The sequence below is a fragment of the Sturnus vulgaris genome, chromosome 7 (assembly GCF_052056855.1).
Source record: "Sturnus vulgaris isolate bStuVul1 chromosome 7, bStuVul1.hap1, whole genome shotgun sequence".
NCBI lineage: Eukaryota > Metazoa > Chordata > Aves > Passeriformes > Sturnidae > Sturnus > Sturnus vulgaris.
This window is the reverse complement of record NC_142249.1, coordinates 8,710,645-8,854,823: the sequence shown is the minus strand read 5'-3', so window position 1 is coordinate 8,854,823 and position 144,179 is coordinate 8,710,645. Positions and strand designations below refer to the sequence as shown.

At 43.6% G+C, this 144,179-nt stretch overlaps 2 protein-coding genes across 4 annotated transcripts; both read right to left on the bottom strand.

The window, feature by feature from the left end:
- Nucleotides 1–31,871: 31,871 nt before the first annotated feature.
- On the bottom strand, nucleotides 31,872–92,511 carry ADARB1 (adenosine deaminase RNA specific B1). The gene is made up of 11 exons (XM_014891705.2): nucleotides 92,463–92,511; nucleotides 74,051–74,087; nucleotides 68,498–68,572; nucleotides 61,903–62,828; nucleotides 54,472–54,586; nucleotides 52,528–52,696; nucleotides 51,884–52,032; nucleotides 51,106–51,274; nucleotides 43,731–43,912; nucleotides 38,357–38,535; nucleotides 31,872–37,622 (listed from the first exon to the last, which is right to left on the bottom strand). Exons 3-11 carry the CDS (start codon nucleotides 68,523–68,525, stop codon nucleotides 37,446–37,448), a joined length of 2,094 nt encoding a protein of 697 aa, XP_014747191.1. The 5' UTR covers nucleotides 68,526–68,572; nucleotides 74,051–74,087; nucleotides 92,463–92,511; the 3' UTR covers nucleotides 31,872–37,445.
- A 10,111-nt stretch (nucleotides 92,512–102,622) lies between these two features.
- SLX9 (SLX9 ribosome biogenesis factor) lies at nucleotides 102,623–141,812 on the bottom strand. Of its 3 annotated transcripts, none has more exons than XM_014891710.2 (6): nucleotides 141,659–141,812; nucleotides 140,352–140,460; nucleotides 110,322–110,390; nucleotides 107,116–107,269; nucleotides 104,621–104,689; nucleotides 102,623–103,239 (listed from the first exon to the last, which is right to left on the bottom strand). In XM_014891710.2, the coding sequence occupies exons 1-6, from the start codon at nucleotides 141,797–141,799 to the stop codon at nucleotides 103,113–103,115; spliced, it is 669 nt and encodes a 222-aa protein (XP_014747196.2). In that variant the 5' UTR covers nucleotides 141,800–141,812; the 3' UTR covers nucleotides 102,623–103,112. The 3 variants fall into 3 exon arrangements, with proteins under 3 accessions (XP_014747196.2, XP_088023869.1, XP_088023868.1); XM_088167743.1 differs by lacking the exon at nucleotides 141,659–141,812 and adding an exon at nucleotides 140,723–140,752; XM_088167742.1 differs by lacking the exon at nucleotides 102,623–103,239 and adding an exon at nucleotides 103,246–103,970.
- Between the last annotated feature and the right edge of the window lie 2,367 nt (nucleotides 141,813–144,179).

Genomic DNA, 144,179 nt, shown 5'->3' with positions numbered 1-144,179 from the left:
CAACCAACTTAGTTTTGAGACTAAACAGATGAGAAATAAAGTAATTAAATAATACAAGTGGTCAGAAATGTTCCATCCCCTAAAGCTGAGGTTCTGGGAAAACATCACAGAAAAAACTATTTCTACACAAAAGTGAACACTCACCTGAAAGCCCAAAACTGCCAGAATAGTTTGTTTTCTTGAACAGCTATCACAAATGATTTTTAGGATTCCTAGGAAAACTTAGGGAAGTTTGGGTCACTATTCAGATCTGCCTTCCAATAAAAGAGCTGATAAACTGGCAACCTGGATACATACTCACACATCTGTATATGTGTGCATTTATGTACATCTTACAGCTTCTTCAACCACAAGGCAGAGGATCCTAAAATCATTTGGAGCAGCACTGTCCTTCCAGCCAGTGGAACCAGCCATAAAATCACTCTTTGACTAGAGTTTCCATTAATAAAACTGCCCCTGTAGCAGATGCCAGCACGAACAGGGTGCTCAGAGCTGTTAATAAATACACTGAATTAGAAAGTGTCTCTATAGGAACAATGCATCTGAGCTAGACAGATTAGAGGATTAAGTTCCCCACTGCAGCAGTTCATATTATGGTGGCACAGAAATGTCAAGGATAACAGAAGTTACTACTGAAGCATTTGAAAAACTGAATATAAAAGCCATGACTTTAAAGCAAAAGAAAAAAAAAAATAGATTCACAAATCAAATTAAGCAAGACACTGAAGAAGTAAATTAATGCTGAGTAGAAAATATTCAACTGTATTGATAAAACTCATTAAAAGGTCAGGTCTCAAATCATTCTGTGTGGCCCACCAAAACACAGGGATCCATTTCCTAACCTGCTGAAAGAGGCATTTAGGATAAATTTAATCAATTTACTTCTTAGCAATTCAAAGTTTTCTGGAAGTATGCTTTTATCTAGTAAAAGCTGCAGAATGTGTCTGTGTGAGAAATCCAGTTTGCATCTTGCTTTCAAAGGATTTGAGGTGGTGTGGGGGGCGTTCCTCAGAGAGATCTTCATGTAAAACAAACTAAATTGTCCAAACACAGAAACATCCTGTTCTAAAACCTTATCTCAATTCCTAAAATTACTTTCCTGTTTGTTTCCATTGTCTTTACTGTAAAACTAGTATTTGTTCTGTCTTGCAATTATTTTTTAGTAATAACTAACTATAAAATAAATTGCACATTAAATAACCACATTGGAAGTAAAGAAGTCTCCTGTTTGTCCACCTATGTAATGGAAAGAAAATCCTACGTGGATTAATCTTTATACATTAATGGTTGTTAGTGGAAACAGAGATGACATGGACTCCTCAAGGATCCTCAACAAACTGTGTTTTATTGTTCAGAACTTCTTCTTATAGAGCATCCAAAAGTCCTGGGGATACACACATGATTGGTCCCAACATCACCCATTTCCATGGCCAAGGACACATCTGCATTTAGGGCTCACTGAATTTCAGGCTGGTGTTGGAGTTTGTAAAACAGAAACCTCTCTGCAGGGATTAAATTAAAACCTCTAAAGAAATTAAAGTATATTAAAGCCACACAGACCTGAAGTAGGAGCTTAAGCTTTAGTTTCAAGTGGGAATATTATTAAGTCACTTCTTCATAAATATGAAGAAGTATAAGTTTTAAGTAAGGATATGCTTTAAGTGCCTTGAAAGAGTAAAAAGCCCTAGAATTTAATGTAAAATTTAGGCCTTGGTAAAAAATCAGAAACTTAGCCCAAGACATAACAAAAACATAGCAAGAATATTGCTTACATTTTTAAGACAGAACAGATAGAACCATTTGTGTGAACAGAGTTCTATGTGCAGGTTATGTGTATGAACTTACATTGTTTTTATACTATAGAACTAAAATTCTAATAGGCTTAGAAAAAAAGGTTAAAGGTTCCTGGTTTTAGTCCATTGAGTAATTTGTAAATAATGCATTGAGCTGAGAATCTATCCCTCCTTTCTTCCTTCGCCACCATCATCACCACCCAGAAGAAGAAAGGAGCTCCTGCAGCTGCTGCCTCTGCTCAAAACTTTACACCAAGAAATTACTTCCACTCAGGACTTTCCACTAAGGAGCTGCTTCTACTCAGGACTTTACACCAAGGAGTTACTTCTACTCAGGACTTTATTCCAAATAGCTCTCGCACAGACTTGAACATTTCAGACTCTTCACCTTTAAGACTGATGTGCTTCTACAAAAATCAACCTTACAGCAACCAACAACTGCTCTTGCCTCTCTAGAAACCTAAACCCATGAATAACAGCCCAACAGCCCAACCTCAACAGGCTGGGACCCTTTGGGTGTGTTGAAATCCACTTTTACCATCACTCACCCAGGGACCCGTCCACCTCTGGGCTGGTTGAGTTTGGGGCTGCAGCTTCAGACTGGTTCCAATGTGATAATTCTTCTCGTTGGTTATTTCAGAAGCACTGGTGACCTTCAGGACAGTAAAGACACTCGATGTCAAAGCCAGAGGAAAGGTAAGCTCGCTGCTGATGTGGAAAAGTGGATGAAAAATTGCAGGAAATGGAGCCAGCTCCCTCTGAATCGGTCCCCTTGCACTCGAGAATGTTTTTCTGTCAGGTAGAAGGATGAACTTTAGTCCACAATAAATCATGAGGTGCCTGCTACCTTCTTGAGGGTCAAGTATTTCTGTCTGTAAGGGCAAGCTGGAAAGAAGTTTTAATTTTAAATGCATCCCTGTAGCCTCTCATCTGCACCACCAGCACGGGCTCAGTGTTTGAATTGACAACCAAAGCTATCAGCACCGTCTCTCAGGAACCCCTTCAAAATTCAGAGCCCAGCTCAAAAACTGAGGTTTTGCCACCAATATTTTACATTAACTTGGGAAATTCCATCCTTCAAGAAAATAAAATATAAACATAGCCTTTATAATCGTCTGCAGTAAGTCAAATTATAAAAATACCTCCTTGCCATCCTTTTCACATATAAAAATAAACTGCTATTTCCAGTTCTCCTTTGGCACAGGCAGTGCCTGAAAGCCACTGTAAAGCTGTAATCCTGCCAGACCTCTGAACTGTGCCCTGCTCTGTCTTGGTGAGTCAGCACCTGCTGTTAAAGGGGAAAAATTACACCAGAGCTTGCTTTCTTCAAAGTCTGAAAAGAAGATGGAGGGAGGAGGTAGCTGTGAATTTTGGGTTCATGTCTGGTGGTTTTTATAATTTTTTGTATGTTTAATTGGTTTAGTTTTGTTTGCTTGCTTTGCAGGGTTGTTTCTGGGGTTTGTTTCCACATAATACAAAAATTAATTCCTTGAACTGATGGTTCTAGGCTCCCTGGCCTTTTTGTTTATTTATCTTTGATTAAAGATTATGTGCAGCATCAGATAAGAAAGGGGAGAAGGGAACTGAGAAATGAAACTTTTCCAAGAAAATCCAATAAACAGGCATTTAGAATGCAGATATTTCTGAGCCACCCTGTTGAGCACCATTAAATTCACCTTTATGCTGCAAATCCACCATACCAAACAAGCAGAGATGTGCCAACAAACTGAACCACAAAGGAGTTCCTGTCATACCCAAGCCTGAAAATCTGGCTTAAGGACTGCTGTTTATATTTTAAATCTTTGGAAGGCATAAACCAAACTTACTTGATGCTTTATATGCAAATGTGCTATCAAATACTGGTGCCTTTTAGACTACAAAGCACTTATTTTCCATGTGGTGTTTTCCACATAATCTAGCCTCAAATAAAGACATCAGTAATTTTGACTTGATTACACTATAATTATTTAAATATCTTTAATTTCATACACTGGACTAATTATTGTATCTGTTGTTATCATTAAAAGAGATTGTTACAGATAATGTATCTCATCTATTCCCCCTAATTGAAAAATGCAATTCTTGAACAATAACAGTTGTGAGAACAACAGCAATTCTGTTTAAAGGCTACCCTGGCAGTACAGCTGGAATTATTGCAAACAAACTACAGTGAGGCACCACAATTAACAGCAGAGCTGAGGGACAAGCTGCTGACATTCAACTTGGTCCTTTTGCCAAAATTTCTTTTTCTTCACACTGATCCAATAGACAATATTGGGAATTTGCCAGGGAGCTCCCAATGTTTATTATTTATAGAAGTCTGTAATATCCAGGTTGGATATCCATGGAAAGTGAAGAGGGGTAGAACAATTCACCAGAAAAAAGTGCCTTTGGACAGATGATGGCAGGAGTTGTTTGTTCACAGATCTCCCCCAAAATTGCAAAAAGAACCAAGAGGGAAAATGTCAGACAAAAAAAGCATCTGTGGAAAATATGAGGGAATTGTGAGAAATGTTTAAAAATGGAGACTGAGACAATAAAACTGCACTAAAGGAGAGAAGGAAATAAGAGAAGGAGAATGTTAACTGTGAGAAAAAGAACCACTGAAGAGAGGAAAACCAAACAATAGTCAGACATAAAAGTACAGATGCATGAATTTCAGATTTGCCAAACACCAACACAGTTCTGAGGAAGAAGTTCAGGTGCTAAGCACCAAAATAAAAGAGGATGGAAATACCAGATGAAATGATGAACACTATGAATATAGAGTGGCATTAAGGCTGAAAGCTCTTCAGGGGGAAGATTGTCTTTTTATTGTGTGCTTTAGCAGAAGTCAGGAGGATTTTTAGCATAACTCTTTTCTCCAAGTGCTACTTCAGTACAAATAATTAATAACAGTAACAGTCAAAATAATTTATAAGACTAATGACTTTACAAATGATCTTGTGCAGTTCTCAAGGGTAAGTGCTCCTTTCCCTCAACTCACTCCCCAAAATTCACCAGTGAATGTAGCTGCTTCCCCTGACAGTTCATCTTATCTCTCTCTTTTCCTTATTTCAGCTTGAATTATGGCCCAATTAATATACTTTCCACCTTATAAGTGGAGCCACAGTCAGCTCTGTGCTGAAGCTACTGCATGTTGCATTGAATTTGTAATGAATACCCTTCTGGCTGGCTCTCAGCACTGCTTTTTCAAAGCAAAGAATTTTGGATAGGCAAATAACAAATGCTGGATTTGTCAGATCTCTGGAACACTGGCATTCTACCATGGATATTGCAGTGTCTGATTACCCCACTACAGTGCTAATATCTCTTTTTAAATGTATGCTCTCAAGAAAATGAGTTTCCCTATGATCACATTTGATCATTAACTTACACTTACAAGTATGGACCAGCTCCAGCACAGTCTACTCTCTCTCCCTTCACGCTGGTGTTCTTCTTTTTCAGCACACACATTGGGCTGATTTTTTAGCAGGGAAAACAGCAGAGAGTGAGCCCAGAGCGTGTTTTCTGGTGTGGCTGCAGACTCGAGCCATGGGGATGCATTCAGCAGGCAGCACTGACACAACCAGAGGACACAGCCACAGGCTGAGCCAAGGGAGATGTAGGTTGGATATAAGGGAAATGATTTTCAGTGAAAGAATAATAAAGTATTGGAATGGTCTGCTCGGGGAGGTGGTGGAGTCACCATCCCTGGATGTGGCACTCAGTGCCATGGCTTGGTTGAGGTGTTAGGGCTTGGGTTGGATTCCATGATCTTGGAGGTCTCTTCCAACCTGGTTGTCCTGTGAATCCACTCCAGCCTGGAAGGATGGATCCATGGCTTCCAGCACATGCCAACAGTCCCATCCCCACCAGACCCCCCAGTGTCTCCAGCAGTGCCAAGGTGCACCCAGGAGCACCCATTCCCTGGCAGTCAGACTCAGTGGAACAAGGAAATTATCCCATACACCCCACATCCATGTTTTACTTGTCTCGTGCTGTGAGAAAAGGGAAAGTTGGATGAACTTACTTAATTGGAATGTTGGAAGCCTTTTGTTATCCTTCTGCAAGCTCCTTTTGGATTCCTGCTATCTTGATTTCTAAGTGAAAACATTCTCAAGGTGCAATTTCTCAATAGGAAAAGAAAAAAACAAACCACCAAACATCAGGGCATATCATCAGCTTCCCTTGCACCCCTTTTGGAGCAAAGTAAGTGGACCAGCAAGGATTTCTCTTTCTTTACAGTAGCCATGCCTCTGTGTGAATGAGTGTCTTCCCAAAAGCCAGTTGTCAGAGAGCACTGCTGTGTTTCATCACTGCAATTTTCACTTCTGCATATGAAATGACTGTAATTGAAATAGAATCCATGCAGATTAAAATCCTGATCTCCTCCAGGATCTTTCTTCATAGGATCCTCCACTCTTGTTATCTTATTGACTAAGATGTGAGATTCAAGGGAAAAAATGGAAATTTGTATTTCCAAAAATAAGGTTTTTTGTTGGATGTTGCATTTCTAACACTGTAGCTTCTTAATTCTGGAAAAACAGGTGCAGACATATTTGAAGAGAATCAGGGAAGAGAAACTAATTTATGTCAGCTTTGTACTGGTCTGTTGCTATTTCACCTTTCTGCTAACTGTGACACCAGCACAGAGATATTTAGAGGGTCTAGGGGTTTTTGGCAAAGCTAGAAAAAGGTCTGATATTTCACCAACTCCATTTATCAGCAGAAGCAAAAACAATAGATGGGACATCCATTTGTAGACAGAGCTTCCTTAACAGAAGTGACTTGAAGAGATTTAAGGAATGTCACTGTGCTGAAGTTCTGCTGCCACACCTCTGATGCTCTGGGGCCATGCCACCACAGAGGGGTTTTGGAACTTAATGCAAATGCTTTTAAGTCACAGATTCATTATTTCAAAGTAAAACCTCACCACTATTTCTAGTGAATGCATTTTTGTTCTGGCAGCAGCTTCACTGCAGTACTATTAACTTTTACTTGTGTGCAAACCGATCCTGTCTCAGCATATTTGAATGAGCAAGGCCACCCTCTAACTGCAGTTTTGTTATAAATCTAATAAATAATAATACAAGATGAAAATACATTTGCACTTTATGCTGTCATAGCACATCAATTTCATCTGGGATGATTTGTCTGCTCTCAAATGAGAGCAGCACTCATCAAACTGCTCTCCAGTTTTTCCCTTCTGTGCTTCTACGTAGTATTCCCCTAATACTGTTGGGAGAGCTAAAAATGGGACTGGGGGGAAGTGTGTTGCCTAGGAGGCAAAATATCTTCAATGTTCATGAAAAAATAAGTGAAAACAACAAATCTGCATCAACTTTCCTTAAATAACATCAGGGTGCCAAGGCAGGCAGCAGTGCTCAGAGACAGCTGGGTCTTGCTGGAAAGGGAGGGGAGAGAGACAAACACCAAAATCAGCATTCCTGAGCACTGACACGACTCATTTTGCACATGGTGAACATCTCTAAACAGGTCCTACAGTGCAGGACACTGTTCTAGACTGACCTGTGATAGAAAGATTTTTCCTAGACCAGGAGAAACATGAACTGGTAGCACTTGTACCTGGCAGGTACCTCCAGCTAAGCCAGGCTGACACTTCAAGGGGGACCTTTCAGCAAAAAGGGAGGAATGCATCCATTTGGGGAATATTCTCAGCACTGGATCTGCTTCCTCCCTTCCCAAAAGCACCTTGTGATGCCAGCCTGCAGTGCATGATTGATGTGACACCAGGTCCCAGCTGTCCCTGGCAGCTCCCACTCAGTGCACTGGAGGCACTGAGCAGCCCCTGCCTGCTCTTCCGAGGCTCAGCCATTAACAATTCATTTGATCATGCAATATTAACAGCTGCAACAACGAAAGCAACCCCAGAAGCTGCAATGGGAATGACAACAAAAGAAACAAAAACAAAAGGCAGCGCTAGGAAAACAATTCAAGGATCTGGTTCCTCCAGAAAAGTGCAACCAGGGATGAAGGCAGGGATAAAGTAGAGAGGCAGGACCCAGAGGAGCTGCCTCCCCACGTCAGTTCTGGGCTGAAAAGATGAAACTGGCTTGGCCTCCCTAAAAACACGTGAATGTGGCACTTGGGGACTTGGCTTAGTGGTGGCATTGACAGTGTTGGGTCAACTCTTGGATCCAATGACCTCAGAGGGCTTTTCCAGCCCCACTGTTCCTATGTCATTCTATTCTATGTCCCTTGGGCAAAAATCACAGGGAGGGACTGAGTGCACCACAGATGGTCATAAAGGCTCCACTGATCCCCCAGGTTTCTACTGCAAGTGCATTAACATTTTCCTTTCTGGCTTTGGCAAAGGTTTTAATAAACTATTGATCAGGCAGGATGGTTTTGGTACTTATCTCTTCAGGCTGAAACAACCAGAGGCCTGAACTTGGGAAGAAGTTGGTCTTCCAAAACAATAAATGCTGGGAACAGGTGAGATCAACACCTCAGTTAACAGAACACACAATACAGGGGGGTTATTTTTACAGATAGGACCACTGCAGGTACTTGTCCAAAATACAGGTGTCCAGTTCCCTTGGCCCACTGCAGAATTCTGCAGACCTTGTTTCACACCCTGAAATACTGGGAATTCTCCACGCAGGCCAAACTGAACACAAGTGATCTGCTCTGCAGATGAGCAAGGTGAAAGGCATATTTCAGAAGTTCTAGCTGGTTGGCTGAATTACCTGACTTAAACACTTGTCACCAAAGATTCCCTGCTCAATCCTGTTGATATTTGCATGGTGATCAGCTGGGTTTTAAGATATAATCTATCTAAAATAAAGTGAATAAATTGGGTGATAAATCTTTAAAAATCAAGCTGCAGCTCCTATCTCCCTGATTTTATCCTTCCTTTGGGACTCAATGCTGTTTGATTAAATACTTGCCCTTTTCTGTCTATTCCATATTATACTAAATTCATTATGATGACTGCTAAAATCTGTGTAGCCCTAACTGTAAAGAAGCCTCCTCAATAAATCTTTTCTGCTTTGTTCCTGCCAGGTTCTGTCGTGGCTTCAGGACAGCCTCAAGCAAGACCCAGCCTGTGAGATCACTTTGCCCATCCCATCCCATCCCATCCCATCCCATCCCATCCCATCCCATCCCATCCCATCCCATCCCATCCCATCCCATCCCATCCCAGTCCCAGTCCCAGTCCTGGTGCAGCCAAGGAGCCACAGCATCCCCTGTGGTGAAGGCCATGCCAATGACAGAAAGGAAAAGGCTCTGAGCCAAGGGAGCAACAACCACCTGTGAAAAACCTGCAGGGATCATTAATAACTTGCTACTCTAAAATTTATGGGGAATTCCAGTTTCTTGTTGACGGGGAAAGAACAAAAAGGGAGGAGAACTTCTAGAATACAGTTGGAATGAAGCAGGGATATAAAAAAACACAGAATTTCAGAAAGGGGAACCTTAGATTGTTTACCCTGAGTAAAAGTTAGTTCAGATTTATTTAAATAAAAGAGGCAGAAGGGGTCCTACTGAATCCTGCAGTACTGCTGCTTAACCAAAGCCTTCAAAATTCAAATCAGACCATTAAAACCAAAAAGATCAAGAATAATGCACAGCAATGACTTCTTTTCACTGCTTCAGCTTTGCTCGACAGATTCAAAATATATTTAAAACTCTAGTATTCCATTATCTCTTAAGTTACTTCTTTTTTATAGTGAATATGCTTTCCTAACCATAACTGGGATGAGGTAGAAAGTTGAGCTTGGGTGACAATGACAGGCTTATAACTACAGACATGAGATGCTGTGCATACAACCAGAGCATGCATTTTGTCAGGAAACAGTGGGCTGCATACACCTCTCTCTCTTTCCTTTTCTCAACTGATACCTCATCTGTCCTGCTCCTAAACAGGAAAAATCAAATAAGTAAATATCTGTCTAATTTAGTAATGCCCGAAAATCCACCAGGAACTCAATATATCCATTCTAAAATTCATTCAACTGCATCCTTGAAGCACTCTGCCTCTCACCGAAGATGATGAGTTTAAACAAAGTCTTGTGCCAAAGCAACAACAAAAAGTTTCCAGTTTAGACCAGTTCTGTGTCTGAAGGCTTAAAATGCAAGCATAACAAGCTGAAAAAACCAGGTCTTTAAGGTCTTGCACATGTAAATTAGTCATAAGTCCAAAAAAAAAAAAAAACCTGACCTAGGGAGGACTAATTTTTCTTTGCCTTCATATATTTTATTAATCAGAGCCAGTTTAGCAGGGAAGCACTTTCAGAAAGCACATCAGTCAGCAAATCTGACACTGCCTCTCAGTGAAAGGCCAGCTGATGTCATGTTGCAAATTAACCCCTTGTGTCACAAGCAAGAAGCTCTCCCACTCCAAAGTCAGGGAATCCAAGGCTGGAGAGCAGCTCAAAACCCAGGGGCATGACACATTCTGTACCAGCCCACAGGACGAGGCAGGTGTCCTGTCTGTCACCAGGTCTGCACCACAATGAGACTTTAAAGTCACATTTTAAGTCACATTAGTGAGACTTTAAGACACATCACTTTAAGGCACATCACACCGTGGGACTTGTCACTCAACCAGGAGTTGCATCAGTACTGGCTAAATATAAAATTTTAAAAATAAAAATTAAATCATTAATATTAATATTAATACTTAATATTAATAATATCAGTAAAACAGCAACTGCTCAATTTCCCCCTCCAAGAACTGGGCTCACTGCTTCTTCCACGCTTCCACTCCACGACAGCTTAAAAGAAGTTAGTGTTTGAATTCCAGATGTGAACTTGGATTCCACTGCTCCTATCTGCTGAAATAAACACCAGGTGGCCCATGGCTTATTGACCACCAAAATCCAGCAGCAGCAGGCACAGCAATGTGAGTGGGTTGGTATTAAATTGAATTTCATTGCATTTCCCTGGGTTTCCCAGAAGCATTTCGCTCACTTTAACACTGCATTCAGGAGCCTGTGAAAGGGAGAGTTAGAAACACAATTTTAAGAGATTTTAAATATTTATAGGCTGTGGTTTCATGATTACAATAAAAGTTATTGCACTTTTGGGGCATCTTCATTGTTGAAGTCTTCAAGTTCTATGAGGATTTCTCCATTATTAACAGGAGGTTGGCAAGTAATTTTTTTTTTTTTTTTTTAAACACTAGGAGCAAATCGTTGAAGCAAGCCCATATAACCCTGGAAGGAATTTGTGTGTGCTCTTCTAGAAACTGTTTGAATCTTGTCTCCAAAAACGACACGATTTTCTCCTTACTCACTGCTTCTGGCTCTAAAGCTAAATTTGTGTAGCTTACTCAGAAATGGAGTAAAAGAGAACACAGAAGCAGCATCTGCTGCACAGGATTCAAGTCTCTGCAGGGCCATAGAACTTCTCTCTGTTCCTCAGCATGCATTTTTCAACACTACAGCCCCCCAGCAGCTTTGACAGATTGGCAGGCACATTTTAAGGGGATCAGGATATAAAATTATTTTTCCTTCCATCTTTTCACTGCTCTAGTAGTAAGGTTTTTTGTTAGTGTGTTGTCTGCTCATTGTGACTCCCAACACACACACACACACATATACACACACACGGATTTTAGGATTATTTGTTTGATTGGTTAGGGGGTTTGCCCAAGAGTTGTAAAGGGGATGTAATCACCTGTTCTCATATCCAGAAGTGATGTCTCAGCCTGCAGCATTTCAGCCTGAAAGTTCCAGCACCAAATGAACATTTAGATTTTGTATGAGACTGGCAACACCAAGAACAAATAGACAGACTTGTTTACCTATCTTTCCAAAAAGCAGCTTCTAATTAACCATAATTAATCATTATTAACTGGAAATACTGAGATGTCTTGTCTGGCATTGATTATTAACATCAGGAAATGACTGTGTGGGGTAGAAAGCATCTGGTTTTAAACTGCAGACAGAGTCTACTAAGAACTGATTGCCTCCTATAGACACAGCATTCAACAAATTCTGTTTCTCACAGGAGACTGTGGCAATGACTGCACCTCTCCAAGAACAGGGATTAAGCAGTCCTGGCTTCCCCAAAAAAATGGTTCTGTTTGTTGGAGGTATTTCGGCCATGTGTATCAAATCCAGCTGCTTTCTTCAGCAAAAATACACATTACCTCTACAATCATTTTTAAAATTGCATTTCTTAAAATGTTAGCTTCTGCTCAGAGCATATAAAGTTACTTGATTTAGTCTAAACCCAAAGGAAACCTCAAGATCTCAGCATTCCTGCAGCCAAAAACAACACCATGGCACCATCTTCTGGGCACTTTATAAAGCAAATTCTGGAAAACCCAACACAGCTCAGACAGAAGTGCTGTGTCAAAAAAAGGTTTTAAAATCTGAAATTCTTCATATCCAGCTGTTTGGGAAACTATTTTACAAATTCAACAGCATTTTTACGAGAATTTATATACATTTTTAGTACAATAGTATCACAAAAAAATACTAAAAAGATAATAAAAATAAAAAGCAATCCTCAAACCCTACAGGTAACGTGAATCTGCACAGGATCCTCAATGTGAGTCCTACATGACACATATGGATATATGTCCTGCTTTCAGAAGTAAAACCACCATCATGAAGGTTTTTTTAGCAGAAAACATGTATCTGATTTCTAGCCCATATTTTGATGCTGGTTTTAACCACAAAACCATATGTGGCTTGAAACTCCAAGTCCTGACAAAGTCACACACTACATCTATTCAAAATGCCCAAAATTTTTGTTTTTACAAGACCAGCAGAAGAAGGAGAAGAGGAGTAGGATACTTTCACATTTAAATTTGTCTGGCTCTTCCATTTGGGTTAGCAGTTCCTTTCCTATACAACTTTTCATCTGACAGGAGGAACAATTTCACTTTGAATTCTATAAAATCTTACCTGTTACCTGCTTGTTCATTTTGTATCTCTTCTATCTCTGAATGTTTTGTCAGCAAATCTGTAAAGACATGAAGAAAGTAATTTTTATATTCACAGGTTTTACATTTCAATTTGGATCTTTGGGGAGCAGGTTAAGAGTGCACACAATTACTGAGGATAAGGAGCAGGAAAAATCTAAGAACTCTCAAAGACCACACCATAAAGATTGAATTTCCCTGTAAAATAATTTAGGCATCACAGCAATTGAGGCTACAGATGAAGCAGCAATGGTTGGCACACCTGGGATTTCATGAAACAAATGAAATTTCTTCCTTGTATTTGTCTGTCATGTCCCTAACCAGTGGTCAGGGACTCAGAAAAGTCAGTTCTGCTCTGGCATTCCCTTCTGGGCTATGGGGAAATCACTCCTGGATCAAAGCCACAGGTGTAAAACTCACAAGCTCTGCACAGATGTGGCCAAACAAATGATTGAACAGCGTGAAGGGGAATCCCACACCCTTTTCCAGGTACAACAGACCTGACAACTACATTTCATTTGCTCCTGGTGAAAAGGTTTCTGAACAGGGAGAAAAAGCATCCTGCCTGGCAGTTCCAGGCTGTTGTAGCAGATTTTGGCCACACAACAGGACTGGGCCAGCCAGGGAGTTTGTAGCATAAATATAGAGAGAGAGACAGAAACGATGGAGCTGCCTCAAAACAAATAACTTTTAATGTAAAAATAACAAATGTAGAAATCACGTGGTACACGGGCAACCTCCAAAAACCCCAAAACCCAGAAAGCACAGAGGAAATAGATGGGGTGGAGGGCACAGAATCCAATCAATAATGAGAATAAGGAACAAAACCATAAATGCAGATGGTGGACAGCCAACCATATATCAGAATCAAGAGCAGCACCTTATTAGTAACATACTAATTAACATATTAGCTCCCATGAGACAACTCTTCTCTCCATTCCCTCACCAAGGGTGTCCTTCCTCCTAGCCAGGTGTCTCCCAGGGTTTGATGCTCTCTGCATCTGCAGGCAAAGCCAGCTCCCTGTCCAGCTCGATTCCCACAGCAGATGCCACTGAAAATCATCTCCTGCATTCACCTGCAGTTCTTCTGGCACTGTTGTCCTGGATTCCTCCTCTTTGTTGGAGATTAAAATATGTGGAATGCCACACTATAGCAAAAATCTGATTGGGAACTCGAAACCCAGGGACAGCTGGACTCTGCAACAGCTCTGATGCACCTCTGACACTTTAACATCCTTTCCTCCTTCCCATCCCATCAGGAAAAACAGCTTTAGGGCTTTTCTCTGTTTTTATTGCAGCAAACTAATTTCTGCTGAGTGTCTTTGCCCTCTCCTCTCCTCCTTCTTTAGCTGCACCAAGTTCAAGAGCAGAGAAAGAGAGTTAAAGCAAGAAGCATCCAGGAGAAATCTGAAATCCCAGCTCATCCTGCCTCGGGCAGGCAAAGCAGGCATGAAAATCATCCTGAAAACTCAAGTCTCCACAGTCTTTCAAGTGCCTCCTTGAGAAAATCTCCAGTGATCAAATCGTTCCTAGAGCTGCTGGAGCTGATGAAGAAACACCTCTGCAAGCAGAAACAAGACCTCTCTGCCAACTGCTTTATCTCAGTGGAGAGTTTGCTGGGTGTGGATCCTAACTGGCTGCTCCACAATTCAGTCCTGGCGCTGGCAGCTGGCATGGAGAGGTCTCCAGAGGCTGAGCCCCTACTCCTGAAAGCACAAAACAGCTCCCAGGGTTTGCCAGACTGGGGGCACCCAGAAGGGGCTCAAACATCCAACCAAAATTGTACAGCAGTGAGCCAGCAGTCACCTCGTGCAGGACCTCTACAAAATAACCTGGATGGAAATAGGAGTGATTACCACCTCAAGCATCTCCTCTCCTGCCATCCTTTCTGTGCATATCAGAACTCACAGGTACAGATCAAACACTAACATGATGCACGTTGAAATTGTGGCCAGAAAGAATAAAACCCACAGTTGTTTTGGCTGCTCTGTGCTGACAAAGCTTCATTTTGGGTTTATTAAGTACTGAGCTAGAAGGTGTAGAACTGGGCTCACTATTCCTGCCCCTGACATCACACTCTAAAAACAAAACTGTTAAGTGTTGTAAGCATTATATTCCATTAGAAGAGACATCATCATGGACATAGGTGTAAAAAGCCCCCTGGACTCTCAGCATGCAGCACTGCTGCTGGGAGACAAATTTAGAGTTAAGGATGATGGGGAAATACATAAAATTACAGCTCCACTGCATGCAAGTGCATCCCTAAGTGCCCAGGAGAGACCCAAACACTGCTGAGCTCACTGGAAAAAAAAAATCCTCATTTTCTCTCACACTTGCTCTGGCTACTTGCCAAGAGTTTGGAAACAATTTCTGCATGGATTTCCAGACTTTCTAGACTTTTTTATGTTCATATATATGCATATAAAATCCCAGAGCACTCAGTAAGGTGTTTGGAGTGTGATCAGCACAGACTGGGAGGGAAGCCAGCTCCCAGAGGCCCTCAAGACATGCAAAGCAGACCCATTTAAACGCAGATTTCAGTCTTCATGTACTTAAGAGAGGGCTACATTTGGCTGTATTTCTCTATTGGGCTTTAATATACACATAATATACACAATGTGTATGATGCATATATTAAACAGATACGGTTTGAAACACAGAGCTGGTATTCTCAGCAGAAGGAAAAATACTGCTCATCCACAGAATTCTTCCAAAAGAAAAGAAATTATACTCAAAGGCATGCAAAGGCCATTGAAATAATGACAGAAATCTCTAAGTGGTGTCAAAAGGAAATGTACCAAGTGCAGGGTCCCTGTGAGTGAACACAGGTTTGGACCCTGTTTCATCACCAGGGCATGTGTGCATTACCACACTCCTGGCAGGTTCAGCTGCCTTGAGTGGCACAGATGAAAGTCTCAAGTTTCACCTCCTCTGCTTTCCTATTATACTTTAGAGTATGTTATATTGACACTAGAACTCTCTACTATTCTCTTTAACATGCATGAAATTGTCTTTCACAAAGTTATTTTGATCCTCTCGTACCAAAGCAGAAAATTAACTCCTCTAAGAAGCTGCAGTGCTCTGTAACTTTTTCAATCCTACAATATCTCGAAGTTTGTTTCTTTCAGCTCTAAGAGCAAGCAGCTTAGGAACTCCATAACCAGTTTATGATTGTTATTGCCACAGAGAAGAGGGATCCAAACCCCAGCCTGAGGGAACAGCTCTGCAGGGACATCCCCATCAAATACATCCCAAAACAGAACAGAAGTAGGGCTAGGAGACAGAATCATGTATTTACTCATCTCAGAAGCCACTTTGCTCTCACACTCTGCCAAAGGGTAGCAACATCTCAAACTGCTACAGCTGCTCCCTGTGTGAGCATGAAAATCTTTCTAAATCTTTGCATTGGATCTCGAGGATTAGTCCAGCTTTACCACTACACTGTCCTGGACAGGTTAATTCACCCCTTTACATCTTTCCCTTCCACCCCATCCCTTCTGTACCTCTCATGCACTTTGATAATTAAAAATTTAGAGTTTAATATCTTCTTAGCCATTGCTCTATTACCCAACATGAATCATATCTACTGGTTGTACTTGCAGGGAGGAAATTTGGTCAAAGAATAACCTATATATGAATTTTTGTGCTCTTTGATATGCAACTGAGTCCCTGGGTGCAACAGAGAAACAGCTAAGAGAGATAATTCAACCACAAATCCATTATTTCATGGAGTTCTGTACACCCAGTTCCTTTGCAGTTACAAAAAATTATATTTTATTTTAACTGCAAGGGCAACAAAATTCAGAGCAGCATCCTTAAAATACCACCAGGGAGATTTGTTCTTTGAACCAGGATGGAGAGGGGTAGTGGAGTGAGTTACTCCTTTTGATCCAGGCAGCAGACTGTGTTTCTTTTTCCTTAAATACATAGAAAGAAAAATAAATGGCCCCACTGGTCAGTAATTTTCCTCTTTTCCAAGGAACTCAGAGACTAATAAGTCATTTCAGACAGAAGAGACTTGGGCTGCAGGCTTGTTCAACACACAGAAAAGAACTCTTAATTCTGGCACTCTGTTAAGAATGCAGCGTGCCTCTGTTCATTTCTCTCTTCATTTTGCTGTTTCCAAGCACACAATTAGGTCCATGGGCTACTACTGATCACATTCTCTTTGGAAATAGTGAAATGTGAGCTGTTCAGTTGGAAAGTGGCAGATCCAAAACCTCCAATAAATGCCAAAGAAACTCGGACAAGCCAAAGCTTAAACAGCAAATGAAAGACTAGATAACCTCAGTTTTAAAGCTGGTTGTTCCTCCTGGCCTTGTAATAAACTAGCTACTCTTAACCCAAGGAAAATAATGAAATCATCTGCTGTCAAGCTTTAATGAGATTGCCTTATAATAGTCACCTATTTAAAACTTTAATAAAGTTTAATTAAAATTGGTTTTCTGCACCCATGTTTCCGCAGAGCAAGCATTTGGATTTGCTTTTGCAGGCATGAAATGGGAAAATAAGCTTTGGAAAGAATGGCTGTGAGACTGCATCTAGGACTACTCTACATGAGTTCCAAGTTTGCAGTAAGTGGAATTTGTTTTCCTCCAGATAAACTGGACAGCCTGAATTCCATCTCAGTTGTGAAAAACATTTGTGCAGCTCTTGTTGTCCCTTGGTGTTCCCTGACAGATCACAGACTGAACTGGATATTTATATGCACCAGATTCTCTGTTCCTTACTAATGATCCAAGAGAAAGTCGAAATGGATACACTGAGCACCTCAATTTTGTGGCTCATATGGCAACAAAATGAGAATTTTACTCCATAAGCAATAGTCACACCGGTACAACAACTTTACTCCTCTCTGTTTAGTACCTCATAATTCCTGGCACCTATCACTGCAAGATTTTTGGTCTTCCCAAAAGCATCCTGAAGGTCACTATCACCTCAAGTGTCCTGACTTTGGCAAACACAGCAGCTGATCAGTGACCACAGTGCAGTGCAATAACCAGTAGCATTCATAGGAACCCAGCTAAATCTTGAATTCTTTCTCCAACCAAAGGAGGAAGGAGGCTGATGGGTTTAGGATTCATAGCACAAGCTGCAGAGCTCTTTGAGAACTGTCAAAAGGTGATACAGACACAGACTTCATGCAGGGGTTGGGTTTTATCAGCACTTCTAAAGTTGCTCTGAATTTTACAGAACCACATCCTAACCAAAAAAAAAACCCCTAAAGCAAAACTAAAGGACCTGTTCCCTCTTTTGGGAATAAATCAATTTATTCACTGGGCCCCTGCAGAGAGGCTGTAAGCAGCTGCCTTCAGTGGATATTTCTGGTTTCCACATTTCTCCCTTGCAGCTTTGCTGACAAGTTGGTCACATTCTCAACAAGTACCTCAAAGGGATATTTATTAAATATTACCATCATTTCATCCAGTGCTGCAGATCTGCCTCAAGTGCCACAGATGAAATCCTCCAGTTGCATCCACTCTGCTTTCCTATCCTACTTTAGACTATGCTATATTTAGACTATAACATTATAATATTGATATTATATTATATACTATAATAATTATGATAAAATATTAATATAATACTATAATATACTATAATTATAATATACTATAAATATATGTTGTATTTATACTATAATATACTATCATATAAATAGTATATATTTATACTCTAATATTATAATATATACAACTCAGTGCAGCTGTTCTTACAGTTTTCTGACAACAGTCTCTGCTCCCTCAGCTCTATCACTCTCTAACCTATGTGTTCTTTAATATGATTTTTTCCTTTATTTTTTCCTTTTATGATAGATTTTATTTTTGTGTGCAATCAAGCCACTTTTACCCAAGGTGGCAAGAGAAGTGGAATGGGAAGTAAATTAGTTTTCAAAGCCATTAGGACACGCAAAAAAGAGTAAGGAAAAAAGGTGGCAAAGTGAAGCACTGTAAAGAAAGAAAGAAAGAAAAACAGTGGCTGCTCATAAAAATGCCAAGTGAATTGATGTTTCATTAAAGAAAAAAATTCCAGTGGCACAAAAGACTAATTTAGGTCTTAACATGCCACATAGTCAGTGTTTACTATTCCCAGAGATAAAGAGTAAAATACATTCATGGTCTGGTTGTCTGTGCATGTATTTATTACACCTAAGGCAGCTGCTCTGGGATCCTCAGTGCCCTTTAGACAGCAGCTACAGCAAAAACAATTACCTTCTTCTAAAACAAAGTTACTTGAAAACCAGAAGCATAATAAATACTGTCCTTACCTAAAGACAAACAATATTGGAAATGGAAAACATTTATCTCTTGATTTTCCTAACTCAGAGACTTTGTTCATGACTTATGAATTGTCGGTTTACCTAAAAATACATTTTTGTGTTGTTTGAAATTCCCTGGCTAGCGGGATGTTCTGTTTCAGAAAAATAAAACAAAAACCTAAGGAAGAACAAAAGGCATGGGATGGGAAGAGAGTTTATGTTACAGTGCTCTTATTCTGGGCTAGAGATGAGCATCAAAAGTGCTGAAGGGCAGTATTTTAATATGTTACAAGACAACAGATAATAGCATTCCTTAACCTGTTTCCAGGCTGCTCAGCACGGTCCAGTCTTTATTTATCAAGTAGGTCACCCTTTCCTCCAGTTTAATAAAGATTTACAGGGCAATTTATGGACTTGCAAGAGAGCTTTATATCAGTAGTGGTTCCAGTTGTATCTAGAATCTTCCAGGACAGCAACACCCTTACAGAGCCAAGGTAAGATCTCATCAGTTTATGTATTTCGTTTGCAAACTGTTAGAACTAAACTACCGTTAATACAATCAGCAATTACATCACCAAGTTTTGAAAAATAAATCAGAGAAAAAAAAAAAAGAAAACCAAGTAACCCCTGTGGTGCTAGGAAGGCACAGGATATGGGAGGATGTACACACGGAATATTTCAAATTCTTTCCCTGCACAAGTCATCACACTTCCAACTCCAATTTTGAGGCTTTTTCTCTAAAGAGGTCTGGGTCAGGACTAACTTTTCCACAGAAGGAGGCTCATAAAATAGCAACAGTGAAAATGAAGAGGGAAAGCAGGAAATTGAAATTTGCAGCCATCTCCCAGTTTTCTCAGCCTTACTTCCCCATTAAAGGAATTTTTCCCCCCTGTCTACACATAAATTATACACATAATTACATGCACGAATTATAATGATTTTAATTGCTCTTCTTCAGAAAGACAGATACTCTATTTATGCATGTAAGCAAAGTATTTCTCTGCTCTGGTATTAGTTACAAACAACCTGAAGTTGTACTGTGAAGTGAGAGAATAGTACATGTGACAGAACTTGAATAGTTTTGGGGCTGATTTCACCTGCACATGGCAAACAGGTTTATATTAAAGTAGATGGATAAATCTTTGTTCAATGAAGGAATCCTTTATGGTGCTTCAAGTCTTACCAAAGTTACCAAACTTTTTCCATTCATTGTTTCAGTGAATGCTTTGCAATCTCAAATCCATCCTGGATTTCAGTAGTTATTCACAAAGCTGTTCAGGAAAAAAAGTGGTGAATTTTCACTCAGGATTTGCAGATCTGATTTCCCCACAGAGCACAGCCAGCAGTGGCTGAGAGCTGTAGGGGTCAAACCCCACAGGAGTCAGGATTTTACCCATTATTGCTTTCAGTGGAGGGTGAATTTCTTGCTCTAAAAAACATTGTGAGTGTTTGAGAAAATACAGTATTTCAGGAAATAAACACTGCTGGAACTGTTGGAAATTAAACTCTTTTTTTTCTCTTCTCCTTCATTTGACACATTTTACTTTTTCTGATGTTACTCCTTTTATATCATGACTACTTTTGTCAAACAGTGTTGGTATAACCATAGGATCCATGTAGGGCCAGAACATTGCTGGTAAACACAAGAACAAGTTCTGAAGTTCTAAAAAATCTTAACTTTTTTAATTCCATACGGATCTGTTACAGAACACAAACTATTCTTTGAATTGTTTCCCAGCTCACAAAACACATTCCAGAGATTTCACTTTATATTTTAAGAAGTACACAAGACTTGTTTAGAGATCATTTTGTTTCAACATCACCAATGAGGGCTGCCACTTTTCTGACTGAGCAGTGGCTGACAAGAGCCATTTAAATTGTCACACACACTAATGAACAGCTGTGCACTCCGTGGGCTTTCGGAAAGGTAAAAAAAAAAAAATTAAAAATAGATGAAAACGCTTTGAAGTGGCAGAAGCATAAACGGGAGCAGCTTGTTTGCAAGAGCAGGGCAGTGCAGGAAAGGATTCCTGCCAGCCCACAAACACAGGGGCACAATTACACACTGTGGGGACAGCTTAGAGGGGCTCTGAGCTCCCAAGGACACCTGGAACTCTGCTGATGGAGCTTTCTCAGCTTTAAACACCGTCAGGAAAACTGACCTGCAGGAGCCCTTGCAGCAGGGCTGCCACTGAACATTTCTATCCACTTTTGTTGGCTGCTGCTGCTGCCAAAGGAAATCATCAACCCCCCCAAAAAAAAGTGCCACATCTGTCCTTCTAATTGTTATTAGTGACAACCACCTTCATTATTCCCAAGAACGTTAATCCCGGTGCTTTTAAGGGTTAACCTGATGAATACTCAGTTTCTCTTTTCAAATATTGATTCTTAAAGTTCACAGTGTTTGCAGCTGATGAATTTACAGCAACAGATTTCACTCCCAGGCCCTGCATTAGTTTGCTGCACCATTGGTTGAAATCCAAGCATTTCAGGCAGTGTTGCTTCCCTGGCCCCTGGCTTTGCACATGGAATGGGAATGATGTGTTTCCCACTCGGGCCAGCCTGCAGCCCTGGGAGGAGAATGGCAGAGTCAGCACTGCAGAAAATCATCCTCTGCAGCCTCGCCCAGGGGGGCATCCTGGTGCCAAATGTGGGAACTCATTAATTACACACAAAGAGCTAATGACAGGACACAGTTTGTTTCTACAGTCCAGCTTTGCTTAGCTTAAAACATGACTGGCTGCATCTTAAAAAGTGTTACCCTGAGAACAGATCCTGTTCCAAATACTTTAGGTATAACAACCTTGCACTCAGGTTGCAAACATGAAAAAAAAATGACATCCACTTGAATTTCAACATTAACCACTTTTTGCTGATTTTCACTAAAGACTGCAATAAAATCTCTGCTTCATATGCATTATTTTGCATATTTGCAAATAAGTTTCCCATCTGAAAACCACGAAAGGACAGGTTAATTTTGCACACAACTGCATGTACGAATATGCAGGTTTTGTATTACCAGTACAGTTAGTACAATATGCACCCAAAAAATATATATTTATGTATATTGTCCTGTTAGCAAAAAATTATATTCTGATATTCACTGGTGTCTTTTTCTATTCAGCAAGACACTGATGCATAAAGCAAGCTCTAGACCTCCTGTGAAGCTACACTAAAGTCCACGTTATTTAAACCTATTATCTCAAAGCAGCATGTCCATGAATAATTTGCTAAAAATGGAGATATCCTAAGGAATTACATATTTCTTCCTGGAATTGGGACCTTCATCATGAACCTGAGCTGATCATTGCCAGTAAAAAGTATTATCTGGGACTGTAAGGGCAAATCAAAAATTAAAAAATACACAAGCAGTACCCAACAGTTCCTTTAAAATAGTACTAATGGATAAAATAACCTAAAGATTTAATTTGTTAATACCAGAATATATTAAAAGAAAATCCTCAATGGGATAACAATGAGACATTGGAACTAGCAATCCCTGGAGAACAAAGGTTCCTTGTTCAAACCAGTCCAACTCAGTATTTGCAAACTGGTGAAGGCAGAAACAAGGTAAGAGAACATAAATCACATTTTGAATTAAAGGTTTTTCTGGTCTCTTGAACATTGAAAAGCTTTAAAATTTAATAGATGAATATTCCATTTTTATAAATACACCTTGTATTTCCATGAATAGAAGAATTTTCTCTGCAGCACCAGAAGAAGAGACAATTAAGGAATGAGCTGATCAACCACATTATGTGACAAGGGACAACATGACACACTAATTAGGTCAGCCCCTCTTCATTTTTCTCCAGTAACTGTCTGGTAGGTAAGGAGTTACAAGTTGTAATTAACATCAATTATGAATTAATCTCTTCTCATTTGGGCCAAAACACCATATTGAATTTTGTACTTCAACACTAGCAATACTGAGAAAGTTTCCTTGATTTTTCCAATATAAAAACCAGAGTGATTTTTATTTTCATCACAAAAGAAGAATGAAACAACTGTTCCTTGTTTTGTTAAGTGAGCTTGGCATACATTTTGTAAACCAGCTTGAGATACCCTGTTGCTCTGCTTTAGGGTTTCATTGGGTTTTGTTTACTGTGACACCCTTACCCAAGGAATCATCCTGTGAATTCAGAATTCAGTCCAGTGAAGAACCAGGTTCTGTTTGCCTTCATGGTGATGCAGAAGGAAAACAAGAGCTTAAACTGCCAAAATCTGCTGAAAGAAAATACAAGCCTAAGTGGCATCACTGAAGTGATGACTAAAAGAGTAGATGCACACATAGCTTACATTACTAAGCCCAATATTGTAAAAAAGTTAGTTTCAACACAACAAATATCCCAATTATCACTCTCAAGCCAATTTGCTTCTAGTTTTAATTCCATTTTTTAAATGTGAGAGCTTTAGCTGGATTTGACTCTTTATCTCTTCTCAGTTACATAGGACCTGCAGTCCAAAATCAATCTAATATGACCACTTTTAATAGCACCTTTGACTTTGAGCTGATTGCAGGTGCTGTAAAACATCATTTCCACCCCTCTCAACACACTTGGGTTCCTGTTTGCAAAATCGGAGAGAGCACAAAGGAGGGGAGCAGGCGCCTCCACCTCTGTGTTTGTGCTCCAAAAAAAAAAAGGTGCACATGTATAATGCATACAGCCTCACCCACCGTTTTCTAGCAGAATCTGCCAAGCACCAAATTCTCTTCAAATAAAATAAATTTTCTTGTTCCACAGTGACATTGGCAAGAAGGGAAGAATGTTGAGTTTTTCATGGGTCTAGGTCTTCAGAGAGACAAGAGCAGTTGTGGGTTGCTGTAAAGTTGTTTATTGCAGGAATACATCAGTCTCAAAGGCAAGAGCTGAGAATATTCAAGTCCAAGCTAAAGATTTCTGGCACACAGTCCCAAGCAGAAGCAGCAGTGCCAACAGCAGCTCCCTGGCATTTCTTCTTCTCTATCCTCTCACCCCAATACAGGGGATTTTGTTCATAAATCATCCAATCAGCTAAAAAACATGACTATAAAACATTTGTCCTACTCCTATTAGAGCTCAATTCTAAAGTACAAAAGTAGTGTCAGTCCTTACACATAATTGATGCCTATAGTTCTATCTGTGCAGGTAAATTATTCTGTTTTATCTAGAAAGGCAAGCAATGTTCTGCTATGTTTTCATTTTGTCTGGGGCTAAGTCACTGAACTTTAAACCAGGCTTTAGGGCTTTTTACTCTCCTAAGGCACTTAAAGTACATTCTTACTTAAAACTAACTACACTCCTACTTCATGTCTGTGGGGTTTAATAATTTAATTCCCATGTATTGGTGCCTCTTCCTATGAAAGGAGGTTTCTCCTGCTGTGCCAAGGCAGCCTGGGGTACAAAGGGAGCAATGAATGTAAAGTTTGAGCTGCATAAAACTTTGCCCTGCTTTTACTGACATTTCTTTGATGTGATCAGTACATTTGTTTCTATGAGGCTATTATTAAAACAATAAAATATACCCACAATTCATTTAACACACTGTCAAACTCACCAGCTATTTTAGTCTTGTCATTGCATAGCTGGAGATTTCAATTTTAAGATTCTCACTGATTTTAGGAGACAAAAGTTTGAGAAAATTAAACCCACAGAATATGAAATAAAAGACTGTAAGGCTTCAGAAAAGAAGAATTAGACCTATAGCTGAAGTATAATAATTTCTTGGCTCTTAGGGACATCAGAGAACAAAACCAATATATTCCTCATATGCAGTTCCTATCAAATTATCTGGTCAACCATTAGTCTCTATCTGAAAATTCAAGTCTATATTTACAAAAAAATAGGTTGTGTGATTTAGGCTTGCCTAATTTTTTTTTAAGAACAACAGTTTTCTACTAGTTAACTTTTATGGGAGTGTTCCTTGGGTTTTTAATAAAAATGCTTGGAGAGGAAACATAAAAAAAGTCCATTCTACTGGGACTCAAACCTCAGCAATTCCAGATGGTCAGAGCACAATAGCCACAAAAGCACTTCCAGGTGTTAAAAAGAACTCCTTCATCCAGCAAATAAACACCTGGCTCAGAATGCCAAGCAAAACCTGGAGAAAACCAGGTGGATTTCTGTCCCACAGGCATTTACAGCACTGCTCTGTCAAATATATGCCATGAGCTTCCAGCTTAGGGCAGAGGTGGCAGCTCTTGCAGAAACAGAGGAGGAAATTTTGGTCATGCTACTTTAATTGCACCAAAAAAAAAAAAAAAAGGGACTGGAAGAATACTGAGAAAATGTTCTTAAGCCATTTCTTTCTCTTTCATATGCAGTGACAAGGCTGAAAGTGAATAAATTTATGCAACCTCATTTTTCCCATGCGAGGTGTCAAGGTTCAGAGAGAAGTGCCCTGGTGTTATGAGTCAAAGCTAAATTTAAATCAGAATTTTCAACTGTTGTGGGGCAGGTCTTCTTTTCCATTCTGGGGATGTTTCTGCCTTCCTCAGCAGAATTTATTCTTTAAACCAGGACATGAACTTTGCAAACATATCTCAGACAGCAGAAGATCCATCAGAACACCAGCTTCCAATGCTTGTTTGCATTTTACAGTAGTTTGGTGATATTTGTACACTGGAGGTTTCCCAATCTCTTTTTCAGACTATTCCTGATGCCTTACAGATTTTACTCTTCATTTTGGATTAGTTATTATTATTAATAATATAATTTGGATTAATTATTTGGATTAATTTCTTAACCTGGTCTTTGTCACGTTGTGTATGGCACTGATGACTCCCTGACTCTCACCCCATTTCTCCAGGTCCATTAAATGCCCATCCACAGCCAGATGCCACAAAAGAAATAAAGCATCCATGCAAATGCTCCTGGCATCTTGACATGCCACTACAGCTTTAATTCACCGAAATAAACTTGGTTTCACCTCCTAGGGATCAGAATGGCAGCTGCCACCACTGCAGCACAACCAGTGTTAAGTAAAAACAGGTCCCAGTGCCATAGCTGTAGTGACAGGAGTTGGATGCTGGGTCCCTTCCAGCTTGGGATAATTTATGATTCTCTGCCTTTCAGGACCTTTCCCAGACTTAGATCTGGGGAAAAAACCCAAACATTTCAATGCTCAGCTAGGCAAATGTGCAGCAACATCTAAATTCGGCCAACTACAGCTGAAGGGACAGTGTCACTCACTGCACTAAAACATCCCTGTTGCACTCAATCATTGTCTGCCTGTTAGGCTGGCTGTCTCCATAACAACATAATTAAAAGTACACTTTAAATTCTTCATTATGCTCGTGTTCACGAACAAGATTAATTTTTAGAACGACGCTCTTGCAAGAGCTGACTTCTATTGCAGTCTGGATTGATGAGCATTTTTGAGCAGGAGACAAAACTGACTCTAGTTGAATTAATAATATATGTTATTAATATATTAAAAGATCTAAACAGCTTCAAAAAATGATTTTGCAGTGCTTTTTTTGTCATTTGTAATTCTAATTCTTTCAAGTCAACTATATGTTTAGTTGCCAGGAAGAAATAGGAGTCTTGGCAAAAGAACAATACCATTTAACTTACCAGCACTCAAAATTAGGTGGCTGAGATAGACAATAGAAAAGAAAAAATATTGAAATGTTGTCAGTTTTCCATACTAAAAAATCATTTCATCCTTACAACGAATGATAAACAGATTTCTGCAGTAAACTACACCAAAACCTGATGCAATAAACAACTGAAACCATAAAGCACAGGCTGTTCAGAACAATTTCTCACTTTCCTGCTGTTTCTAAGCAGAAGAAAGACTCGAGCTCCAGGCCAAGAACTGTAATGTACAAAACCCACAATTCATCTCAGAGATCACAGAGATCAGAATTTTGGGGTTGTTTTAACTGCATCTGAACACATCAGCAATAAATTTTTTATTGAAGCTGAGAGTCCACTTATAAAGCTGACAAACTTTAAAAAAACCAAGATGTCTGTTGACATACAGGACACCAGAATTTACAATTTCTCAGCCACGCTCCTGATTTCAACACGAATTTTACTTGTGGAAAAGTGAAAAATGTCACTTTGTTGGTAGAAGCACAGCTCATACACATTGCTCAACAACATACCTGAATCAAAGCATTCCTTAAAAGAGGCAAAAAGCATTTTGAAAAGTTTTTATTCTAAGATGTTTATTCCTGAGCCTTCTCACATGCAGGCTGAAATCCAATAAACCAGCTCCCAAATCCAAATTGCTTGTGGACCAGCTGATTTTGTTTTCCCTCACTTAATAGCTGAGCAGCCTAATACTCCTAAGTATAGATAAGCAGCACATTTTTGAAGGCTCATCTGTGAATTAAAGGAAAATTATGCACGTTTTGTATTTTTACACATGTACACAGACTGTCAGAAAATAGATAATTATGTTTATACTAAAAAAATTATACTATGGTATATTCTGCTGAAATAACATTTGGTCAACGTACCCATCTCAAAATGGAGACGAGTGGTAAGATTTTAAATTAAGTTTAAGAACGACCTCATTGCAGCAATATTTAGAAATCTGAATTACTGCTGAATTAACCTATTTAGTAAACTCATCTTGGTCCTTTTTTTACTTCTATGCAAAAGCACTTCAAGTCAGTTCTGAGGAACTGCCACACGGTGGAGGTAAAAGCCTGTAATTTGAAATGAGAGGGACACAAATCACTGTAATTCTGTCCTCATTTTATGTCAGTGAAAGTGAATTACCAAAATAAATATCACTCGCTTTGGAAGTTACTAGAAAGCTGAACTGAGGAAGGGTGAAAGCAGAAAAGAAGGGAAAAAATAATAAAAACTGTGATTTTATCCCAAAAATAGCTTAAATAGTAGGGAAAACACCATCGGAACACTAGAACAAACCCTTTTTCAAATTAAAACCTGTACAGATATATATACTGAGAGGATTAGATCCCTGAGGAGCATGCTTGTGAAACAAGCAGACAGCAGAAAATAAATATTCCTAAGTTTTATTTTAAACTGAAGCTGTAATACTACAAAAAACGTCATGTGCAATCTTCCAAGGTAATTAAAACCAGAACTCCCTTTCAGGAGCGTGTTCCCATCACTAGCTGAAGTCCTTAACTTTGGTTTTAATCTAAATCACACCCAGAGAATTCTTCTTTCCTGCAAAGCAGCAGGTGCACTTGTACCCAAAAAAAGCTGGATTTTTCAATGCAATTCTACCTGACACCAGTAGCTGTCCTGGAAAAGTTGGCTTGAAAACCTTCCAGAGCATTCCAGAGATTTTTCACAGGGGTGCTTGTCAACACGTGGACCCTGTACATTCAAGTAATTCATAACAATCTCCATGAAATTTAAAAAAATAATTTTTAAAAGCCTTTATAAGGAGTGAAGAGCCCAATCTGTTGTCCAAACTCTCCTTTTAGGAAATTTTTACTGCCTCCTTGGGGCTCAGGATAAGACACGACCAGGAAACTTCCACAGAGGGCCTTGGGTTATTATTCACTTTTTCTGTGTGTACCAACAAAGTCAATGAGAAGCCCAAGGGTGTGGGGAGATTGTTAAAGGCTTTAGGAGAGGAGGTGCCATTCTCTTCTATCCTCCCAGCTGTAGAGAATAACATTAAAAAAAACGGTGGGAGCAGTTTTATCCATATCTGGCTCTGAAAATGGTAAAATTTTGGTAAAATTTTAAAAAAATCACCGGCAAAATTTTGTGGGTTTGGACCATGGGATGGTCTGTACAACACCAGGATTGTTTGTGCCCAAAAGGATTCACCTTTATCAATGAAAAATATGTATAAAATGAAACCATTCATAGATATGAACCAATGAAAATAACTTCTTCCTCATAAGTTGGTGGGATCAATCACAAGAGTACCACTGCATTATTACATAAATTATTAAGGAAAATTAATCTCTGGATCCTGATCTTTATAGATAGTCCCAGTTAACAGCTGGCAAGCTGAACTTATCATACATCAGACTCAGAACAGCTCCAGGAAATTCAGGTAACATTCAGCTGGCAGCCAATCCCCAGCTGTGCTACCCAGGCTCAGTGGTAGGGGACAATGATAATAAATTAGAATTGGCCAATGATAATAAATTAGAAGGAACCATTAATTAATTACCCTGGGGATAGAGGGACCATTGCAGAGAGCTCTTGATGGATTAGTGCACTTGAGAAATCACCAACCAAACGAAACCTAGCAAGGACAAATGTTGGATTCTGCTCTTAAAATGCTGCAGTTCTGGCTGCCTGCCCAAACTGGGGAACAAGTCCCTCACCAAGAACTGGAACATGCTTGGAGGTGGAAGTTGCACTGGGTTTGGCTGGAAGAGTTTATTTTTTTTTTTTCCAAGTAGCTAGTACAGTGCTGCTTTGCAGATTTGAGACCAAAACAGTGTTGACTTGCATAGCATCAAGGCTTTCTGCTCCTCATTCTACACCTGCAAATAAGGTGGGAGTGGGTGGCTCTGTTTAGATTTTGTTAGAAGGAATAGAGGCTGATAAGATCATGATTATTTTTTCATCAGGTGTCCTGTCTGCTGTAAGAGGAATCAGGGAAGATTCTTTTTCATATTTCTCAGATCAAAATAATATTATATGAGAATTGTTTCTTGATAAATGGCTCTGCAGAAGTGGGGATAGAAAAGAGAGAAAGGAGAAAATCCTGGAAGCTTTCCCTGCCCTGCCCAGCTGTCAGGTGAAGCCTCCCTGGGACAGGGCTCCTCTCCATTTTCTGCCTCCTCAACACATGGCACATGCTGGGGCTTTGTGTACAGCAGTAATTTTTCACCCCATGTCAGAAAATGCATTCATAACACATGTTGAGGCATAAATAAAAATCAAATTGATCCCTCTCATCAGGGTCTGGTTTGTAATTCAAACAACAACAGTCCTGGCCGAGTGGCCCAAGCTCCCCCTCTCCCTGGGCTGTAGAAGCCAATTCCTGCTCCCACACAGGCTGAACCCCACCTTTTTTGGATGGTTCATCTATTTTTGTGCAATACAAACACCCAGAAGTGACCCCTGCCAGAAGATTCCCATTATTTCCATTGCAGTATTTGATACAGCCATGGGAAAAGCACATTTACCTTAAAAATCCGTCAGCACAGCCATCCGAGGAGGAAAATGCCTCTTGAGGTTCACCACGCTGTAGCTTATGAGAGATTGAAGCATTTCCAGCCATTGAAGACATGGGGATGAATATCCTTTTTTTTTCTGCAAAAAGAGGAGTACAACCCTGCTGGGTTCTAGGAAGGCTCAGTGGTGTGGGGCCATGTGAGAAGAGGAATCTGAATTAATTGAGAGGTGCAATGTGCAGCCACAGATCTCACCCTCTGCTGTCCTCTAAGAGTGTGATGGGTCATCACTGTAGTTTGATTCCTGTAGGAATAGCCCTCCTCAAAGTATTTACCTCTCATTGACATCCCTTGGATCCCTTTTAGGGTCAGCTCATAGGTTCCCATCTTCAAAAAAAACTGTCCCAAAGGCTGTTTGCCCCCATGGCAGAAATCCCAGTGGCTGCAGCAGTAATGCTGCCAAATTGTCTTCTTCAAATGCTGGCACACTTGCCAAGCTGATGCCTCTCCTGCCTGGGACGATATTGGTTTGTTTTCCAAAAGCATGCAATCATTGCTGTGAGGCATCTCAAACAGCTGCCTGTTTACTGCTGTTACAGAGCAGCATCTTTATTATCTTTATCTGAACAACTCCGTGCACCCACGAGCTGGGCCATCACTGCAGGCAGATGGCCATGTCCTCATAAATACTGGATTTGGCCTGGCATGCAAATTTCCTGGTTTACAGACCCCACTTCGGTGCAGGCTCTGGTAGGGAAATAATTGACGTTTTCAGCAGCTGAAGTACTCATGTCTGGGCTGATGTTTCAGTGGGAAGAGCCGAATCAGCAGCAGCACCAGCAGGTCACACCTCTGTGTTACTGCTATGGCAGGGGCAAGCTGCAGTGACTCTGCCCATTTGCAGAGGCTTGAACTGAAATTCAGAGCCCAAATTTTCCATAAAGTTGTGATAGAGATGAGAGAGTAAAAAAAAATAAATAAAAATCCATTTAAACTTAGCACCATACCCACAGGTCACAGAATATTCCAAGTTGGAAGGGACCCACAAGGATCATTGGAGCTTACAAGAGGTCTTTCCAAAACAGGGGCATCACCCATGCAAGGACCTCCCATCTTACTCCTGCTCCCAATCAGAAATTGATCTGATGTGCCAGATGATGGGGACAACAAATTCCAGCCTGAAGGCTGCTATCTATGATAGTCCCACAACAAGAAGGCTGTGCAGCAGAACTGTCCTGGACCTTTTTTTAAGCTGTGTTTCTTCTATGCAAGGTAAGTTGGTGCTGCTTCCAGGGTGGGTTCCCAGACCCAGAGGGGGCAGGTGTGGGTGGCTCCCTGCCCTGCCCTGCCGCAGCCCTGGATGCGAGCTGGCATTTCTGATAACTCACTACAACAGGATTCTCCAGAGGCATCCTTAGAGCAAGGATGCAGGAGCAGCACATTTGGACCAGACCTTCCTGCTTTGCTGGGACAGGTGCTGGTTGAAGGTGCCCATCAGGTGTCCCAGCACTGGGGAGCTGGGTCCCCTCCTTGGGCACCCCATGGGGCTCCCAGATCCCCCCATGGGCAGACACATGCTGGGCTGATAACCCTGGTGGCCACCTACGGGTTTTGAGGATCCCACCTGGGATTTGAGTGCAAAATGCCAGTTTTAAAACACACCAGAGGTGGCACAGCCCTTCTCAGACCCTGACACAGGCCATGTGTCTACACTGGAGTCACAGACCTGTCACTTGCCCTCCCCTTGCCCATGCTCTTACCAGCTCTTCGGGATGTAACCAAAACCACCACCTTAAGGACATGCACAGTATTTTGTGATGTTTCACTTAATGTTTTGCTGTCACTAGCAACACTGATATGAAAAAAATAATAATGAAACTTAGCAATTATATAGCTCTTTATATTTTGAAATCTCTGTACAAACATTACTTAAACAAAGCAAGGTAGTATGCAAAACAGTCATTGCTTAAAATAATCGACCAAGGGGTTGTGCTTCAGCAGTGACACCGGGAAAAGGACAAGAATGCTGGAAAGAAAGCAACAAACCAGAGGTATAACGAGGTCTCCTCTTCAAATTTGGGATTATGAAAGTGCCAAGGACAGTATCAGAGTGTTCTTTAATAACCTTACACCAGGCAGGTAAAACCCATGTATTCACACTATCACACAGGGAGACTGGGGAGGAGTAACTGCTTAATGCAAATAATATACAGCAGTATTATACATATGTATGTATAAATGCATATTCACACACACACACATTGGATCTTAAACTTATTGAGGACATCTCAGCCAAACTGCAACAAAAATGATATTGGTATGATAGTGATGAAGAGACTAAAAACATAAAAACACGGCAGTGACACCAACTGTGGATCTTTCCCTCCAGAGAACATAAACTGTTCTATCTGCTGAGGCTGGCTGCAAACATGGCTCTCAATTCCTCTTTCCTGGAATGACTGAAGAAAACAGAACACAGCTACCCACAGAACTCATTGCTGCAGACACAAATGCTGTTGGTGCAATTAACAGGCCATTCATTAACGGGCAGTGGGACAGGCCTTTGGCTGAAAGGTTCTGAAAAAACACAGTGCATTGACATGACCCAACAAGTAACGTGTGTACCCTGCCAGGTCCAGGATTCCAGCCCCCCAGTGATTGGTTTGCATTATTCCCAGCTAGACAGAAACGAAGGAAAAAGCAGCTTTATTGGAAGCACCACATGGATGCATTGAGGGAACACTCCTGAGTTCATCCCCCCAGGTGTGTTTTAGGGACAAACACCTGCCTAGGGATGAACCTCCCCCATCCTGCAGCTCCAAACACCAAGCCTGCCTGCCCAGAGACCCACACAACTTCCTCTCATGGGGAACCAACCCAAAATTGCTGCAAATATTCCAATTGTTTGCATAAAGGAAGAGCAGCAAGCCCAATGAACCTCGAAAGCCTCAGATGTACACACACAGCTGGTGCATCTCACCCGAGCTGTGACATTTCTGGGAAAAGCAGTGGCTGGGAGCACCTGCTGCCAGGTGGGCAATTCCTTTGGTCCATGCTCCCTGTGCCTGCAGCCCAAGAGCCTCTCCAACAAAATCCCCATCCCAGGCCATCATTTCTACATTAGAAACCAGCAATTTCTATTTCTCTCTCCTCCTCCTGTTTCCATCAGAGGCTGACTCAGCACGAGCTGCAGCACATCCATCCCACTGAGCCACCAGCAGGGACAAGGAACAAGCCCAGGAAACTTCCCCCTTCCAGCCCTGGGGCACCAATTTCAGCATCCCTTCTAAAATCCCTCCTTGTGGTCTTATCAAAACCTCTGTGCCTCTGCTAGCACTAGCCCCAGAAATAAACACCATCTCCTCTCCCAACAGGAACACACAAAGGCAAAGTGGAAACATTTAAGCCCATCTGAAAATACTTGGTATTAGAAAATAAAGAAATAAATGGATAAAGAAACCCAACAAAAACCACGCAGTGATTCTGAGACAGAACAGTTATATTTTATACATTTTATTTCTGTGGGAGTTTAGGTTTTAAATAACATGAGACATTTTTGTTCTGACTCTATACCTGAATTGCAACTCTCCTTCCTTTTCAGTAAACTTTGGGATAATTTTCACAGTGGACAGTTAATGATGATGAAATTGGAAAGAATTCAAAGTAGAGCTTCTCTGCAAGCATGAGCCTTCCAAACATTAATTTAAGGAATGGAAATAAAACTATTTTGAAAACTGCTGATACTTAACCTAAAATTTTAATTATGTGGTGACCATGACTAAGCAGTTCTGAGAACACATTCTCAATTCCTGGCTGGTAATTTTTTTAAAACCACAGCTTGGTTTCCAAAGGCAGCACTACTCCATGACACAGGCTCTGCCTCATGCTCCCAAACACTCTGAACCAACAGCTTCAACTTGTGCATATTTGCCCTGAGAGCACAGTGAGTTTGGGGTTTCCCTTGGCTACATGGACTCTTGGACATCACAAAATCATGGAATGGTTTGGGTTGGAAGGACCTCAAAGCTCATCCAGTTCCACCCCCTGCCATGGGCAGGGACACCTTCCACTATCCCAGGTTGCTCCAAGCCCTGTCCAACCTGGCCTTGGACACTCCCAGGGATGGGACAGCCACAGCTGCTCTGGGCACCCTGTGCCAGGGTCTTACCACCCTCACAGGGAAAAAATTCTTCCCAATCTCCAGACAAAATCTAACCTCCATTAATTTGTAGCCATGCCTCCTGTCCTGACTCTCCAGCTCTCTCGGAGCCCCTCTAGGCACTGGAAGGGCTCCAAGGTCTGCCCAGAGCCTTCTCTTCTGTGAACAGCCACAGCTCTCCCAGCCTGCCTCCAGAACTGATGAAATTCAACACCAATTCCATGATCCTGAGCCTTTCAGCTGCCAGTTCTTTTAGATTTAGAGGAACCACACATAAAAACATTCTACTCCAGCTTCCTGTGTAGTAACCAGCCATGGAAAGATTTCTCCAAGACAAGGAGAAAATGAGAATTGCCAGCTGTACAGAGACCCCACTGTAGTAAATCTCTAGGACAGCAGAGTCACTGTTCCCATCACCAGCTGTTCCAGGGGGAAGAGCCAGCTGGACATCCCCACTGCCAACAAGCTCCTACACACATTAACACTCACACAATCTATAAGAAAAATCTACAGTTATTACCAGGTCCTGAGTACAGCCATAAGTAAGATTTCAAGTGTTAACCTTTAGGCCCAGATTTTCTTAAAATGATCCTGCAGAACATATATATATATATATTTAAAACATCTATATTTAAAATTATCTATTTACCTAACCTATAAAACTTTACTACAAGCCAGACTGCCAGCTGGAGAAAAAACACCTTAAATTCAATTTCAAGTATTCATCAACATTAAAGTTGTTACTCTAAGTCCTTCGAAGATCCTGAGACAATACTCAATTATAATTATGTAAATATTCAATCAAAATAATTATATAAATATTCAATCAAATATAAGGGAGAAAAAAATAAGTAAAAGAATGGAAGCAGCTCCCAGAGCAGCAGTATAACTTTCCTACCCAGGCCAGGCTTTCCAGAGCCCTCAGCCTCCAAAAGCTGGTCTCCTATAAAATTTGGCAGCTCCAGAGGCTGAGCTGTCTTGTCTTTTGCAGCCACTTGAGATTCTATACATTGCTACCCCTCCTTGCTCAGTGACAGTGATTTCCAAGGAACTCTCCCTACCTCCTTCCACGTGTGAAGTGCACTAAAAGGAACAAGGGATTGAAGGAAGCCAAGCAATATTTTACTGACTCCCGGAAGACAGACAGGATTGTACACAACCCTGGAAAACTTCTTTGTAAAAAATCCCAGAATTACCAACAAGAGAACTCTTCCTCATAAATAACCTGACACCACTCCTTCATCAAAAGATTTTGGCATGGAACGTATATCCATTGCAGTTTAAAGTTAATAGTTCATTCCAACAGCTAAAAAACTATGTCTATAATACTATTTAAATATTTTTTTTTAATATTTTTAACTTCATAAAAAAAATAGTTTGAGCTACTACTTTCCTGAAAAAAAAAATTCAGAGAGACACCAACTTTTGAATGAGTCCCTTAAAAATGTGCATTTCACCTGACATCAGTAATGACTCCAAGGAAACACACACAAGGAAACATCTTTTCCTGAACCCTGCAGAAACATGTTCACACACTCAACTACAGCCCCAAACAGAACTTGTGCAATGTGACCAAGACAAAGTCAATCCCAAAGGCTGGTGTCCCAGTGCTTGTAAAATCTGACCACATACAAATGAATTCCTTTTTGTTTTGGAAGATGTCAGTCTACATTTGCACAATGACTCCAAGAGCCTTGCTGGGCCTGCAGAGGCCATGGGAGTGCTCTCAGCTTTCATGAGAAGCCACCACCAGGGTGAATGAATCCAGCCCTTCTCCTGCAGCTTCTTCCCCCAGCAGTAACCTCTAGAAGCATCAATTCCCTGAGGGGAGCCCTGGGTCACAGACTCTCTTGCTTTCCCAGAGGAATGCTTGCTGTTATCCACAGTATCACCCAAATGTACTGTTTGCACCTCGGTGTCTTCCTCCCAAAGACATGAACCCAGAGACTTCAACTAAAGCACAAGTGATTTTCAGGCCTGCTCAGGTTCTGAAGTTGAGAACAGGTTCCTACTGGAGCAGAAATGCCTTAGCCTTCGTGACTGGATTGGCCAGAAGTGGGTTTACATCCAAGTCTTCCACACCCCAAGGACTTGCTGACGTGCTCCTTCTACACAGCAGTTAATCAAACCTCAATATCTCGCTTCCATCTTACATTTGCACATAAAGCACAAGTGTCCACACCTTCAGGAACAATACTTTTTAAAGGAAGAGTCAAAATGGATGGACACACATTTGAGAGCAACTTACCTAATTAGCTTCATGATGCCCATCACACATGTAAAGGCAAGAGAATCTCAGACAACAATTTGACTGAAAGCAGATATAACTCACAGGAAATAACTTTTAAGAACTGGTTTCTCTGTGACAAGAGCATCTAGAGGAGAGCAATTAATACCCAACAAGTGACTGGTTTTGGCAACTCAGGCTTGGTGCCCTTAAAATGAGCAGAATTTTTTAAAGCTGTTACATTGCTGTTACAGTTCAGATGGTGTTCGGGTGAGTTCCTGGGATACACAAATCACCTACTTCTAAACAGGCTTCTGTATGTTATAGACTAAACTTCTTAACTTACAAATAATTATTTTGCTGTTTCCAGTTTACAATGGTAAAAAAATGAAGACTTCACAATGGGTATAAATGGGAGGTAAATGTATTTTTAAAAACAGAATAAAAAGCTGCACGTTAAAAACTGGCTCACAGACTAATAAATACATACATCAAAGACATGAAATTTTCAGCAGCTGGTTTTAAAGAGCAAGGAATTGGGAAAAAACTAGCTGTCCAGACTCCATTCTGGCTCTGTGGTCTATGTACTAAAAATATCTGCAGTTGAAAAACAAGTTAGCAGAGGAGTAGAATCAGCTTTGTCACCTATTTTCTTTTTTAAAAATTAAGCTACTTCCTAAAAGTGTGGTGTAAAACCTAGAGAAACTATTAATTTCTTCATGCACTTGATGACATTGAATTAAAAAAGAAATTATTTTAACCCAGAAAAAATGAGTCATTGTATACAGTAAGGACAGCCTTACTGCAAGTTTTCTACAGTAAAAGTATTTCTAGAAATACACCAGAAATTACTTTCCTATAACAAAATATACAATTATGTGTTGGATCATCATTGAGTTTCAACACTTAGGCAAACAGAAACAGCTACTGTGAAGTTTCAAACAAAACCCAAAGAAACCCAACTCCAAGAGCAGAAAGATGTTTTGACGGCTGTGGAGATGCCAGAAAGCAATGCTGGACACCAGGAATCTCCAGAACAACTCCCTTTCCAAAGTGATGTGCAGTTTGTGAATTAGACTGTGAGAGAAAACTGATCCTGTTCTATGGGTTTCTCCACCCAGGCTCCAAGTCCTGCCTTCAGGAATGCTTTAAACAAACACTCTTTAGCAGTTTGATACTCAGTGGCTCCTTGCTTGGTGTCGTGGTACAGGTTGGGCTTGAGGATCTTTGAGCGCAAGCTGGAGGAAAGCTGTGGGGTGAGAGACAAAAGGAGAGAGACAAGACCCTGTTAAAGCCAAACATACCAGAGTGACTGAGTTATTTAAACAGCCAACAATAAAACAAGGAAAGGATCTATCAAACAAAACATTGAGGACAAAAAGCCACTGACATTCTTCCTGGAAGCTTTCTGAGAGTAGAGAGTGAATCCTCAGCAGTGAAAATGGGATTATCTTTCCAAATAAATTAAAATGCAAAGGCAAGCTCTCAAAGGAGACAGCATCCTTTGCTTACTCAGCTATAAACCAAGGAATTTGCATTTTGGACCAGACATCATCACATTAAAGACTAAGTTAACAAACACATTCTTCTTCTCTGTTACTGCATGGAGAAGCAGCTACCTGGCTTAAGTTGCACCCGGGGAGGTTTAGATTAGATATTAGGAAAAAAAATTTCACTGTCAGGGCTGTAAAACATTGGAACAGGCAGCCCAGTGAAGTAGTGGGGTCACCAACCCTGGAAATCTTAAAAAAATGTGAGGATGTGGTGCTAGAGGACACGGTTTAATGCGAACATGGTGGTGGTGCTGCATTGATGGCTGGCCTCTATGATCTTAAGGGTCTTTTCCAGCCTTAACGATTCTGTGGTTCTGACACGAGGCTTGGCTTGAACAGGCTGACACAGAGGTTTCTGAGTACAGAAGGCACATGCAGGAATCTCAGTGAGGTGTCACAAGCGGCCAACTCGCCCCCCTGGCAGCGGTACCTTGGCGTGGATGCGCATCCAGCGGCTGTAGAAGGCGTGCTTGCAGAGCCGTGACGCACGGCCCATCTCATCCTTGCCAGTTGTGGCATTAATGACTTCCAGGCCAGAGTCTCCTACTGTCCAGTTCACACTGAAGTTTGGGGCTTTCCCTGGCTGACGGGCTTCTGCGTTGCTGATACCTGAAAGAAACGTCACGTTTAATGATGATGATAAATACAAATGCTTGAATTTTGGTTTTTTTGTTGGAGAATAAACACTCTAAGAAGCAGATCTTTTATTTTGGGGGCATTCTCCTGCAGATTTCTCATTGACTCGCAGAGGTAACACTGTGGACATGTCACTCTCACTTGGGCTAAAGTGTTCTCTAGTTCTGTCCTTCCCAGCAGGGCAAGTGTGCAGCCTCCTTGGCAGAGGGGATCATGCAGAGTTCTGTGGCAGGAGTTCATAGGATTCACATGGATGTGAAACTATGAACCCTGGAAGTGCTCATGGCCAGGCTGGATGGGGTTTGGAACAACCTGGGATAGTGGAAGGTGTCCCTTCCCATGGCAGGGAGGGGAGTGAGATGGGCTTTACAGCCCCTTCCAACACAAACCATCCCATGATTCGACTGAAAGTGAGCCCCACCCTCAGCACCCTGCACAAAGCCACAGCTGGCAGACATGTGGGTCTCCCAGCATAAATCCACTGTGTTCTAGCTGACTCCCCACTTCACACACCCAGTGTTGCACACTGAGCCCAAAGACAGGGAACCACAGGACTCCCATCACTCTGCTCAGGTGTTAAATGATGATACCTTCCAACTATGGCTCTATTTCCAGGGATGGAGAAGCAAAGCCACCACAGTCTAAACCAAGTGCAAATCCAGCCTGGCTGCCTGCCTAGGGCAGGATTTATTCCCCACTGGAATAAAAAAAAACCCAGGTGCTCAAAGATGGACTATACATAACGAAGATCTCAGCAGCTGCTGCCATGCACAGGTGACTCCTCACACATTCCAGGGGTGTCTCAGTCACCTCACAAGGAGAGAACAAAGCACCAGGGCAATTTGCTCTTTCTGGTCAATAAAAACCCCACTTTTACTTTAAGGCAGCTCTCACCAAGAACCTATCTCAAGTCTACTCCACTGTTAAGCCAGGTCCTACACTTAATAAAACCTAAAGAATTTGTGGAAATTGAATACAATCAACACTGCAGGATGCATTTCTGGCTGATACCTGGAACACAATCTAATAAAGCTGGGCACCTGGGGGCAGGACTGGCTCACCTGGCTCAGTTTCATGGCACCTCTGGGCCCAGCACTGAGTGTGTGCAGGTCAGAACGACTCTGCAAAATTCAGTTTGCTTCCTATCATCAATTCCTAATTTCATAAACAAAAAAAAAATCCTTTGAAACACAAACCACTGAAGTGGTTATATTTTTACCCGTGGTTTGGATCAATCTTGTCACTATGACTGATAAGAAATAATTAACTGAATGATAACAGAAAATAACCTACTATTCCCCATTTCCTTAAAATATAAGGTGAAAAAACTGAGATTTGGAAGGAAAGTTGGTTTTACCAAAAGTACTGAGGTAAAAATGCTAAGAAATTGATGCCACATGACAATTTTTTGTCTTTTTTTTTTTCTTTAATTTAATGACATCTATACTAATACCTTCTTTCATTCCATATACTAATAAACAAGTACAGGGATCAGACAGAGGTCATCAAGTACTCCAAAACACTTGGGATATCACAACCAGTCCCACAAACAAATCAAATAAAGATGAGAAAGTTGAACACCCAGTATGCACAACATTTCCACTGCAATTATGCAATACCATTCCTTGGTTTTTGATGAATTAATCAATTAAAAAAAAAACAACAAAACCAACCCAGATTTAGAATTTCAAATGGATTTAATTAATAACAACACATTCAGCTGCTTATTTGTATGCAAAAACCCTGTAGAGATGTCAAAGGAGTCCCTGATGGTCAGTAACAAGTAGCATGGACAGGGAATAAAGGTCATCTCAAAATCAAAGCATTTGCTAAACCTTTAGGTGGGTTGTACCTTCCCCCTCAAACTCTAGACATGAATATAGCACAGTATGCTGAGATTAGAAACAGAAAAGAAATTTAGGGTACAAAGTAAAGTATTTTACTTTTCCTTGAAAACTAATAGAACTTAAGCAATTTAAGAGAACACTGCTCAGAACTTACTGTTGCATATTATTACAAAGACATATAATAAACAAAAGCAAAGGTCACTGCTCTTTGTGCCAGTGCTTATATAAATAATAAAGTTTGACAGTTCTTTGAGGAGAGAGCTAAAACAAGCTTCATTAAAAAGGACATAGAAAGTTGAAGAACAATATGAACAGGAGGATAAGGTATCAAGGGAAAAGCCAAATAAAAAAAAAATCACTAGAATTTCTGCTGAAGGATTTACTTTTGTCTACCTTAAAAACAAATTCATTAACACTTGGATAAAGATGGTCTCTTTGGGAAGAGTGAACATAGCTGGAGACATCTGGGATGTGGGGGGGGAAAAACTGAGGCAGGATTGTTGATGATACTAAATTATCTTTAAACAGCAATAAGAGGAGCAATAGCAAAAAGAAGCAGAAAATACCTCACATACTGGGTGATAAAAAAGCAATAAAAAGGCAGATGAAATTCCTCACAGATTAATATAAAGCAACACATCCTAGGAAAAAAAACAAAGCAATCTTGCACAAGGAGTGCTCGACTTGGAGCTTGATATTAGCGTTGAGAATGAGATGTTAGTTTCTAATATTCAGTTCTACCAAAAGGTCAGGTCAATCACCAGCAGTAATCAAAGTAAATGTCAGGAATTATTAGTGAAGGATCAAGGAAGTGAACAGAAGATATGCCACTGCATAGACTAGTATTGCTGCTTTACCCTGAATATCAGCTGCTGCCCTGGTCTCACCAGCACAAAAATGGGTCTGCAAAATGATCCTTCTGTGAAAGGGCCATTGTGCAAGGGAAAACAAAGTAGACTAAGACACTTCAGCTTGCAAAAAATAGGACTTAGGTAGGAAGGAGTATCTCAGAGGTACAGAAAATTGAGTGTCATGACCACTGCTTATGGTCTGGATCTCACAGAGCACTGGGGAACATCAAATTGAGTAAATGAGCAGAAAGGAAATTCCTTTGCACAAACCTTTGCACATTCCACAGCCCTTACTCAAGGAGGCTGGGGATGGCAAAACGTTAAAACCACTTCAAAAAAGTGAACCAGGAATGAACAAATGAAAGATGTGTTAAGGATTTTAAATACAAAGATCTCAGCAGCTGACTCAGGTTTCTCCTGCATGCCCACCTCCAGAGTGGCTCTCCCTCAAAGAGAGTCTGTGCAGGTCACTCTGCAGATGGGCAGCTTTACATTGGCTGATTTATCCAACCACTCCCACTCTACCTGGTTGAGAAATCATTTTTTTTTCAGATTACTCTAGAAATTTACAGTGTCTCCTCTTCAAGTGGGGTGGCTCAATCAGGAAAAGCCCAACTGCCCTCAGTGCTGGGGTGCTAAAGGCACCCTGACAAGCTGGACCCTGCAACCAAGGCTTCCAAGAGTCAGCACAGGAGGGAGTTTTCTATGAAAAAACACATTTCCTGCATCCCCCAGCTGAAGAACACCTGCTCTGGTATGTGTGTTCCCCACTGGAACTGAGTACATGGGGATGTGTCAGTGGTGGACAGGGCAGTGCTGGGCTAATGGTTGGATGTGATGATCCTGGGGGTCTACTACAACCTCAAGGATTCTATGATTCAATTTGCTGGCAAAAGGTCTAAGTAAAACTCTTATAAAGAAAGATTATTAAAAGAATTTTTAGCAGTGCAAACACTATTTCAAAATAAAACACAATGCAAGTGCCCCAGCAGACAAAAAATTTGCTTTATTAGAGGACAAAAACCTGTTTTTATAGTACTTTCTCAGCTAAACAGGCAGGACAGTGGGGCAAGACAGGTATTTCTGTTCTAGTTCATCCCCTTGGTGGAAATAAATCAGAGGGGTGTGTGTGGGGTAAAAGAAAGAACACAGAACTGGAGACAGGTATTTCTGCTGCACTTGTTCTAGGTAAGAATACAGTAAAAAATATGTGAATCCAAAAGCACACAAACAACTGCACGAATGCCCCAGCTGAATCTAACAGCAGAGGTCAGAAAATCAGCTTTCAAGACTGAACCAGTAAAAGAAAATAGAACATAGTTTTCTGCCTAACCTCCTAAAGAACCTTTCTGCACATTTTTAAGAAGTGCATTTTTGTGAAGACTCAACAGCTGAGAACATTTCCAAACTCTCTCTGCTGCACAGCAAGTCCCAACTCAACTGTTTAAACAGATGGCTCTATTTCATGGGAAATAGATGATGGCACCATTGCAGAAAGATGATTTTCAAGAAGACAAGTTACAGTTACATGCTGTGAAAAGGATAACAAAAACGCTTCTCACTCTGATGCAAACCTGCTGTCTTGAAGGACTGATAAAAATTCCCCAAAATCAGGCAGAAACAGTCCATACATCAGCTACTACACCCATAAAACTCTTAGATATTTGGTACAGAATGTTGCAACTGTTACCTACTTGCTAATATAAGGACAAATATGTTATTTAACATTTTTATACATCCTAGTTCAGGGAATCCTTATTACCTGTCTTACCTAAAGAAATACTCATTGTTCACAATGCCCTTTTCCCCATTCCCTCCCTAAATCTTTTTAAAAAATTCATGTCAAACTTTAAACATGCTTTAAAATTATGAGCTGCTTTCTTTTCCCTGAAAAATAAACACATGTCAAAAGCTAACCTCTACAGAACAAAGCAATATACTCAGTGAGAGGGAGGATGAGGTTTCAGTTTGAAAGCTTTCAAAGCATTACTGTAACGAGCCATTTTAGAATTTAAGACAGGTGAGGTGTTATCCCCATCCATTTTGAGTTGATTATTGACCTAAAAATTGAGAACCAAGTGTGTCTATCTTGGCATACTGCTAGATGGAGGGACCACTCAGCAAAAATCTGCAATGCAAGAGAAGTGACAGTGAGTGCTAACACACTATTCCTCAGGTGGGAGGAGGTTTCCCTAAGCCTTCAACTCTGCTCACATCTTCCTAGGGCATGCTCCAGACAGGAATGATGTGAAAACTCATCCAAAGTTTCATCCCCCAGCTCTTCCCAACTTTTAAAGCTCCTTGCTATGGTATTTCTGACTGTATTCTGTTTTGACCACAACTTGTCTGTTGTAAGCAGCAAGCAGTTTACTCACAGCACACAGTTTGCAAGGTTTTGAGAACTACAAAAATCACAATGCTACTGGAACAGACTTAGTTACCGGCACGGCCTTCTCCATTAGATACTTGCCACTAAGTAAAGGTCTGTTGAGTGTATAAAGAGGTGGTAGATCTTCTATCTCTGCTATCCTCTGGTATACGGCTCTGGATAGATGATCCCCATGATATAAACTCCCCAAGATGATGCTAGAGAAGTAAATTGGCTCCACAAAGAGGCTAAGTAAGGCTCCTTGAATACCCAATACGTTCCACCTAAGAGGGAGGGAAAAACAAAACAAAACAAAAAACAAAAAAACACTTTCTTTTTAATGGAACAAGTAACATCTGCCAGACATAACAGCAGTTAATCACAATGGACCAGACTTTCAACCCTTCCTCCTGACCAGCACATGACCATGGTAGCATAAGCTGTGACACCTGCCAGAATTTCAGAGATCAGCCTAGGGGATACTCAGTGTAATCCTGAGTAAAATGACCTAAAACAGGAGCAGAGACTCTGTAACTTGTACCCCTGCTAACATGTCTGGTGATGCATTTTCCAGCACTCTAATGCCAGAGATGGACAGGATCATTCATTGGGAGAAAGCCAAACTGTGAGATTCTCCACCAGAAAGAGCAGCTGATGCCTCCAGCAGGGAGAAGAGCATCCTTCCCAGAGCACAAGAAGGATTGTCTGCAAGACCTCTATAACTCACTACCACAAGCAAAGGCCTGTCCTTCACACCCTAGCCCAACTGCCCACATCCTGCTGACAGACAGGGCATGTGCACTGGCTTGCAATATCCATGGGCAGGGACAAAACCGAATATGAAAACTGAAAACACACAAAGAATGCATACAGTCTTTGCTCCTGTTAGCTGCTGCACAGATTTCAAACACAAATCCCTGTCTGAGCACTGTGATTTACACTGGATCAGGTCTAATGGCAGGGATATAGAATGCCTAGGAGCAAAATCCTGATTTTGATTTTTTTTTTTTTAAATTGTGTTCATTTGATAAAGTTTTGGCTCTCAATGTTTCTGTCACACAAAATACTTTTGATAATTTCAACATAACCTGCAGGGTATTTTCAGTGCCTTGGTTCTGAGGCACTATTGAAATAGCATATTTCAGTCTTAGAATCTCAGAATGGTTTGGCTTGGAAGGGACCCTAAATATAATCGAGTTTCAAACCCTGCCATGGACAGGGACACCTTCCACTACCCCAGGTTGCTCCTGTCTAACCTGGAGTTGGAGTCCAGCTGGAACAGCCAGACACAAGCAGCAGGAAAAGTTTGCCTTAGTGCTTGGATAAAACAGAGGAGCACACCAAAAGCTCTCATCCTCCCAGAGAATGGCTGTCCTTTTAAAGAGCCCATGTTATACCAGGCTGCAAGGTTCTCCCAGGAAAACAGGGAATTCAGCTGCTGCTAACAGTGCTTCTTGCAGCTTGTGCTGGGCAGGCCACACATCAGCATCCTCTGAGACTAGAAACTCCACACCACAACTGTTTAACTTCTGCAGTAACTGAACTACACAGGCTGGCTTCAGGACTTGCAACATGTTTCTTTTGTTTAATATAAAAATGGTAAAACAAAGACTATCATGCAAAGAAACTATTTCTTTGCATATCTTTACTGATGATGAAAATGGAGGAAATATGCATTAATTTACTCACCTGTCACCAAAAAAGCTGGCCCTAATAAGTGAGTAAAAATACTGTGCTAGTATATGAGGTGTATTTTACATGGATTAAAGGCATATTTTTTATAAGACTGAAAACACAACCAGCAACCAAGTGTCAGAGTAAAGATATCAAGTGAAAATTGCTGCTTCCCAGGACCAATATGCCTTTCTGACTGCTACAGACACAGGTAATGCTGTGGAAGAAACGTTTGCAAAGAATTCAGGACTGAGCATTGCAAACTGAGGTTTGCAGATAAGGCACATCACATTTTACATTACATGATCAGTGCTTAAGTGATGATAAACATTTTAAAATAAGCCAAAGCACTCTTCTGGCAAGCCCTTGCTTCCTAAATAAACCCTCTGCCAGACCCTTTTCCTTATTCTGACTTCACTATTTCCAGAACTTGTGTTTTGCTGTTTCCTCCCACACTCGATGACCCTCTCTGGTGCAGAAAATGAAAGCTGACATTTGTCTTGTGAACAGTTAGAGGAGGAGGAGGAGGAGTGAGGACAGCTGAGCAAGCCTCTGCAAAGAGGACTGTAGGAACTGGTATTACTGGGCACAGGCCTTGTTCTGCTGCCTTGTGCTGAATATCCTTGGCCACTGCAGCACACACTCGTGCTGGGCTCACAGCAATGGGCCTCTAGAAACCACTCTTACAGCCAAAACTCTTAATATTCATCAGGCAAGGATGGGTGGTGGTCAGGTTATAAAACTAGCTTTAAATCTCATTGTTATAATAAAAGAACACAGACTTCCCTACAGAGATGTGTTCTTACATCAGAAACTGGTTATAGTGACGAGATAAACCTGAAACCCAAAAGAATCACATCATCACTACGGCTGGAAAAGCCTCTAAAATCATCAAGTCCAACCACTAACCCTGCTCACTACTGTTCCCAGGTGCCACATCCACACACCTTTTGGACACTTCCAGGGACACTCCATCACTTCCCTGTGCAGCCTGTTCCAGTGCCTGGCCAAATTTTTCACTGCAAATCATGCAGGGCAGAGCAGAAAAAGCAAAATGCACTACAGAGAACTTCAAATAAGTGCTGTCTTGACAACGGAGCAATAAAACAATTGACTTTTTTTTCTTCACATTAAAAACAGTATCAGAATAGAGTTAAATAAGTTAAGTGACTTAAATGTAGCTTACAAACCCAAACCTGGGGGCTAAAGAACAAACATGAGCAGAATTCAGAATGCTGCAGCACATGAACAGATACTGAAATGCCTGAAGTAAGGTATGCAAAGCAGAGAGTTGCAGATGGGAAAGCACACCCAGGGAAGCAGGCAGGAAACTATTCCTATGTAAACCTTCTCAGTGGAAAAATCTGAAATGCTTGTCTAGGGTAAGAAAAAAAAAATTGTCTTATGACAGTATTTAATAGATTCTGAGCGTTCTGGTTTTAAGTTACTACAAGAATTTTCTCTGACTACCTTCAAAAGCTTTACCTTGAAGTAAAACTGGTATTTAAAGTGCAAGCTCTTAGATTGGGATGAATAGCCCCAAGATTTGTGTTCTGCTAATTAAATTGCAATGCTTAACTACAGGTGCCCTGATATGAGCTGGGGTACAGCTAATGGTGATTCCTTCACTGTTGGAGTAGAAGGACAGTGTTGGGAAATGCTCCTTCAAACCAGTACATCCCAACACTTTACAGACTCAACCCCAACCTTGGCCTTTGCAGATCAATTCACATGAATTGTGTTCAACTCCTGTCAATTTACACAGAGGACACTCTCTGTCCTGTGCTCACCTGATGCCTTAGAGATGAGGACCTCAGTGGGAAATCTGAATTTTATACATTTATCACACTCACTGCTTTTCTTATTCTACATGTACTTCTCTAGATCTTGTTCCTAGCAGTCTGGAGGATGGGTGCACTTCCTCAACATTTCTGCTGTTCTCAAGTACACTGCACTAAAAAAGAGGGTGGAGAAACCAGAGGCTGCACCAACTCAAGAGGAGTCCTCTCCTCCTTGCTGTGTTGTCACATTTCTGCTCAGGGGTATTTGCAGTGGACTCCTAAAACGTCTGTGGATTTCTTCATGAAATGCAGCTGGTTTCACAGCCCTTGACACATGAGAAGGTAAGCAAAATTTAACTCTCAGCAACACCTTCACAGCGTGTTGGTAGCACCTCTTGCCAAAAATAAAACCAGGTTAAAAATACTTATGTCAGATAAAAACTCTGCTCTGAACTTTCCAAACCCAAAAGGTACAGAAATTCTGGTATTCACATTATTTTAGAGAAAATATAGAATTAGGGGGGGGGGGGGTAGGCTAACAGCTGTAAGTCATAAAACTTGATGTTAAAATCAAATATCTTAGTTACTAATTTTTATGCAGAGAGCAGGATGGGGCAGGGGAGTCACTGTGTGTGCTCCACAATGGTGTCCACACGGAACTGGTGTCAAAATTCATCTCAGGAAAACAAGAGTCTCCTACAACTACTCAAACAAGGCAAAACCTGACAAGTGTTTACAGCTCAAAGACCTTCCTTGTATCAAGATTATTTATAAACAATTACTATGAAGAAATGAAAATCATTTAGTTGGCATTTTGTTTATCACAAGTTTTTACTTGCAAGTGATTTCAAGTGAGAGAAAGTGTCATTGTGGAAGATGTAGGACTGTCCCAGAAAGCACTTTGCTTTCTGCCATGCCAAAGGCACAACTTTAAACCCGATTTCTCTTTGTTTCCTAAAGAGATTAATTCTTTATGACCACTCCTCTTCAAGAGCCACAGCTGTAAACAGGCAGCAGCATCTTTACAAGGAGTGAGAGATTCTTTTAAATCAAGTGGCTGGGTCAGCAGCCCACACTATAAAACATAAGTGCAGGAAGTCTCTGGTCTTGGACAGCAGCTCTTTTCAAACACCATTTTAGATTTGCAGTTATAGACATGAAAAAGTTTTCCCCTTGTAGCTGCACTGAGGCAGGCAACCACAGGGCTCCAACCTGTCCCAGCTTTTTTGGCATTACCTGGATTTGCTGCAGACTGAAATGTTATAGTTTATGACTTAAACATCTTCATGAAGCACCTTTGCCTATTATAGCAAAATTGTATTACAAAAGCTGCAGAGAAGAGCACTACACCTGAAGAGGCCTGACTGAGGCACTACTGATGCAGGTAAGATAAAATAACAACTCTTTTCTTTAAAGTAGAAGAGCACCAATGACTTCCCTTTTAACAACTCAACCTATAAAGTTTTTTTCAGTTTCTAGAGGTTTTCTAAGAAACTCTGTGAAAAGGAATTTTGTACTTCTCAGCAGGACGTTAGCCATTAACTGGAACGTTTAATGAGAAGGTAAGTAATTATTTGAAACCAAAAATATGGGCAGAAAAACACATCAAAAGTAAAAAGACAAAAATCAACACTGTGAAGCACCATGGCACCAGGCCAGGATACATGTAAAACAAATGCATGTATATTAATGTTAACTCTGGTCAGAAACCACCCTAAGAGCTTTGTGCAGAGCCACTGAGTTCTAACACACCAGGACAATTCTGTTTTAATGCTTCCAGCCCAAGTGAGATTACACTCGTGGCCCTCCCACATTTCTCACAACTTTTCTTGGATGCTCCTACCAGGTCTAGGAGGGTGCTGGGCAGCACACTGCAAAGCACTCAAAGGCTAGGGACAGCAACTGGGATTACACAGATAATCCACACAGATGAGGCAGTTCAGATCCAAGTGCAATCCCACACCCTAAATTTATCCACATCTTGCCCAGGCTGTGACTGAGAACCTTTGGGAAAGCTCAAGGGAAATTCCTGGGTCTGAGGCATACTGGAGGACTGAGTGCTGGGCACTATGGAGCCAGGCATTCTTTCAAATATAAATGGACAAAACATATCAGGGCAATGTGAAGAAAAAAAAAATAAAGAAGATGAAAATGTGGGCCTCCTTACCCGTCATACAGTCTTTGTTCTGTGTCAAGGGGGTCTATTTGCTTCCTTCACTGGCACAAACAAAATTATTCCCATTAGCCCCAGGGAGAGGTGACAGCTAGCTATGGAAGTGAGAGATGGAGTCTGCTCTGCATCACACAAAATCAACAAAAGAGTCACATGTGTTCTAGCTCAACAATTGGCTTTTTTATATATATATATATTGCAATGACAATGTGATAAAAGAATGTGGCAAGAATCTCAAGTCAAGTGGTTGGGAGAAGCCCCTGGCATGAAACTGGGGAATGTATTTGGTGCATTTTACTGCAAATATTATAATAGAAGCCGAAATGTCATTTTTGTAGAATTGCCTTTCCCCAGCTGCCTGTCCTAGCTTCTGAAAGGCCCTATTCATTTATGTTAGGAGTATTTAAAATAAAATAAAATGTTCTCCTTCAGGAGAGATGCTGATTACTTGAGACAAGACTAAAGGAACAAAGCCATTATATAACCTTCCTCCTCTATTTTTCATTTGGCATATGCAGTTCACAAGAATAGTTCCAACTTACTATCTTGAATAAACTTTGAGTCAGGCTAATGACAACTTGAGAAAACAGCAGAGCTCTTTTAATTAAAGCATATATAACATACATTTTATTAAAAATAACTAAAGTATCATTACTTGGCATTTCTCATCTACTTTGCAAGAGCACAAAGGCTGCAAACATAGGCTCATTTTAAAAAATGATGTTGCAGCTCTCCCATGCTTCCAATGCTTATTAAAGAATACTACTGCTGAATTTTTTTGTCCATTTATGACTGTGAAAACAAACAAGAAAAATCTTTCCATCTTTGTCAAAAAAAACAACAAAAAAGGAGTTTTATGAAACATAAATTAAAATATTGTTCTGGAAATAAAAGATTTCATTTCAATAAGATATTTAAATAACAATTAAAATTCTAGAGTAAAAACCAGAAGGGACCATCAATTAGGATTTTTTTTAACAGGGACACTTTTCACCATAAAAAATAATAAAAATCTAAACTGTGCATGGGAAATGTAGGAACCTTTGCCATCATGGAATGGTTTGGGTTGGAAGGGACTTTGAAATTTGTCCTGTTCCAAGCCCACGCCACGGGCAGGAACACTCATCTAGACCAGGTTGCTCCAAGCCCCATCCAACCTGACCTTGAACATTTCCAATGATGGAGCAAGAATGTGTATCACCAGAGGAAGCTATCCAGATGTCAGTAATGCAATAAATTTATTGTACTGTTTTCCTAATGCTATACTACTTTAGAGGAAAAAAATCTAAAACATTCCCCTGTTATTCCCCAGTGATAGAAATACAAAACAAAGCTGTCATGACTTGATGTGGCTAGAATGATACAGAATGACTACACCTTGCCTCTGAAGTCAGCAAAATGTCTGACACCAATTGCAGGTGAAGAATCACAGGGGTGACAACCACCCTCACACTATGTCTGAGCAGTGAGATAAGCCCATCAATTCCCTGCACATTCATCGTGGGTACCATGCACCCCTCCTCTCTTGTAGGAATCACAGGATGGTTTTGGATTGGAAGGACCTTCAAGATGAACTTATTCCACCCCTCTGCCATGGGCAGGACACCTGCCATCAGTCCAGGTTGCTCCAAGCCTCATCCAGCCTCGGCCTTGAACACTTCCAGTGATGGGGCAGCCACAGCTTCTCTGGGCACCCTGTGCCAGAGCCTCACATCCTCACAGGGAACAATTTCTTCCCAAAATCCCATCTAACCCATCCCTGCTTCAGCTTAAGGCCGTTCCACCTTGCCCTATGCCCACCTTCAGCAGTGACATGGAGAGCAGCCAAACCAACCATTCAGTGTCTCACCTGGCTATCTTGTCACTGCAGGACATGGTCAGCAGCCTCTCTCCTTGCAAGACCCCATCCCAAGTCTGGATAGTGGTGGTGGAGCGCACAGGGATGGTCCCTTCCCCAGACTCGATCTTGGTCCGCAGCTGTCCCCTGGCTTTGCGGTTTGGATGTCTGTCCCCTTGGTCTGGAGGACAAAAAGCACTGAGAATCAGCTGAGGAACATTCCCAAAGGGTTTCACATTAGAATCACAGTAAGAAAGACTGATGTGAGGTATTTGCCTGCAGTTACTGCTGGCTTGCATCACAGTTCCTACTGCTCTTGGCAATTTAGCTGCAGCCTCAGACACCTCTCCCAAATGCTGCCCTCCAAAACACACTTGCAGCTAAACCAAGCTTTCACCAAAGGAGCAGTAGGAATCAGGCAGCTCTTGAGCTCTGCTCTGCGTGTTACAGAGTTAAAATGAAGTTAATGGGCAGACTTTGGAAGGGGCAGGCAGAGAATTGCTGTTAAAGGATGGAAACGGGGAAAGGGGATGGTTAGTTCTGTAGGAATACTTGCTGACTCACTGGCTTATCTCAGTTAGCATCAGCCTCTTCAAGACCACAGGGCTCATCACTCTATACTGAGCTTCTACCACAGAGGAAGAACAGCTCAGATTTTTTTGGAAGAGATCTTTTTCTAACACACTTCTATGCTAAAAGGAAAGAAGACACCTAAATTTTAACCGTGCTGCTTGTACATGCCCCAAGAATAATTTAAGCTCCCTTGGGTGGAAGAGGACTGCTGTCATACCCTCTTGTGCTGCTTCATGGGGTGAGAAAATCCGAGCATCACCACAAGGAGATGTGCTGATATAGAGATGGAACTGCACATTCTCCTTCAGCTTAAACCCGCCTTGCTCTGACCTGATGAAAATGGATTTTTGCTGATCTTCTTTATTGCTGAAACAGAGAAGAAATCTGGAGTCAAAACTGACATTAACATGGAAATAGGCATAAGCTGCTGGGCAGACTTAAACACAGGATGGCTGAAAATTCTATAATATAAATCTAACAATTATGACAATTAACAAAATTAAAGGACCATCGAGACAGGAAACAAAGAGCCTGTGGCAATCCCAGATGCCAAGAGCTTTCAGACACTTAAATGAAACATCAGCAACCTTTAGCCCACTTCATATCATTTAGATTTATACATCTACAGTTTACAAAATGACTGCCAATTATTTTCCCCATCCTCCCCTCTCATGATTGACACCTCACTAAATAAATGTTTTATCCAACTCAAACTTGAGGGCAACGGGCACGAGTTCTAAATTCAACATCCTAATGCAACAAGACATGTGCTTTACACTGAAATAATGAAGACAGATGTTTTCCACAGACACCTTTTTAGCTCTGTGGGATCAGCTCATCATCTTTTTTCCTCCAGCTTACCTTAGGTAAAGCTCAAGTTGTGTGTAGAGAAATTTCAGCAGACACCGTCGAGCTATAATTTCTGCATGGCAATCATTTAATGCAAGACCACGATCACTCATGTATTCACCATTGATGCATTTTGTTCCTGTAGAAACACTTATTACCAAGGCATCTTTCACATCTGTACCTGCAAAACAAAATTTCAGGAAGGAGATGCACTTAACATCACAAATAATGCACTGAATGATCATCTTGCAGAAGCCAAACAAGGCTATTTTTTTTGGTTGTTTTCTTCTTTAAAAAAAAAAAAAAAGCTTTTTCTTCTGATAATTTTTTTAAAACAAAAGCTTCACTCAGCCATACCTCCCTGTACCAGCACTGTCAGTGGTTCTTACTGCAGAGAGAATTACTCTCTTCATGTTGGAGTTCAGACAAGTTAAAAAATGAAAACCTGCAGGTGAAAAGTGCTACCTCAAGAAGAATTATTAAAGCCCAAGATCCAAAGTGCTTTTTATCCTGAGACTGAAGCAGCCAGAAACTTTGAGCTGTACCTTCTTGCCACCTATGCAGATATTCACAGCCACCTTAGAAACCTGAAAGGCATTGGTTTATTAAAGCAGCAACATGTTATGGAAGGATATTGAGCCAACAGTAGGAAAGGTAAGACTAGGGAAAAAAGAGATGTAAATGTTTAAATCACTGTAAAGATTACCAGTATAATGTGTAGTTCTTGATATTAAACCATCTCATGCAATAGAACTTGAAAAGTACATAGGGTGGGAGTTTTCTATATAGAGAGCTGCCTTTAATCACTCAGAAAACCCAGCTGAATGAAGGACCAAGACAGACAGGTCAAAATGCCACTTAGCAGAACACTCAGGGATAAAAATAAGCCCAACAAGTGAAAATGAACCTGAGCCCAGGTGAGCCCTCCTGCCCACAGGGCTGGAGGAAAAACACCAAGCTGTAACACAAGGGGATCATTTAATTCCAGGGATTCCCCAGACATGCATTCATGGGAAGATATTTTCTTCTTCTGTGTAAAGCTATTTCTTCAGTTAATCAAAAGGCATTCACATGTTAGTTAATTCTTTGGCACATGATTCTTCTGGGTTACATACAGGGCTGTAAATAGCATAAGAAGTCTGTTAAATATCACAAAACACAATAAATATCACAAAACAAACAAAACTACAGCAGAGTTATTACCACATGGAGGTCTAGCTGTTGCTTGAGGAGCATCAGGGCTACCCAAAGCCCCCAAGAGCCTGTGTGAGTGGGAGAGCAAGAGATCAGGAGGGGACACAGCTGGGACAGCCTCAAAATGAACATTCCACCAAGGGCTCACATGGATTGAAGACCAAGATAAACCTTAAGGTGAGGAAAACTTAGCAGCAGCATGGTCATAGATGAGTTTAGGGCAGAACTTCACTGTTTTGGGTGATTTGGATAAGCAGAGATCTCGTGTCAGCACCCAGGGAGCCACTGCTGACAGGGGCACACCACTGCCATCTGACAAAACACAAACTGCTGTCTTCAGATATTTTTACTGAAGTGACTGACACAGACCACTAAGAATAAAATGTAGCAAGAAGAACAAAGTGCAAAATCTTAAAACCTTGGAAAGAAGCATAATTCTTACATAACGTGCCCAAACCAGGAATACCAATGGGAGATTTTATTTATTTTCCCGAAGTTTCACAATTAACTTGAAAACCTACATTCTGTGAGCTACTCAGATGTCTCAGGCAGAGGACAGGAACTCTGTGGAAAAAGAAGTATTTGCAGGTCTAATTTTGCTGTAGGTACCTGAGATTTAATTACTGTATTTAGTCCACCTTCAAGATTAAACAGTAAAAATACATTTCAATAGTGGTTGACTCAAAAAAGTTAGTTTAATGGATGCAAACAGAGCTCTCATATTTAAGCATTCAAAATACTACTTTTTTTTTTTTAATTTACCTGTTGTCATGACAATTCCAGCAAGGACTTTCCGACGTGCATGTGGAGATGAGAAATTTTCTGTCAAATCACTGAATTTATCTACAACCAAGCGTGCAACAGCATCAGCTAATACCTGTAGAACCACACAGAAATGCACATTAAAAAAATAAAAAATAATTTTTAAATTACAGGAGCATTAAGTTATAAAGACTTACACTTCTAAATGACTGGGCAAAGCAAATGAAGTGAGTTTTTATTGTTCACTTTAAAAATTGACATTTAGGCATCCCTTGCATGTGGAAGCAGAGCTATGAGTGCTCCATGTCTATCAAAACAAGGTTAGACAATGCTAACTCAAGCACTGAAGTACCCAATGCTCATGATCCTGATGAACATTTGAGCCTTGGGAGAACAACTGGATAGACAGATAAGTCTATACTCTCATGCTCAAACCTCAAAACACATCATTTCAGTATCCTCACCATTGAGCCTGACAATAAGATTGAAGTAAAAATCCATGCCCCTCAAATGAACCTTTTATAACAAGCTCATTCCTTATCTAACTATTACATAAAAAGGGCAATTTTGTTTTCAACCCTAATTTAATGCTTCCTATGTCCTATTTTTACAAGGCTTATACAAAGTTAGGAATAGAAAATATTAGTGTATAATCCCAAATAAGCTATGTCAAAATTAGGAAAGATTTTGTCTTTCAGGAAAACTTGAGCAGTTACTTGGAGTCAGTCTATAAGTGGGGCTAACTTCTAAAAGGAAGGAAAACTTCAAAACAGCAATCCTGCTCCTGCTGACAGACAATCCAGTTCAGCACTGCAGCTAATCTCACCTGCAGTTTTCAAGGCAGCTGGAACTGTAACTGCTAGAAAAAATGAGTCAAGACGACCTGAAAAGAAACTGAAGCCAAGGCAACCATGTGTTGTCAACCAGCAGCATCTGAGATGTTCTAGGTGTGCACACCTGGCCCACAGCTTCACACACCACAAAGACACAGGTATTGTGTCACACCCACCAGCACCATTCAGATGTTGAGTGAGGCACTGGAACAGAGAAGCTGTGGCTGCTCCATCCCTGGAAGTGTTCCAGGCCAGGTTGGACAGGGTTTGGAGAAACCTGGGATAGTGCAAAGTGTCCCTGCCCATGGCAGGGGGTGGGACTGGATGAGCTTTAAGGTCCCTTCCAACCCAAACCATTCTGTGATACAAATGTTAGATGCCCAAAGGAAAAAGGTGAAAGAAAAAAACAAAATAGAAAAAAAAGAAAAGAAAAAGGTTTGGAGACCACCAGCCCCATTCACTCCCATTTCCTTAACAAGGCTCATGAGAACCAACAGCCTAGAAATGATGTGGACGTGCTCTCAATGTTAACTTCCTTTTGGAAAAGCTTTAGCAGCCAAGAAATAACTAAAGCTTGGGTGTTAGGATCACAGAGCCTGACAGAAAACAGTGACCAGCAGTCAGGTTCCAGCTGCACCAGCTTCACCCGTGTATTGCAATCGCTCCACTTGTACAATCAGAAGACTCTTGACACTGCAGATTTTCTTGAAACATTTGAATGGACTGCAACTCAGAAACTCCATGTATTTTTCAGGAATGCAATTTAGCTCAGAGCTCATGAACATGTCTAGTCAGGCACTGATTTTCAAGCACAGCCTTTTTGTTGCTGGACCCAAAATTGGGTTATGGTCCATGTTCTGCCAGCACCACAACCATACAGCACGAAATCTGCATTTAATTGTCCTAGCACTTACCTAATGCAGGAAGTTGAACTTTAAGGTAAATATACAAAAGGCAAATAATTGAGCATTTTTAGAATCACCCTGGTCTTAGAAATGGAAAATTAATACAGAAAAGGCTTAAATTATTAAACTCCCTGCAGCCATCAGGGCAGATTAGTGTATGCCAAGGCACAGAGTCCCCATTCCAGTGTTTTATCACTAGCCTCACTGCATAGCAATGGATACTTGCTTCCCAGTTGCAAATTTTATGCTCTCATTTCTGTAATCCATGTATTTTCTGCTCTATCCTACACTATGATGTGCAGTACATCATAAGATCATGCTGAATAACTTTGTGATGGAATATAGATACTACAGAAACATTATTCCAGACAGGAAGTGTTTCAGGTCACTTCCAACCCAAACTGTGCTATGATTCTATGCCTAATGGACACTTCAAACCTGCTAGAAAAGGCTTGGCACCCAGAGAACTACGTGATTCACCTTTTCTTAAAAAAAAAAAAAAAAAAGTGGTGGTGGGTGGTGCCTGGAGGAGTGTTCCCCAACACTGGGAACTGAACCTGCCATGTATTTTTAGGAAGGAATCCACGGCCACCTTGCCTGCTAATACCACTGACAAAAGGCTCCCTGAACAGCAGCTGGGTAGTAAGCCTGCATACAGGCTGGATCCATCAGCTTTTCCCACAGGGATCCTTTTCTTCACTTAACAAGCAAAGCAGAGGAAACTGTGGTGTTGGGAAAACAAAGGAGAACCCAGTGAGTTCCTCCAGGACGATGGAAGTTGGCACAGCAGAACGGGATGGAGCTTGGAACTAAGCTGCTGGCAAGGAAACCTAAAAATGCTTGGATGAACTTGCATCCAAGCCAGACACTGGGGAGGACTCATAAGAAGGACTAAGCAGAACTCAAACAAGACAAAATGAACCTTGGAGATGCAAACAATCCAGAATGAACTGGAGAGGAGGAAAATAAAAAAATCACTGCCAGAAAACAGGCAGATATAATTAAGATTTGTTATTTCTATTTGATATACAAATTATTGCATGACAACAGCTGAGCAGTGAGGAATAAACACTGTTAAATGCCTACAGATGTAGTCACTAAGATTTTGGTCTTTAAGAATAATCCCCCATGGAATTACAAGAATTATCATCTCCAAACCTTGGACTTGAAGCTGTTTCCACAGCAAGCCCAGGGCTTGCTGAGTGGCCTGAGTAGGGATCTTTCACATCACATTCTGACTCTACTGCCTTTCATATGAATAAACATTAATTGGAACAGAAATTGAACTCATGTCTCACCTTCCCTGTGAATGCTCTAAGATCTCACACACAGTTTCACTACCCCCGCTCCTGCATTAAATCATTATTCCAAGTTGAGTAATTCAAAAAAGGAAAGACCTAAAATAGCTGACAGTTGGTTCAGTAAGGCATGTGAGCTCCCAGTTATTTTGGGTGTGTTGTTCCCTTCTCTAATGAAGTCGCAGTGAATCCACTCCTTTTCTGCACAGACTGGTTTTGGTTAAACACAGCTGTTGCAGCAATGTTGTAGCACAACCACCCTGGATCATTCACACTTGAAAATATTCTGGAGCTGATGAAGTTCAGGTCAATCTGGAGCTGAAGGAAGACCTTGGAAAGCCATAGAGACCACCCAAGATGAATGCAGGTGACCCCCTGAAGGGTGGGAAAGGCAGCAGCAATAGCTCACAGCTCTCACAGGAACTGGCCCAAGATGTCTCAGTCCTTTGTGCTCTCCTTGGATCTCCAGGGAGTAGAAATGTTCTCCCTTGGTTTCTTTTGTTTTTCTTATCTTCACAGTTTATGGCTTATGTGAACTTCCCACTGCAGGTAAAATCAACCTGATCCTCCCCTTTAACAGTGACCAGCACACACAATTCAGAGAAGTTTCCTGTAATTATTTAAAGAAACTTCTGCCTGATTGTAGAGCCTTTCACTGCTTATGCATCTTGTCTATTTCTTCCAATTCCACAGCAATTACTCCAAAATATGATTCATGATATTTCCATATTCAATAATATCTTTTTCTCAGGTCTGAATCCATCACATTCTTATTCTCCTGTATACACTAAGCAATCCATTGCAGTGAACTGCCTAGAATTCCTCTCCAGAAGCAGCTTTCCCAAATCTCCAATCATGTTCATAATTACTTGTGTATGTTTTATATAATTGAATAAATTTTTATACTTCCCCTCATCCCAGGTTGAACCAGGACTAAAAAAGCACATCAAGTAGCCATTCAGTACTAGTTCTCACCTCATTTCTCCTGTTTAATGTTTTGTTTCAATGTCTGTCCACAACAACAGAAAGGATAAATTGAATTAGGTAAATGATTAAAAATACTCTAAGTGATGTTTTTCAAACTGATCTCATTTGCAGCTACACTGCTCATTTGTGTAGATCAACTTGCTTTCTCTCAAGCTTTCTAGTTTAAATAACTGTATTTAAACTTCAATGTGGACGATTTCTCTGCACACCTTGACTAATCAGTTATCTTTTTAAATAAACAGTTTGGGGAAATAACATTAGGAAAACTTCCATATCAGCTTTCTAACATAAGCCATTAGTGACCTGAAGAGGTGATATCTCCAACCAGGAGGATCCCACTGTCTGATAGAAAACTTTTCCTGGAGTGACACCAGCAGCCTAGACTGCTGAAGGTTTAAGGCATATACTGGGCAATTACTGCCACCAGTATGATCCTTGCTCAATTTTACTCCAGAGGATTTGGTACTGGCCTGAGAACTTCCTTCAGGGACAGCATCGTGCCATCTCTGACAGAGGTGTGAGACCCCTCCAGAGAAGGCCACCAAGATGGTCCAAGGGCTGGAGCCTCTCTGCTCTGGAGACAGGCTGGGAGAGCTGGGGGGAGAGAAGGATCCAGTGAAACCTTAGAGACCTTCCAGTGCCTGAAGGGGCTCCAGGAGGGCTGGAGAGGAACTTCAGGCAAGGGCCTGGAATTAAGAAGAGGGAATTCCTTCCTACTGACAAAGGGCAGCACTAGATGGGATATTGGGAAGAAATTCTTCCCTGAGAGGGTGGTGAGGCCATCACACTGAGAAGCTGTGGCTGTCCCATCCTTGGAAGTGTTCAAAGGCAGGCTGGACAGGGCTTGGAGCAACCTGGAAGAGTGGAAGGTGCCTGTGCCCATGGCAAGGGGTGGGAATAAGATAATACTTAAGGTTTCTTCAACACAAGCCATTTTGTGATTCTATAATTTTTCTAATCAGTTCACAAAGCAGAGCTAACCACAAAAATATAATCTTTGTTTTGGAGAGGCAAGCACCTCTAATGCAAGTGTGACAATCTATTCAATACCAACACATCCACTGCCAAGGTGCTAAATGCACAACTGCTGAGTTTTTCAGTGGGACATTTTTACCCACTCTGAGGCACATGTTGAGTGTGTTCCTGAGCTTAACTCACTTTCTCAGCACAGAGATGCTCCCCACTGCAGGGAACCTTCCTTCACCCCTGACAATAGACCAAGCTGTGAGCAAGCAGACAAGCTTGAATTGAACCACATCACAGCACCTCGATAACCCCCTGTACAGACCATAAGATTATTCTCACACCCATTTCACAACACTCAATTTTTGATTGCAGCAACCCTCCTGCACCATTTGATACTTTGCACGTGTGTTTCTGCATTTAACTCTCTTTGGGGTACCTGCAGCTCTCAGGAGATCTGTTGGGGTCACAGACAGACATCCAGCCATACTCACCACCACCACCACTACAGGGAACATCTCTCAGCTCCATTCTTCTCACTACAAATAAGCTACAGGCAGGTTTGGACGTGCCACCCAAGCAGTCAGTTCCAACATCTTCACTGGCACAACCACACTACTTTGATTTCTCCTAAGCAATTGGTATTTGAGTTTTTCCTCGCCTCACATATTTCTAGCTTTCATTATTTCCAATCTGATCAACATTTTATTTTGTCCACTGGTTGTATCAAATCCTATCTTCATTTACATCATTCCTGCACTCTCCAGTCTTTGTGATTTCACCCACCTTAGGATTATCTCTGAATTTAACACCTTCTTACACAGTAAACAATGTCTAAAATAATTAAACAACTCAAAGACTTCTAAAAAAAGATAAATCAAGCAGGACCTGAAAACATCACAAATGCTTAAATCCTTAAATACATACCAGACCAAAACCACTAATTTTAATAAAAGACCCAACGTCATTCCAATAACAGCTAATTATAATTCAAAGCAAAGCAACACAGTGAAATGCTTGATGACATCCTGATGACAAGCTGATCAAAAGGCCCCGAATAAAAAAATTACTTGAAATTAGGTCTAAATGAGGCAGCACCCATGTAACATCTTTCTAGCTCAGCTTGGGTTTTTCACACTTCCCTCTTCCAATTCCAGTTTTCACCATGTTACTGATGCAAGAACTATTAATACATTAATTACTAGTAGTGCATTTTTTTTTGGTGTCTGGGGTCAAATCTACTTTTAAAAGCAGAGAATGCAGTCTGAAATCACTGAGTCTACTGAAGAAATTGTAACTACCCAAGCATGATCTTGGATTTGAAAACAAAGCAAACATTCATCAGTAACACAATAATGGTGCAACATTAAAATGAAACCATATAGAAAGTTATAAAATATGCATCATGTCCATATATTTTGCAGAAACAACGTACTTAAAATAGCCACATTTTCTTACACTCTTTGACCCCACATTATCAAAAAAGAACAGTATGTTAGAATTTTAATGAAATCTAGAACAATGGTTTTGAGATAGAAAAGGTCAAAGCTTTGAAATTCTCATAATAAACAAAGTTGGAAATGAATTTACAGACAAATATTTTAGTTTAGATGGGCATATATTTCATTAAAAAGACCCAAGAAATGCAGCAGAAAGACTGTAGTCAAACAATCATCAGTATAGTTTGACTGGGAAGAAACATAAACAAGAAAAGAGGGGAGAATTTTTCTGTATTAAAAAAAAATTCAAAATTACTCGATTCTAGTGACTTTGAATTTCTGATTTGTGTCCGGTACATTGGATACTTTCCCTACCTTTGATTTAAATTATTTCTCAGCCAGATTTACTTGCCTAAGTAACTTCCATACACATATTAATTCATTTGCCTAGAGCACAGCCTTTCAGATGATAGCCATTTAACCACACATCCTGGATTCATGCACATGCAATGTGCTCACACCCTGGAAATCAGTGGCAGTTGCAACAGCCTCACTTAACCTGACCTTGACTTGCAACAACTTCTGTTTGCAGGAGAGAATTATTTTCTTCTCTGCTAACAACAGTTGTATTAAATAATAACTTCACTTAAAGCAGTAATTGTCACTTGAACTCCATCTAAGTCTTGCTGCCTGAGATGAGCAAGATGTGATTCAGTCTTTACCCAGCACAAACCGTAATTCAACCTGGCACTGGTGCTCTCTTACACAACACCATCAAGGCTGAAAGCATCAGAAACAAAACCTCTTCTCTGTGCAAGAGAACAGAGATTGTCAGCAGCTTTAACTGTATAAATCACCTAATACATATACACATACACAGATATGTATATATATATAGATGTACACATTTCTACAGAAGCAGAAATGCTGTTCAAACTGATTCAATACACGTGACTCCTCCTGGCCGTCACCCAAAGCTACCAACAAGCCCCAAAGGGTTTCTCACCTGTGGCAGGTGTAACTGGAGCCCCTCGCTGGGAATGGGCTGGCGAGATGGAGTCTGGTCCAGCTGCATGTTAAACAGGGATGCCAGGGCTGACTGAGCAGCCCGAGCTTTTGCCAGCTTTTTATTCCTTCCCGAGCCTTCGAAAGTCTGCCCGTCCACGGCCACGGCCATGACGAAGTTTTTGGCGTGGCTCTCCCCGCTCTCCGACAGGAACTCGTACTTGAGGCCGGGCCGCAGCTCGTTGAGGATCATCACGGGGTTCTTCCCGCTGGCCGTGGGGTAGGGGGAGGGCGGGGGCAGAGGGGACTGGGACAGGCTGCTGGCCACGGCGGACGATGGCAATCCGTAGTCCCCGCCGGAGCCAAAGGAGCCGTCCCCGTTGGAGCCCAGGTAAAAGGAAGCGTCAGAAGGGACGGGGGTCTCAAAGCCGTTGAAAAGGGTGTCCGGGAAATCGGCTTGGTCGGACGTGAAGTCTGTGTTGACTGACAGAGTCCTGCCCATGGCCAGGTGGGCTTCCGAGGCGTTGGGGAACTGCACGAAGGAGCGCAGGGCCTTTTCGGCGGCGTGAAGCTTGGCTTTCTTTTTTGTTGGGCCAGACCCCTCAAACACCTGCCCATTGACTTCCACTGCCATCACAAACATGGGCGCGTGGACCGGCCCCGTCTGGGAGAGCAGCTTGTACTGTAAACCGGGTTTAATCTCGTTCAGCTGCATCAGGGCGTTCTTTGGCAGAACGGGGCCGGGCGTTTTCTTCCTCTTCTTGGGGCGGAATTTGGAATTGTTGCCCTCCTCCAGAGGTCTCTTCCTGCTGCTGCTGCCACCGCCGTTGGAGAGCGGGGTCCCCTCCCCGGGCCCCTGCCCGGCGCTGTCCTTGGGGGGAACGTTGTCCACATTGCGGTTTTCTTTAATGTCGGTGCTGCTCGAACCTGCGGTGCCCAGAAAGAGTAACTTACAATGCCTTCGGTGCAGGACCTTGTAAATGCAAAATTTATAGATTCCTTTATCTCTCTTTGTAACTGGTTAAGTGATGTGTGCTCGCAAGTTAAATATTTTTGCGATACAACCGGGGATGATGATAATGTAACGCAACACCTCAATAATCCAACAAATAACACATGCAATCTTCAAACCACACACTTGATACAACTGCACAGCAAAAATCACTACAACTTCTTTTTTTTCATTTTAATTATGCTGGAACAAAACTTTTGAGTTATATTTACCTCAAAAATGCTTTAAATCAACAATATAAGCTATAGCAACATACGCCCACAAAACAAAGTTACCATTAGCAAAGTAAAAATTGACACCTAACAGCACAACTCTGAGTCAGATATTTAATCCTATTTTATTATCAGTTTAGTCATGTTATTTTTTTCCCTGCAGTGATTTTAGTTGCTTAAATTGAAAAACTACATTAAAAAAACCTTTGTTCAGTGCAATGAAAAATTAGGCAGCTCTTTGGTAGGTACCATGACTGAACTATTTGAATGCCTATTCCTAGCTATTCCATATTTTTCAAATTCAGTGCTTTTTTTTTTTTTCTTTTTCCTAAACATTCACTTCACCAGATCCCAATTTTCTCAGAACTACAGCTGCCCACTGTGCCAGCAGGACCACAAGACTGTATATTTCCACACAGTCTTCTATTAAAAAAATCTCTTATCTACAAGCACAATTCCTTGTCGAGAAAACTGCTGTCATGGAGTTACAAGCACAAAAATGACTAGAGCTCCTCTCTAAGGCTATGTTCAATAGAAGTGTGACAAAAACCTGCACACTCACAGTGATATTTTAATGAGAGGGCAGGGAAGACAATATAATATCAATTTAATGTTTTGGTTTCAAAAATATAAGTTGGGGTAATGATATGTCAGAGCTATATATAAGGAATTAAATTTGCTTTAAGTTCAAAGACCTCATTTTCACCCTGATAAAGAAATTAAGGAAAATAACTACTTGTGCTTTCTACTGGCATTTATGAATGAAAAGGCAAATGTAATAGATCATGTATTTTTAACTCTCCTGTTCCAAACCTTCAGTATATCTGTATTACATCCACACTGATCCAAGGTGGTAAATGGTCACTGAAATTAGAGCAAACCAGGTGGAAGCTCTCTTTCACAGTGACAAATTCCAGTCTTCCCTAAGAATCCCCTACCATGCACACATCACTTCGCCCAGGTTACAAAGCTGATGGAATGGTTACTAAATTTTCATTTATAACATCCTCCAGCAAAAGCTCGATAGGTTACTCCTTTCGGTGCTCGAAGAGAAAAAAAGGGAAGGGAAAAAAAAAGATCAAAAGAAAAAGCCAAAATAGGAACAACATTTCATTAAATCACAGCAGCACAACAAAGAATTGTACAGTACTGATCATGCAATTAAGCCAATAAAATTCAGTCAAAAATTGAAATTCTGAAGCATTTCATTGCTAGAAATCTGTTAGATTTAATCAAGTATCTCTTGTTCAGCAACAAACATATTGCCTGGAGAATGAAGGCTACAGGGCCACAACTGTCAATACACAGTGTTCATGCACATGTTCTTTATAAAAATATATATTTATGGTGGAGGAATCTAAGGACAATTAAGAAAACTTTTAAATCTTTCTTTACAGTGAGTTTCTTACATCTCATCTAAAACATCATTTCTGGAACACTGCCCTTCCTGGTGACACCAGGTATTTGTTATTACCCACCAAGACTTTCAGGATAAGCAGAAATCATTGAGTTAAGACTAATTAATGGTCTTTGGCTTCATTTCTGTTTATATGAAAACCATTACCAGTGCCTGTGGAAACCAGAGAAGGAAAACAGGAGATGATTAGACTCCAACCAAACATCAAAGAGAAAAACTTCTGCATATAAGCATGGCAGCTGGAGGAACTCCTTTGTCAGGCAGGGGAAACAATGTCCTGACAGAGAGGAGGGACTTGTAGGGAGCAGGAAATAAACCCACAGGCTTACCTTGTCTCATTAAGAGAGAAGGGAAGAAAACTATTCCTGAGAGCTACTAGGCTTTGTTAGCTTTGGAGAATCTGCAGAGTGGAAGAAACTTGGAGAGAAAAAATGTAGGGAGCTGATCCTGAGTCAAACCAAGAGACCAGGAAAGGACGTAACTGTGAAGATGACCCAAATCCAAGTTTGTGATGCAAAGTGAAAGACTTTTTGTGCAAAAAAAGGACCTATACTTGTTTAAACTCACAGAGTTACTGGACTGCAAGGACAAGTTCCCCCTCTCTCAGACCAAGGGTGTGCTTTTGGTCCTTTTGTCAGCTTGTCCAGCCCAGCAGTGCTGAGGCCCTCTAATTACCTGAGGGCTTGGGAATATTAGTCAAAACAAAACCTGCTCAAGTCAGAGATGTCACCTCTAATCTTGTCCATGTTCAGACATGGAGTAACTCCTCCAGCCCAGCCCCTCCCTGGATACCTCTTTCAGGTGTGCCACCCCTTCCAGGGAAGTTAACAATGACCCTCCTGGTTCTTCCTCCCATGCCCAGTTCCCCACGTGTGACAGGGCCACCACCAAAAGCCAGGAGAGGGTATCACAGCAGGACAGGGACACAGTGATCCTCCCCAGGACAGCCTCGCAGCTCTGGGCTCTCCCATGTGCGTTTTTTTCCCCCCTCAAAAACAATTTTCTAATGGATTTTAAAGGTCCCATAAAGCCATGGCATCCACGATGTCTTGAGCAAAGTGCTTCATCACTTCATTACAACTGGCATGAAAACATCTCCCATTGCTTTCTTTGATCCTCCACCTGCTACTCTTACTGCATCTCCTGGGGTTTATTTGCTGTTTTTTAAAGTTTGATGGTTCTAATACTAAACACTCCATGTTGTGCATGACATCTCAAATATTTCCAATCTTTAAATTCAATTTTTCAATTTTTAGAGAGCCCTTTGCAGTCCATCACGTCTGCTGTGTATTTAGGTCTTTAAAGCAGCATTAACACATACAGAAACACTTGATGATTGAGATCCAGTTTTCTTAAACATTTATACAATCCATGATTTAAAAAGTGGATATTTTTCATGAGATTGGTGTATTTTCTAGCCATTAAAAATAGCTGGCAGCCTATGTCTGTGGAGGCAACCTTAGTAAAAAATCATAGCTGACACTTCAGCAGAAGGACAGTCCTGCCCTCCAGATTTCATTTGAATGCTTACAAATCCAAGAACACTCAAAGTAGGAAAAAGATATGGGAACTTTTCATGCCAGTAAAAAAAATAAATCTTCTGTCTGGACATGTTGGTTTATTTTTGTGTTTATTCCCTGTAATTAAAAAGCATCTGCCCTTAAGATGCTTTATCCATTGGGGACCTTCCATTACCTGCTTGCTGAGAGACAACACTCCCCCCCTCCAGCTCTGTCTTATCTGGAACACAATTAATTAAATTTAGATGAGTCTTAACTGAACCAAAACATGGTTCCAGCTACCCCTTACATGGCTGCTCTCATCTAGTGGCCTGGGGAAATTCTAAATAAGTCATTTTTTTCATTTAAAAATAAGCAGAAAAAAAACACGTGCTCTCTTCAGAGCATCTTGCAGAAAAAGGAGCAAACAGATGAAAAAGAAAGGTCAGGAGAGTCACATGCTTGTGTTCCAAGTGTTCACAGTGCTGCAGACACACCAACCTTGCAAAGCAACAGAAAACAAATAAAAACATTCTAAATAACCATCTCTTTCCCCAAATATCTTGTAGCATCTCAATGACCAAAGGATAAAGAATGAAAACACTAAAAATTGAAGTCTGAAACAATGGTTTCTCAGGGATATTAATTTATTAATGTAAGACATCATCACTGTCTTATATTTCATCTGAACCAAAAAAACCAAATCCCCTTAATTCTGGCTTCTGCAGAGGAATTCTTGTTATGCAACCACAGGCTGCAAAGACTGCATAGCTCACCTTCCTTTCCTTTAAGAACCTTTCCCCAAAAGCAGTTACATAAAATAATAAAATATTTAATAGGTAACTTCTAATATGCCACTTCACAATTTTAAGAGCTATAAAAGAGATAAAAGGTTAAAAAACATAGCTCTACACAAATCAAAGTAAAGAACTTAAGAATTTAAACTTTGATTTCTGATCCCCCAAATGAGATGATTTAACATTTCAAATTCATGATGTTTGCATGGGCACAAAAAGGAAGATCATCTTGTACTTTACATGAACTGGGCTCAGCCAAGGTTCTGACATCTCAGAACTGAAGTTATACAAATGCATTCCCTAAACAGTTCCATGGAGCCAAGTTCCTGACAAAATAACAAATTCCTTGAATGGTTTCCCATATTGAGGCACTAACACACAAACCCAGAAGCAAGCAAAAATTTAGTGTTTTTCTCAATTAAAGAGATTGTAATTCTCCAGCTCAGGAAGGCACCTTCTATTCATGCTCAGCTATACCATTATTGAGAAAAGGGATGTTTCATCAAAAATATTATGAGAATTATCCAATTACACCTTTAGAAGGCCTCTGTAGGGAACTCAACTTTAGAAACAGTTAAAATATCAATTTGTAGTAACTTCTTATATATCAAGGAGAAGAAAATTATACCAAGCATATTGCAGTTGAGTTCACTGTTTCACTAAAGAAAAAATATTAATTCTAGTTCAGGCAATACTTTTCACTTTGGTTTGGGGTTTTTTTTTTTTTGGAGGGGGAGGATGTTTGTTTTGGGTTTGATTGGTTTATTTTAACACTAAAACTTCCTCATCTCCCTCTAAAATAGTTCTGTAACTCCTCCAGACTGAACTACAACTCTTCTGCTCCAAAGCTATTGCTGTGCTTTGTCACCTTTGCCAGATGCACTCTTTAGCCACTGTCACTTGAGGGAAAAAGAAGCACATTTGTTAAAACATAATGTACGATTATTTACAGTCAGGCATAGCACAGCCACAACAGAACAATCCTCTGAGTCACCAAAAAAAAAAAAAAAGACAGCTGAAAAGCAAGTAAGAGCAAAAATATTGTAGAATGGTTCAATGATAATGCTTTTCTCATAAGTTATTGGATCTTAATTATACCCCAGAGTTAGCAGTCTCACACATTTGGGTGCATCAAGATGACCACTTTATTTGTGATTTATATGTCCTTTAAAATCACTTGAATAATTCAGTAGCTCAGGGTTGGGACAATCAGCATCTAAAGAGAATAATCCACCCATGTAAAACCTACACAGAGCTTTTCCAGCTCCTACTTGGCTTTTTCCTTTCTTCTTTTCTCCCTCCTTTATATTATTCTCTTCAACTCCATCTCCTTCATCTTACCCCTCATTCCTTACTGGTACTTAACCTGGCTTGGGCTCTACTGATATTATCTCTCCATTCTTCACTTCTGGTTCAAGACAGGGAAATATTTTGATTAGTCAGCTGCTGTAAGAAAAATATAAAGTATAATACAGAAGGTATAACCATATTAACATACTTAAAATATTGTTAATGCAAAAGCTCCAATTAGTTCTTCTTTACTACGTTTTAAACCATTGTCATTTCTGCATCTGAAGTTTCTTTGCATCCTGTGCCTGGGAGAATAAATTATTTTCAGAAACGATTAGAGTTATTACTATGCAAATAAACACATCTTACTCATGTTTTCTTCATCGTCTACATCCATTGTGAAATATCTTTGCTGGTTCCTTGGCTGGCAGAGACGGCTTCTGTCTGGAAAACAGGAGGGGGATATTTAGGCTTTAAGGTACCAACTTACTAGGTCGAGTTTGAACTGTCCTTTAAAAGCAGCAGCCTGGGCCCTGGCCTGGCATTGGGCTGCTTGGGTAAATCCTGGCCAAAGATCCCTCCTAAAACTGAGATGCTCATCAGTGACTGGAAGATGCAGCCCCAGTCTGCCAAAGGCCACAGTGGGATGATGATGACCACAGCGAGGTCTTCCCACAGTCTCCTCCAGGCTGAACAAGACAAGTGCTCTCAGCTGCTCCTTCTATGGCTTCACTTTATTCATAACCTTCTTTGGACAATCTCTAATAGCTCCATGTCTTTTTTATATTGTAATGCTCAAACCTGTCCCCAGGTTTTGGACACTACTAAATTGGAAGGAGGGGGTTCACATTTTTCATTTCAAAAGAGGCTCCTGTCTTCCTTAGCAGACACCTGTCTTTGAAACCAAGACACTAATTTAAGTGGAGCCAAGAAAAAGTACACTTTTAATCCTCTGCTGGTTTAAAAGTCTTTAATTCCTGTAGAGTATTTCCAAAGATAGGAAGAACATCAGAAGTTCTTAAAAATGCAGCAGCCAACACAACAGAATTTGCTCTTATTTCCACAGGAGACAGCTTGAGAGATGTTTAGGTCAATGTTAGCTATAGGAAGTACACAGCACTTGAGGACTTAGAGATAACCTGCATTTCTTGTCTGAATATAAACTGCATGCAAAAAAGAGTTGTGAAAGACCTCTAGAGTTATCTTGGTTTATTCTCATTACTGAGAGAAAACCTAAATATGTCTTGAAAGGGAAATTTAGCAGCTAACAACACTTTACATGCAGTGAACAGCATATATGCAAAAAAATCCCATTAACCTGATAGATGACACAGAACTATTAGGAAATAGTGTAAGTCAGAAAGCTGCAGTTTTAGAGATGTTCCCTATTTGTTAAAATGTCCTCTTCTTCCAAACTTTGAAAGTCAAGTGAAACAAAACATCGGGAAATCAATCTTGCTCCAAGTATTTCTAACAAATTGGATTTCTTATGAATCCAAAGTGCAAACACTGAAGTTGCACGTAGCAAAAAGGTTCAAACCTCACCTGAAAACTACGTTTACAACACCATCACCACCCCTTCACCAAGTCCTTTGTTCCTGCATTTAAATGCAGCAATTAAAGCCCTACCCTTCCTCTCAGATAGCTTCATCCTCCTGTGTTTCCAGTGCAGCCCCTGGAACCCTGGAGTGCACTGATGCACAGCCCAGTGAACACAGAGGAGTGAAGGATGCAGCTCACCCTTAGCCACTGCCAGAGGCACATGTGACAACTGACCCTTTGTCACACACAAGGGGCAAGGAAAGACAGTTCTCTTAGAAGGACTAAATCAAAAACACCCTCACTGCTAGGTGTTGAAAGGCACAATTAATTTTATTTTGTTATTAATAAAGGATAATAATAAAGTCTTCAGTCTTGTAGCTCAGAAACAAGGAGAGACAAAAACAAGGAAATATTAATACAGCCTAGTGCATGAAACAAGATGCTCTCAGCATCCCTTACAGCTGTTTTCTCATGTTTCCATTTCATACACTGCCTCAAAAGGCACAGAATGTATTTGGAAATAGGAGGAATACATAAATACACCAATCTCAAATATACTTTAGTCACAGATTTTCCATACAAGGATTTCTATCGGGCCTGACCAACATGACCTGTGGTATTCTCCAGCCTTTTCATAAAGTAAAAAGTAACATGTGACATTATGGGATAATGTGGTACCATCCTGTTTCCACATCTGAGTGACCAACAAACATCTGTTGATCCTGTAGATCCCACAGATCATCAGCACAGGCTGAGGGCTGCAGCTACCCTTTAATCCTGCCCTCAGATTAAACCTCACAGGACAAAAAAGCACCTTCCAGCAGGGAATGCCTGCAGGGGCAAGGGTTCCTTCAGTCTGTTACTACAGTGATGAGACTTCTCTGACCAGTCACCTCCAGCTGCTCTCAACCTTTATTTCTCAGTACATCAGGAACACAGCACTAGATGATGTCTGGTAGATGATTTACATGCACCACCATATTTTGACAACTATCTAGGCTGGCATTTTTTGAAAAAGATTGCCACTGGCATTTCAACTCAGCAGTACTTCACTAACCAAACCCAACATGCTCCAGCTCACCACTGGAACTGGGCTGATGTGCTAACAAGGAGCTCTACACACTGGCACTCATTCCCCAGGTCCCAGATAACAGCTTTTCTATCTCCAGACCGTGGTGGAAAGCAGAGATTGAGTGACTGTAATTATTTTTGTCTGAAGCCCAAACATTAAAAGCTTCCAACTTCCCCATTTCAAAGGAACTGAAATTCTACTTGACCATCCATGTTATTAGACACCACTTCTCTGAGAAAGAAGAAAGAGCAACAGGATCATTTGAGCTCAGTTGAAACAATTTAGAAAGAAGAACTAACCATGGAGGAACAAGCCATCAATGCAATAGTCATGCCACAGTCACACGCTCAGGAGAAAAATGAGCCCCATCTAAGAACAACTTCCCAAACCAGTGCTGTGCCTACACAGCTTTGAAGGAACAGCAACACTGACAAAGAGAGAAAGGGAAAAAATACCCCTCAGGGGGATGAGAATTCATTTAGCATCTTTGAGAAAACAGCACAGTTTGTAAAATGCAAAGAGCTGTCTGCAACTACTGTGCTCTTTACCATAATTCCTTCAGCTGCTCAAATTTTCACCACCTGCTCAGCACGGCCAAGAAAGAGAAACATAAGCATGTGTATTTCTCCTTCCTTCTGGAGGAGGAGTTGCTGCATTAGCTATTTGAAGTCAAAAGTGATTTTGCTTTCAATAATTACTTTAACTGCCCTAACCCATGAGAGATTTGATTCACAAAATTTGATGGGAAGACTGAAAAGAGACTTCTTTAGGTCACCTTTGTAGCTCTCCTCCCCAAAGCAGCTCTTAACTCTACCAACCTCTGCCCCCCATGGCAGTGACTCTGGGGTATGACACTCAGGAAGGAGCCCAAGACAAGGCCTTGAAGGATGACAGTTCTGAAGAGAGAAAAAGGTCTCTAAAATTTGACTGCTGTCCAAAGAACATACACAGTGCACTTGGGAGAGAAACTTGGTGATCCACTGTAACATGTGTGTAACATGAAGAGTTTCAGGAAATAAAAAACGGAACCAAAGAACCAAATCACAGACCTGTGGTTTGAGTTGGAAGGGACCTTTAAGCTCACCTCTTTCCAGCCCTTCCACTACACCAGGCTGCTCCAAGTCCTGTTCAACCTTGCTCTTGAACAATTCCAGTGATGGGACAGCCACAGCTTCTCTGGGCCTCACCACCCTCCCAGAGAACAATTTCACTTTAACTTCTAACCCAAATCTCTCCTCTTATAGTTTAAAACTATTTCCTCTTCTTTTATTACTATTTGTCCACATGAAAAGTCACTCCCCCTCTTTTTTGTAAGCCCCCTTTAGGTACTGGAAGGTTGCAATGAGGTCTCCCAGAGCCTTGTCTTCTCTTCTCCAGGCTGAAGAAGCCTGTAATAACCAATCTGTAATATGTATGAAATGAAATACTCAATATCCTTAAATATATTGTGATGTCTGCATGGTTAGACAAAAGCAGGTTGAAAACCAAGTGCAAGGAAATAAATGCTGCACACAGAACAAAACTATGACATTCAGTGCTAATGTGTGTGCTGGAAGCAGTAAATCTCACAACATTTTGCATTTCACAGATCTGACACCCACTGAGGCATCCAGGAGAAAATGGGCTGCCTTCTCTCCAAAGAAAAAGCAGCTCCCAGGTGGAATTTGGGATCTACCCATCTCCAACACTCCCATTTCACCTGCATCACTGAACCAGGGATGCAGAGACATTGAACAACTCAAGCATATCCCACCAAAATCCCAGAGGTAAACTAACCCAGGTGACATCAGAAACAACACAACAAGATGATGGAAAACTTCAGCATCTCCTCAATTCTCCCCTCTGCCACCTTTGCTCAGGGGAACACAGCCAGGCTATTTTTCCATGGATTTATTATTATGACTTGTGATGGAGTTTTGTGAAGAAGGGTTTGTGAGCCCAGCTTAGAGACCCTGCAGCTGTGGCATCTCTAGTCCCTTCCCATCAGGTCCCCTGGCAGCAGAAGGCTCGAGGCCATGATGCAGCCCCTATTTTACATATATATATAAAATATATTTAGATACATCATGCATCGCATGATAATTTTTTTTACAAAATCTCCATGCACCAAAACACCCTTGAAAATCTCATTTACTTATAGATTTGGCCCCTATTATCAGCTTACTTTACATATTCTTTGAAGAAATACTCATACACTGCATTCTGTAAGTACTTCTAAAGATTTTTTTTAAATTTTTTGCTCCCACAAGCAAGTTGGATATTTTTCAAGCACAAGGACAATATTACAGGCCAACAGCAATTTTCCTGTTAGTTTTGTGTACTTCAGCAAGAATGAATATAAATTAGCATCAACTAGCTCTGATATATATATCATACTGGAGTTTATTGGTCAGTTTGGAGCTATTCCTCAGGTGATTAAACCCATTCCAACAGCACCATCTGCTGTTACATAAATAATTGAGGTTACATCTATTGTTCCCTCGACCAAGGAAGTTTAGAGCTCTGCTCCCAATTAGAAATAACTTATGATGTTTGCAGGTTTATTCTTTTGTCTCTAACCTTCTTGCCAGATTACTGTTAGGACTGAACATCTCATTTTTAAGATTTTTTTTTCTGAAGGACTCAAGTACCTGTAACTGTCAGAAATGTATTGATAATGTGCTACCGAGGCAAAAGTGGTAACTATTCAGAGAGAAAAACTGAGCAGCCCAGACGTCCCAGTAAGTAAAATTAGTATTTTCAACATCATTTAAAAGATAACTGATACAGCTATCCAGTGTTTAGGAAAATAATAGCTAATTGGAAGAGAAATCTAAAATAGTTTTAAAGGAGGTTAAAAGAGACTCAAATGTCTTGAAGCTATTTCATAAAAAGAAAAAAAAAACAGTCATAGAGGTAGGCTGATGGTTGGGGTTAGGAGATAAACTTAGAATTTGGGCTTATTTCCTCTTCTCCCACCAATATCAGTTACTAAACTTTGCTCAAACACTCTGCAAACTCTCAAGTCATACAGGCCAGCTCTGCCTATTGGCTTTATTACTATGTCTTGAATACAAATTTGCACCCAGAAGGGTAACTAAGCTTTTGTAGTATAACTTCATAACCAATATCCTCTATTTTCAAGCTGCTGATCCGATAATTGTGAAGGGATTTAAAATCCAAACATAAAAGTTATAGATAAAACAATGAAGTACTAAATAAGTGTTCAAATACATTAAGATGAAATCTCTCCTCCTCCAAGTTCTGAGCCAAATGCATCAATCAGAAAACAGAATCCTGCTCCACGTTTGCAAATACAGTGTGCTTACCTTTTTAGCTATTGGAGACACATGCTGATTCTGCAACCTGCAAGAAGAGGAAATCCAGTCAATTGCTTGCTTCTTTAAAAATCTGTGCATTACAAATAGCAACTCCTGACCTTACAAGGGACAAATTTCTGATGCTTTAAAAATAAATAGTCCATACTACAAATACACAGTCTCAGAGTCAAGTCTTTTGTAACCCTAGCAAAGATCATTCTGGATATTCCTGGTTGGAAAAAAAAATTAAAAAAAAAAAAGAAATCAAGACTCAAGGTGCTTAATATTGGGGGTCAAAAGAAACATCCCCAGGGTACAAGCAGTTATGCTGCAGAACCCCATCTGCAATCTCTGCACCTTCTAGAAGAGAGGGTCAACATAAATGTGGTAAATAATGGTTGAAAACCAAAATAAACATGTGTGCTATCACAGCCAACTTAGCCTGAAACAAATCCAGAGTTCTCACCTTGTTAGATATTTTTTAAATTTAGATGATTTTATTTTTAGGGATTGATTTTAATCCATATAAAAGGCTCCTCACACAACAACTCCCTTTCCAAACATCACTGTTGATCCCACTGACATCAGACTGCATTCTCCTGCAAAATAGGAAAATCCCTCAACTACGAGCAGTGGGGTGGAAAACAACTGGCAGATGTAGGGTGAAATACACACACTCCCATTTTCAAGGTCTCTTCTAACCCAAACTGTTTTGTGATTCTGATTCTAAGGGGGATACAGGATGATAGGGATGCTGTGAGTAATTTTATTTCCACGAATAGGCACAGCTGTTGGATCAGGAACAGACAGCTTTAATTTAACAAACAGCCTTCTAGCTCAAAAAAAATATTGATGGGGCCTTACCAATGTGAAGATAAGACTGTTCTAAAACAGCACCAAAATCACAGTGACACAGCCCACGAGAGGGTGCTGGTAGCCTGCAGAAACCTTCACTGAATTCAAGTTACACTGAGCACAGCTACACAACACAACCCCAGGGCTGCTCATCTCGGGGCTTATTGGTCAAAAAGGGATCTGACACAATATTTTAAGTCCATAAACTACCACAATGCATCCATTTGATCCTAGGGGTTTTTTTAAGACTTCAATTTCTTTTTTTAAAGATTTCTAGTTCCCAACACTTTATGGTAGCACTTTCCAATAAAAAGATTAATGTAAATACTACATTGGTCTTAGCATAAAGCAGGAAAAATGCTCAGAATAATGAGTTCAGAGTCAAAGCCCCAGCCTAGCACTCCCATATCCACAATAAAACCTTCCAAACTCTTGGAATGTGAGCAATAAATAAGGTGTGATGTGAAAGTCCCATATTTGTGGCAACAACCACCAAAAATCTGTTTTAAAAACAAGGTTTTGATAATTCTCTTCCAATGTGAGCACTGCTTAAAGTTACAATTAATCCTGAGAAAATACACTACTAATATTTTAAACTAAGTTTTTATATTAGTATATCCTTGAATTAATTTAGATTTCACATTATCTTCCTTACACACAACATTATTCCAGTCAGTAATTCCCTAACAAACTAAAAACAATCCATGAAAATTGAGATTAAGTTTACCACTGAGTACCAAAAGTCCTTACATATTGACAACTGCAATGAGTTTTACAGAGAAAGAATGAGCCAGGGTTAAGAACTAGGAAAAAAGAAAAAAACTTATCTTAGTAATTCTTTTTGTTATACTGTGAGCAGTAAAGACAGGTGGAGGAAAAACTGAGACTTGTAACACCTTAAACCAGTAAAAACACTAAACAGCAAAGGAAGGGAAATATCACTATGTCATAAAAACCAGGAACAAAATTCTGATCTTCAGCATGTCCTGCCTGGCTCTGTCCAGTGTCAAATGAAGTTTTGGGGCTTATCCAAGCCATGACATGCTTCCCCAACACCTTCTGCAGGGAGAGCCTGCCAGAAGGGGCTCCTGTGGGAGCTCAGCACTTTGCCACAGCATCTCCATATTCTTATCTTGCAAAAAATACAATAAACCAATTCTTTGTCCCTTACTAGTGAGTTAATTTACCATAAAAAGCTCAGAAACATGTTCACGATTTCTCCCCGAGCAGCAAAGGATACTTGAAAATCATCTGAAGAACACAACATGTTGGCTGTTTAGGAATATCTTCAAATATTAACTTGTTAAAGATCAGCTGAAATTATTTCAAGGCAATGAGAATCAAAACAGACATCTGAGGTACCACCTCAAGACATAAACCTGCAAAAACCACCCAAACACAAGGCAACAACCTGGAGGCACTCATCACTCAGCACCAGTCCTATGGTCAGGATAAAAGCCACCACATCCAATCTTTCTATATTTACTTTCCCATTTATTTTACTTCTCCTGTGTTGGAAAAAAAAAAAAGCAATCTGCTGAGGCATCTCAACTGCTGATGCATGACAAAAATCACAGGTATGTTAAATCCAGTGTTGAGTAGTTTGGGCTGTAATAGTTTGGGAAGGGCCCTTAGAGCTCATCTCAATACAACATCCTGTCATGGGCAGGAACATTTTCCACCAGTCCAGGATACTTCAAGCCATGTCCAACCTGCCCTTGAAACTTCCAGGGATGGGGCAGCCACAGCTGGACAACCCTCACAGGGAACAATTTCTTCCTAATACCTAATCTAAATCTCTCCTCTCTTAGTTTAAAACCATTCCCCCTTGCCTTGTCACTATTTGCCTTGGTAGAAGTCACTCAGGGAATGTGAGAAAGAGATGCCTTCAAGCAAGACTTTGCTCCTGATGCCAGCTGCAGGAAAAGTTTGAGTTTAACAAGTGTTAGGACAATGCTCTCAGGTACATGGTGGGATTCTTGGGGTGTCCTGTGCAGGGCCAGGAGTCAGACTCCATGATCCTCATGGGTCCCTTCCAAGTCAGGATATTCTGTGATTGTGACATGACATGCTTTTTCATACATTAGGCCATGAGTCTCTGCCATAAACACAGTTCAAAAGTACAACTACAGAACTCTATTTTCCTCTGAAAACATTTTCTATCTAAATATGAACAAACAATTTGACATCTGTGATGTACTTCAGTTTATCAGTCTGAATTAAAGAAATAATGGCCCAAATCAAGTCCACAGTCTCTACAGCCCTTTTGAACTGTTTATTTAAAATTCTAAAGTAAATTAAGAAAGACTAGCCACTGAGCATCAAAATGGAAAAAAAAAGTTTAGGGAAAAAAGGACATGTTGCAATTGGAAAAAGTACAGTTTATACATGACACAAGCTGTCAAATGCTTCTCCCTCCCTTGATATAAAACAAAGTCCTTTTGAACTTACAAACAAGTACTTTTTATACACAAGACACTGAAACAAAGTTCACTGACACTTCAAAAGCTATGAAAATTCAGCAGCTATTAAGCAACAGGAATCCATGGATAAAATAAAAAATGCTACTTCATCAAGTAATATCCAAGCTTTTACTGCAGGAATCAAACAAAAGTATATTATCATTTATTCTAGAACACAATTATCCAAAAAATGTTAGAGAAGAAACACAGTATTTTTCAAACATTCTCTCACCAAAAATGTTTTCACATATTTGCATTGTATCAGCAAGATACTCTTCACATCTAACTTCTAATTTTCCCATCTCCTGTGTTTGGAAAATTATACCCACTGGTGTTCAGGTACATTTGGCATGCTAAAGCCTGAATACAAAATTTTAATAATGAAACATTATTTCAAAAATCAAAGGTTTTAATTCCACTCCTCTTTTTACAGAATCATCCCATGTATAAGAGCAGTTACCTTAGAAGAGAACGTGATTGAAGTCAAAGGAATTATTAACATGAGCAAAATCACCATAAATGCATTCAGGGGAGCTTAGGCTTTAATCTTGTTGTCTATGATTTCACTATTGCTAGTGTTTAAATATTTACATTACTCATTTAGCTGCTTTAAACATTAGTCAAACTGAAACAGTCCAACAGTGCAACCTCCAGACTAAGCAGCAGCTTTTAAAAGGCAACAGAACTTAAGAAATCAGTTGTAATTTCTCTGATTGGTATTAATAGCTTTGAGACAACATCTAAAAAAGAAAAATAGGTTATTTTTTACTACAGACAAATTGTGGACAAGAATTTAGGCTACAGGAGGAGCACAGACAGGACAAACCACCCATCCCACCACACTGACCAATTCTGACACTGGAAGATGCCCCACTTTGGAGAAGATGCTGCTGCACCAACTGATAAAACTGCTGAAAGCTCTTCTTAATGTTACAGTGATCAACCAGAGTTTTCAGCTTAACACATTAAAAAAAATACCTGTAAAACTTCCTTCAAGCTTGTTCTACATACGTACAGCACCTACTAGAGGAATGCAAATCTTTCTTCCTTTGAACAGCAGTGGTATTTTCCAGCCTTCATAAGGCAGACTTGATTATTTTCAGTCTTACTCCCACCCTAGGGCAAAGATTAGATGCATGTGAACACTTTGTACCTTGCATTAGTCTTCAGAAAAATGCCTCAGAAATCAATGTTAAATAAAAGATGCCAAAGAATTATCACTCAGTTTAACTGTGTTTAAACCCTTGAGATTATGTTGTGCATTAAGGACATGTAAGTGTCTTCTCTGGCTGTTACCATGGGAAGTCACTCTCCACAGTCCTTAAATAAAGTTGATTGTTTCAGGAGTGCCAGAACAAGGTACTTTATACCCAGTCCTCTGCTTTTAAAGACACGTTGGGATGGCTGTGCCACTGCCTCCAGCCTCCTGGTGTACCAAGAGATTGCTGACAAAGCTGGGAAACAGACTGGGAATCAGCAAGGGTGGGATGAAGCATACTGAGCCATGCCTGCTGTGATACACCCTTCACTGGGAGCTCCCAGACCAAGAATCAATGTGATTTATTGCTGGATTTAAAAGCAGAACACTGAGAGAGGCCAAGTGTTACCTCTCAGCACCCTTCTCCTTCACTCAAATCCTTGCCTGAAGTCCCTTTCCAGCTCTCTTGGAGCCCCTTCAGGCACTGGAAGGGCTCTAAGGTGTCCCTGGATCCTTCTCTCCTCCAGGTGAACACCCCAGCTCTCCCAGCCTGTCTCCAGAGCAGAGGGGCTCCAGCCCTTGGAGCACCTTCAAAGCCTCCCCTGGACCCACTCTAACAGACCCATGTCTTTCTTGTGCTGAGGACTCCAGTCCCATGAGGACAGAGGGGGAATTTTAGGCTTATCCTTTGACTCCCAATGCCAACCATTCTCCATCAGCCTGCAGCTCACCTTATGGGAGATACAGCATAAACTGCATCTGCTGTGCACAAAATGCCAGAAAGCACAAATTACACCGGGGGGAAAAAATCATGGATTGCATGAGTGCACCCAAAGCCAGGGCACCCACCAACAGCCTTTTTAGCAGGCTTAGTATTATTTTTAAATTTATGTTATGCATCTAACATGGAAGAGCTTTAGAGTTCTTTATTCCTTTAACTCACACCTTACAGGAACTCCATGCACAGAGAAGTTAAAAGGCTGTGAAACAAACCTGAATCAGGCTGTTTTCCCAACAAAGGAATGGGTTAGCTGGAAAACATGTTTCCAGGTCAGTTGTTTTCTTGCTGCTTCTCTATGGATATTAATTTTGTGCTCTGGGCAGAACTGGAGACCGCAGAGGAGTGATGCAGGGATGGGACTAGAGCACAGCAAGGACTCTGGGCACGTGGTAGCTCTCACCCCACCACAGCAGACAAGGAAAAGACACCAAGTGCAGCAGAGACCCAAAAAAACAGTGGCTGCACCTTAAACTGAGTTTTCTTCTCCACAAAGGCCCACTCTGAGGCTGTCCAAGACAGGGAGCATGGCAGCAGCAGCAAGCTCAACTAGAAGCACTCCACGATTGTGACTCAAGTCCCACTGACAGTCTGCACTTCCATAGTGGGGATTTCCAGGATTTTGACATCTGTCTCATCTCTGCAATGTTTTAGGAAGAATAAGCTGCTGGACTTCTAAAAATATGAAAATAAATCATTCCACTTTTACAGTCACATTTCTGCTTTTCTCTTACCAAAATATGAACAGATTTGAAGAAGTTCAAGCTAACTTTTGATGCACCTACACTTCCTACTTATCTTCTGAGATTCTAGAAGCCTTCCTCAGGATCTGGCATGCAACTGGCTGTCAGGGATCTCTCTAACAAAAGACTGACTCAAACTGCCCCTTCCAGAGCAGTTCCTTGAGTTATTAAATATCAAGTTATTCTGTGTTAAAGGGAAAAAAAAAAAATCCTCCAAAACAAAACCCACCACCAACCACACTTATGGTGTAAAATCTGAGTGCCATCACCACGCGGGTGTGTGGGCAGAGTGTTTGCCATCACAGAATATTAGACATTTTTCAGCCACGTTGTGCAGAAATGGGGCTTACCACCTTCATATTCAAGAAACTGCAATACATCCCAGAGTTTGACAAGACAAGCAAGGAAAACACCCAGAAGATTTTGGATAGGGCAGGAGGAGAGTGAGAGAGAGGGAAGATGCTGGCATGATCAGGCACAGGTCAGGACCTGTGGTCTACACCACTTGCCCATGGAATCACAGAACCACTAAAGTCAGAAAACACTTCTAAGATCATTGAGTCCAGCTCTTAAGACAGGACCTCCACGTTCACAACAGAATCGTGTTCCCAGCTGCCACATGTACAAGCCTTCTGAACACTTCCAGGGATGGGAACTCCACCACAGCCCTGGGCAGCTGGTGCCAGTGCCTGGCCGCCCTTCCAGTGAAAAAAATTTCCTACTAATCAATCTAAATGTGCTCTGGCACAGCTTGAGGCCATTTCCTCTGGTCCTGGCACCTGCTGTCTGAGAGATCTATCCCTACCTGGCTACAACCCATTGTGAGGGAGCTGTAGGGAGCAATAAGGTCCCCCTTGAACAGAAACCACATCAGAGGGCAACTGGGCCAAAACTTGTGAGTGTATCACAACAGTGACTCAAGATGACCTCAGACAGTTTTGATGCATTCCCCCCAGGGCTGAGATGTTGGGAGGTAATTCATACATTGATTTTCATTAGCGTTTTTGAGTTCAGACAAAACGTGATAAATAACAAATGATGTTAGGTTACCTGAAAAGCTAAGTATTAAAGTTGTTCCTGATAGCCAAAGAAAACAAGACAAATGGGACTTGAAATACTTACACCAGTTTTATCTACTAAGTTATTTACACAAAGTAGCCCCAAAGAATCTCCCAGCAAGAAAAACCTGAAACTATTTAGAGGGGAAGAACCAGCAAGTGATTAAAGTTCCAGATCACAGAATCCCAGAATGGTTTGGGTTGGAAGAGACCTTAAAAGCTCATCTCATTCCAAATTCTGCCATGGGCAGGGTTACCTTCCACTATGCCAGGTTGCTCCAAGCCCTGTCCAACCTGGCCTTGAACACATCCAGGGATGGGATACCCACAGTCTCTCTGGGCAACCTGTGCATACATGACCCTGCCCAACTTTGCTACTACCTCTTGCAAATCAGCATCACATCAAAGCAGAAGGCAAACAGGACTACAGGGTGATACATGGCACAGGGAGCTTGAGAGAAGTACCCTAAAGAGCTGCTCAGTCTAGAAGAACAAAGAGTCTGACTGTACAAATAGAGGGGGAAAGGGAAAAAGGGAAACAATTATCAGTCCTGGAAGGGAGCACTGTACAGAATGAAAGGCAAGAAACAGTTCATGCTTTTCAGGCAGAATTGATACATGCTGTAAATGTTGGCAGAGCAAGTACACTGGATTAGCCCCAAGCACATCTCTTCTTCTACAGCCTTCCAGAAAGCATATCCCAGGAGAAGGCAGAGCTGCCAGCCTTCCATGTGTGCCACAGGCAGGCAGCAGCCAGGCAGCACCCACCACCAAGCAGCCACGAGCTGCTGAGGAAGGATGAAAAATCCAAGAGACACCAGCCTGCACCTGGGACATGGGGCACTTGCCTGGGATTTTGCTGGAGACCAGAGAGTTGTGCCTTCCCTGCCCAGTTTTATTTCCACTCCAGGCAAAAGTGCAGCCACCCACGATGCCTGCTGCCATCCTCCCCATCTCACAGGGCACACACACACCTGGGGCTACCCCACATCCTTCCTCTGCTTCTGCTGCTCCCAACACCTGTACCAGCACAGGCATAAGGGCCAAGGATGACTCCACCAGAGGTCCCCAAGATTCTAAAACAGCAGCAGGTTACCAGGGAGACCAGCACTGCTACTACACAGACTGTGGTGCACCTGCTCCAGGGTAAGAGGATGGAAAATCCCTGTTCCCCTGGCACACCAGCCCAGGGGAGCAAGCAACTCAAGGCATAACATTTCCTTCAAAACCACAGACACAAAGAGACATTGAATGCCATCAAGAATACTTAAGAGATCTCAGCCACAGAAGCAGAGTCTACCAGTTCATATGCAAAAAACTCTACGTTGAGTGGAATTTGGATTATGAACCTACTTTAGTGACCTTTTACTGTAGTTATTTTTAGACTTAAGTTTTTATTCTGGACAAAGTACTGAAGATAAAATACATATGGATGTATTTTTAACATATGCACATACAGCATGCATTTTCTGTGAAGTAAAGAAGCAGCTACTGATTCAGAAATATAGGGAGTTGGCTGTTCTCTCAAGGATAAAACCTATGCACTGTGAACATGCACTGCACAGGAAACCAAGACTTAGCTCTGGGAGGTGAAATCCTCCAAAAAGAACATCAGCAGCCTCCTAAGATAGATCCACAAGTCATTTATTCAAAACTACCCCACTGCACACACATTAAAGTAGTATTCACCAGCAATCTGCCAAGCAACTGCTGGAGCAAGAGGAGTTTGTATGCATTTAAATACCACTGGATGGAAAAATACCCATTAATATAATTTTTCTATTATTTTGTGGTTTTACAATTTATGTCAAATTTGGACTACAGCAACATACTGAACCTAGGCAAAAAAAAACACTAGAAGATGGCAAGGATGGTCTGTGACCCAGAGTGATGGACAAACACCCAAGGCAAAGCCATAAACAATGCTGAGGAGCTCTGCTACACTCAAAGCTACCAGAAGAAAAATTCCTTTCCCCACTTTCTACCACAGCACTCTAAAAGCTATGACCTTCAAAATATTGGCTATTTTCTTTTAGCTTTAAAAGCAGCCTGCTTCAGCTAGGCTGGCCTACAGATCAGGTGATACTCTGGCAAGAGAGTAACAGTCAATAGCCATATTCCTCAACAGAGCTTTTATTACAATAATCAAATGTTGTACTTCTAGTTCCTTCCATATTCACTGAAAGCCATCAAGAGCAGCTACTCAGAAAATGTTCTCATGGCTACTGGAGAACCTCACTTACGTCTGGAAAGCAAACTTTAAAAGAAAGTAAATCTATTGAACAAAGAACATATTGGAAGGAGAACAAGGCACAGCTCTTCTTGAGGTTGTCCTGTGCAGGGCCAGGAGCTGGACTCAATAATCCTTGTGGGTCCCTTCCAATACTGGCTACTCTGTGAACCCTGAACTCGAAAAAGGCTTCTGCTGAAAGTCAGCAAGGGCATCACAACTGCTCAGAGAAGCTGTGGGTGTTTATACCCGGGCTGGGCAAACTGGCCCCAAAAGTGTCACGGGCCACCTTCAGCTGAACTGCTGACTGAAACGTGCATGAAGAGCTTCTGTCTAAGGAAAAGCATACAAGGAGGCCAAAGGAGATGGAAAATAAGCAGTGGGATTAAGAATACTATCAATCAGAGCTGGGTATTATCTGGGCTGCAAAAAAAAAAAAGCCAGCTAGCCATCATGACCTGAAACACAATGATGAGAGAAAAAAAATTACAGTGTAATAGGAACACTAGCTGTATTTATGTAAGCCGTATTTATTGAAGTTGTTTATATATATATAATATACACTAATATTAAAAAAATCTATAAAATATAATTTCTGTAGTGTTTTCTATGATTGGGATGTGGCAGGACAAGGAGGGCAGGAGGAGCCTCCCTCCCTCCCTCCCCTGCCGGCAGCAGCATCGAGCACCCGCAGCCCGGCGGTCCCGGCCCCGCTCGGTACCACGGAGAGCTCCCTCCCTCCCTGCCTCCTCAAATGGAAAACCAAGGGTTTGCTACCAAACAATCCTTTTCCCTTCCATCCAGGAAAAAAAAAAGGAAATAAAACATATCATAGACTGTATCTTGAGGAATTTGTACACAGAAAAAGTTCTCTTGACAGCACAGAAGTTATGTGCATGAAGAATGATGCTGCTGTCCAAAATATGAATAAATTACCACCTTGGCAATAAGTACAAGCCAAAGCTCAAAAGAAGTATTTCATTTTCAGGCAAGTTCATTCATAGACCATACTAACAGTGAACCTGATTCCTTTAGGAACTCAGGAGCAGCAGAAGGAAAAGCATTTAAGAAGATTAGGTTAATACTATATTTAAACATATGTAAGGACAGTGAATGAAATAGTGATTATTCACTCACGTAATTCAAGAAAAACAACCACTTACTAAGAATAGCTTTCAGGAGATAAGAGAAGATAAACTAGGCTGCACCAGGGAAAAAACAACCTAACAGAGCTACAGTGGTACTCGCTATCCCTCATTATCCATATTTGTCAGCACTGAGGTCTGGGGACATCAACTTTGATATAAAAGCATCAAACACAGACAAACTACCCAAAGGTTTCCAGATTAACACACCCTTTTCCACTCGTTGGGAAGCTTTCCCAGCTCATTATCGTCCTCATGGAAAACAGCAGAGTTGTATTTAACATAACAGATTTTTGCAAGAGTTTCAAAGACAGGAGAAAAAACAGATTTTGTGGATTTGATGGAAGGACCTGACAGTCCGCATGAAACAGGGCAGGGGGGGCTACTGGGCTTGAGCTCCCACCAGTTTGAGCATGCATGGTAGATTATGGAGTGAAGACAGGATTTTCTTCACTTTCACAAAAGCTTTTCCTGGGAGACTCCACCCTTTCAGCAGTACTTTGCCAAAAGCACAAGCACACACTCCCAACTAGACCTTGCTGCTTTTGCTTGCATCAGCTGTGCTCTTCTGTCTCATGTTCTTGAGAGCTGCTAATTCAGTGGAGGGTCCCGATTTAGCTTCTTATTAATCAATCTCTGAACACTCATTAGCGACAGAAGCACAATCCAATCACAAACTCAGAGGCAGTGGACATGCCCTAGAGCTCATCTCTGCACTCACCCTCCTCCAAAGGGAGCCTGTGCCACCTCTCCCACCCCAAGCACAGAGGTGGAGACATGCAGGATTGTCACAGAATCATGGAATCATCCACTCTGGAAAAAACCTCTAAGACCATTGGGTCTAACCAGGTCCAACACTAAACTTTGTCCCTATGTGCCACATCTACATGTTCTTGTAGACTTAGAAGCATGTTCCCAACTCCAATTAAAACACTGGCATACACACCATACCCACAACTGCCAGGATCACTGGTTTGAGTTAAGTATTAATTTCCAGCTTATTTTTGTTATCAAAACACAGCATCACATGACAGCATTATCTGCATCAAACTGCAGAACACCACTTGGCACTCGGGAGCGGCGGGAAACAAAATCATCTGTTCAAAATATCACTATTAGGTGGTCTGTAAAATACACATTAAATCCCAGGAAAGCCTATCTGCCCTCAGCACTGGAAGGATGGCTTTGCTGGCTGTACAAGTGCTTCTAACCAAGGGAGGGGTCACAGCCCCAGAGAAGACATCAAAGCAACCATGGCTGAGAAAATACAAGCATCATACCATACAGCTGCTCTGAAAAGCTTACAGGTAAAAAAACCAGGAATATGCTCTAGTCCAGCTGGAAAGGATGACTCTGGTTTAACACAGAATAATGACTGCAGTTGCCTGTGGCTCCACACCTGTGAACAACACCCAAACTTTGTGCAGACTCCACAAGCAATACGGCCAAGGGGCTGCAAACCTACACAGTCAGCAACCAAAAGGTGCTGTTCAATCAGCTGACAAGTTCTAGCTACCAAAATTTAAGGGAGAAAAACACTATTTGTCTTCCAGACTCAGAAGCTATCATGAAGGAGATCTCCCCCTACCTAATACACCCTGGTAATTTCCATACTGTGGAAAACACCCGTGCTACAAAAGTGCTTTCCAGGTGTAAACTTGACCGAAGGCTATGAGGGTTATAAAAGTGAGTAAGCATCCAACAAAAGAGAAGTTATCTCCTCATCCTTTGATCTTCCAATGTGCATGTCAAGAGCAAGCTTTAAAACCTGGGCAGTGGAGGAGGGATATAACCTTCACAGAGCCAGTTTTATTACAAGTCTTTCCCAAACAAAGCACAGTTCAGCCAATGGCTTATATTAATTCCTCTCATTTTTTCAGATATTTAAATGTACCAGCACTGATCCTTTATCTTTAGCCATGAAAAGCATGGCAACTCTAAGGCCAAAAGCAGCATTAAAATGTGTTATTTTAGTCCAGTTTTGATCAGAATGAATTTTTTTTCTTCTTATCCTGTGGACTACACTAAGCTTCCAACATGTATTGGGCTGTACTCTTCCCTCAGACCAAGCCTAAACCAAGAGGTGTTTTCCTTCAGTACTCCCCCAAGTCCCTGGTAATTTCTGCTGCATAAATTTCATGATTTATGGTCTGGACCTTGGTGTTTATATTATCCCTAACTGGAGTCTTCTGCTAGAGCTGGTCAAACTTATTTTCCACCTAACCTGCAAATTTTATTAATGAAAACATCGAGCTAATCACACATTTTAATTAAAAAATCCTACTACGCTCTTACTGGGACCCATCTAAAGAGTTTTAGGGTTGTTTTATTAAGTGCTCAGTATTTGAGGTGAAAAATTAAAATGCATTTTGATACAGAATGGCCTCTGTAAACAGGGTTTTATAAAATCTGCATCTAAAGAAAAGAGGTAAAGGTATTTTTCCCCTCTAATAGTTTTCCAGCAGACTGTGCAGAAATATTAGAGCATAAGTAAACAAGGAAAAAAGCAATGAAAGCTTAAACTTAAAAGGCTCATTTGCTAATAAAGTTGAAGAGCTGAGTAAATCAACCTAAATCAAAATCAGCCTCATTTTAGACACACTGAACACTTCCAGCAGAAGCCCTCCAGAATGGCAGAGGTAAGTATTAACTATCTCTGCAAATCTCAAAATCTACACAGACTAAATAGGAAAAAAATACTCCTAGCTGAGGCTGCTTCACAATTCCTACGTAAAAACTTGATATTCACATTACATGTGATAAATGAAAGAAACTAGTGTTTAGCATATGTGCTTGCTCTCTTTTTGAGCAAATTTTCAACAGTTCATCTCTTTTCAGAGTTGAGATGATAAATTAATAGCAAAAATGAGAAACCACTGGTAAACTGAGTTTGGAACAAAAGATAAATTGACATTAGTATAATACTCACACATGATTTCACCCAAGGCCCATCATTATACTGTTTGTGCAACTTAAAAATTATCAAAATAACAAAAGCACCAGGCAGCAAAGTAATCAGAAACTACCTTCTGCCATGCAGCACCAAACTCACCCCCAACTGAGGAAGATTTCTACTTTAAATTCAATATATGGTATATCCCTCGCATGTTTTCTCCAAATAAGGATACTCAGGATACTCTTCATCTCACCTAGGTCCAAGAACTCCATTCTGTTAAAACCTCTTTAAAATCAACTAAACTCATAAACTCCTCTGCAATCTGCTGAGCAGCCTTTCCTTTTGCATCTCTGCCAAAAGCACTCTGCATGGAAAAATTCTGACCCCGGTGCTTTCCTACACCTATAAAAGGACATTATTCCAAACAACTGCAAGAGCCCTAATAGGGAAATTCAAAATCTTCGTTCATCTCCCTGGTGCTTCAGCCCCCAGGGAAGGGTGAGGGACCGTACCCAAACTTTTTGTTTTTTCCCTTTGTCACCTACGATGATACAAGAATGCTTCTTAGATCACTCCTCTCCACTTTCACAAAGGAAAATAAGGGATACTTAGGAAAATAAGGACCTACCTTTTACTGGAACTACTTATGAAATTTGATTTCCTGTTTGTCTCACTACCACAGAGCTCCTCTGTCCAATAATATTTGCATTCCAGCAACAGCTTTTCTTGTAGCAGAGCACTCATCTGAGATTTCCTTCCTCACAGATTCTTGTGCTCATACAACTTCTCAATACTTACCTGTGACATCCACTCTCTTGCCAAATCTGATGGACTTTTCAAGGTATTGACCAGTTTCGTTCAAGGGCACTGACAGTGTGATGCCAGGCAATGGGAAATCGAGCTTAGAAGCACAGGAGGATAGCCAGAGCTCCCAATAAAGACATTTTTATGAAGCAATCCTGAGTTAGAAGTACAGACAGCTCTCCTCACTTCAGGAAACAGAGCCACAAACAGACCTAACCCTGGAGCATCAGGGAAGACATTTCTCCAAAAGAAAAACAAAGCACCCTTCCTCTTCAAGCACATAAATCTGACAAAATCATTTTTAAAATAAGAAAGTTAAAATAAAATGTAAAGAAAGAACACAGCCCACGAAGACAAAACCATAATACTGTACACAGGAGAAGCTTCTTGCCTCAGAGCTCCCTGACACTTACACAGATGCTCAGTATCACACAGAAAAAAAACTCAGTAACAACCAACTTCCACCAACACACGCAATTAAGGAAAGCGGCCCAGCATTGCCAAACCCCTCTAAGCAGGAGATACTGAGAGAGGACAGCTCTGGAATGAGGTTACAGGCACACCCTGGCCGTGCATTCGAGGGGACAGCACTGAGTCACTGGGCAGCCAGCACTGACTCAGCCCTGTGCTCCTGCTGGGAACAGAAGCTCAAGGTAACCCCGGCAGCTTTTGTGAAGGTGATGGATTCCCTTGGCTTGGGGACAGACACACACAACAGCTGACCCGGAGGCAAAGAGAAGAAGATCCCGAATCCCTTTGCAACCAGACATTCTAAAGAAGATGACTGTACTGAGCGTCCCCTGAGCTCCCACAGTCACAGCAGTTACATGGGTTTCTTTGGGGTTTTTTAAACCTTAATTATTACTTAACTGCACACATGTGCTGCTGCTTTGGTCAGCTACAGCCCCAAATACTCACATCTGGCTCCTGCGAGCTCCCAGAGCCTGCTGATGACCTCTTTAAGGACTTAAATTGCAAAAACAACTATTTCTCATACCTACCATACAAAAAACATTCACTAAAAGGATTTTAAAAATGTTAAGCAGCAGGAAAGAGAAAAAAAAACAGCCACACTGTCTCCAAACAGGAAAGAAACTTTTGCTTTAAAATGCCATTTCACTTGCTTACATAATCATTTCACCAAGGGTTTGTTTGTTTTTTTTTGGTCAGGCAGCATTTCTACTACAAAGGTATTTCCTTTAAAACCAAGATACATAAATAATAGTGTCCACCGATAAATACAGCCCAAACACACAGTTTCAATCTTCAGTACTTAAATATAAGCCGAAATCCACACCGCACCAGCTGGATGGCCTGAGTTTCAAACATGCCAAGCCCCTACTGGTTTCAGCAGTTGCAGAAACAGAAAGAGCTCTGCTCTCTCTCCATCACACCAGATATTCTCAGGCACCCAAGCACAGACCCTCAGAGTCCTGCATTGCTGTGATTTCAAAGACAAGAGGCATCAGCCTAACCAGGCACTCACTGCAAGCACCTGGAGACAACATTTCAGCCTCACCTGAAACCACCCTGGCACCAACATTTAACCCAGCCATCCCCAAAACCTCCCCGAGTCACAGGTGACACCTCAACAACACTGACTGCTGAGAGGGCACGTTACACTCATGTTTTCATCACGCTGTTTAGCAGGAACCCCTCGTTGCCATGCAGAATCTCTGACTGGGAACAACTACAGGCAGCAGCCTGGGGTTTGCCAAGGGCAGGCATGACTTTGCTAGGGAGTAGCAGAGCCTCACCTGGTCCCAGTCTCAAACTGTCTGAGCTAGTAAGCCCAGCTATTCAGGTTTTACTCACTTAAACCAAAACATGGGTAGCTTTTAAAAGAGAAAAAAAAACCATTTAGTTATAATAAAAGTTCTCCAGAAAACCTTTGTGTTCAGAGGTTTACTGGAACCACATTTCCATTCCCAAAACACATACAGCCCAAAAAAGGACACTAGACTTCCAACTGAGCAGATAAATCTGGATAACTGGGGGCAATATCAAAGTGGATTGGGGTCTGTGAGCACAGTGTGATCAAAGCTATGAAACACTCCTGTTTCAAACACTGAGCACAATGACCTTTCTGGTACCTTCTCAGAAAACAAGTGCTCATAGAGCAAATACTTCTCCTGCTGAAAAAGTTAGCTATTTTTAATTTCTTGAGCTGAGGAGCCAGTGCTTTTGAACATCAGCAACACAAAGAAGCTTCGGCCAGCATGCTGGCTGCTGAAATCAAACTCAAAAAAACATGTACACGTGAGAGGCTGGGCCAATGCTCAAGTGTCACGCTCTGATAAACCACACAGCAAAATACGAGAAAATGCCATCCTCACTCCTCATTCTTGAAAGCAAGAACACTCACACAGCTGCACCCTGGGACACTGGGGGAAGGCATCCCAGGAAGGAGCAGCAGAACCAGGATCACATCTGAGCTGCTCTGTCCCTGTCTCACGGAAAACCCAGGACTCAGAGCACAGATAAGCAGGGCTTTGTGCGGAATTCACAGAGGGCAGTGCCTCAGAGCAGGGGTGATGCACAGCCACCTGGCACAGCCCACTGCTAGCCATCTCCATATGAGCATGGATTTCATGGAAAAACCAGCACTGCCCAACCTTGGGCACTCGTAGGAGCAGTAGGAAGCTTTTCTGAGCAGCTGTGCCAGCCCTGAAGAGAGAAGGTTACTGAGCCCTGCCTCTGGTCAGTGCACACAACTACACACTGTTAGGGCCAAGAAACATAGCTCACTGCAGAAAGAAAAAAAAAAAAGAGACAGAAGATTTGGAAAAACCCCAAAGGCATGCATCTCGGACATCCCAAAAGTAACAACAGTCATTCAAGATACGACTTGTTTATACTACGAGGCTCATTACAAAGAGGCCTGCCTATTTTTAGAGGTAGATATCGCTACAAGTGAGTGCTAGATAAACCCAAACAATTATTCTAAAAGGGTATTCCATCACTAATTATTCTAAACATCTTGTGTATCCGGGAAGGTTGGCCTGCTGCCACCCTCCAGCATAAAACAGCTCAGAGAACAACACTACAACTTCACTCTCAGGAGTGACAGAGTAACTCACATAGCAAGCAGGGTGCCTGGGAGATCCCAACAGCTCCACTAAGCTCACCACTTCAGTAAAATACAAAACAGTAGGAAACGAGAGCTTAATATTGTTTATGCTAAAAAACACCCATGAAGGGGTTTTTTCCTTTAGATTCCCCCCCCCAAAAAGTAGATAATTCAAAAAGAAAAAAGAAGAAAAAAACCCAGGCCAAGGACCAGCACGGCTGATGGTGGCTCATCCACCGATTCTGTGGTTTCCCCAGCCTGAGTGCAGCGTCCTGAACGCTCTGTAGACCCTCCATGCCATGACCAGTACTTGCCTCACCTGAGTCCTGAAAGGTCCAAGGTGAAGATGGGCAGAGAGCAGGAGTGGCCCAGGCCAGCAGTGCCCCTCGGCCACCAGACAGGTGCCCTTCGGAATCCTTTTATTTCTGCTATTTCAAGCAAACCAGACTTTCAAAAGCACAATCACAGATCTCACGACTGCAGTTTTGCTCCAGCACAGGACAGATCCAAAAAAACCCCAAAGGAACAACGAAACCCACCGGGGGCCACGGCAACAGATGGCAAAGTGCCCTGGTGGGGTTATCCAGCCGGGAAGGGAAGGCGCTGGGATGTGCAGCCGCGTTTCACGCCCGAGCTGCTCTCCAAGGACGCGCCGCCTCCCCACTGCAGAGGGCGGGCGGCGGTGCCGGGGGCGGCCGGACCCGGCGACGCCGGAGGAGCGCGGCGGCGGCCCGGGGGTACCGGGAGAAGGGCAAGGCAGCCAAGCCGCCCCCCGCGGCAGCGGGTGCCGGGCACAGGGGGCTCTCCGCTCCCCGCGGCCCCGGGCAGGCACGGCAAGGGGCGGCCGGTCCCGCCGGGGAGTTGCCCCCGGATCGGGCGGCCACGGCCAAACGTCCCGTGGTACCCGCGGTACCGCGACCCTCCTAAAACAGCCTCGACGCCGCCGCCGCGGCCCCTGCCCGGGCGAGCCCTGCCGGGCGCCCGCCCCCGCCGGGAACGGCCGGGCCCCGGTCCGCGCCGCACTGCGCCCCCGCACCGGCACCTCCGGCACGGCCCGGCCCGCCCAGCCCCCGCCGCTCTCAACAGGTGCGGGCCGGCCGCCGCCGGCAACGGCACCTGCCACCGCGTCAGGACCTGGACAGGTCCCGCGGGGCGCTCCCCGCCGCCGCAGCCCGGGCTCACCTCCGCCCGCGCCGTGCCCGGGCCCCGCCGCCGCCGCTCGGCCATGCGCGGTCCCGGCCGAGCCCCGCGGCGGCCCCGCTGCGCTGCCGCTGCCGCTGCCGCCGCCGCCGCGGCTCCGTGCGCGCGCCGCCGCCGACGTGCAGGCCGCGCCGGGCCCGCCAGCGGCGCGAGCCCCGCGCGCGCGGGGGCGGGGCCGCGGGCGGCTCCGTTCGCTCCCATTGGCGAGGCTGAGCGCGAGCGGGGGGCGGGGCCCAGGGCGCTCGCGCGCTCGCGCGCGGCGGGGATGGCAACGGGAGGCGAGGGGCGGGGCCGGCCGCGGGGAGGAGCGGCGCTGATTGGCCGAGCTGGGGGGGCGGGGCCGGGGCGGGGCCGCGCGGTGCACGGGCCGCGCTCCCCTCGCCCCCCCCCCCGCGCCCACAGCCCGTCCCCGCCGGGCCCCCCCGGGACCCACAGCCGCACCCCACACACACCCCAGGGGTCCCGGCACCGGCCCCACTGCAGCGATATCCAGCACACCCACGGGGCCCAAGGACCGAGCCTCTGCCATTCCAGCGTCATCCTGGACGCGCTGTCCGTGTCCGAGCGCATCCTGCAGTGCCAAGAGATGAGAAGGCCAAATTGTGTTTTCCAGAAAGCAGCGGGAGATCTCCACCCAAACACCATCGGTAAACTTCATCAGTGCTTCCACCACGTGTGTGGCTCTTTGTGCGGAACAGGGATGCAAAAAGGATTAAATAGCTGCTTTAAACCTTGGCTGTTTGTGACAGCCGGCGTGTGGTCAGCTAGGGAGCAGGTTTCTGACTTGCATTTTGCTCTTGACATAGAATCCCAGAATGGATTAGGTTGGAAGGGACCTCAAAGCTCGTCCCAGTCCACCCTGTGCCATGGGCAGGGACACCTTCCACTATTTGCACCAAGGCCTGTTCAAACTGGCCTGGAACACTTCAGGGATGGAGCAATCACAGCTTCTCTGGACAGCCTGTGCCAGGGCATCACCACCCTCGCAGCCACCAATTTCATCCCAATATCCAATCTAAACCTCCTCACTGTCAGTTTAAAAATACTGCAGGTCATTGCAGTTTAAAAACCCCTGCAGGTTGTGAAGCAAGCTCAGCCCGTGGGATGCTGCAGGACACAGAGGAATGCAGCGCTGGCCTTGCTCTTCCTGGTTTTGGTGGCTCAAGGGTTTTCAGGCTTGCAGCCTGATATCACTCCAAATCCTTGCCCTTCAGAGCACTTTCATCGTGTCCCAGAATCTCATTCCTGGCCACAGTTGACAACAGACATCAACTGGCCAGAGAAATCTTAACTTTCTCAGCTTTCTGTCCCTTTGAGGTTACCTGACCACCTTTTCAGTGAAGGAATTTTTCCTAATACCTTCCCTGGTATAGCTTGAGGTCATTTCCTATGGTCCTGGATATGTGATGACACTGCATCAACCACCTTGGCATTTCTAAAACTTTGTGCTGAGAACTCTGGCTGCTTTCTCACCTGCTTCTCTAGAGTGTTTAGGTGGTGACATTACCATGTTCCTTCAGTGCCAAGCACTGAGCGGCTCGTGGCTTCTTCCTTCTCTCCCAGCTCCAGATGAGGTAAAGATCCATGCAGGCATTCACAGGGAGGGCAAAGAGGACCAGCACAAAAGCCAGTGCTGGAAACAACAAGCTATTTTTATACTTCCTTCTCTCAGGCACAGCCTCTGCCCTGCTGAGGAGCAGCAGCACCAACAGGCAGGCAGCTTTTGGCTGCTGATGCCTTCACCTCTGGGAATGCCTGTTTGTGTTTTCTTACCCTATTTTACACCCGCGGAATTTAACACCAACTACTGCATTTTTCCCCTGCCTTAGGATCAGCAGTGAAGCCACAAAACAAAACCACTTTCCTCAGTTCCGCTTGTGTGTCACCAAAGGGATTGTGTCCCACCAGGATGTTGGAAAATCCACTGTGGGACACAATGCTGTGCCATGTGCTCTGGGATGACCCTGCCTGAGCTGGGAGCTTGGAGCAGGTCACCCATTGTGGTCCCTTCCAAGCTGACCCTGAAATGTGGCAGGGATAAGGGGGGTGGGAGGCACAGCTTGTTCCCAGGCTCCTCATCCTGCTCAACAGCAGACCCAGCTCAACCATGGATTAGCTGGCTCCCTGCCACAGTGGAATGAAAGGGGCTCTCTCCCCAAACTGGCCTTGCTGAGCCGAGCCACTATGACTCAGTTGCTGGTGCTTGTGGAACATCACAGTTTTCCAAGTAATTCAAACCTTGGTGTGTGGAGTTTTTTTATTAGTTGGGGTTTTTTTGGCTCGGTTTGTTTTCTGTAAATCCACTTTAATAAATGAATGGCTCTTTTAAAATGTTCTTTTCGTCAAAGTCCTGGGAAATTGGAAATATTAGGCAGTCACTCATAGAAATGAGCATGGTACATTTCAAACACCACAAGTCAAATGCAGCTTCACGGTTTCCACACTCTGACAGTGATTTTCCACCTCGGGGAAACGTGATTTGCAAGTGGTCTTGCTCCCTGGGGTCCCCACACATGCTGAATATATCCCTGTGTGCTGGTCCTGGTGTACAGCTCCACAATACGGATTCTCCATCCCATAGCCACCATGCTGGAGACACACCTTACACCCAGCATGCCAGTTCATACACACCTACTTTTAGAGTCCTTAACCTCACCTGAGGATGTGGTGGATGTACTGCCAGACCCAGCACCTCCTCCACCATTATGTGCCACCAACCCAACAGAAGCTGCATCCCTGAAAAGTCCTGGCAGCAGATCCAAGTTTTGTAGTTTCTCCCTGCTGTCGCCATATGATCCTCAGCGGGGCAGCTGCCAAGCGTGAGGAACCTGTTTCCAAATCCATGCTTCAAAAAGAAGGAGGGAGGATGCTTAACCCATTCCTTGCAGAGTGGCAAGCTGGCAGTCTTGTGGAGGGACAATGGCATCGTCACTGGGGTGGTGGCTGCTGCTGTAGGACAACTGGGGAGAACAGGTACCTAATTAAAGATTCAGCTGCTTCATAGATGGTCTGTAACATGAATTTCTAAGGCCAGCACATGTTTCAAGGCAGTTTGGCAGCTCCTCTTGCAGTGACCTGTTTGTGCAGACCCCCGAACAATGCCCAGGTGTGTCCTCATGCCTACACGGTGTTCTGAGCTGGGTGTACAGGCAGGGTGGTGATGCCAGACTGCCTGTGAGCAGAGTGACAGCCATGCAGAGTGCCCTGTCTGATGCCATCCAAGGGAAGAGATAGATCAGGGCAGCCCCAAGATAGAGGCCCCCACACCGGGCTGGGAACACATCCTAAAGACAGATCTCCATCCACAGAGAACTCCATCCTTGGGGTTGGAGGAAGAGTGATATCCAATACAATTGCACAGGAGCACAAATGGTCCTGGTCTTTTCATCCCATCTGCAGGGACCCCACTGCAGTACAGGGCAGAGGAAGGACTCTGGCTTCTCCTCATCGTCTCACACCCCCAGGCTGGGCAGCCACAGGCATGGGGTTGTGTGGTCCCACCCAAGGCAAAATACGCCCCTGGGGTCACAGTGAGCAGGCAGGACCAGACACCAAAATGCAGAACTGCCCTGGGGACAGTCTGAGCACTGCCCAGCAACAGGTCATGAACCAACCTGCTCAGTGACCAATACAAGGCGAATTTTTATGAGTATCTAGGGAGGTTCTGGTCCTGGCAGATGAGGTGCAGTGCAGGCTGGCTGTTACTGCTCAGCTGCCAGGCCCTGGCACCAAGACAGACCAAGCCGACTTTCTGTGGAATTGTGACAAGGAGTGGTCAAAACAATAAAGTAAACATTGGGAATTAGGGGGAGGAAAAACAGGAAGCAAGATTCAACCGCTCCTCAAGTACAAGAACATTTCTGGCTCAAAAATCCCAAGACATGGAAAAATGCATGGAAAAGGATTGCTCGAATTGGTTCACCACTTCTGTTTACACTGGACACCATCAGCAGCAGCATCCAGAGCTCACCCCAGGTGCCTGCAGCATCCATTGCTTGTCTGATGTACCTGCACTGCACACTGAGCAATGATGAGCATCCCAACATCATTTGGAGCCCATTACCGACACCAGGCATTGTGGGCACAGCACCCCTGAAAGCAGCACAAGCTCTACCTTCACACAGAGGGCTAAAAGGTGGGTGGAGGAACATCCACAGAGTTGTAAGAGTTAAGTGTCCTCCCATAGTAACAACTCCTGCTCCCAAAGCAAAGGGGGTCATGAGGCAGGCAGGGGTTGTTTTGCCAGTGAAGTGGAAGGTGTTTAGATGAACCATCACATCGGTGAGCAGTGATTACAGTACCCAGGACAGCTGTAAATGCATTCAGATTCAGTGTATCCAAAACAGCTGTAAACACAGCCACGTCCCCTCTGCCCAGAGCACCAGCACTGCTCCCAGCCTGGAGCCGCTGACAGCTCCGGGCCATGGCACCAGGGATGTGGCTGTGTTCATAAATCCATCAGGCTGTCTGGGCTTGCAGCCCTGATGCCCCCATGGCCCTGCCCCACAGCAGGGCTCTGAGCAGCCCCTTCCTCCCAGCTGAGCCTGTGGAGAGCGGGAGACCAGGAGCAGCAACATCCCCCAGGGAATGGGGGAGGGAAACTCTTCTTGCCTCTCCCCTTTTGTGATCCCCCTCCTCTCCCGGGCTGGCTGAGCTGGAACAAAGGGGTGGCTGCATCGGGTGATTATCTCTTCCTTCATCTTCCTCACTTGGGAGGATATCCTGGCATCATCTGCTTTTACCTGCTCGGGATCTGACATTTGTTCCCTTTCTAGCACCTTCCTGTTTGGGACATTTCTTTGTCTAAACTTCCTCTCCTACTTGTGCTGCTGAAACCAAGTCCAGGGAGCATCAGGCAATCAAAGTGTCACACACCACTGTCAACATCCTCCACAGCAAACTGCACCCTACACACTCCTTGAGCAGACAGACCAGCAGCAAAACCCCTGGTCATGGCTCACTCAGTTTCAAAGAACTTGCACAGCATTAAACCACAGAAATTCTCAATTTAGCAACAATGAGCATGGATCCAGACCCCACTCCTCATTGCCCTAGGGTAGCACCATCAGGGACAGCTGTGGCTCCCCAGATGTTTGGGGATCATGAGCCACAAGGAGCAGATACAGGCAAACCTGTATGGTTCATGTACAAATCACACTGAGTTCAGCCAAGGTCACCAACACACCCCATCTGGCACATAACACCAATCGTTAAAGCAGAGAGAAACCCTTAGATAGTATTTTATGCATCCTACTTGTAATCAAGCAGTCCAGAAAATCTCAGAGAATCCAGATGCAAAGGTCTAAATCTCAAAAATGCTGCTGGCAAGGCACTGTGTTTTGTTTGTTAACTTATTTCGTAAGGAAAATTGAAGCGGTTAAGGAAAAAAAGCCACCACAAAAATCCTTGTCCCCCCACTCCTAATGCCAATCCCAGTTTGGGTTGCCAGAGCACCCAATGAGGCATCAGGACCAGACAAAGAGAAAAACCACAGAGCCACACACCAGCTGCCTCTCCCAGAAAAAAAAAAAAAAGTCTGAATGGCATTAAACTGCTCATCAAACTAAAAACACAAAGCCAGGTTAAACACTTCACATAAAGCGATCATGGTTCAGAGCACAATCAGCAGATCCCAGATAATTATCTTATTGGGAAGAGTCAGCATGCAGGGCATGGCTTTCCCTTGCAAGGAAATGGTGAGTATGGAGATAAGGGTGATCCAATTAACTGGACTTTATGGGGATTTCAAAATGGTATATGGCAATGCTCTTAAGCACTTAAAGAATACCCAAAAGCTCTTAAAGAAACTGAGCTGCCATGGGATAAGAGGTAGAGCCCTCCTGGGATTAGTAACTGGTGAAAGGTCAGGAAGCAAAGAGCAGGAACAGCTCTCAAGGGAAGGTCTGATGCATCCTACCTGAGTGCTCTGAAAAGGCCAGGACACAGCACTGTGACAGCACATCCATGCAGGATGGCCACCAAGGGCAGTGATGCCAACAGACAAAGGCAAAAGGCCACGGTGAAACCTGTGCTTCTGGGCAGGGACAAGTGGGGCTGTGCTCTGAGGCAAAGGCTGGATCAGGTGATTCATTCACCTCTGCCCCTCTCTTGTGCAACACCTCAATGAAAGGAGTTGCTGGTGCCAAGCTCATCTGCTTCCAAAAATCATCAGGCAGCTCAAATTTGCATGCAGTTGTATTTCCTTGGGTTCCCTGAGGCTGCTCTTGAAAGAACCCACCTAGGCTGGTTTCAGAGGTAAATAAAGGGCAAAAGAAACAGATACAAGTGTGGGAAATGTAAGGATCAGCCAGGGAAGAGAGCATGTGGGGAAGGAAATAACCCCACTCAGGGAAAGTGCTCACTGCACAGGCTGGAGCATGCAAGAGTGGCAGAAGGTCAGAAGTGCCAAGTCTCTGCTCTGCCAGCCACCTTCTGGTCCAGAAGGAGCAGGAGATACTGGAGTTTCGACTGTCTGGAACTCCCTGAGTGCTGGGTCAGCCACACTGCCCACGGTGGGACTGCTGAGGACAGTCACCATGGCTGGAGGCGTCTGTTGGCACCTGCAGCCACGGCCCTGGCAAGGTGCCCCAGGCAGACTCTCCTGGAGCTGGGGTGTGACTGGTGACGTGCAAGGTTATGGAAGGGTAAGGAATGGAGGGGTTTTTGTGAGCTGGGAGACAACTCCTCACCCCCAGACAGCAAACCTAAAAAAACACCCCCAAATGACCCCCGGAGGCTCTAAGCTCAGACTGAGCAGTGGCTGTGGTGAAGAATGCATGGGAAGGCAGTCAGTCCCACTGTGCCCTAGCCAGGGAGCAGAGGACAGCAACCATACTGCAGCACAGACCCACTGCTCCCAATATTCCCACTGCTCCTCACCAGCTGCTACTGGCACCCTAAGTACACTGTAAGAAGTGTAGCTGAGGGCTGCAGTTGCATCAGACCATGGCATGATCCTGGTCTGCTTTCAGCTGATGGAGAACCTGGGAGTCATCTCAAGGAGCCCATGGCAGCCCCCCAGCCCCACTGCTCACTTGGGACAAGCCATCTGGACCCCAGCAGCCACAAGTTTTCTGTAGCAGCTCCACCCCAATACCCCCAGCACCAGCATGTGCCTCAGTGCCAGGGCTGGCAAAAGCCATCTCACATGCTCAGCTCCAGGGGATCAAACAAAGCCATGGGCACTTAAGGCAGCTCATGGCTCCAAACAGAATGTAAGCAAAAATGCTCTCTACCCAGCAAAAGCCGCATTTCCCATAAGCAAAGGGGACTTGTATGAGGTCTGTAAGGAAAACTTTCCAGGGCAGGCAAGCCAGCAAGCGGAAGGAGGAAGGAGGCAGGCTACGTGTTCATAACCCAAGGGATTTCCTAGGGTTAGAGGAAAGGCTGGGACTGCATCTGTGTGACTCACAGCTCACTTTCTGAGCTGTGCTGCTGCCCTGATGCAAGCCCTGCTCCAACAGGAACCACTGGGCCATCATAGGTACCACGGAGGAACGTGGGAGGAATAAGAACAAGGATATTAAAAAATACCCCTGCACACTAACAACACTACCCAAGAGCTGATGGGAAAGGAGAATCCCCTTCCACCCACTGCTTTGTGTGTAGCTGAAAATATCCACTGGTACCACCAGATGGACAGGATACCCTGGCTCCCACTTTCAGACACAGCTCTATGAACAGCCTTCAAAGGCAAAATCCCCAACAAGAAAGAGAACAGCTCAAAAACGCAGCCCCAAATTTCTCCAGTGCCGAGTTGAGGTGCATTCACTGCTTACTCATTTCTTGCCAAATCTGGAGCTGCAGGGTTGGGCCCCCGCCCACCCCTCTGGCACAACTACTCTTTACAGCTTGGAAGCTATTTTTTTCCCACCCTGCTATCTAAAAAAGAAAAAAAAAAAAAAAGGCGTGAAAGCTTTTATCATCCTGAAAACATGCCAACTGCGAAGGCGACTCTGTGTCTCAGACGCCTGTTTCCTGGCAGATTTTAAGTCCTTTGCTCAACTGCTCGGATGGCGGGGGCAGGAGAAGCCTGCAGCAACAGGCTGTGAACTGGAGCTCTAAACACTCACATGTTTAACTGCTGCTAAATTCCTGGGGGACCAACAATTCCAAACAGCGGGCTCAGAGCTGCACACACACAGCCGAGTGGGATCCAAGGTGAAGGAACTGTGTAAATGTGTTACACAGTGATGCTGTGCGTGCAGAGCAAGGGACACCAGCCTGGGTACAGGAGCTACTGAGGGGGGTCACTGGCCCAGTATTTCCATGAGGGGACATCTACCAGGTAGTAAAAAGGGAGGGTCACCCTGCTCAACATCTCTACCACATCAGTCACCCCTTCTCTTCCCCGGTAATGAGGCTCTGTTGGCTCCTAGAGGTTTGAAGGGAAAGAATGGAACCCAGCAAGGAAAAAGTGCTGGACAACTCCACTGCTGGTGTCCAAATTTCCAGTGGCCAGCTCTGGCTGTAGCCACCTAAAGGTGCTGGGAAATCGGGACCCTGTGTTGGTGCCACCCCAGAAAGACCTACACACACACAGCCCTTTGTGACAGTGATGCCTTTGGGGGCTCCAAAGTGCTTGGAGCTGGTTTTGCAGAGGCATATCCAAGTTTTGACAAGGTCCCAGGGATTTTTCCATACCATCACATCATTATCAAGGTGGACAGTAGGGACTCTCGGGCTTGCAAAGAAAGAAAAAAGAAAAAAGATAGCAGCACTGTCTGCCATTGTTCATTGTCTCAGAGTCTGAGTGAGCTTTTTTGCACATTAATTTTGTACTTATTATTAATATTGTTGCTGTTATTGTTCCTTTTCTTATCTCGTTGTTTCCAGTTTTCCATCCTCCTTTGTACTCAGAATCATAGAATGAGAGAATTATACAATGGTATGGGATGGAAAGAACCTTAAAGGTCATCCAGTTCCAACACTCTGCCATGGGAAGGAACACTTTCCACCAGACCAGGTTGCTCCAAGCCCTGTCCAAACTGACCTTAAACACTTCCAGGGATGGGGCAGCCACAGCTTCTCTGAGCAAGCTGTGCCAGGGCCTCAGCACCCTCACAGGGAACAATTTCTTCCCAATATCCCATCTAACTCAGCCCTCTGGGGTGTGAAGCCATTTCCCCTTGTCCTGGTCCTCCAGACCCTTGTCCACAGCCCTTCTCCTGCTCTTTGAAGCCCCTATAGGCACTGGGGGCAGGAGGGCTCAGTCTCCCCAGAGCTTTCTCTTTTCCAGGCTGAACAATCTCAATTCTTGGATGTCTTTGCCTTCTTCACCTCCCACCTTCTCTCCCTTTCAGCACAAGAAATGGCTACACCTGGGGCTGGCCAGCCTGAGAGCAGCAGAATGGAGGATGGGACACAGTCAGCCTCTCTCCATGGCCTCTGCCAGCAGAGGCACGGAGTGACAGAAATGACACTGCTCTGTGAGGAGTGGCATTTCTCTAACAGACAGAGTCAGCAACAGTGTCTGCACTGCCACAGCCAAGAGGCACCAGACAAAGCCTTTGTTCAACAGTGCCAGCCTAGAGAGAACAGCAGCAGCACTGCTATTGAGGCAAGACAAGCAGGATCAAGATGCCAGCCACATCCATTGAAGCTGGTGTCAGGCACTAACTTGGGTCAGAGTCAACTGCAGCAGGCTGCTTTCCCAAGGTTAAGAAGCATCAGTAAACCTTTTTTGTGGTTCAAAAGACTGTATTGGTATTTTTGGGTGTCAAATCGGGACTGTATCTAATAGGGAATGTCCCTGCCTTCAGCTGTCCCCCATGAAAATTCACTGGAGTTTTGTAAACATTAATGTTTGGTAAAGGAGAAGCCTGCTCCAGAGGTTCCCAATCCCACAAACAACTGGCTGAAACAGGCCTGTCCTGCAGGCTGGACGTGTTTTGGGATGCTTCCTACAGGGCATAAAGGCCAAAAGAGGTAAGCATCACTCACAGGAAGCACGTGCTCCCAGGGCAGGAGGAAGGCAAGTCAGTGAGTTAGACATGATCTGCAGTCATTTCTCATTGCTTGCAGCAGTCTCCTGATTCACTGTACACATGGAAAAAACAATTATTTTAAGTCATTTTTCCAGAGAAGGAAATAAATTCATATTTCAATTCCTACTTACCAAAACAAGAGCCAGACAAACTTGGTGCTGTATGAAAATATGTTTATTCCAAAGTTAAATTTCTCTCAATGTCTCTGTACAGCAGCATTGGTCATGACAAACTCCAAAAAGTTTCCTGGGCTCCAGGGCTTGGGGTCCTGAACCATCCCAACAGAGTAAGCAAGAACCTCTTCTCAGAGTGTCAGGAAGAGGTGGGGGGAATGACAGAAAACAGATACATGGCCATTTGGAACCATTTCAGAAATCATACCTGCTCACAAGAAGAGCCAATGTATGAAGACACTTTGCAGGAATTAATGCCTGCACAAGAATCTCACAGAACACCCTGCTCCGTGCAGACTGCCTGGAAAGGAGCAGCTGCCCCCGTCACAGAGAGTTGCATTATTCCTGCAGACAGAAAGCAGGGCTGGTGGTTTTAATCATCTGCTGAACTGCTTCCAAGGACCAAAAAGGCTGGGACGTTGTGCCAGGGATGTGTTCCTCACAGCCTGCCATGTCTGGGCCCAGCTGAAGCTCTAAAGGGGTTCCCCTTCTTCCCCCTGCCTCAGCCTCTTGGAGAGGTGCTCGCTGATGGCCAGGAGGGGGTTGGCTCTGTACTGGGGATCGCTGATAACCTCGTGAAACCGAGCCACTTCCTGGTCTCTGAGGAGAGAAAAATAACACACCAGTTCTCTAAGTGCCTCATGTGAAAGGAACTGAGCAGATAAGGACCAACTCATAAAGCAACAGATTTCTGTTGAGACAGAGTGATCCTGGGTGTAAATCTCAGGGAAAGACAGTGCAAGAATAAACCTAATTAAGCCAAGGGCAAAGCTCAAATTGCTGCCAGCTTCATGGGAGCCAGAGACTTTGATCTCATGCCACAGAGACACAAACAATCACAATAGTGTCCAGCATCACATGGGAATGGCGGTTTTTTTAGAGCTTTTCCCTAGTAAACCAGAAACAAGAGACTGTGGATCTGGTGAATCACCAGGAATGAAGATGACTTCAGACTGCAACAGCACAAAATCAAATTCTCTTTAGAGAGCTCATCTACTGACTGTCTTTATTGCTGAACATTGAGCCTTGGTAATCCTACATGCAACACTAGCTGGACACCATGGGAAGAGCATGACAGAATTACTTTTGCATGCCTGGTCACAGCTGCTTCCTGGGGAAATGGCCTTCTCTTAAAAAGCAAGCAAGCAGCGAGGGACAAGAACAGAGGAGGAGTATTTAAAAAAAAAAAACCCTGTGAGTTTTCACACAGCCACATCCACTACAGCATCTTCCTCTCCCTCAGACTGCCAGGCTCTCCACAGCCTTGCCAGACGAACACTTGTAGCACTCAGCTGTCTCCCTCTCAAGCACAGCCGTTCCCTTCAATGCTCCTGGCCAGAGAAACAGAGAGAGGAGCCAGTGCTCCTGAAGATGGGGTTGGGGTAATAAGGTGAGGTTTAGGGAACCTCTCATCCCAACTAATACCTTGGGAAAGAAACCTCAAAACCTTCCTGCAAGTTTTTCCCTCCCAAGAAGCACAGATTTGCCAGACCACCAAAAAGTAAAGCAAGGCACAACTGAGCAAGAAAGGCATCCCAGCACCAATACTGGCCTGCTTCTGACAGAGAAGGTATTCACAGAGAGCAGTGCTGTAACCTGACTGTTCAGCCTCAGTTTGAAGCTGAATGGCTCAAAACTGACAGAAATCCAGGAAACAAGAAAGCAAACACTGCCAGATCACAGAGCCTAGCCCCAGGAGAGCTGTGCTGAGAGAAAATTCAGTTCTTGATAGCAGTATAAACTATCTAACAGATAGGGAATAAGGAGTTGCCAGATTAAGTCCGGGAGTTACTTGGACACATTTAAGCTCTCCATCCTTGTTGATACTCAAAAGCCATGTGGACTTGGGTCTTGAGCAACCAGTTCTAGGTGACCCTGCTTGAGCACAAGGGTTGGACCAGGTGAACCCCATGGGTCCCTTCCAGTCTCAACCATTCCATGAGGTTCAGCAGGAACTGCACACTGACAGCTGGGTACTTACAGGAGCTGATGTTTCTGAGCTTGTTTCATCAGACAGAAGTCTGCTGGTTCTGCCTTTGCTTTTATGTGGCTGTGGAGAGGAGAAACAAAACGAGTGTTAGAGCATTAACTTAGCAATGGCTGTGTAGATGGAAAGAGTCCAGGGATTCTGCATCTGCCTTTGCAGAAAGGACAGGTAATTAATTGTCCTGCACGGAAATTGTCCTAAAAGGCATTTATTTCCATAGCCAGGCATTGCAGGGAAATGCAAAGTCTTTCCACCCGAGGCTGACAGAGCAGGAAGCATTACAGGAAAACCAGATCATTCAGTGCCAGAACTGGTCATTAGCTGTCAATGCCCAGATCACTTTCTGCTGATCACTGACCTCCAGGTCAAATTGATCCTGTTGCTTAGAGAAAAGATTCCATGGAACCTCCCCTCCCCACTACACATGTCACCTCTGCACAGCTCACGTTCCCTGCTGACACCACGGAGCTCCAGCCTCTACAGCCATCCCTTACAGGGATACTCAGCAAGAGGAGGGAGCCAGCCCTGCTCTGGTTCCTGCAGTAGGATCACTGGAATATAACACACTGTAATGCAGGATGGTGCACTATGTGCAGAAGAGGCACAGCAACAGATACAGATCTGCCATCTCTCTATGCACTCCTTATTCCTGGGCAAAGTCCCAGGAGACCAGAGGTGTAATACCATCCCTTGTGATGCCCAATGCCAAGGGGCAGCAGAGATTTACCACAAAGCCAGCATTAAACCTCAAAAAGGGACACGCAGGAAGCACAGAGATTGCTTTGGGGACTTCTGCTGCACAAAGGGAGTTGCTGGTCAAACTGGACAGTAAGAAAGGAGAAGAAATTTCCATTTTTCGGGATTACACAAATACAGAAGTTAACAGGAGAAAGAGGCTGGGAAAAGGCTCTGCCTCCAGCTCCTCCTCAATTCGTCCTGAAGCAGAGCCCCAGCACACAGGCCAGGGGGGAGAAAGAGGGCCTGTATCCCACCTCTCTGTTGGACCAAGGAAGAATATCCCATACTAGTGGGGATAGCTGGGGGCTATGGCCACCCCCTGATCTGCCCCAAAGGTCAGGAAACACAACAATTTCTTCAAGACAGCAGGATCTGGTCTCTCTTTACAGTGACCTCCTCTTCCTATTTCCTACTCTGGCATGCCATTCTCCATCCTCTTCTTTTGCACTTTCCCCCCCCCATTCTTCCTTTCTTCTTACTCCCCTTGCCTCACATTCCTTCACGTCACTCATCTCCATCCCCATCTCTATTCAATCAGTTCCTGCTCATTTTCCTTTCCTAATTTTTAACAGCTCAGCACAGGAACAATTTCTGGTCCCAGTTTGCCTGGAATGCTCACAGAAGCTCAGGAAAACTGTTTCTCAAGCTGGATGGCAGCCCTTGGTCACCAGAGCAGGGCTTGCCAAATCTGTGTGTGCCACCAAGCCATGTTGGTCCCTTCCGAGGTGAGCAGCTCTGCAGAGGGTGACAAAGCCTAAAGGAAAGTTATTCTAGAGTACATTCCCCGCTGGATTTCCCCTCAAAACCACCAGCATGCTGCCTGTTCACTTGGACCCTGTTAGCAGCTCAGCTTCATTACACTTCATTGCCTTCATTCATTATAAAACAGAATAAAAACCTCCCTGTAATGCGCTTTTACCCTGCAGGAGATCAAATTCCTGGAGAATCTAATCTTTTATTAATACTGCTGACAAATCACCAGAGTATTACCCTTCCTTTCTGTAATGATTCAAATCCTATAAAAGCCTCCTCTGATTATTTCAAACACTTCTCCTATACAGATATTCAGGAAGCCAGAAGCCAGCAAGGGGAAGCTCCTCCATGGCAGTACCAAGAGGAGCTGGTTTGGGGTTAGCAGGTCACAGGCAATGCAGGTGACATCAGCCCATGTCAAACTCCCACCTCCACTGTGCCAACTTGGGCTTCTAAAGGGAGAGACTTTTGGCAAGGGTCTGGGATAGGGAGAGAGGGAGCTGACAGTGCACAGGGAACAGCCAAGTCAGCCGTGCTCTTGGCTGAAGTCACACTACAAGTAACAAAGATTCTGGCCAGAACACAAAGGGTGCTCCTCAAAGGGCTCCAAGTGCCTCAGGATAAAGCCTAGATGAAGGTCTGGAAGGATTCAATGTCAGGCTGCAACATCACAAGATGAGGTTATCAGGTGAGCTCAGCAGCATTACAATATGGACATCCACATGCCACTCCTGCAAATCCCAGGACATCTGGATGCTCCCAGCCTGTCTCATGCCAAACCTCATCCAAGCAATATGGTTCCCCTCTCAGCTGTGGGTTCAGAAGACACATTTCATCTTTTTTTTCTGGTGTCAAGTGAAGCATGAAAAGAGTTAGAATAGAGTTGAGAATGAGACCCTGCTCTCCTGACCAATGCCTGTAGCTACAAGCTGGGCTGGAGGACATTCCACCCCACAGCAAGAAGGGAAACACACAGCCCATCTCTAAATGGCACATACCTTCTGAGAGGCTTCCTTCCTCTGCCACCTGTGGTCAGGTAAGAGAGCTCAGGCAGGGCTTCCATCAAGGGCTGCATGTCTCCCACCACAGGTGTTGCCTTCCGCTTTGCTTCAGCTTTTTGCTTTTGCCTGGCCATCTTTACACTTTCTATTTCTGCATCAGAAACAAGACATTACTGGAAGAAAGGGAAACACCTGCAGGAGGTAACCCTTGAGCTATGAAGTTCTAAGTTGTTTTATCATTTACACAGGCCAGAAGTGATTTAAACCAGGGAAAAATAATGAACAAAATGCAGCTGGGTCATTCCCTCCATTGATGTATTGGCTTGTAACTATATACATCCCTTCTGACATTACAGTGGGAAGTGAAATTCCCAGAGAGATTTTGTCTGTTTCCATCACTTACACTGTTCATTGCTCAAAGCAAAATAGCACAGGAGTCTTGGTGTGGCAAAAAACACACAGACCTTGCATGGAATTGGGAAACACGAGGGAAACCTAAATACAGTCAACTCTACATCTGGCATTAAGCAGGCACAGCCCTCTCTCTGCATTTCTTTTGGGACCAAACAACAGTCTCCTAGTACAGACAGAAAAGATGGACTCAATGTCAGTTGTTTACTTAGTTTGAAGCAAGTCAAGGTTCCACCTTCATGACTCATGGTGGAGTGCAAGCAGTCAGATGCTGGATAAACTGGACCCTTGGAAAAGCACTGCACCAAGTGGCAGATGCAGATGGCTTTTCTCAGCTCCAGGTTTCCCAGTCTCCCAGCAGCAGCTCTGACAAGGGTGTGGGCACACAGAGCTCCACAAATGTTACATCTGTCTCCTTCTTTGCCTTAGGAGGTGGGCATTAAAAGCCACAGGCTTCTGTCTCTGATATAGCAGTAAGTCCCACAGCTGCCCACACTTCTCAAAGCCAGCAGCTTCCAGGGTGAGCACCAGCAAAATATGTCCTTTAGGACAGCCCACAAAAGCCCAGCACTGCTACAAGCCTCTAGCTGAATCCAAGATTCAGGTCCCACCTGACCCACAAGTGCCTTGGACAACTGCAAGGATGTTCCTCAGTGCTGAGCTACAAACTCTTGGTGTGGACATGACAGTGTGCCAGAAGCCATGGGGCTGAGCTGGTGACACAGAGAGGCCAACAGCTCCCAAGGCAGCACAGCCACAGAAGCCAGCAGTATTTTTGGTGGGAGCACAAAAGCAGCCAGTCCCACTTACAGACCACAATCCTGGGTCTAACCCTGCTCCCACAGTCAAGGAAGCAGAACTCAAATTCAGGGGCTGGCTCCTTTAATACCTTTCCTTGCTTGTTCTCCAACTCAGCTGAGTGGAAGAGCGACAATTTTTCATAAACTACGTTCTGCTGTACATGGATGTTTGTGACAAATCAGGATTGGAAACACTTCTCCTCACAGCAATCCCTGCCAAGAACACAGCTTTCTGTTCTGCATTACTTCTTTTTTTGGTCTGGCTTTATGAAGCTGACTACTTCAGTGCTTTCATAAACATTATGTGCTCAAAATTTTCAGACACCTGATTCTGCGCAAACATCCCAAATTCTTTTCCTATGAAGTCTTGTCCATCTGAGGAGCCATGCAATATATATATTTTTAAATGTGCATACTTCTAATGTCTGAAGCATTACATAAGTTTTTTCCCCTCTCTAGTCTCTCCTAAGATTACTTATTGGAATGGAAGAAAGTTTTGCATTTGCACTACTGGGCTGATCTTTCGTTCCCAGGGTCTTGGCATCCAGTGTCACAAAAGCAGCCCTGGGACAAGAAGAAACAACAAACTCAGATTTAGAAAAAACAGAGATGCAGTGATAACTTCAGCAGTCCAAGCTGGGCTCTCTTCTGGGGGACAAAAGCACTTCCTCCACAAAGAATTGGCAGAGTTTTTAGGTACTTCTGTGCCTGTAAAGCACTTCTAACATCTAGTATCTCCTAAGACAGATAATTTGGCCTGGAGTTTACTGTCTTGGTGGTCTCCTCAAAGCAAAGCCTCTGCATTTCACTCGTATTCCCTCATCTTTGTCATTTCAGAGCCAAAAGAAAGGGAAAGAGGCCACAGCAGGGCCAAAATAGCACACATGATTTTGGGAAAGATTGATGCTACAAAGGCATCAAGGAAGGCTGGATTAAGACTGTGTAAGGATTCTGCTCCTGGGCTTTTTTAAAGCAGCTGACCTTCACTAGCACATCCATCTGTGTTCTGTGTCCAAGCCAGATGTCAAGGCACTCAGAAGCTGTTGGCTGGTTGTTAGGGAGGAGGTTTCCTTCACACTCATATGTGTTAAAGTGGTACCTTTTTATCTAAGAAGAGCTAGACACACCTTGATGGCAATTGGTGAAATCAAAGGTTAATGAACTTGGGCTCAGAGCTCAGGCACAGAGAGCATTTGGTGCAGCAGAAAGCCACATCCCTCTGCCCCAAACACAGTCTGCATCCAGCTCTGCTGGGCAAGAAGGTGTTAGCAGGAAAGCCTGTCCTAAGAACAGCTTCAGATGACACAAGGAATCTCTCTGTTTCACTGGTAGGCCAGTATCCATCCACAGCATTCCCTACTGTGCTAAGACACTCAAAGCAAAAATAGGAAAGAGAAGCATTTCTGCCATGGGCTGGGTTTGTTTAGCTCATATTTCAGTGTCTCCAGAAAGGCCAGACTGTCTGGTAAGTGGGTTCACTGACCTGCAGCATGTGGGAAAGAGCAGGAACACAACCAGCAGTGTCCAGAGTTCTCCCTTACCGAGGGGGCAGGAGAGCCCACAGTCAGGTCTCACCACAGAGGTTTGGGATTAGCTGGTGGCAGCATGGAGCTCAGCTCCAGCCTGTCCTGCCACCCCCACGGCTCCTGGGTGAGGAGCAGCTCCACTAGACAGCTACTCACATCTGTACTGGAGTTTTGAAAGATAGGAAAATATGCTAAGCTTACATGGGCACAGTGCCCTTCTGCATAAACAAAGGGTTGATGTAGTCACATGTATTACACATGGTAAAAAATCAGAAGTGGAACTGGGACAATGACTAAGTCTTGGTGCTCAACACTGAGAAACAATACCTGGAACTTTTACGCAGTCCTGGGGAGGGACGAAGATTTCTGAGAAGCATTCAGCTTCTTCCAGCACTGTCACCCAAGCCCAGAGTACAGAGATCCATCAGAACCATGTTCCCCGATGCCCTGTCACAGGAATACTCACTCTGCAGCCATCTCTCCTTCCTCAGCTTCATCTTCTCTTTTTTGGAAAGAACTGTTTTTTCTTCCAAGCCTAGAAGAGAAGAGACATGAGATGGAGCCTGGCTCCTGCATAACAGATTCTGTTCAACCCTTGATGCTTTTGAACTTGCTGACACAGAAGGCAGGCTGTGATCCAGAGGCTACCCTGCATCCCAACTTTTAGCCAGACAAACCAAATCTGCCTTGCTGTAAGTTAAAAAAAAAGAAACAAGTAAGCAGATCAGATCATGAGCACAGGATCACAGAATAGTATGGATTGGGAAGGACCTCAAAGCTCATACCATTTCAAACCCCCTGCCGTGGGAAGGGACACCCTCCACTATCCCAGATTGCTCCAAGGCCTGTCCAACCTGGCCTTGAACACTTCCAAGGATGGGGCAGCCACAGCTTCTCTGGACAACCTGTGCAAAGGTCTCTTCACCCTCACAAGGAGAAACTTCTGAAATAGATCCACTTGTAAAAAAGACTAGTACCTACTATTTACCAAATTCAGTATTTGGAAAGCACTGATATCCAATACAAAGTAAAATACTGTCACAAGTATTTTTATGGGAGATCTGCTGCAAGTGCTATAAAATTATCTTATCTTGTATGTTTAAAACAAAATTGACTTTAGCCAACTTTTCTTCTGAAATGTGCTGTAAATACCAGAATTCCAACAGAGTAACAAGCTCCCCAAAGACCACTGCATTCACTTTAGCTTATTCTTAAGTCTGGGGAAGAAAAAGCACCTCCTTTTTCCCCCAAAAAGAAAGAGGACTAAGGAATTCAATACATTTATGAAAACAACTCACTAAGGACAACTTTTCTGAAGTTACAGATCCTTTAGGATGATTTAAACAAAACCATCCTTTAGTAATTTCTTAAGAGCAGAATAAACCTGCCGGGTCTAAGGGGACCTTTCCATAAAACTAACAATCACTACCAGGTTTTGAGTTTCTAAGACAGGGAGAATGAAGCTGGAGCTTCCACAGCCTCGTTTCCCAGAAAAATAAATTCCCCAAAAAGCACTTACTAAAACCTCTTTTGTTGTGGTGTCAGAGCAGATGCTGAAACAACAAATTACATGGTCCAATAACCAACTCTGAGTTACGCCCACCCCGATCAACCCCCACTTCTGTGGTTTCAGGGGAAAAAAAAAAGGATCAATTATAGTCAATTATCACATATGTATTATTATTATGATGGAATTATTATCCCACCCCAATGATCTCCAGAAAGCTGCCTGAACAGGACACCACAGCTGCTCCAGCCTGCCCAGATTTCAGCCATGGCAGTGCTGGGAAGATCTGCCCCTCATCTGGAAACACACTCATGACTTCACTGGAAAAATATCACCTGGCAGCATTTGTTAATGAAAAAAAGGCCCAATTCAGCCAGCTGACCTGGCTAACTCTAGTAATAATAACAGCAATTCAGGTTTGGGTTGGTGTTTTTTTCCTCACAGTAGTGGAATATTTAAGGAAACACAAAAGCTGTTTTCCTGGCAGGAACCCAACCTTGCTGCTGGCTGGGGGAAGGTGGCCACAGATAACCAGAGGGTGCCTGAGGGAAAGGAGCTGCATCCCTCCTCTGCCAGCAGCCAGTTCCTGCCCTTTTCCATCACTTGGCTCCCTAGACACTCCAATTTCCATAGCCTAGCCTGCCCTCAGAAGGCTGTTCAGCTGTCTGAAGGTGCAAAGTTGTGTTTGGCAGCTTCCAGTTGCGAAGGCGAGTGCCAAAACCGCTGGAAACCCACTGGAGAACAGTGAAGGCAGAATTGAGCTGGTTAATTAACAGCACAGACTGTCCCCAAGATTGTCTTTTATTTTTATTTAGCTAGAAGCACCTCTGAGATCAAGCCAAAGCACAGCTCCATTTTAATTATTTTCCTGTGAAATCAGAAGGGTTTGAATCCTCCTCTTCAGCCCATTGCACAGGTAATTTAACAACACTTGCCTTTGAAACCCCATGCACAGAGTAAAGGTGAGCAAACCCCATTACATTACGGGTAATTTCCATCCTGTAAACTTGACAATTATTCATTTTAGTGAGAACATGGTCTTTTCTTTCTTCCCTCTGATCTGTGCAGTACAAGACATGCCAAATACAAACAGGTTAAAAAAAAACACAATAGCTTTTTGTTGCCTACATCAAACATTTGGAACTACTCCTGGCAATCTTCAGGACCCTGTTTTCGTGACAGAGAAGCAGATTTTTGAGGATGGCTTTCTTAATTTCAGAAATCTCGAGGTTTTTTTGATAAAGGACTCAGACTAAAAATAAAAATTGAACACATATATATAACTATTTTTCATAAAGAACTCCTTAAAATAAACATGTCTATAAATCCCACCTTCGAAATTCCCATTTTATCCTTTCTAGGCATTCAGAAAGAAGCTGGACTAAGTTAAAGCTGTAACACTACAGGCTTCCCTGCCCCAAGATCCCACTATTTAATTTTGGCTTCACAACCAAGAGGGCTTGACAGTTCCAGGAAACTACATTACTTGGAGCATTGGGCCATAAACAGAAATATTCAATAAATCTGTGCAATGCCACATGGACAGAGGAGGGTCCTTCAGCACTAGACATTTGCTTCCCCCTGCAAAGCTCCACCTGGGCTATGAGACATTAAGAAACAAAATCTAAGATTCATTATTATTCCAAAACCCCAATGATACATAACAGTAAAGCTGTTGCTGCTCAAAACATAGTATTTTGGCAAAGTGAAGTTAAATAATAACAGATGTTTTAATTTTAGCCTCACTTGGATAACAGCAAGAATGAGCATATGCCTACAGCTGTGGGATGAGTTCATGAAGAAAACCAGACTAGATCCAAAATCAGAATCAGGGTGTGGTTTGGGGTTGTTTTTTTTTTAAATTACAGTGTCACTTGTAAATTGTGCACTACTCTTGTCCAATGAAAGGGCCTGGGAAATAGTAAGGACAGTCTCCTGGGGCACAAGCAACAGTGCTGTGACCTGGCAGCTGTCAGTGCACAACCCCTGAAGGTGTTCTTGTTCTAAGAACAGAGTTGAGAAAGAGCTGGACAACACGGGCCAGGCAAAAAGCCAGCCAAGATATCCTCTGGCAGAGAAGGCTCCACAGCTCCCTTCCCTCATCCCACCAACAGCTCTCAATCCCAAATCCATGACCTCCAGCTCCACTGCTCCCAAAAGCATTGATGCAGAAGGGTCAATAGTGTCACCAAGGCTTGGAGGTGGCAAGGACAGAGGCAGGGGGCTGTATCCAAGCTCTTTGTCCTCTTGCTGTTAGGGGAGCCCCCAGGGACACCTTGGTACCTGTATGTGGGCACAGAAAACACATGGTTGGGTTTTGCCCAGTCCAAGCCCTGTCACACCCTGAGCAGGTTTGGGAACCAGTGCTGGAAGAAAAGGTGCCAGCTCCTGCTGGGCCAGGACAGGCTTCTCCATGGATATAGCATTTAATTTGCTTTTCACACTTAATTATTACAAGGAATGCAAGCACTCCTCCTGCTGCAATGTGGAAGGCATCCTACAAAAAGTGGGATCTGCATTCTCTGCCCCTTCAGATCCCCTAGTTATTTGAAGCAAAGCCTGGCTTACCACTGGAAACCCAGAGCAGCAGTGCAGCTCGTGTCCTCACACCAAGGTCAGGGCTCTGGTAAACATCCCCAGGCTCCAAGCAGCCCCAGCAAGTGCTCCCAGTGCAGCAGAGCTCAGGCTCAGCTCACAGAAGCACACAAGTGATGTTCCATTTGAGGCACATCCCCTCAGGAGATGATCGGGAAGTCACAATCTGCACAGCAGGCTGTGAAAGGTGACTTCAGACACAAAGTCTGTCCTTCCACACGGTGTCTTCAGCACTGCTGGCACACTCAGCCCCTGCCACACGGTAAAAGCACCTCCTCTGCCCAAGGAGCATTTCCATTTTAGGTCCTCATCCTTAACACCTGCATGTTCTCAGCAGTCAGTCACAGACAGGCACACAGAGGATGCTCAAGGTGGCTCAGTGTGTCACTGCTCCTAAAGCCACTTGTGCAGATGAAGGTTATTTTTATAACCAAGGCTGAAATGCCACAGGGAACCCAGATTTCAGAGCCAAGCACGCCACGAGCACTGCAGAATGCCTTGTCTGAGACAGGAGCTTGGTATTGCTATTTCAGGCTCAGAGAATCAAAGAAATCATAGAATGGTTTGGGCTAGAAGGGACCTTAAACACTAACTCCTTACCAACCTCTGCTGGAGGGAAAAATAAAAAGAAAGGTCTCAGTACTCCTTGACATGGAAAACTTCAAAGCCCACAAAACAAATGCAGAAAGGCTCACCCACAGACAGGTGCCCATGTGGAAACACATGCCATGTCAGGGACCTTCCAAGACCAGGTATGATCTTCAAGAAACAGAGATTTCCAGCTTTGGGAGAATGAGTCTGCTTACAAGAAAAGCCATTTTAACCCTCCCTCCCACCCCTTTCTATGAACATGCAACAAGTGGGTGTATGTTTCTTCCAACAAAAGAGTTCTCCTAAAGTATAGTAAGTTACACAGTGCAAATATTCTTATTTGTCAAGGAATGGCATGGCAAAAAGTTGACTTTTTCCTTGCTGTCTCTGGCATGTATTTGCTCTCTGTGCAAATACATAAACAATTTAAATACTCGTGATTACAGTGAATTGAATTTTATGCCCAGCAGCTCTCAGCAAATTCTGCTGCAGCTTCCAGCCTTACAAAAAGTCACTCAGCCACAAGAGCAGCAGAGGCTACAGCATCAGTGCACCAACCCTGGAAACATTCAAAAATTGTGTGGATGTGGGTCATGGTTTAGGGGCACACATGGTAGTGCAATGGGAATGGTGGGACTCCCAGAGCTTTTTTAACAATTCTATGATTGTAAGAATGGCAAAGCCTTCTTGCAATCAAGCTGGTCCAAGGAGCTGTAGGTCTGCAGCAGCCTCGGATTTTCCACACTCAGCCAAGAAACCTGACCATTCCAACATTCTGCCTTAACACTGTGAGCAGAGAAACCCCACCAGAGGCTTCTGAGGGCAACTTCAGAAAGAAGAGAACCAACCATGCTTTCTTTGCTTCCACCACCACATAAATAAGCCCAAGAATCCCATCTCCAAGAAGTGCAGACAGATCTGAGGCCAAATGCTGCTTCAGGCAGCACCAGGGAAGCATGAACCCCTCCCTCATTCAGAGGAAATAATGCTGGCTGGCTCAGGATATTCCTGAAGAGTAGAAGTTGGTGAGCTTGTACAGTGGCATTAAGCATTGACATCCAGTTAAAGCAGCTTCCTCTGCTGCCATTCAGACATAGAGGAAGATACAGGAACATATATATGTATATATATATATATGGGTATATATTCCTCAAGATCAGGCTCTCGGGGAAAGCTTATCTGGGAGCACAGGCAATCCTCACTTCCCAAAGACCAGCTTTCCCAAAGGTGAAGCACCCAGCCCCAGTAGAAATTTTGCAGATAAGCAACAAGCCCTGCTTGGGCTTACACCACTGGTGATCCTTTGCTTTGTCTGAGGAGGCCACAAGTGAGCCATTTGTCCTCCTTCCAGCCAGCACTCACACTCATTCTGGGAAGCAGCACATCAACTTGGGGTATGAAGCACTCCACCAGCTGCAGAGCATCTTTCCAGAAAAAGCCCAGGGCAACCAAGCTGAACATGAGCCAGCCATGTGCTCTTGCATGAAGAGCAGCCAGTGGTGGCCTGGGATGCTCTGGGAGGGCTGCCAGCAGGTCAGGGAAGGAGATCCTTCCTCAGTGCTCAGCTCTGGTGAGGCCACATCTGGAGTGATGGGTGCCCTTCTGGGCTCCCCAGGACAAGGGAGATACACACTTGGGGCAGTTAATACAGGCAAGGGCCACTAAGATGATTAAGAAACTGAAGTATCTTTTACTTGAGGAGAGGCTGAGAAAAGAGCTGGAAAAGAAGCCTCAAAGGAAATCCTTTGAGTGTGCATAATACCTGATGGAAAGGAGGAAGAGGAGGGAGACAGACTATTCCCAATAGTACTAGTGACAAGAGACAAAGAGCACACACTGAAACACTTGGTTTGGGGATAACTTTTATGATTTTTTTAAACACCACTTGTTTTGGGATAATTTTAATGTTTTTTTTTTTAAAGTGTCAGGAGGTTAGGGAGCCCTCAGGTCTCCATCCATGGAAATATTCAAACACATATAGACATAGTCCTAAACAACTTGCTTTATCTGATCAAAGTGGACCACAAAAGCAGACTCCAGTGAGTCTGCAGCACAATTTGGACAGCTGGCAAGAGTCCTCTCACATAGGATAAAAATTTCTATTTTAGCAACAGAGACACATGCACCATAGTTATTTGTGTAGATGTTGCAGTTTAAATAAAGGGCAGTGAGAAGAACAGAACACCATTTCTAGAAAAGCTTGAACAGCAATGAAACTCTGGAATGAGATTTATTCTGAGACCAGGAGTAATTCATGTTTACCAATGAGTAAATTCTCTCCTTAGGGTTTACTAAAGGAGGCAGAATACTGAAACATTGCTATGCTTTTTGACAATGCCTTGCAGGCCTGCATTTGAAAAGAGAGATTTTCCCCAAAATATCCTTTCCTGCTAATAAGATTACCTTTGACTATCCTGTCTTTTGAGAAGCTGTAAAAATCAGTAGTTCAGTATCTCTGCAGTATTACATAGTGAAAGATCTAGATCTGAAACTGTTACACTATTGTATTTTATCCAGTGCTTCTAATTTATGCAAAGAGCAACAAGGGTCTAGCTTAATTTCCTTGTCTTTTAACTGCATATTAGCCAGTAGACAATTAAATTGGCATTCCCTAGGGAAGTTTTCTATCTCCAGCCACTGGTTCCTATAACCCCTCTTGTACTGTTTTTGGCACCTGGCATTTCTTTCACCTATGCCTTCATATATGCTCTTTCAGCACCTGAGGGGAGGCAGCTCTGCTCAGCTGGACTTATTACATTCCCAATGGATGGATTCAGTTGAGACACTGCATTTTATCACAGAATGCTTTGTGTTGGAAGGGCCCTTAAAGATCATCTAATTCCAACCACGGCTGCCTCAGGCAGCATTTTATGCTGCATTTCCCCTCAAAGCCAAAGCAGTGGCCTGATGGGGTGCTGGGGAAAGGTGAGAGAGCAGACAAAAATAGAGAAGAGAGGGAAACAAAACACAGATTTAAAGATGTTCACAGGACAGAGGGACAGACTTCCAAGGCAGACAGATAAATATGTCACTGTCAGGTACCACTGCAGCACTGGCAGCAGACCAGCTGCACACAGGAGGAGGTATGAGACATCACCTAGAACGAGTTGTGGAGTTGTTTGCTGTTTCTCAGGGGTTGCAGCAAATATCAGAATCTGTTCTATCTGTTATATGCAGAGCCCCACCTTCCCCCCAACTCCCACACACAATACATTTCATGGATTTATTTGTTTGTTTGTTTGTAGAAGTATCGAGTTTTCCTTTTTTTTTTTTTTTTTTTTAACTCAGGATTAGCATTCAAAGCCATCTTCCTGGGAAAAACAGGACATGGAGGGATTCAGACAGATTGTATCATCTGGAATCATTTCTTTAACCGAAATGAGGAAGGACAGGCAACCAGACCGTGTTCAGTGTGCAACTTGGTGAATCAAGTGCCCACAGGAACCACTCCCTTCATCATCTGACAAGGCAGGGATGTAGCAAGAGCTACAGGCAGACCTTTCCTCAGATTGAGATGGAAAACAAGAGGCAGGAATCCCAGGGCCCAGCCCTTCCATCCTGCTAAGCAAAGACAGCGCACACTTCACTTGATTGCAAGTGTCAGGAAAGAAGAGAAACTAATAAAACAAAATAAAACAGCATTGCCAGCTGGTCAAAGGAAGGGATTGTCCCACTCTGCTTGGCACTGTTGTGGCCTCACCTCGAGTTCTGTGTGCAGTTTTGGGCACCACAATACCAATAAAAAGACATCAAGCTGATAGAGAGTTTCCAAAGGGAGACCACAAGGATGGGAAAGGGTCTGGAGGAGAAGCCTTATGAGTGGCGGCTCAGGTCACCTTGCTCAGCCTGGCAAGACTGAGGAGAGACTTCACTGTGGTCTTCAACATGCTCCCAAGGGCAAGCAGAGGGACAGACACTGATCTCATCACTCTCATGATCAGTGATGGGACTTGAGGAAAGGGCAGGGAGCTGAGTCAGGGGAAATTTAGGTTGGATATCAGGAAAAGACCTCTAAGATCATCAAATCCAATCACCAACCTACCAAGGCAGGTCCCACCATGGGGCCATGTCCCTAAACACCACAGATGCCTTCTGAACACTTCTAGGGATGTGACTCTACCACTGCCCTGGGCAGCACCTTCCAATGTCTGATCACCCTTTCAGTGAGGGACTTTTCCTCAGTATCCCATCCAAACCTCCCCTGCTGCAACATGAGGCCATTTCCTCTGGTCCCTTGTTCCCTGGGAGCAGACCCCAAGCCTCAGCTGGCTGCACCCTGCTTTCAGGGAGTTGTAGAGAGTGAGAAGGTCTCCCCTGAACCTCCTTTTCTCCAGGCTCAGCTCCCCCAGCTGCTCCTCATCAGGCTTTTGCTCCAGACCCCTCACCAGCCCCACCACCCTTCTCTGGACACAGGGAGAATCTCCCACCACACACACTGAGGTCAAGATATGTGATGTTTTGGCACATGGGGAAGCTGGCAGGGATTGTTTCAGGTTAATCACACAGGTCCTATTAAAAGCTGCCTTTGGCCAGAGGTTTTCAAAGAATTTTAATGGACAGAATCCAATGTGAAATGGTAGCAAGACTTTGCAGCAGAGAAACATTTTTTCCCACATTAAGCCACGTATCCATAATGGATCCCCTCTGTAGGTGTAAGGGAGGGGTGGGAGTCAGAGCAGTGAAGACCACCAGGGAGCAAGAAGGACAAGGTAGATTTTTTTGCAGTCTCTGTGATGTGAAAGCCTTGCAGAGAGACAAATCTTCCTGCCAGTAGCTACTCAGCTCCTAAATCAGGTCAATCACTGACAGATAATCTGAGTAAGGGAGGCACTGCCATTTCCCAGGAAGCAAGATGTTGACTGGGATTACTCCAGCCTGGCTTCCAACAGAAGTAACCACTGAGGTAGTCTAAGGCTTCTGAAAATTTATGACCAGTGGAGAAAAACGAGCAGAAACAGGCAAGAAAAGCAGCACCAGCAAAACAGCAATGCCCAGACCACCACTGGGCAAGAGACTCATAACCATTAAAAGGCAAAAGAGAAAGCAAACACCACTGCAAGGTCCATCTACACCCTTCCCCTCAACACACACACGATGGCAGCCAGTAGATAACAAACATTACTGGAATGAAATACTCTTACACATAATTAATATATTAACTCGTTGGACTGCTGAATGCCCAGTGATCAATACTTAATTATATTTCCAGGAAACAATGCCTGCCAGAAACTGCATTGAGTAGACTCTGCAGATATGTAACTCCAGGGTAAAAACAAACCCATCACAAGATCAGCACTAAGTGGGAGTTACATACAGGAGCTTCAGCAGCACAGAGAGGAGAAAAAAGATCACATCACAAATGTCTCCACAGTGAAGGAGGAAGAATTGAGCCATGAAGGTCAAGAGAAGACTGTCAAAACTGGCTGCAATCATAGTTTCAAATGACAGGAGCAGAAGGATGAAGCTCTTGCAGAGAACAAAAGGGGAGAAGTGGGAACAGCAAGGGAAGGGGTAGAAACAAGGACATTAAAGGAAGCTGGGCACCCACAGGACACCATTAAGTGTCCAGTGAGGTTTGTCCTCCAACAGAAAGGTGTGGAGCTGCCACAGCAAAACCAAAGGCCACAGAAAGTCCATCTGGGCAGACAGGGAGAAGAGTTATCAGGAGGATCATTTCTGTTCCTAGCCTGGTGACCTGAAGCACCTACTCACTAAACCCTCTCTTCTCCACAGGGCACACAAGGCACAGATTGGACAGATTCTCTCCTTCCATCAGTTGAGAAGGAATAAGCATTCAGGGGCACAGCAGAAAGCAGAAAAGAGCTGGGAAAGGAGAGGAGAGAATTCCCCCCTACCATTACTTCCTCACTGTCTAGTTCAATACTTCACTCCAGCAACTTCTATTTGAGAAGCAATAGTGCTTATGCCAATCAGTGCTTTCCAGAGAAATCTGAACCTGTGACTTTTTAAACATGACAGCTGACCCAAAACTAACATCCTAGCCTGGTATCTGCACCCCTCCATCTCCCATGGCAACAATTATTCCAACAGCAATATGGACTTGGACTTGCCCAAAGTAATAAAAGACTGCCTGAAATTTATTCCTGAAGCCTTTCCTTCTTCACAAGTGTCCAGAAATACAAGTGCAAAACCATGAGAAATCCTAGAAAAACCTCTGAAGATCCACACAAGTATTCTTCCCAGCTATCAATTTCCCTGATTCTTCTTGGGAGATTTGCTAAATTAGCATCTAAAGGGTGTAATGCAATCCAGACCCAAGGAAAGGGATTTGCTGGATGGCCCTAAATGCATCCTTTTTACACTGGCAAGCAGCTATCTCAGGCAGCAGAGAGGATAACTCTATCAGTAGGAAAGACCACTCTGACATCATTTTTCAGAGAGCTGCATAGCTCAAGGACAAGGAAGCTGAAAAGTCACACCTCTGCTTCCCCTCCACCTCCTCAAAAAAAGTTCCATCAACCAGAAATAGTGCTTTAGCATCTACAATCAAGCTGGGATTTCACCAAAACACATATTCTAAAAAAACATGTCAGCCAACAGTCAAAACTCCTGAGTGTATTCAGTCATACCTAAGGTAGGCAGCCCTCACCCTTGGCTGGGCCACACATCAGGGAAGGAGCCTCAATTTAATTTAATAAACTCTTTGTTCAGTAAATCAGCTTTCCTGGCAAACTGGCAGCCTGTTCCACCACATGTCTGTACAGGCAACATCTCCAGAATACCACTCCAAGGTCTCTGTATGCCCCACCTACTGCTAAAGGGATTGCAGACACACTCTCCAATTCTGCATTGATGCTGGCAGATGCTTGGGGGTGCTCTGGGGAGCAGGGAAGAGGTCTGCAAAGTGCTGACTTGCTCCAGGGAATACTGAATACAATATTGGATTACTTGGCTCTAATGGAACTAAAGAAAAAAAAAAATAATCAACTGTAATCGACTTCTATGTTAATGACACAGAGCCAGGGCTGTTTCCCCTGGAAAGATCGACATGGAATGTGAAGCAGTATCAATACCAGGGGCAGTATCAACACATGACATTTGGAAACTTGGCACACAGACAACAGCCAGTAGACTCCACAGCAGCTCAGGGTGCTGGTAAATGAGAGCTTAGCCTTGGCTTAGCTTATCCAGGCATTTGTTGTTGGTCCTTCCACCCTGCCTCCCCCAGGTCCTGCACACAAACCCAACTCCTCTGCACCAGCATCAGCTTCCTGCTTCTTTATTTAGCCAAACCAAGGGAGATGCACAGTCAGAAGCACAGGGAGCTCTGTGAGACAGCTGGACTGATCTTTCAGACTTCAGCCCCAAAGTCTAAAGTAGCCATAATCTATTTTAGACAGAAGTTCAAATTCATCAGGAGCAACATATCTCTAGGCCAACTGCTGCTCCTATTCCAGTCTGACATGAATGAGCACACAAGCACTCCCAAGTCCTCAGGACAGGTTCAAAAGCAAGGACAAAGGGAATGTCTGCAGAACCTCCCATGGCTGGAGGAACAGTGGCACTCAATGAATTTGGTACTGGTGGTACCCACAGCTTTCCACTTGTGCAGTTCACTAGTTTGTTTTTTGTAATTGTTATTAGGCAGGGGGTGTTTTAAGGCATTTTGAGGAAAGTGCTGTTATACTCCCAAGGTTTACCCTGCTGGCTGCTGCCAAAAGATGGGAGTGCCCAGTTTGGATACTCTTTTTGTTCTGACACAGCACACCAGCTCCTGTGCCAAGCCTTGTGGGCGGGTGGGGATGATCTTGTCACAGTAAGAGATTCAGCAGTGATGGCACTAACCAAGTCATGAGAAACAAGAGAAACATGAAAATCATTGGTTGACCCACCCCAACACTCACCTTGCAAACAGTTCTCCCACACACAGGGACCATAGAGAAATACGTGTCTGAACATCAGAAGGAAGAAACACATTCCCTGATTAAACATTCCATCACCAATTCCCACCTTGATTTCAGCCTGTCAGCATAAAACAGAATCATCTTCAGAAACAGCTCAGGGGTCAACATCAAGCAGCAGGTTTTGACCTGCTCTAACACCAGCTCATCAACAGCCTGAAAAATCTTCCTTCCTCCCTTATTTCACCTTCCCTTTTAGTACTTCTAGCTACAGATTTCTTAGCTGGGTTCTGCATCTTTCCAAGGACCTAATTAGAAGAACAACCAGCCAAAATGCAGAGGCCACAGCTCCACTGGATAAAAGGCAATATGTGGCATGGGAGAAGGCAGATGAGCAGAGGCAGGACTCGGCACAACACCACAGTTTTGATTTTTTTATTTCCCTGCCACACTTAGACACAGGACTCAGAAGAGCCTCTGTTGTTATACAGAAGGTAAAGGAGGAGACCAGGTGGCAGAGGACTCCTACAGAGAAATCTGGATGCACATTTTGAAATAAAAGTTTTTGGAGTGAATTCTGTGTCTCCCACATCTGTCTGTTCAACAGTTACAGTGAGCACTGCTACAGCATCTTTTTCTTTTCTTCCTCACAGATTGAGTTCCAGCTGTATAGTTCAGCCTGCCGTGGCACGAGTGCCACCCCTCTCCTCCTAAGGTCCCATAACTGTACCAGGAATGAACTTTCCACCATGTCTACAGTCCTCTCTTACTTTCCTACTCACTCTTTAGGGGTACTGACTGGGATGTCAGCATCTCTGCCTCAAAACCCAGAAGGGAGATCTTGGTAAAAGATTAGCCCACCAAGACTACACAACAAAAAACTATCAGCTCAAGACTATCAGGAAGCTGGTGGTAAGAGGCTGTGCAAGCCCACCAAGGATGCAGCAGCTTTCAGACATATGTAACAGGTAAGAAAGTGCCTCAACTGGCTCCTGGAGAGCTCCTGACATGAAAAAAATCAGGCAGAGATGTCTGGACACTAGACTTTCCCCCATAGGGACCTCAGGAAAAATAAAAAAAACATAGCAGATATGCATAACATTTGGAGACACACATCTCTGTACCCTGAACACCATGGTCCTACAAGTGCCATGTTTTGTGTTTGCAAACAGCAGATTCCCAAGTGGTCCCAGGCACAGGATACACATAAAACCAGTGCTACTCCCTCAGCCACTCTGCTCTGAGCACATACCCAGAACAGGGTATGTGCCTCTAAATTATAGACACAAACATGACAGAAACTTCCCTTCAGATGTGCACGTGGGAATTTTTTAAATAATGAACAGCTTGAATTGCAGCATAAGCAAGCAAACAGAAGAAAACAGAATTAGAAGAAAAAAACAGGATGCTCTGGCCTGCTTTATGAACGGGCATGAGGTGAGAAGGAAGGCTTGGGAGAAGGGCACACGACCCAAGACTCTGCAGTGTGCAGAGACCTAGAAGGCCAAGGCTAGGAGCACAGACACACCCTTTGCTGGGACAAAGGGGCAGAGACAAAGTTCCAGCCTCTTCTAAGGAGTTCCCAGTGCCTGATCCTGGGCAAGAACAATGAGAAGTTAAAAAAAGCCTTGCCTCACCTTACTTTCTTTTTGATGAGCTTTCAGTGCTGCCCTAGTTAATCCAATCAGTCCCTGACCTTTCTAACAGATCCCTGCCCCTGCTTTCCAAACAGCAGCTCTTTCCTGGCCTCCAAACAGTGACTTCCCAACCACTTGGGCTCAAGTTACCCTTTTCTGAGGGCAGCAGAGTCAGCATTTCTATTGCTTACCATTTTCCTGCCCTGTTTGCTTATTGAACCGTAATCTCTCCTCTCCTCCCTACTGTTAAGTAGCCAGCATTTCTAGTCTTGGCCATAGGCCTTATTTTCCAGACAAAGCCTGCATATCCTATTTTGAAGCAAGAAACACAGAGCAGATGCCTGGTATCTTACAGAAAGGCACGCTACAATTCTGGACTTAACCTGAGATAGCATTGCCAGCAAATTCCTTCCATGCACAGTGGACAAATTTCTTTTCCTGTTCTTTTGTCCCCATCAATTAATTCCATGATGGATCTGAAGGACAGCAGGAAGCACAGGAAAGAAGAAAGTAAGTGCAGACTAATGACTGTAAAACAGACAGGGAAGACAGACCAATTTTCTGGCAGTTACAAAAACGTTACTGGCAGAATAGACAAAAAAGCCCAAAGCTTAACTTGTACCCCATAAGTATTTTAATCAGCCAGTTCCAGCAGGTCTGTCACAGAATTGTATTATAAGCATGCAAAAGGTCAGATTCTTAACACTTTCATTCCAGTTTTTAAATATAGAAATACTGTACTGACAACTTTATGCTAAAATAGTAAAGGGGCAGAGTGACTGCATGAACATATTTGGGACTGGGATCAGGGCAGGAACAAAAAATTCCACTTTAGCACTGCTTAGCTGTACCATTGGCAGCCCCTCTGCCCCATCTCCAGCTGTAGCTTCAGGAGACAAAAAAAAGCCACTGAAACTGGTCTGGAGGGAACACCTACAGGAAGCACCCATGGCAGCCCCCCTGGCCTTTCACCTTGTCTGGCCAGCCACAGGCAGAGGCTACACACCAACATCTCACAAAGCATGAACAGAAGGAGCTTTGAGGACTTGAACTGGAGCCCTGGTGTCCAGCTTGACCACCAGCAAATAGCACCACTGAGCTAAGAACATACCAGGCCTAACCACAGCTTGGTGTAAGGCCTATGGAGAGTCTCTGCATGCAGTACCTCCAATGCATTTTTATTTTGGAGGATCTGCTTTGAATCCATGTGGGTACCAGAAATTCAGAACAACTATGTGCAAGGGGTCCTGCACCTTGGCTGCCATTTTACTGAAGGATCTTTGCCCACCTTGAACCCAGCATCTTCTAGTTGTTTTTTCCCCACTTATCCTAGTGGAAGACACTGGGAACAAGTTTAGTCTCTGGGGCAAGCCTATTTAATTAAACTTCATCAGCTCCTCTTTTCTCACAGTCATCTTTTCCAAGCAAAAGAGCTCTGATCAATTGAGTCATTGTTTTATTCCACACTTTTGGCATCAATGCCAAAAACCTGATCTGCAGATAAATGTAAAAGCTCAGGCAGGACAGCACTGACTGCAGACACTGCTGTGAGCTCCTAAACATCCTTTGAGGTGAGGCACATGTGCTTTTTCTGCCCCTGTGCTAAGAAAACTCAGTGAACCTGGCATCACATTAACAGTCACAAGGACCTGGGCAATGCCTACACACCAGCAGAAAGAAAAGCAGGAGAAGAGTTTCTAGAGACACTTCCTGACTGCTCCAGTCAATTCTTTTCATGAAGTAATTACTCTGTACCTTACTCAGAGCTTTAAGACCATGGTAAAATTTCCAGTGTTATTTTAACTGTTGATTAATTCTCCTCTCCTGGCACTCCTCCTTGGATTCTTTAACATGCCTGGTCTCAGGCTCCCTTTGGCATGAGTTAGTTTCCCCACTCACAACACTCCATGCATCGAGAGTGAAATGAAAAAAGTAATCACTTGTCAGAGCTTGCCCTTGATTGTTAAGTCTGTGTGGCAGATTAGTGTAGTGTGGTCCCCCTCCCCGTGCTGCCCTATCTATTGCACAACCATACGTCAAGGAGTTAATCCCACCATCTGCAGCTGTCAGAGCTCCTACACTCCAGGAAATCCACACACCTGCACTTTGGGAGCACTGAGGAAACATTAAGTCCAGCCACCTCTTCTACCACCGAGCAGCCACATATTAAATGTAATCATGCTCATTTCTTTTACCTGATAGTCTTTTAAAGCAATATATACAAAGTAATTTCAGATTTAGACACAGAAAAGAGCGCCACGACTCAGCCTGTGTAACATCAGCAGACTTTCATTATTTACGTAATTTAAGAATTATTAGCTCAATCCAGTCACATTTTGATTACTCAGCTCAAACACCACTTGCATCATAAGTGGCTTTATAAACTGCTGCACACACAGAGGACTAAAACACTAACATAAAGTAAGGAGGGTGAGAATAGCCAGGAAAGCTTCCCAAATAGCTTGTGACAGGCGTATGTTTGATCTCCAGCCTCCAGCTCAGCCGGGCAACAACTGACACGCAGGACTGGCAATGCAGAAACTTCCCATCTTCCCCTTTTTAGGGGCATATACAGAGATTTCAAAATTGGGAAGTATTTGAAGAATAGAGCTGGAAAATAACCACCTGGAAAAGTACAAGACATAAAATCCTTGCTCTTCTGGTCTGTGATTGGGGTGGAGAGGGAACTCAGGCCCACTCTCATCATTTATTGCAGCCTAGCATCTGCTGAAACCAGGTACCCCCCATGAGCCCTCCCTGCTCAAAAGGCTTATGTCTAAACCAGAAACAAGATGGCTTTTTTACCACAGCACTGTACATCTGAGTACCATCAAGAACTGCTTCACCACAAGGTCCAGACTGAAGCTGCCAAGCAGAACCCCCTAAAGGACAGATCAAGGTGATCCTGTGTCTGCATGAATCCTCTGTGTGATCATAATGGCACTTTAACCTTGAAAGGGTCTTACTAGTTCTAGCATTCAAATATGACACAGTGAATTACCAGTTTTGATGGGGTTTTTCTCATGGTGGTGATGTTGATTAAACAATTCAACAAGCCTAGCCCATGAAAACACCCATTCCAGGTGGTGCCCAAGCATGTCAAGTCTCCTTCCCTCCTCCAGGGAGCACAGAATGCCCTGTAAGTGGAACTGCTCCAAACACTGCTTCACCATCTTTTCCAGCTGCCACTGCCACTTCTGGTGGCTTCTGCTTTCGTGCTGTCTCAACCGCTCTTCTGCTTCAGCTGACAATTCAGAGCTCCCAAAAGCCCTGAGGCACCAACAGGATCACCAGCTCTGTCATCTTACACAACACAGACACTCACACAGCATCCTCCCCCCGGACAGACCCACATCCACACCCCCTCCCGCTCCTCCTCTGGCTCCAGGGACACAGGACACCATCCCATGCCATTACCAAGCCCCTCAGCAGACCCCTGTGACCATCACCTCACTGCACACCTCCCACAGCATTCTCCATCTCCTGACAAAGCCAGGCTTGCCCCCATCGTGGAGCTCTTTGTCTGAACCACAGTGATTCTCACATAAGATTTATTTTTCAAAAGATCTTAGAGCAAGCCTCTCTACTTCAATATACCCATTTAGCTCACTTAAATGCAGAAGAAATCTTTTTAAAACGGAAAATCAAGGTCTGGGCCCCTCCAGAAGAGGTAAGAGCTGTTTTGTTGGGTTTCTTCCCCTCCATCTCATCACCTTTTCACCTTTACTTTATTTCAACCCTGCAGGTCAGTATCAGTTATCCATCTTGGAATGACATTTTCCTGGTAGAATCTATTTTAAAGCAAGCCAGATTAAAAAAAAAAAAAAAATGACAGGGCTCTGCCACTTTGTACTTCATGCTCTCCCCTGCCAGCAGAACGGCAAACAATAAAGTCTCATTTACACTGTCTGCACTAGCAAAAATGGGTCCAGCCTCATCCAGCCCATGCAGAGAAGAGATCAGCAGCTGCCAGCACAGAGCTGTGGTGAGAACACCCATGATGTTAAAAGAAATAACAGGGGATGGCAAAAGAACAAACTACCTTGAGTAGGTGCTTCTCTGAGACTCCTTGTCAACTTTCAGAGCTGCCAGACATCTGGCATTGCCTTGATCTTCTCAGGTCTGGGTTTGCAGCAGCAAACCTTGAGACTGCCCATCCATCCCCTCACCTCTCATTCAGTATCCCCACGCTTACAGGGCAACAAGGGCTGGCTGGCATCCTTTCTGTGAACAAAGTGCTCCCTGAACAAAAAAGCTACACACCCCTTACCAAGTACTATCTGCAACACTTAGGCTCACCACACCCCAAAAAAAAAAACGCCTCCTGAGAACACCTGTATCCCCAACAAAACACCATGGAAGCTCCCAGGAGAGACTTCCATTATATAAGGGAAGCCAGCAACCTTCCCACATTGCACACAAGATGCTGGCAGGAAGAGTGTTTCTCTGCATGAAGAAAGCTGTGGCATGAGCACTGTGCCTGCTGATTTCCTAATATGGATCACAGTCCAATGGATTTAAACCCACACGCCCACAGACTCATCATGTTTCTCACTTGGTGTAAGACTAAGTTCAATCTTTTTACCCTGCTGACAGGATATTAATTTTACCTAATGGTCCAAGAGCTGCCAAGAGCTATGAGCCATTGTTCACATTTTTATGGCATTGTTCAGCTTTCCTTCCCTAATGAGGAGCTTCCCATTAGTCCTGACTTTGCTGAGGTGTCACAGCATGATGTGACAAAATGCCAGCTACATGGTGGATCTCAAATCAGGACTGCAAAGCACAATCTGGACTTCTCCAGGAGGCAGGACTGATCCAAGCCACTGTGCCAGGAACAACATTTGACAGTATCAAGAAGGCTGTTCCATTTCAGCAGTTTGTGGGTTTGGATACTGCCACCCTAAAAATAATTCAGGGCAGAGAGCAGCAGCCAAGTACATGTTGGTTTGGTGGAGCCTCCATGCATGTGAGGAACACAAGGCACTCACAGACTCCTGAGAGACCTGTCCCTTTGGGTGGACACATGCACCTTTGGGCAGAGGATAGGGAGATAAAGAAGCCTGCAGGATGTCAAAACACACAACACATTGTGGGTAAGAGAGAAAGGTGTCATGTCTCCTCTTGCCAATCCTCCCACCTGGTCCACCATGTCAGGCCAAGGAGCAGAGATTAATTAATGAAGCTTTGCTTCCACTGAGAACTTTCCAAAATCAGTCAGCTGGAAACCAATGGCTGATGCTGCTAAACCTAAAAAACCCAAGAAATTTCTGGCTATTCCAGCTGCCTTGAACCAGCTTACCTTCTCCAAAAGTCAACAGCATGCAAAACATTGCCAGTAAGATGTGCATGGGAGATGTTCACTCCTAGCCAAGACTTGTACCCAGCTCTTTGAGAAACACACTGGCTACAAAGTCAGTACTACAGCCACCTTCTATGAATGTTACATAATAAATAATGCATTTTAAGTATTGTGATGCTGGACTCTGAATCCCAGCCTCACTTAGCCTTTAAAGACAGTGCCATAACTATTTATAGTATTTACATTCCAGAGGATGGTGGGGGGTGTACTATCAGATCTCATTTAAAGATTACTTTTGGATGAAGCAAGGCTGGTTCTTTAATATTTTCTTCAAGCAGAAAAAGGTGGCAGCAGCAGCTGGAGTGCAGCAAACAAATCCATAGATGCATATGGACATATAGGTCAAATAAGAATTAAGCTGAGAAAAAAAGCAAGTTAGTTGTGAAATATTCTTTTGGCTGTTTTTCCACATACTGTGCTGACCATTTGTGGTTTAATCTTAGAGAAGCTCTCTCTCATATGAGCCTGCATAAGCTTCAAAGAAGCAAGTTTTACTATAAATACTCCTTTATTTCTTTATACAGGCTAAGGTTTTCATATGAGCACTGCTGTTTTGTACACTTAATGCACCAGGAAAAACTGAAGGAGGAACTGGAAAATTTTGTTCTATGCCCTGCAGAGATGAAAAATATTCAAAAATATAGACCTGACCTAGAAAAAGGAAGAGTTATTCTGCTGCCCTCTAATGAGCACATCTAACATCTGAAAAAGAACACTCAAAAGAGATCTGTTCTGCTCTGGCACAGGTACATCCTCTTGTGCTACAAAACTGTCAGCAATGCAGACACAGCTGGAGCAGCACATCCCACACAGCAAAAAAGAAACACCTAGATGGGCCCAGGATCTGTTCTGTACTTCCCTGATTTCAGACTGGAGTGTATGGCTGTGCCCTGTTCTGGTCCCTTTCCTTGCCTGAAGAGAGAGAGGGGAGCAGTTCCTAATTCTGACCTTGAGGATACAGTGTTGTTACAGGTACACAGGTACCACAGCCATGTGGAAGAATGACTTGCTTCAACACCTGTGAGTCTCAATGAAAAGCAAAGGAATTCAGCTCTCATGCAAGGGTGTCTGCATCTGCACAATACTCAGAAGACATTCACTTGAAAAATGCAGTGAGGAAGGCAGAGGAACCACCACAGAGAAAGTTCTACCTGGTACTGTTTCATCTCAGTCTTTACTGAGCTGTGATGCTGTGTGCTAACCTTGGCCAGCAGCCACACACCCACCCAGCTGCTCCCTCCCTCCTCAAAAGAACAGGGGAGAAAAATAAGATGGAGCAGTTTGCTGGCTGAGGTAAACAACAGGGAGATCACTCAGCAATTACTATCACAGGCAAAACAGACTTGACTCAGGGAAAATTAATGTAATGCATTGCCAATTAAAATAGAATCAGATGATGAAAAGCAAACACCAAAACACCTTCCCCCCACCCACCCCCTTCTCAGCTCCACTCCATTCTGACTTCATTCCCAGCTCCCCTGAGCAGTGCACAGGGCCAGGGAATGGCTTTACAGTCACTCTCTGCTATTCCCCCCTCCTCACACTTACCCACTGGGGTCCTGGTGACTGGACTACCTCTCCTTTCCTGTCCCTGGTCTTCATAGGGCTCTCTCACTTCTTTTCTACTCCTTTTTAATCGTATGTTTTCCCAGATACAGCACCATTGTGCCTGAGAGGCTCAGCTGTGGCTGCACTGGGTGCACTGTAACTTTTTTGGCCTGACTGTGCCCAGAATGTGACAGCTCTGTACCAAAACTGCCACTTATACCCAATACAGGTAAAAAGGCCAATGCTCTCTATTTTGGAGGAAGAAAATACATGAAGAAGTAATAACCCCATATAAACACTATCTAGACATCTGTATGCTACTTCCATAAATAAAAACCCACTCAGGTACAGACACTAAAACAAAATGCCCACCTGCAGCTGCAAAGGAGCAAACCTAAGTCCAGCCCTACTCAAGCCCAGCCCTGCAGTCACAAAACACTGACATGAATAAAAAACAATAGCCAGAGGCTCTGCAGAGCAAAATACACAAGTATCGCTGAACAAAGCAACTTAAAATTGTGATTTCTGACAACAGAATTACTGCAGCCTAGAAAAGCTTTCCCATGTCTCCCTGTCAACAGGCACACCTGGTTATTTCAACTCAAACCACATTGTGAAGTAACTGCTGCGTGTATAGACACAGCCTGTACCCAAGGCAGCTGGAAATGTCCTCTCCATGCTAAAGAAGCCCATTCCCGTTACATAAGAACACTCAGTGACCTGAATTTACAAATAACCTTGGAGAGGAAAATAGACACAAGCAAAAACAAAGTTTAAAAGCCATGGAGCTAGGAAATGCAACAGAAATCAGCCCAGAGTATGGACATGCACAGCCACACCAGGCACGAACATCCACAACATTCACAGAAGCCAAAATTCTTTAAGTAGATCTATTGATTCGCTGTGTGTTCTCCAAGCAATCAAGAACACAGCACTAGTGGGTCAGGAAACAAGTCTGTATGCCCCATATTCCCTCAAATTTCCTGCTTGGGACTCTCTAAAACACCACATTTCATTAGAGTTGGTTATCACTATCACTACAAACCATCCAGCTCACAGTCCCTTCTTGTGTGAAGAACTGCTTGGATAGCCTATTCTTATGCAGCAGGATTTTCTCCAGAATTTTCTGTGGTTTGCCTTATGGAGCATTTGCAACATTGATAATTCTGATAAATCTGTCCAAATTATCATTTCAAACAACCCAGAATATTCCGGTGCCCTCTGCATTTAATCCTTGCACAGCTGTGTTTCCCACATTTAGCTCAGACAATGTACATTGAGATTTATGGTGTTAAAAGCTTCATTAAAAAAACCAAAAAACAAAAACCCCTTTCTACAAGCCACTTGACTAAAAAACTAAGCCCAAATTAGATGTTATTACCAGTCATGCCACATTTGAGCATCAGTAGTGCCACTCTGAAATGCTGAAGGGGATAAACAGATCTTCAGCTGACACATGGATTTCCACCCAAGCATAAAGACAACCTTGGTCCATAAATTGCTCACAAAGACCAGAATAAAGGATAACTTGCATGGAGTAGAATAACACTAGAGATTCCACTAGGTTTGAATGACAGAACGTGAACTTTTGACATCTCCCTGTAACACAGCCTGGAAGTCAGTAAGACCCACATTGGCAGGGCAGAGATTTATCTCTTGGTAAGTCAGAAATGTGATTTATGTAGCATAGAAGTTTGGGAAAAACAAAAACAAGAAAAAAAAAAATGTTTTTCGCATAGGCATTTCCCAGAGGGGTTAGCAGAAGGCTCACTGATTCCTGCACCTCAGAAAGGTATCAAGACAAGTCAGAAGGGGCAGCCCAGAAGAGGGAACCTCTTATGCCATCCACTCTTCACCAGCCTCCACTGATTTTCTAAATACAATGTCTATTAAACTCCCAGGACAGGTATTTCAGAGAGACATTTGACAGTTTGACACAACATCATACCACAGCTCGTGACAAGGAAATGGCTCTGACTTCCAGAGCTTACAAATGCCCTTTCCACAAGTGCTTCCTCAATTCTCTTCAGATTTGGTTTCTCAATTCCTGCAGTGTTGAGCCATCCCTCTCACACCCCACGAGAGGTTTGCATTACTGGAACTTGTGCTGGGAGGCCCCTTTGGCACCAGTCCAGAGCCATTTCACCGCTCTCTTTGTAGAATTTATAATTTTATAACTTAATTATGGTAAAGCTTCAACATTAGTATAGCAAAGACAAGGATTTCAGTTCATAACCCTCTTTTATAACACCACAGCTTCAGTACTCTCCTAAGCAGCGCTGATCTATTTTTGTGTCAGGACGTCCAACCATTTAAAATTCATTTCACAGGAGAATACCAGGCTACATCAGTATATTTTTAAAGCTCCAGGAATCGTGATCACACAGAGAAAGACATGGCATGACATGCAACTGCCATGCCCCACCACTCCTGGCCAGGAAGGCAAGGGGTCACCCTGGCCTCAAACTCAGCAAGCCCTTCAGTGGCACAAGGCACTGATATGTTTGACCTAAAAAGCTCATGTCTGAGCACCCAACTTTTACAAAGTCTGGAAGAAGGCTTTGCAAAAGCACAGCACTTCAGGAGCTTCTCCAAAGAAGTCTCCAATCTCTCTCTGAGCTATATCCTCCTTTCCATCCAGCCAGCAGCACGGAAAGGCTGCTCCAGGGCAGGCACCAACCTTCCACCAGTGCTACTGCTGAGCATTACACAGCAGGCACAGCCAAGAAACCAACCATAATAAGAAACTAGAGCGATCTGACACATCCTTCAAACTCCTAGGACTCATTTCAAGCTCTTCCCACTGACAGCCTCCTCCCTTGGAGCAGACTGCAAAACATTTTGGAAGGTTTGGGCTCTCAGGAAAATATTTGCGTAGTGCTCAACCACGAGCTAATTGGAGTCTTTTGGGTTTTTAATGTTAATTTTAAGAACAGAGACTTAGCCACAGCTAGAGGGAGGGAAAGAAAACAAAAAAGTTAATTAGTTCCATAAATATTAACACAACTGATTCCTGTGATCTGGCAGAAGGCACTCACAACATGGAAATGCTCTGTTTGCAGAAGGGAAGTAAAAGCACTGAAAACAGTGCAAGCTTCAGACGCTCATTTACTGCTTCTCAATTAATCGCATTTACTTTAATTAAAGTGGAGCTTCCCACAGCTATTCTCACAGTCAGCACCAAAATTGTTAAAGCAACATTAAGCAGCACGGATTTTTAACCTTCTTTTAAAAATTATTATTTAAGGCACCCATGTCTTCAGTTTGCAGCAGGATCCCCACTCCACAGTTCCCCAGAGACCACAGCAGTCTCTGTTCTCCATTTCAACCCATCCCCACAGCTGTTCACCACTGCTACAGAACTTGGTCAATCTGACCAATCTGACTCCCACTCACTTTAATCCTTTGGACCAAAGGAACAGAAAAACCCTCTGGCTTTTGAGGCAAATTGTTAGGAACTACAGAATCTGTTTGATGTGTCCTGCAGACTGAGATCATCTGACCTCACTGGAGAGGCTTCCCAGACGACAAACCGCTATCTCAGCTCCTCTCAAACACAGTGCCGTTTTCTAGCAGCCTGTTACAAAACTCTCAGACACCAAATCTGCCCTTAAAAGGTGATCTGGCATTGTCAAGATAAAAGTATGTCCCGATGATGCAGTCAAAAAAACATAAGATTTCAGCCAAACAGCAAGGAAGAAGGAATGTACAGTAATTTGCTACCTAAAGCAATGTACCCAGATAAGGTAAACTGCCATCTGTCACTTTATCAAGCTACCAGGGTGACCAACCTTGGGCCTAGAGTTTAATCTCTACAGAGCATTTTCCCTTCCCTGGGAACTTTTCCTTTCTGGCAAATTTTGTCACTGGAGGTTTCAAACACTTTCATGCACAATGCCAGAAGCAATACCAGCTTATGAAGGGAAGTTTCCCCTTTGAGCTGAGACCTGCACATTCAGTCCTAGGACACATCCTGGACCTGTCCAGGTGACACAAAGGACACAGACACATTGTAGAAGGTATAGGATGGAGAGAGCTAAAGCAAGAATTCCCAGCTCAAACACCACTCAAACAGCTGCTCCTTCCAGGGCAGCACCCACACACCCACCAGATATTTTCAAAGGCATTAAAATGGTTTCAGTGCTACACCAGCAAGAGCATCACTGACAGCCTCAGGCAGAGCATTTACCACTCCCCAAATTCACACAGCCCAAAGCTTGGGCAGCTAATAACGAAGACAGATGGAGGAGGAACACCTCACCACTTGGGTCTAGCACAGCACACAGGCATTTCCCAGGGAGATTTCACGAACATGTTGGAGGTGCTGCAGCCACTCCCTGCCATCCTCGGTGTGTGGAGCACCGTTTACAGCCCTTCCCATCTGAGCAGTGTTACTGGGAACGTGGGGAACAGCTTCCCATCTGAGCAGTGCTACTGTGGGGAACAGCTTGAGGAAGGCGTTCTGCACAAAACAAACACAAGGCAGGCCTGACAACTGCCAGCACAGAATGAAAAGCTGAAGAAAAGCAACAGCAGCAGAATTGTGAGGATCTAGCAGCTTTCCACACCAGAGATGAGAATGACCAACACAAGCAGATTTCAAAATTCCCCAAGCATGCATAAAGAAAAAGCAGCAGAGGTTTCAAACCAATATTCAGAACAGATGCATTCATTAAAACAAAGAGCTGGGTTTTTTTAAAATTTTTTTAATCCTTCAATTGTTAAACACCCCAGTACACCAGAAGAGTGGAAAAACAGAAACATAAAATCAAAACAGAGGAAAGGTGATGAGGGCTGAGGACAAAAGAGAAGGAACCTTAATATTTAAAGGCAATAAACATGCAGAAATTCGATCAACAGACAGGAATAAACTATAGGACACAAATATTGGTATCCTGTCAAGAGCTCCTGAAGAGTAATGGGGACCTGATCATGGCTGCAATTTTTCCACACTGTTGTGGATCCACTACAGGGGCAACCACGAGTCTAGACACTGCAGGAACAGCAGTGCTATCAGAGGAGAAGTCTTACAGGGACCCTGTAACATTCTGGTACAACATCCATTAAAAAAAAAATCCCAAAACTGGACAGCAAATCATATGGTATGAAGCTAATGCAGGACCAAAACACCAACCAACCACAGCTTTTCTGCTCCTCTTGGAGGCTACAAAAGGAGAACAGAATTGGACAAGCGGGTACAGAGACAGCCCAAACAGAAGCAGAAAAGGTGACAGTTCCCAGGAACTCTAGAGCAGAAGCTGAGGTGCAAACCAGAAGGGATCTATCAGTGACTCGGCAAAGGAACTCACAGAGAACCTCAGAAAGGAGGAAAGCAAGGCTGTACACAGCCTGCAGACCCCAGAAATTCACTGCTGTCAGTGAATACCTGCTCAGTGTGATGTTATCAACTCCTAGCTCCCTCCACATTTCTTCAGGAGGACAAGGGAATTCCTTCTTTGTCAGATGCTCATTTCCCTCCTCTACGGCCGTGTGCCACTGACAGTGCCCCTCCTGTGCTGCAAGACAGTCCTGGTGTTCAGAGCACACCCCCTGCTCAGGCTCACGACCTACCTCACTCTATGCCTCACACCCTGGTATAGAATCACATACCCACAGAGTGGCCTGAGCTGGAAAACACCTGCAGAGACCATCTACTTAAACCCCCTCTTTCATCTGTCATTATCCCAGGTTGCTCCAAGCCCCATCCAACCTGGCCCTGAACACTTCCAGTGATGGGGCAGCCACAGCTTCTCTGGGCATCTTGTGCCAGGGCCTCAGCACCCTCATTGTAAAATAAAAAGTCTTCTTTTACGTCAAATCCAACCTCAGAAATCAGGATGATTTTGCATCAGGTTTTGCATACAATTATGAACTTGCTGTTGTTGCACTTTTGTTTTCTCAACAACACAGCCTGTCACCATTCCCTTCTGGGAGTAGCTGAAAATAAATCAGGAAGCTACCAATCCAGTTGTTCACATCATTCCACAACTGGTTCATCATCCACTCCAAAAAAAGACATTCATAAGCAACTGCTCAGCCAGAGCCAAGCTTGAATGGGCCCTTGCTTCAAGGAGCAAACACTTTGACAGAGGAAAGCTAAAGAAAACAACAAAAAATGAGCAGCAGCAACCCCAATATGACAGGCCATTATTTCTGACTTGGTAGGAAACATTTAATTCCCACGCTACAGAGGCTCACCCAAATGAGATTTATCCACTCACTGGAGTCACAGAGGTCCTTGCGTGCATTGGATTACGGCAAAGCCTTTGGTTTACATTACGTCAGTGCCTAAGTAAACTATCCTGACAGGAAGCAATCACTGAGCACAGAGCAACTCATGCACTCAACCCCAGCAGTCTCAGGGATGGCACTGGCTTTTGGCACCTACACACGTGTGGAAATCATCTGGAATCTGGTGCTAAGCTGAGCTAATGATTACAGACAAAAAGCAGAGCAGGGGAAAGCAGTTGCAGCAGGTCTGCTTCACAGCACGACACAGCTTACAGCTACCATAGTCAAATACTTTCCTTTTTAGACCACTGGCTTTTTATATCACATAACGCAAGACTCACCTACAATGAATTCCATTTTGGTGACATTTTTCATTACAGTTCCACCCTCTCCTTCTCATGCCACAAGGATTACTGATGCCAGAACAGCCTGTGCTGGTACCTCACACTAATCACAAGCACACTGAATCAGCCTTGCATCTAAAGGAAGCAACAGACCACTACCATCAGCAGCAGATACTTCCACAGGGCACCCTGCCTCAACCAGATGCACCAACAATCCTCAGAAATCCCCAGAAAAACCAGACCTTCAGCTAACAAGAACCAACACCACCAGTTCATCCTCCTACAAAAAGGGGCCTCACTCCTCTCAGCCCTAACACACACACAAGCACTCGTGTTAACTGGAATAACCCTGCTAGAGACTCTGGACTTTCCAATTTACACATCATGTTTCTCCCTGCTCCCTCAAAACCACCACAGCCAAAAGAGCAGCAAAAGCCGGTCACCTACAAATTGAGGAAAACACTGTAGAGAGAGGTGTCCTCTCTTGTTGGTAGCCATAGGCAACAGTCCTCAAGCCCCAGCACAGCAGTGGATTGTCTTCCTACAGGACTGGAGCCCTTTGGCTCTGACACATTCCAGGTGAAGCCTTTGATCCCATGGCAGTAACCATGCCCTGCTGTTAGTTAGCCTCTGTGATGGTACACACAGCATCAAAGAGCTCCCTATACCATGGGTTTATTTACAGAGCATAACAATGCTCTCTGCATTCTGTTTTCCTTCTACCTCCCAACATCCAATTGGCTTTTTTGACTACTGTTGAGCTCCAAGCTGACATCTTCCAAAATCTAATACAATTCCAAGATCTTCCTCAGACTAAGTTTTATTTGGAAGCGAGTCACAGTGTAAGACCAGATCTAAACACAAAACACAGATACCAGCAATCTTGGAAATGTGAATAAATCTTGGATAATGTGAGATACACACATATAGGACAAATACCTGTTTTCACAACTGCCACACAGCAGCCTTGGTGGAAAAAAAAATCTTCTCTAGCTGTGAAAAGCACAGGAGATACTGAGCCCACCTACAGTCTGCCAACTTGACCTTCTCAGAGCTTGAAAAGCAAGTGGGAGGGAAGCATGCTTTTGTCTCGTTATTAAATCTTAAAATAGCAACGTGTAGGAGAATCCTACCCTCCTGCCCCGTGCACTAAGCTGAAGGGGAAAGGGAGGAAGAGGTGAGAGGGAGGATTAGAGTCAAGTTGAAGTTCTTGCAGAACAGGCTCTGAGCTGACCAGAGATGCCAGGAGACAAAGCACATTTGCCTAGAATCTCTTTCCTAACTCTACAGTGTCTGCCATTATATGCACAGCCTGGTTACAGTTCACTGAATTAACAAAAAAAATGAACAGATTTCCATAATGAAAAAGCCTCTACGTGGCTCCAGAGTGCAACAACAAGAAAGGGCACAACAGCTTGGGAAGATGTAAAACAAGGATCAAATCACTTTTTGCCTCGTTGGATTGCAGTTTTGAGCCCCTAAATGAACAGTTATTTCCAGCAGATCATCTGTAAAGTGCACAAAGCAGTGGGGTCAGCAGGGCTGTCTGCAGGAAGCCAGCACACAGGCTGGAGAGAGGCAGCCAGGCCCTGCACATCTGCATCATCAGCACTGCACGGGGACCAGCAGCACGGCTCTATTTATAACCCAGACAGGGGCAGCTGGAGCCGGCAATGAAAGGCTGGCACTGCAGGCTGCCAGCCCCCAACAACATGCTGTCTGGTTTAATTAAAGAGATGGCCATGTGCACATGCACACATACGTGTCCTTTTCCCAGGAGAATTACCAACAATGATCCCAGTGTTTCAAAAACAGCGTTTCACCAAGGTTTCTGTGCAGAGAGCAGGCAAATGTGTCCTCACACAACCTCCCCACCTCCTCACTCTGTGCCCAAATTTCACTGATGGGCAGCTCACCACTGCTCAGGCAATCACTTTCCCTTGTGTGATGGATTTGTTTATAGCCCTGCACAGGAAAACTAAGTCACTGTAGTATTTATCTACATGAAGAAAAGAAAATTTAGTTTGCAAAGAAGATATTTGGGATTCACATGCATCTTCTGCATCAGGACAGCCTGCTGTGCCACCAGGCTCTGTCTGGTAGCTTGTTCCTTCAGGGATTTTTTAAACATTTACATATAGTTTGTGGAGGGCTGGGATTCAGGTTTCAGAGAAATTTTTTGAGACCTTGCAGACATTTAGAAGGGCAAATTGCTCTCAAATACAAAGCTCTGTCTCACAGCGAGCAAAGAGAGCATTTCCTTGTTGTGGGACTGGAAATCAAAGGGCTCTATCATGTCCTCTCTCTTTCCCCTCTCACTTTCCATAGCTCCTATGAGTTAAGATTCCCCTGCCCAGGAATTCTCAAGCCATGGACCCCAAAACAACAAAGGGCAGGAGAAGACTTGCTGCAGTCAGGCTGCTGTGAAAGAAGCACTGTTGGTACACAATGAGAACCTGTTGACAAAGTATTAGTTTATCAATGGGTAGCTGCTGGTGAGGTGAAAGCAGCCACAGAGCAATCCCAGAGATCAGGTCACAGCCTGGGCTCTGTTCTGCTGTGCTCAGCCCTGGCAGCCTTTGGCCGCATGAGGATATCCCACAGAGAGCCTGAAGCTAGTCCCCCATCCAGGGATCACTAAGCACATCCATGCAGAAGCCCAAACAAAAACAAACCTCTTCTAAAAGCCAACACAGGAAGTAATGTTTGCATTGTAGCTCCCTGAGCTTCCTGAGATAGCCACGAAAAGCCACTGCAAGTACAGTCCCCAGTGTCTTTGCCCACAACTTAATGCAGAACTCATTCAAAATACAACAAACCTGTTCTGGAGGAAATGATGCTTCTGGAATCCAAGTCAAGCTTCTTTACTAGGGTATCAGGGTCAATTTTCAGCCCAGAAAATACACCAGAAGATGAGAAGTCCCAGTCCTTATGCAAAAGAAACATAAAGCAGGAATCAGTACATATACCACCAGGCAACACCTGTTTAAAAAAATTAGAAAATCAAACCCAGCACCATTCAGATAGGAACAGTGGTAGTGAGCAGGTGTCTCTCTTGAGCATGTAAGGCACCATACTGTCCTGCTCCCCCTGCCTTCTCCCCAGCTCTTCCACACAGAAGGAAGTTTTACAAAGTCTCGTTTTTGGACTGTTCTGCTCCCAAAAGATTCCAGCCTCAACTCAGCCTCACCTCACTCAAGTGCATTCACTCTCAGGAGAGCTGCGAACAGCATCCTTAGGAAAAGACAGATTTATTACAGGTACAGAACACAGATAAGCAACAAATGAGGAGATTAGGGGATTAAAGCCTAAATCAGCGGACATTAAGCAGATTCAGTAACTACTAACAACTAACCAAATCTTCAGCATCACACTTTAAGCATGCAACACCTCCCTATGATCTGCAGCAGCTACTCTGGTTAATTAGACTTTATTACTTTAGCCAACAGTCTCTACCATCACCAACACCGTGGTATAAACCCAACTGTGTTTGGCACAGGCAAGTCCTGCCTCCGCACAAGGAAAAAAACATTTACTGGGGTTGTGTCCTTGCTGTGAAGGGGTTAAGGGGAGGCACCTGAACCCTGTATCCAAAACACAGCTAAGGCAAACAGAATACTTGAAATAATTCTGTATAAACAGCTCCTCTCCGTCTGTCCTAAAAATTGAAGAGAGGCGCTGCAAGACTCCCTTCCTGTATTCAAGTTACCCCATGGACACGCAGCCCAGGCACGCTGACCCCAGGAGCACCAGCAGTGCTGGGACACGTGCGTGTCACTGTGTCACCATCCTAGGCGGGCTGGGGCCACCACGGTGCTGCCATGGCCCGGACTAGTGGTACTGCCACTGCAGCAGGAGCTGCCCAGCAGCACCGGGGGTTCCACAGCGCTTCCCCTGCCAACAGGGACCCAGCGTGCGCCCTCCTGTCAGCCACCACCGCCACGGCCAGGCCAGCACCGACACACACGCCCAGGCCCTGCAGCCAGCATAGACCCGCAGGCGCTCCGCTGGCGCTGGGGCTGTGCGGGGCCGGCCCTTTCCACAGGGGGGAGGCGGAGAAGTCACTCCCTGCCGCCGGCCGGCCGGCAGCCCCCGCCCGCCGCCCCGCGTGTCCCGCCCCCGGTACCTTCCCGGCCGCCGCGCTCCATCCGCCGGCGGCGGGGCCGGGCCCCGGCCCGAGCGCAGGCCCGGGGAGCGGCGGCGGGTCGCGGGGGGCGGCGCGGGGGGCGGCGCGGTGCAGCCGCGGGCGCCGGGCCTTGCCCACCATGGCGGTGCGCGGGGCGGAAGGGGCCGGGCGGGGCGGAAGGGGCCGCGCCGGGCGGAGCCTTCCGGCCGCGGCCGCACCGCGCCCACAGCCCCGGCCGGGAGATTTGCCTTCCTCCCTGCCACGGGCGGCGCTCTGAGCCGCAGTGTGGGCTGCCCGAGCGCTCTGCAGCGTCGTGGTGACAGGTGCAGTGGCAGCCTTGTGTGTAATTAAGTCTGCAGCGTGTTGGTGGCAGGTGCAATGGCAGCCTTGTGTGTAATTGCCCTCGGGTCTATTGCAGCCCGCCCACGTTGGTTCTTGTGAACGGCCTGAGGGCGTTCAGCGTGCTTAGGTTAAACACACTCTACAACACTTCTAAGTCAACACTACTCATCTCTTGAGCTCTTGGTAGCGTTGGAAATGATACAACTTTCCTGAACTCGTTGTAATTAATTGATGGGTTAAGCACCGCCCACTTTGTAAGTTTCTCCGCAGACTCTTAATGTTACCTCGATCGTTAAACCACCGAAACCTTGAGCTGGTTAACCCTGACAAGCTTCAACGAGCAGAGCCAAAGTGAGTTGAAGATTGGGCATCTAGGATCTTAAATTTATGGCCTTTCAAGGGCGTTGGAATAACCAGAAGGTACCAGAGGAGATTAAAGCCTGGAAAGTTGGAAACTCCATGTCTGATATACAGATGATAAGAGGACTAAAGAATGTGGACCAAATTAGCATGAAGGGCAAGAGATCAATAAGCAATGCAGGATAGAATACTAATTAATGAAGATAATTATGTTATTTACATCAATTTCTAGAATGTATTATATATATGTGTGTGTGTGTAATGTATAAATAAGTGAAAAAAGTTTTGTACTGGGGTCAGTGTGGAGGCTGAAACGTTTTTAGCCACACACACACACACCCTCCTGGCCAGGAATAAAGCCTTACTCACTAACACTAAAAAGAGAGTTTTAGAGAGAGTCTTATTTATCCCAAGATTTTGGAGGTTTCTTGATCGCAGTATCACCAGCCAGCAACCACGCTGCCACAATAGGGCGAAAAACAACTCTAAAACCTCCTGCCAGGAGTTATTTCTACGGTTTAAACAGTAGGAAATACCCAGCAAGCCCCTAGGGAGGGCCAGCACTACAGTCATGGGCCCAGGTGCACACCACAACAAAGCAACCCAAGCCTCAGCTGCACCTTTCCACACACAGGGGGAGGAGAAATGCAAAGCTGCTTCTCCTTGCTCCGAGATGAATAAAAAGCTCCAAGCCTGGAGCCACAGTCTGTTTGATCTTAACAAGCCCTGACAGGTGCTCCCTGGTTAATGCATCTTTGTTTTCCACATCCTCTGTCCTCCCTATTTCCCCCCCCAGGCTGTGTTTCCCAGGGCCTGGTAATTGGGCCATAGAAGTGCACAGCTATAAGTGCAATCCTTGTGGATACCAAAGAAATTCAAAGAGAAGCCTCTGGGAAGGTACTTGGAAAGATCATAGAATCACGGAATATGCTGAGCTGGAAGGAACCCATCAGGATCATTGAGTTCAACTCCTGACCTGCACAGGACACCCCAACAATCTCTGTGACTCAGAGTGTCATCCAAACGCTCCTGGAGCTCTTGCAGCCTTAGGACTGTGACCATTCCCTGGGGAGCCTGTCCACTGCCTGACCACCCTCTGGGGAAAGAACTTTGGAAGATTAAACCTAAATCTTCCCTGGTGAAGGTCCCTGTCATTTCCTCAAGTCCTGTCACTAGTCATGAGAGTGAAGTGTCTGGCCCTCTGCTTCCCCTTGAGAGGATGCTGAAGATGTGGAATCACATAATGGGTTGGAAGGAACCTTAAAGATCTTCTTGTCCCACTCCCCTGCCTCTAGATCAGGTTGCTCCAAGCCTAGTCCAGCCTGACATGGAATACTTCCAGAAATGGGGCATCCACAAGATTTAATGTTCATCAGGAATAGAAAATAACAACAGGAGAACATCCCTTACCCTGCTGTAGGCTGGGTGAGCATCATTTAGGAACAAAGTCCCAAAATGACAACTCTGATCATCAAAATCAATGACTTTGGGAAAAAAACACTCTGATAGTGCCCAGGTGGATGCCCAGCTCCCTACCCCAGCTGCTCAAGTGTATCCTGCATAAACCACAGCACTCCTGCAGTTACTGGTAGGGGGAAACACAATCCACAATCCTAATAAAAATAAAAACATGAACCAATAAAAATAGAGGCAGTTAAAATAGGAAAGGGAATGTTTAGCACCTTAAAATGCTTACAAAACAGATATGTGCTGTGACCAAGCATATCCCCAAAGGTTGCCCCCCTCTTCACCTGTGGCATTGAAGGCCAAAGCTGCAGCAGAGCCCGAGGAACAGCTGGAAGGGACTGGAATATGCTAC

Excerpts from the sequence above, each read along its gene's own strand:
- ADARB1 (XM_014891705.2), bottom strand. The coding sequence starts at position 68,525 with ATGGATGTAGACGATGAAGAAAACATGA. Across the intron at positions 52,697-54,471 it reads TGGAATTGTCATGACAACAG|GTACAGATGTGAAAGATGCC; the intron begins GTAAATTAAAAA and ends TTTGTTTTGCAG. Across the intron at positions 52,033-52,527 it reads CAACTTGAGCTTTACCTAAG|CAATAAAGAAGATCAGCAAA; the intron begins GTAAGCTGGAGG and ends TCTCTGTTTCAG.
- SLX9 (XM_014891710.2), bottom strand. The coding sequence starts at position 141,799 with ATGGTGGGCAAGGCCCGGCGCCCGCGGCTGCACCGCGCCGCCCCCCGC. Across the intron at positions 140,461-141,658 it reads GGAGCGCGGCGGCCGGGAAG|GACTGGGACTTCTCATCTTC; the intron begins GTACCGGGGGCG and ends CTTTTGCATAAG. Across the intron at positions 103,240-104,620 it reads GCTCAGAAACATCAGCTCCT|AGACCAGGAAGTGGCTCGGT; the intron begins GTAAGTACCCAG and ends TTCTCTCCTCAG.